At 40.7% G+C, this 135,462-nt stretch overlaps 5 protein-coding genes across 5 annotated transcripts in view; 2 read left to right on the forward strand and 3 right to left on the reverse strand.

The window, feature by feature from the left end:
- The window catches only part of LOC137261336 (myosin light chain kinase, smooth muscle-like), an 82,992-nt gene extending 81,873 nt beyond the window's left edge, over positions 1-1,119 (reverse strand). Inside the window, exon 1 of the mRNA XM_067799076.1 lies at positions 1,078-1,119. The gene's annotated coding sequence lies outside the window, so the exon portion shown is untranslated. The remainder of the gene's footprint in view (positions 1-1,077) is intronic.
- The window catches only part of LOC137261335 (uncharacterized), an 18,159-nt gene extending 4,168 nt beyond the window's left edge, over positions 1-13,991 (forward strand). Inside the window, exons 6-17 of the mRNA XM_067799072.1 lie at positions 3,178-3,335; positions 4,031-4,153; positions 4,764-4,875; positions 6,646-6,806; positions 7,218-7,319; positions 7,520-7,594; positions 8,073-8,196; positions 9,567-9,673; positions 10,669-10,854; positions 11,373-11,553; positions 12,296-12,328; positions 12,727-13,991. Of these exons, the coding sequence (XP_067655173.1) occupies positions 3,178-3,335; positions 4,031-4,153; positions 4,764-4,875; positions 6,646-6,806; positions 7,218-7,319; positions 7,520-7,594; positions 8,073-8,196; positions 9,567-9,673; positions 10,669-10,854; positions 11,373-11,553; positions 12,296-12,328; positions 12,727-12,857 (1,493 nt within the window). The 3' untranslated portion in view covers positions 12,858-13,991. The remainder of the gene's footprint in view (positions 1-3,177; positions 3,336-4,030; positions 4,154-4,763; positions 4,876-6,645; positions 6,807-7,217; positions 7,320-7,519; positions 7,595-8,072; positions 8,197-9,566; positions 9,674-10,668; positions 10,855-11,372; positions 11,554-12,295; positions 12,329-12,726) is intronic.
- An 892-nt stretch (positions 13,992-14,883) lies between these two features.
- On the reverse strand, positions 14,884-29,187 carry LOC137261638 (nuclear receptor-interacting protein 3-like). The gene is made up of 7 exons (XM_067799416.1): positions 29,110-29,187; positions 28,529-28,663; positions 27,035-27,175; positions 23,612-23,694; positions 22,669-22,757; positions 21,597-21,646; positions 14,884-16,555 (listed from the first exon to the last, which is right to left on the reverse strand). Exons 2-7 carry the CDS (start codon positions 28,655-28,657, stop codon positions 16,427-16,429), a joined length of 621 nt encoding a protein of 206 aa, XP_067655517.1. The 5' UTR covers positions 28,658-28,663; positions 29,110-29,187; the 3' UTR covers positions 14,884-16,426.
- Positions 29,188-40,555: 11,368 nt separating this feature from the next.
- Positions 40,556-99,779, reverse strand: LOC137262097 (fap1 adhesin-like). Its single transcript, XM_067799874.1, has 14 exons — positions 99,609-99,779; positions 98,814-99,080; positions 97,444-97,562; positions 94,923-95,064; positions 93,882-93,992; positions 91,790-91,937; positions 90,572-90,676; positions 87,717-87,818; positions 54,582-54,676; positions 54,257-54,337; positions 49,041-49,116; positions 48,108-48,218; positions 42,625-47,367; positions 40,556-40,600 (listed from the first exon to the last, which is right to left on the reverse strand). Exons 1-14 carry the CDS (start codon positions 99,777-99,779, stop codon positions 40,596-40,598), a joined length of 6,276 nt encoding a protein of 2,091 aa, XP_067655975.1. The 3' UTR covers positions 40,556-40,595.
- Positions 99,780-101,038: 1,259 nt separating this feature from the next.
- On the forward strand, positions 101,039-106,023 carry LOC137261530 (proline-rich transmembrane protein 1-like). Its single transcript, XM_067799288.1, has 4 exons — positions 101,039-101,167; positions 102,213-102,391; positions 102,919-103,050; positions 103,647-106,023. The coding sequence occupies exons 1-4, from the start codon at positions 101,149-101,151 to the stop codon at positions 103,809-103,811; spliced, it is 495 nt and encodes a 164-aa protein (XP_067655389.1). The 5' UTR covers positions 101,039-101,148; the 3' UTR covers positions 103,812-106,023.
- The last annotated feature ends 29,439 nt before the right edge of the window (positions 106,024-135,462 follow it).

Genomic DNA, 135,462 nt, shown 5'->3' on the forward strand with positions numbered 1-135,462 from the left:
AATCGAACTGATTTCTAAGACTTCTTATCGTATTCCTAATGCATTCCAACTAATCGGGCCAATTCTTGCAACATGCCGAATGTTTTGAACATGTTCAGCACTTACGAGGTACATTCGAAGTGAAAAATATTGAACGGCATTTGAGGTGCATTCGAACTGCATTTTCAGTGTTCTTTCTGCATTCTAACTGCATTCTAAATATTTCCACTGCATTCTAACTCCTTCTAAGTGTTCGAGGAAGAAAAGAAAAGACAACCCACCTCAAATCCTGTCAGGATGTCTCGAATGCGTCTCGAATGAGTCGGAATGCATCTTCATTGGTCCTGGACTTGTCGAATATTCTCTAATTGTATCTATATTTCGACTGAAGCTAGAACACAGCGTGTGTGTACCTCAAATACACCCCGATTATAGTCAGATAGTCTTAGTCAGAACTCTTCAAATGAGCACTGACATCATCAGAACATCACTGAATCTCTTAAAAACGAGGGACCCGTGAAGGTCCCGGGGTAGAATAGGCCTTCAGCAACCCATGCTTGCCATAAAAGGCGACTCAGCTTGTCGTAAGAGGCGACTAACGGGATTGGGTGGTCAGGCTCGCTGACTTGGTTGACACATGTTATCGATTCCCAATTGCGCAGATCGATGCTTATGTTGTTGATCACTGGAGTGTCTGGTCCAGGCTCGATTATTTACAGACCGCCGCCATATAGCTGGAATATTGCTGAGTGCGGCGTAAACTAAACTCACTCACTCACTTAAAAACGCGGCCACCTGTCACTGAAACGCCAGGTAGCAATAAGGAATCGCATTCTTACAAAGCTTGAAAAAATTGTTTACTTTGACACTCTCTCCCGAATGCGGTTTGACTTTGGGAAATATTTTTTTTCTGTGTAATTCTCCTTGATTCCTGTCGATTCCAAATAAGTTTGAAGAGGTCTCTAGACGCCTACCACTCCACACATATTAGTGTAAAAGCATGTCCACTGCATGTCCACTGCATGTCAACTGAATGTCCATTTCGCCATGGCATAACTTTGGAATTAATCAGTTTACAATGGTTCCATTGAGACTTACCTTCTGAAGCCTGTCATACGCTCGTTCCCTCTGCTGTCAGCTGGTATAGCTGTATAAGCAAGCCTGTTATATCAGCGCTGTAAATGAAAGCGGTTAGATAATCGCCGTCAATTGGTCGAATACAAGCTAGGTCCACAATGCACTGTGAATGAACAAGTGGCACTGTTGAACGGATGTAATTGCTTCTGAAATAAACATCGGAAATAGCTCTCGGTAGCTATTTCAGTTGCTACTGACACTGTCTGCTTGTTTCGATATGAGATGCAGACTTAGTTCATGGCCTGTGCCAGCATGGAAGTCTCTGTTATTCAGTATTAATATACAGCACTGGACAACAGACACTATACACACGAAAGACAAGACAAGTAAAAACGTTATCATAACGTTTCTACATATGTTGAAAACAGCTGCCGAATAACGGGTTTTTTTTCTTTTTTTATAACGTTTTATTGTTTCCAAGGTACATCATAGAGACACCAGTTCACATTTTACGTTTGGTAGATAGAGTTCTAAAGAACATTAAAAAACATTTTCACATAAAAAAAATGACCGAATATAGAGTAAAAAATCTTTGTTAAGTTGGGAATATAGATCTCCATTTTCTGTAATGACTTTTGAGATTTTTTTATTTTTGTATCGCAATGAACTTTTCTACATTGAAATTTTCTTACAAAAAAACATGAACTTTTAAAGTTTTGGAGTGCATTAATTAATCCAACATGAATAAATATACGTTTCGGCAGTAGGGATAATATGGTTTAATAATCTGTCTGTGTATAATGTTCCAAACAAAACAAGATATTTTGTCATTTTATGTGCATTCTCAGAATGATCATTCATCCAGGCTTCAAGTTCATTCCAGAATGTCTGTGTTACTCTGTATTCCCAATAAACATGACAAATATTCTCATTCAGCTCATTACAAACAGTATTGACGAAAAGTTTCATTTGAAATATTTCATTTTTAGTATAGATAATACCGTGTAAAAACGTGTATTGGAAATAAAGTACTTTAACATCTTTCAAACTTTTTCCATGATAAAAATCTCATTCCAATCCAAAGTAATACTACCAAAAGATCCTTGCCATTTAGGACACATTATAGGTAAATCTAGATCGGAAATCAAGACGTCATAAAACATTCTACCTCCTTTGCATGATTTCTCATAAAATTCCAGTGACACTGAGTTATGAGTAAATCAAAAACTGGGATATTTCTAGAGTGTCTATAGTACATCTCCAAGAATCAGGAAGTGTATCTAAGACATGCAAATAGTCCTGGTATAAGTGTCAAACATTTCCTTCAGCCTGTCAAATGACACATAGGTCCATAATTGTAAGAACGCCTTTACTTGCCCAGTGTTTACTCTAATGTGTTGGGTTTTTCTGGTTATTTCTGGTTAAACCATAGTGCATGGGCTAGGATTGTGTAAATATTACCAGAACTTTCATGACTCGTTTAACAATACTTATTCCAAGCTTTCAAAACATCAATCCAATTAGGGTTATCGACGTGTGTTACTTGATCAACATTTGGACCAGGTTTTAAAATGAGATCGGAAGGAATATTACAGGGGTTTTCAACTGCTGCTTTTCTACAGTAAGATCTCAGGTTAGCTAGTTTCAAAGCTTCACAAAAAGTTACAGAGTCAGCCACCCTTAAACCACCATTTTTGTATACTCTGCCGGAAAACTGTACCAAAACACAAAACATAAGCCTCTATCAATACATGATTATCAAATAAACATTTTCGTTTGTGTTCTATAGAACGTCATACAAGACAAGATCTTTTTGTTTCCCTGCTCAAATGACATCTTCTCCGTCAATACAAAACATCCAAATGCGCTAGTATGGCGCTCTGTATTTATTATATACCATCTTATCTTGCATTAATTCGTTTTAATGAGCTTTGGAGAAAGCAGAGCCGGTAAGGGTTCAATGCGGAATCTGGGATGCAATACGGAATCTGGGGTGCAATACGGGATGTGACCAAGTCATCTGTATTGCACCCCTGCATTGCTATCCTGTGTTTACTAGCCCAGGGTATATATTACAGGGAAATAATGCACGTGTTTGAAATGCATTACGTTTGACCTCAGACGGCAAGACGTGGACAACGCCTTCTGGTGCCATCATGGCGCCGATCAGGAGCAGGATCCATAAAAAAATCGGCAGCGGCACCAACAGCTTTGAGTCACACGAGCAGTACGACATCATCTACTTTCAAGAGTACATAGATGATTACAGTGTATTTCAAGTAAGATTAAACTATTATTACCCACTTAAGGATAGAACTTCACGGTATGTCACATGTCATGTTCATTTGGGAGAGACCGGGTGTTTACGGTGTCACATGTGTGCGGTGTCACATGTCTGCAACTTTGGTAGAAATACGGAGAAGGATATGGTACGGAACAACTTTGAAAAAAACATTGACGTTCATTGGTTCCTGGCACGGCTAAGGAAGGCAGTTCAGAATTTCATCGCTGTGACTGAGTATAGTTTTGCGCCGCTTTTAGCAATATTCCAGCAATATCACGGCAGGGTACACCGGAAATGGGCTGCTCACATTGTAACCATGGTGGTATATCGAACCTGGAGTTTGGGCGTTACAAGCGGACGCTTTAATCACGAGGCTACCTTGGACCTATAGGCTACAGTCTCGCATGCCGCTATAGTAATATCAGCTCACGCCATTATACAAATTACTCAAAAGTCTTTGCAAGTCACACCTCTCTAGATTATAACGAATTCATTTTGATATCTCCTTATCCACTTTGTACCACAACATTTCATTTGTTTTTATGTTCACATCATCGAGATTTCTACTTACAGCCTTTTCTCCCAATTCACTCACACCCAATCGGAAACTATATTTCACTTTACCTTTGTGTTACATGACAGTGTAAAACTGTTATAGACCCTCCAAGTCTCGACTGTTGAATGTTTCAGATTCCTGGGGGCATCTACTGCGAGGGGCGGAGGAATACAAAAACTACTCCTAATATACCGAACTACTTTACCTTCAGAGCAGAGATGGTCGTCCCAAATTACAACGCTATCGGTGCTTATGACGTACGATAATATTTGTATTCTTATGTTCTGTATGTTGTTGTTGTTGTTGTTGTTGTTGTTGTTGTTGTTGTTGTCCTTAATCCTCAGTCGCAAATAACGGTCAGTGATGACTTCAGGCACATCACGTCGTGTGGTACCCAGTCTAATATATTCTTCATATTAATCAAATATTATTTTATAATGTTGATCAATGTTGTTTATTCTTTGGTGAAGAAAAAACACTGAAGTTTACAATTTTCTAAAAACTTTCGGTTCGGAAATGTTTATAAAAGCGCCCTAAAACTGTTGAGATAATGCATCGTCTGCTAGACTGGGGTCCGTCTGGACACGGAAGTGGGACTGCTGGGAAAAGTTCGTGGTGAGAAACACCACATGTGATCACTGGGGCCGAGCCGGCATGACATAATGTTGAGAGTGTGTCATGCTAGTGAAATCAACAAACAATTTCCCCACTCAGTCAGTCTATATCTTTACAATTACAAGCATCATCAACATCGCCGTTTTACTCTGATTCGGCGTTGTAGTTGTTGCTGTGGTCATCGTGGTCAATATCATTAATATTAGTGGATCGCCAAACACAAGAGAAAATAATCAGACCTTTGACCTTCAGGAATGGTACGACTATAGCAGGAAGATGGTGCGCATAGACTCGAAGCCAGTTCCAGGGGGACTGGTGTTCGTACCGATGGTTGCTAGGAGAGAAATCCACGACTTCAACGCAGGTACACAGAGGCCCCTTTAAACCTCGACTATCCGCGTCATATTGAAAAGTTCCTTCTTAACACTTGTCCGGATTACGGAGTCCCAAGATAGCTACAGCTGGAGAAGCCTTTAATGGTGTCTATGCAAAATGTTGGTAAAATATTGTTAATGCCGATCTCTTGATACATAAACATTCCAAATATTATTGGATAGATTACAAAAAAACACATTTAAGGTGCTATTTTGTAAACACCTGGATAAACAAACGTTTATTAGAGTGGGTGTTACGTTCCATCACCTCGATGGACATTCCCAGCCAATATCGGTCGGGGAGGTTTTACGGTTTAGAGGGTTCGGACTAGCAGGGTTTCACTATAAATTAACTATTAATCCCCTTGTTTTTCTTTGTTTGTTCCTATGTGCCTTTGGTAGTGTTATTTTCTTTTGTTTGTTTATTGACATGAGAATGTCTTTTTCGGTTTAGGTTTTATTGCTTTGGTGTTTCTTTATTACTGTCTATATTTTTTAAGAACTACGGTTGGGGTGGGTGTTGTTATTTTTTCTTCCTGGATGGTGGATGGGGTGTTTGTATCAGGGGTGGGGATGGTGTCATGAGGTCGTGTCATACCCATGCCAGCTTCTGTGTTATGAGTCTGCAATTCGCATCAGTCACACGTGTGGTCCGTTTGACATACGACACTCACATCCAGCCATTCGCCGCCTTAGCAAAGCAAACCTCATTATTGTTACGTTCAAATGTCAAGCCCAGTCTTGTCCAAATTAGGGAGTTTGTTTTTTATTTAATCCCCACTGAAATGCGTGGGATATCCGCTGTACCACTGCCCAAAACTACCATTTCCGTTCAATGCCATGTGAGTGAGTTTCGGTTTTCTGCCTCAGAAGCTTTACATGCCAGTGAATAAGACAGACGAAGATCATAGATGATTGAATACTGTTTGAAGCCGATGTAAGAAGGCATTGAGGATATATTTTCACACGAAAGGACAAAGCCACAATCACCTTATGATCACACGTATGAGATTAATGAGTGAATTTAGTTTTTCGCCGCTTTTAGCAATTTTCCCGCAATATCACGTCGGGAGACACCAGAAATGGTCTTCCCAAGTTTTACTGATGTGCCGGATCTTCCGCGTGACAGGTGAACGCTTTCACCACCTGACTACCCCACCGCCCATGAGAATTGCTATACAGAACAAACCCAGCTCACACATAGAAACCGACTACTTGATGTACTTGACTTTGCAAGATGTATGTGACGAGGCAGCGATCAAATAACTTCGTTCAACCACCTGTCCCCAAAACTCAATACGATGGAGAACCGGGCTCGATTCTCCCCATGGTCTCATGAAGCCGATTCTCGATCTCGCCACAGTTTGTTTTGAAGCATGGAAAATAGTCTAAGATGTTGAATTTGTCAATAAGTCAAATGAGTTATATTTGTCACCGTGTAAGTCCGAATAATTGGACCCGTGAAGGTCCCGGGGTAGAATAGGCCTTCAGCAACCCATGCTTGCCATAAAAGGCGACTCAGCTTGTCGTGTGTGTGTGTGTGTGTGGGGGGGGGGGGGGGGGGGGGGGGGGTGTTTGTTTTGTGGCTTTTGTTGGTTTTTTGTTGTTTGGTTCGTTTTGGGTTGGGTTTTTTGTTTGTTTGGTTTTTTTCCGTTTGTTTGTTGTTTTGGTGGTTATTTTGGTTTGATAGAAATACGGAACTGTGTCTCATGTAAACACTGACGCATACAATCTACCGAGGCCAATGACTTTGTGTCCAGGTGTGTCATATATGGTGGACATGGCGTCAGGTGACTGCAAGGTGGCCCCTCTCTCCACGGACGTCTTTGACTCCCAGCTCACCAACCTGAACTACATCAGCATCAAAAGTCCAAAACAGTTCTTTGACTTCACTTCCGGAGACTTCGTGTACTCTGGCCAGGTTTGCACTTCTTATTCTGGTGGAACTGTTGTTCTGAATAGCTATCTTAATGTTTTGGACAAAAGTCGGAGGTCACAATCTCAGGTACTGATGCCATATTATGGCTATAGTCAGTGTCGCCGACATGTAACCAACACTTTTGGTCTTATTTCTGCAAACTGTAGCCAGATATTTAGCTCGCATGATGCTCCAGTACATGCACCTCTCGCCGATTTTTGAACAAATTGGAAGTTAACAAAAGTCAGAAGGATGTGAATCTTGAAAGAAATGACTGAATTTCAAACAAAGTCAAAATGTTCGTCCAACAGACACAAAGGTGGTGCGATACTTTTCAATCTTATTGGTTTTCTCTAAAATAATATTTGGAAGCTATGTAACGTGTTTTAAAGTGAAACTGTATTTTATGTTTAGAAAACGGAACGTGGCATCACCATGGATACATGGATAGGCAAAAGAAACGATTTTCCACCGGGTCTCAACCAAACATCCATTTGGGAATGGTACTTCTCTACGGTGAGTGGCGGTCTGCCTCTTTTCATTAACAGAACATTTGAGTCTAATAATTTGAGCTAATAAAGAGTTTGACTGCTCCTTTAAGTCTTTAACCAACTTTTTAGTTAAGGGGATTCCCTTGCATTACTAATTGTAATTTTTAAATAAATACATAATCTGTCTGTTTCACATATGGTGTTATCAATGTCATTGTTTTCCAGGATAACTGGCTCATAAGCGAGTTCGGACCGTCAATCAGGGATGCGCCAATGAGACTTAAGATCACCATACCTGGAGTACATATCAACATTATAGATTCTTTCAGGTGTCCCAGTAGTCATAGGTCCCGTAATTTGCTATGTAGAGTTGCGTCCCTTGGTCGTATCAGGAATCTGACACTGTGATCTTTTGTTAAAATGTATATGTTGATACGTTTCAAATTTCTCGTTCTCTATATGTTGGTTTACCCAACATTGCATAAAACTACTGCCTGAACCCCCTTCGGGTTGAACCCCAGCTTGATGCTTACAGTTCGCCATTTTCGCTGGAATCTTGCTTCAAGAGACACTAAACCACTCCCCAACACGTCAAAGGAGATTATCACTGTAAACTGGGTAACCGTCTTAAAGTGTAATATATCCGATGCTTAGCATCTTCCCGCGACGTGTTTGAACCACCTTGTAATGTATCTATTTGAATATTTGAACAAGTAAACATTCTGCTCAATGAGTTTTTATTCCACCACAATGCACATGCGATATGTTTGTTTGTTAGGTGAATGCAACATATATCTACAACATATTTGACTTCACGGAGGACGAACCGGATATACAGAAGTTTGACGTCTCGTACTGCTACGAGAAGGGCGACGTACGTAATTTCCGGTTCACACTCAGAGGTAAGTAACACTGTTTTACTTCGTCTTCGTCTCGAGTACAGGAAGTCGAATTACAACGTTTAACTAGATCCTTTATCGCTTCTAATCAACGTTGCGCGACTACCTTATAAGATTTGCATATGTATGAGTCTAAGTAAACTTAGTCTCAGTACTTATCGTTACACTCCACGACAGAGTTTAACAAACCATGGTAGGAGGTCGCAGTATACAATGCTTAGGGCTTTCTTTTGACATGGTTACCATTAGCTAATATTTCCACAAGCTGACATCCTTGAATATTGACAAAATCGCTGTTTTAGCGAGTGTTTACTCACAGTTGACAGTATTGTAACGTGCTCCATCTGCTTTAGCCGGTAGCGATTTTCCATACGAAAATAGCGTTCGGAATCATTCGGATACAAAACTTTCCGAGGTTCAAAAAGTATATGCGAATGTTCACTTTCAGTCTAAGTAAACTTATCCTCAGAAGGCCTCTACTACTGAGTCTAACAAAACCTTATGGGAGGTCGCGTCAGGTAACCTTTGAGGTTGAGCAATCAGAACACAGCCTACCAAATCGCGAAAGTGGACATACCTTTTGAACTTTTTATCTCGAAAAGGTTCGTACCCGAATGATTCCGAATGTTATTTAGCGTACGCTCGCTTCCAGTGAGTAAACAGTCGCTGACAACGGTGAGTAAACAGTCGCTGTAAATGGTGTTTTTGGCAATATTCAAGGATGTCATCTTGCGGAAATATTAGTTAATGGTAACCTTGTCAACAGAAATTCAAAGCGTATATACTGCAGGTAAAATAATTGTGTTATATGAGGTTTTTTGTTTGTGGAGAGATCTGTGTCAAGTCAAGTCAAGTCAAGTGTTAAATTTCTAGTACGAAGGCCTCAGGCCCATATACAATGCAGAGTATACAGCTGTATATACAGTGTATATTGTATATATTATGGTAGTCATATACTGTCTATTTTTGGTATCTATCTATTATCTAAAGTTGTACATGTACTTTCTCTTAATTTATATGCATGCCATAGGAATTTACTTAAGCTTTTTAAAACTACTACATTATCCGTTGATAGAAGGGATCTATATTTGTACATATTGTAATTTTGTGTCAGTGACCTGAATGTTTTGAAATTCCCTCCGATCCCTAAATAGTAGCCGTTGTCTAATTGGTTAAATCTATTCAACCGTCTCGCGTTTGGTTGGACGGTCATTGGTCGCTCAAAGGTTTTATTAGACTCAGTGGTGGAGTGTAACGAAATACACTGAGGCTAAGTTTCCTTAGACTGCACGTTTCGTTTGCATATTGTGAAAGTACGAATCAACAAAACCAGCAAATTCCTTTCAACCCCAACATTTTCAGTGTTGTTGCAGGTAACTCTTGGGCCATATCACCAAAACCCAAACTGTTCAAATACAACATGGCTACCGCGATAACCAACGCCATGGGGATCTCGGGTCCCAGGATACAAGCCGTGCAGGTATTGTACACGTATCTGTGGGAGATGTAGTTGTAGACGTCTTAGTAGATGTCGTTGTTGTAGTCGCAGTAGCAGCAGCAGCAGCAGCAGTAGTAGTAGTAGCAGTAGTAGGAGGAGGAGGAGGAGAAGCATCTACGGTAGTAGCAGTAGTAGCCTTTGGAGCAGATTAGTAGTTGTAGTAGTAGCAGCAGCAGTACCTTCTGTGATGGAATTATTTATGTTAGTCAAGAGCATTAATAGCAGTAGCAGAACACGTCTGTCTCACACACCCTGAATCATATTGTCAACCCTCCTAAATGAAGCAAGTCTAGCTTTCCCATCCCAGGACTTCCCATCTTACTGGGCTCCTTTTCAGCTTAAACGGGTCTATTTGTTAACATCCAATTACATGTATTAGGAAGACTAAAACGTTTGTTTACAGCAGAACCAACGAACATGTTACAGCCGTATTGTTGTTGGGGTAGTGACCGCTGGTTAATGCCGCAATATTGTCACTGTAGTAGCACTCAGTAGCACTGGTAGCAGTTGCAGCACAAGTGGCAGGGAGGTCTGCAGACTAACGCTTTGTCTGTGAATTTAATTTAATTAATTTACATAATTTTGATTTATTAATTTTTTATTTTAAAAGGAGTCCATGGAAGACCAGCAGTGACTCAGGGGAAGTCTAGGCTTCATTTAATGCTTTAGCATTGCATAGACTGCCATGCAGTATGGGAGTAATGCAGTTCATGGACTCTGAGACAGATTAGGTCTGTGACTGTGTAATGAATGTAACGCCTGAAAAATATATTTTGCCTTAGATGATGAAAACAGTATGCACCCTCATTTGTCCGATTAGCGTCAACATTTTTTAATACGTTTTTTCTGGATCTATGGTGGAGATGGTGGGTTTCAAGAAACGAACGAAAACATGGTCTTTATACAAGGAGATGTCTCGACCACACCAGTATATCACATGGTGCGTCTGTATGTAATTTTCAACTCATATTCTGCAGGCTGACTTCGACAACAAAGGAGTGTATGTCGTATTCACGCTGCTGGGACCGCCTCCGATCAAAGGTGACACCGGCAACCCTATCAACTCCATCAGCTCGGACACAGCCGCCAACAACTTCCGTCGAGCCCTGGACTCTGGACAGTTTTCTTTTCAGTCAACCATTGTCAAGCCTATCTCGGGCACGGTACGTCACAGATGACTGTAGGGATGGTTCCAGCAACATTCAGCAGTGTTAACACTTTATTCGCATTGTCCAATGGTTACCATGGATGGCAATTCCAGTGTGTGACTTGATTGTGGACCATCGTGCCCTGATATCATCCACTGGTTTTGTTCAAAGACATACATCGTGAGGCTTGAATATTTCTGGTTGTTTTATTCCTGATATCACATTGATATTTGAATTAAATAATTCAATAAATAATCAATATAATAATGCCTAAAACAGCGGAGGCGCTTAGTAGTCTAGCAGTTAATGCGCCGAAGACCCGGGTTCGATTCCCCACACGGGTACAATGTGTGAAGCCCATATCTGGTGTCCCCCGCCGTGATATTCCTGGAATATTGCTAAAAGCGGGGTAAGATCCAACTCACTCCTATAGGAAAATAATGTCTAAAAGTCATATCAAGCCTTTTCAGTCGATTATGAGTGATCTTGAATGTTCAAACAAAATGCATGCATTGGCTCATTTCCCTCCTCAGCACACATATACTTACATTGGAGTACCACACTCTATGAAGGAAGTGATCAGGTCATCCAACGGTACTCTCATTGACATTGTTGATACAACTACTTCCGGGCCAAACATGGTCGTGCCCACTTTACACCAAGGGACTACTGTCCATCCTCAACTTCCTACGACAGCGCAGCAAAGTCACAGCAGTAAGTCTAAACTGATACCTTGATTAGTGGATACCTAGTCTGTTCTTACATTTCTACTTGTAACATACAGTCGCTGAAAGAGCTGCATATTATAATGGAGAGAGTGTCGGCTCCGAAAGCGGATTGTCGATGGTTCGACCCCTTCGAGAGGTTCATTTCAAGACACCAATAAAATGCTTATGGCCAAAACTGTCTATAGAATACTACCTTAGAATATATCAGTTGAACTGGTTGTGTCTGGTACCGTGAAATGTTGTACAATGGGAAGACGGAAACCAGTTTAGGTCGTCACCTCAATGTCATTGCGGCGTTTGGATCTCACTCGCTCACTCGTTTGCTATGGGAGAGATGGACTAGATAGGGGTCACCAAGGTCGAAATGACCCGTATATAGATATATTGATATAAAAATTAATATTAACATTTAGATTGGTTACCCTCTATGCAAAATATCACCAAGAAGACCTAGTTATATTTGTGCATGATGGCATCCAGATCCATCGATACTCATGCTTGCTAATCACTGAATTGTCTGGTCCAGAATGCCGCGTAAAACTGTTCGGCGTAAAACTGAACTCACTCAGTGTAATGGAATACACAAGCCCTAAAGCAATTTCATTCGTACGACTGACTTGCTTATTTTGTCAAATCGTGGGTGGTCTTGAGAATAAAAGATACGCTGCACTTATCGGCAACCAACGTCTTAGGTGGTACATGTAATTGTCATAATTTCTGTGTTCCAGATCCGGATGGTTCACCGTCGGGCTGGCATGGAGGTAAAGTATATTGTCCTCTGAAGCAGGTTACTTTCTTGCTTTACAATGCATCGCAGTTGTGAGTGATTGTCTGCGTCGCTTTTAGAATCATTTGAACATGTCCAATCATGACGTAACAATTTACAGTTTGAACAGACCTCGGTTTCGGCTTCATGAAACAGTTACATAAATACTGACGTGCAAACGAAAGTACACACTAGCGTTTGGGGATTGAGTACTTTTTCGGTACATCAGTTCATCGACCAGGGCCCTTCCTCAAAGCGATCCTATTGCTATACGAAGATGGTCGTAACTTCCATACTTTAACAAAGACTTACGACAGAGGCTTTGCGAGCCCTGGTTTACGCTGACAGCATACATATGGGACAAATGTATTACAGCCTTCCACTTTGTTACAGGTTCTGTTGCTGGCTTAGCCTTTGGTATGTCCATCCTTGGATTATTTCTAGGAGTAATCTCCACTTTACTGGCGCTGAAATTAAGGAAGTCGGACGAAATGAAAGACACTCTGGTCATGGAAAAATATTAATAAATGATCAGGCCAAATATGTTGCATTCTTGAACACTAAAATCAAGGAAAGTTTCGGAGGAAAACCAAAGACATATATTTACATTCGTTGATCTTATTACTATTCATAGCTAATAGGATGTAATTTTTCTATTAAAACGCCCGCAAATAATCGGAAATGAGCGGGTCACTGTAACTTGACAATGTCGCGAAATGTTTCGACGATGGGCCATTATCAATCCCGTTGCCTAGGTGACGTCATAAATAGCTCAGCACTTGCCATTTAATCACCTAATCCTGCTCCTTGGAACTTGGGTTCATTTTTGACGATATTTTGACTCGCATTCGTCACATGTGCCTATGCCAAAATGCACACTTTTGCTGGTTTCAACCGTAACAGTTCTACAAAAATTACAACACACAACAATGAAAACATCGACTGGAAGCCTACCCTTGTTGAGCACTGAATATATAAGGCGACTGGTAAAATGGGCAATGGTCAAGTTCGAATGTCGTCACTCTCACTGGTGACATCATGTGTTTCGTTTTATGACGTTTCCGCCAGTGGCCTCCGTTGTTTGCAGTTAACAGTAAATGCTTCTAAACCGATGTCGCTGCTTTTGTTCTTATTTGATTAGAAATTCTATCCATTTTAGCTATATAATAACGACAACGCTATTTTTCAGGGCCTAGATTTTCGAAGCTCTCTTAGCGCTAAGATAGTCGTAAGTTGATGTTAATGTATGGCACTTACGACTATCTTAGCGCTAAGAGAGCTTCGAAAATCTAGGCCCAGGACATTATCATTTGCAGAGGCCATCGGTCTTAACAACTGAGCTCCTTCGTCGGGCAGTTATGAAAGACCTTGGGCTTCTGCAAATGATAATGCCCTGAAACAAAATGTTACTCTCATGTTGAACGAATGTATCTCGACATTATTAATAAAGCATTGTTTAAATACTATCTGCTTACTTGCAGCAACATGAAACATTTTATGCCTGGCGTTCAAATATTTTGCATGCTTAATCTCACTCAAATATACTCAAATTATATTTTGATAATGTAAATACCTAAAAAAAACCGATTTGTGTAGTACCCTACACTATATTTGTAGATATTGTTAGAACGTGATACCATTAAATTTTTACATAACAATTTTGTGATTTTATTTATCACGTATGCATGTTATAATGTGTGGTGTGAAGTCCCCCGCCGTGACGTTGCAGGAATATTGCTGAAGGCGGCGTAAAACCAAACTCTCTCACTCACTCACTCATCCACTCATCCACTCATCCACCCTAGCTGCGAACTCTTTCTATAAAGTCACCTGTAAGCGGGAAAAAGTTTTGTCCATAAAGTCACTTGTAAGCGGGAAAAGGTTTTGTTTTGTTTTGTTTTGTTTCTTTTTTGTTTTTCTTTACCTTGCAAAACACATTTAAAAGGTTTAATACGAAGTACAACTCGCAATACAATGAACGCACCGGTACAACGCCTTTCCTTGAAGGTGCGTTTGTTTCAGATATATATCTGAATGTGCACGGAGTGCACGTGCAATTCAGGAAACGCACGCTTTCTATATCTGTCAATCAAGGAGCGGTGTTTCCTCAGTTCAGCAGACCTATCCACATCGTCAGAGGAACACTCCGTTAATCTGTAGGTCAGTGTGTCGGCCTGTGTGGGTCGTAAGATGATTCGCGAGTGAGTTTAGTTTGACGCCGCACTCAGCAATATTCCAGCTATATGGCTATGGTCTGTAAATAATCGAGTCTGGACCAGACAATCCAGTGATCAACAGCGCAATTGGGAACCAATGACGTGTCAACCAGTCAGCAAGCCAGACCACCCGATATGTTAGTCGCCTCTTACGACAAGCTGAGTCGCCTCTTATGACAAGTACGGGTTGCTGAAGGCGCTTATCTACCCCGGCTCTCGCAACATAATTAGGACACTGAAATGAAATATATAACTCCGTCTCTCACTCACTTATTCACTCACTCATACACTCAATATACATACCCTTTATATCACATATAATGGAACAACGTTAAAAAAACATAGCCAACAGTTTATTATCGTATATACTGACGAGAAGAAATAAGAGGACGGATATTTCTGCACTGAATACACCTCAAGGTATGTGTTGTGAACAGATACAATACCACCACTCCACTCACACAATATTCCGTTCACATTCAGATGTTCACAGATGTAAACATTCACCTGAATCAGGTGAACTTGTTCCTTTAGTTTTCTCCATCATTATATGTCTCAACAACTACTTTACATGCATATAAAACAAAGTAGATATGAAACAAAGTACGAGGTATCCCGGAAAATGCAGTTACAGGTAATTGGCAAGATACACTTAATTCAAAACAAATGAGATTTAGTTAATCTTCCTAAACATTCTATTTTGTTTTCTTCATCAAAATATGTCTCAATAGCTATCTCACATATGAAACAAATTATTACTTTCAGTAACATATAAAACAAAGTACGTGGCATCCAAAAAATGCACATACACGTAAATGGCAACATACACGTGAACTGACAACATTCCCAACCATTCTATTTTGATTACGATGCTCATAAACCATGCATATTATTAACTGTGCTGTACACGGATGCTGCAGAGAGTGAAAGAGTGCATTTGATTAACAATGAAGACGACCTAACGTCACACGAAGATGTCACTACCCGCAGACTCCTGAACACATCGTTGTACAAACGACGTAATCAAGTTGCATATAACAAGGTTCATAATGATTAATTATAATATAATATAAGTATAATTAATTTGCATAATCGAGGAGTTTCGAGCCTCGTTCTCTATGCTCTAACGTCACCTCATCGCCCATCAATCTGAAGATAAAGACAAACGTATTTAGAGCATGTACTGTGTATGGACCAATATACCATCCAAATTCTAACCCAAATTGAATCAGTGAGAAAACTGTAACCTAGGTACACTCAAGCTTGCCACACAATGTGTGACCTTATTCTTATTTTCTTAATTGAGAGACCTGGTTGATTGTGTGCCACGGTACAATTCATGAATTGTTGTTCATGCGGTGATGTTTGCACGGTCCTGAGTGTGTGAGGTTAGTTTTACGCCGAAATATCCCAGCTATATGGCGGCGGTCTGTTTATAATCAAGTCTGGACCAGACACTCCGGTGATCAACAGCAGGATTGTCGATATACGCAACAGGGATACAAGGATATTACATGCATGGTCCCGATGCCGTGTACAGGCCGCCTTCTTGTTGCTCAATTATCGCTAAATGTGGCGTCGAACGTCACTCGCACACAATCATTCAGTGACTTGAAAGAGCGTCGTGTCCATGCATATAGTTATCATCACAACAAACTGAACATAAAGATATCAGCGTAAGATATCAGCGTAAGATATCAGCGTAAGAGGCGACTCGTGAAACTGGGATGTCAGACTCAACAATTGAATGATGACGAATCCTGAGAGCGAATGTTAAGAATCTAACAACAAACAACGTAGTATCAACACTTTAACATAAAATCAGCAAGCACCGACACAAGTTCATAATTTCATAACACGAGTGGAAACAGAACACGTCAGAATGAGGCCGCCACGTTTCGGTGCACCCTGAATTTCAGTGGTATTTCCGTTTCCTGTAGAAACGGAAGTTTGACGTCATCGTCCCGTCCCATGATCAGCATGCTGTCCCCGAAGTTCATCTCGCACTGAAATGAAATTTCTTTAAATTTTATACAAATAAATACAAAATAATTTCCAACAATAATGGTAATTTCTTAACACGCCCATTATTTTGGCTCAAAACTAAACATGCTTACTTACAAACACCTTTAACTTTACAGCTTAGAATAGATGTTTTACCAACACCAAACTGTTACATAATAATGGAGGAATATGAAGGGCCATGGTGTCAGTATGTAAGTCTACGCCGCAATCAAAGAGCGCAATCTTTAGTCCATTACTGTGAAAATCTAGTCCAGTATTGGTGAGCGTCAAGGTGTGCCGACGAATCACTCGCAGTCAACCAGGTCGCCATCTGAAGTCAGGACCCGTGAAGGTTCCGGGGTAGAACTGGCCTTCAGCAACTCATGCTTGCCATAAAAGGCGACTATGCTTGTCGTTAGAGGCGACTAACGGGATCGGGTGGTCAGGCTCGCTGACTTGGTCGACACATGTCATTGGTTCCCAATTGTGCAGATCGATCCTCATGCTGTTGATCACTGGATTGTCTGGTCCAGACTGCATCATTTACAGACCGTCACCATGTAGCTGGAATATTGCTGAGTGCAACATAAATCTAAACTCACTCACTCACCCTGAAGTCAGTAACACAGTGCAAGCGCTCCGAAACAGGCAAACCAGTCAAAATGAAGCTGTTGGTGTTTCCTCTACCCTGAATCTCGTGGTTTGTGGGGTAGTGCAATATGACCAGCAGACACCGTTCGTTTGGGGTTTTAAGTTTTGGGTTTTCTGTTTTCTTCTTCCACTCATTTTATCGTTTGCCAGTTTTATCGAACACTGGAGACACATTTAAGCACGCCAAATCGACATAAGGGGGGCAACTCTGAGTATGAAATTACCGCAGGTCCATAAACAAATGCGCAGGGTGAAAATACTACGAACCGACCCGTAAAATCACTCGTAGAATGAAATGAGTATCAACGCACGGTTATCACGCGCAGTCCGAAACAATTTCAACTGACTTACATTTTCGTTGTTAACAATGTCATACCAGCAAACTTCGCTTGTAACGAACACGTGTATAACGAGCTGTATTTGTCGACCATCTTCTGAACATACATCATCGGAATGTGAATTATAGAACGAACGGATATCACTTGGGTGTCATGTTTTCCATCAGTCCCCTCTTGGATTCGCCATTTTTTCGACGTCAATATATTATGTTAAAAAAATATTATCTCAAAATTTAAAAGGAAGCGTTGTGTATGGATGTATAGCATCACCTATGACAGAGAAATTAAAATATAAACTTAAATTCAAATTCAAAAAGTAGAATATTTAACATTCAGGTTCAGATCGACTGCCTCGGGTGTCGTGCTTCGATCGGTGTATCATATGCGTACTATTCGATGGTTACAAGAGAGATGATGACAGAAACTGTAAATGGCGTTTTAATAATTATATAATCCCGGGGTAGAATAGGCCTTCAGCAACCCATGCTTGCCATCAAAGGCGACTCAACTTGTCGTAAGAGGCGACTTACGGGATCGGGTGGTCAGGCTCGCTGACTTGGTTGACACATGTCATTGGTTCCCAACTGCGCAGATCGATGCTCATGTTGCTGATCACTGGATTGTCTGGTCCAGACTCGATTATTTACAGACCGCCGCCATATAGCTGGAATATTGCTGAGTGCGGCGTAAAACTAAACTCACTCACTCACTAATAATTATATAATGCCATTAAGATGTATTCCGTGTCACATACCTCGCATGGGTAGGCTAGTGGTTAAAGTGTTCGCTCGTTACGGCGAAGGAGCGTGTTCAATTTTCCACATGGGTACAATGGGTGAAATCCATTTCTGATGTCCCAGTCGTGATATTTTCGAAATATTGCTAAAAGCGGCGTAAAACCAAACTCACTCACTTAAAGGAGCAACATTTACTGCCAGACAAAGGAGGGCATATACGCTTCAAAATTGGATTTGACAGTTGCACACTTTGTAAATGTGAACAGGCCTCGAGTCAATGCTCCAAAATATAACTTTGATACCCATATTCATGAAATATACAGCATCATCACTTCTTGTTTGTTTTCCTACGTACCCCGCTGTGGTATTTCTGGAATACTGCCAAGCGGCGTAAAACCAAACTCACTCACTCACTCACTCTTGTTTCTTTCATTTGAGTGAGTGGGATTAGGTTTACGCCGCAATCAGCAGTATTCCAGCTATACGGAGACGGTCTATGAATAATCGAGTCTGGACCAAATAGTCCAGTGATCAACAGTATGAGCATCGATCTACGCAGTAGATTTACGATGACATGTGTCACCTGCATGACCACCTGATCACGTTAGTCGCCTCTTACGACAAGCATGGGTTACTAAAAATCAATTCTCACCCAGATATTTACAAGTCCGTTTGAAATGAACACTAACCTAAAACAAAGCACACGGCCTTAGAAGTACTGTGTTTGTGTTTAAAATGACGACATTGTGTAATGTGTTCCAGTAATACATGACAAAATGACAGGTAACGAAAACACTGCTCCATTTCCTTGTTAATATGAGATTCTATCGAACTAATCACACAGCTACCGTTTTGACATTTCAATCTGAAACAGCCACACTCCACCGTTACAACAGCATATTGACTCATTACAACGGAACTGCTATATCATGAGCTGTAGACGAGAACTTGCAGAGTTGTTGACGTCGGCGACTTATTTCAATTTGCAATTCCATTTTAAACATCACACGTCACGAATACATCATTAATGTTTGAATACGTTAGACACACAAAGATATGCTTTCTGTTCCATCGGGGCATAGATCGACCCGCTGTTAGCTAAAGGTTGCCGCTGTACTTGGAATATAGACAAGTCTAGGTACATCAGTCAAGTCGTGGTATTTGTTATTTACTCCGCTGTCAACCACATACCACATATGTAGGGCTATGAGTGATCAATATTAAAAACAAGCCAAACACTGGTTCCGAAATGGCCAAAGTCCTCCACCAGCGGGGCGCGGTGACATACTGTGAGCAGGGGGACTATATAGAGAGGGAGAAGAAACCACGAAAAGTCGCTGAAAGTATGTCGCGGGTCGTTACGTAACCAGTGTAGCCAATATGGCGGCAGCGTAGTATTTAAGATTGAGCCCGGTTTATTTCCAGCAGCTGATTAAATTCACTGAGTGTTGTAACAACTGAAATCCTACATGTAGAAGATAAGTTAACCATTTTGTCACTTCAGTTTAAGTTAAATAACTGGCATTAGTGTCCGTGTTAGGACAGTAGAGATGTAGTAAAGTTTCAAGTCAGTATGTTATAGCTAAGACAGACTAAATTGTGCCGACAAAAACTTCTTTCACACATTCGTTTAATCTTTAGAAGGGAAACTTGCCTTTAGTTGCCTGTAAGGTATTTGCAATTAACAGTAATAGTTTTATGACTTAAAAAATTGTTAGGGTGTAACTGAGGTGTGTGAAAAGTATGACATATCGCCGATCTGTTCTGATCCGCCATCGAAATCCTACACGCCGTTGTTTGAGAGTTTCTTCAAAAGCATCTTTCACATACACCTTTAATTCATATGAGGGGAATATACTACGGTGAAATGTGTTTGCAAGCAATAGTGATAGTTTCATAATCTAAAAAGGAATTTTAGGGTGTGTTTGGGGTGTGTGAAAAAAGTGACATATCGCCGATCTTGTCCGCCATTGAAATACTACTCGCCGTTGTTTGAGTGTTTCTAGTTATTACTTCAAAAGCATCTTTCACATACAACTTTAACTCTTATGAGGGGAATATACCTTCAGGTGAAATGTGTTTGCAAGTAATAGTGATAGTTTCATAATCTAAAACAAAATGTCAGGGTGTATTTGAGGTGTGTGAAACATATGACATATCGTCGATCTGATCTGGTCCGACATTGACGCTTGTGATGATTGAGGGTTATAGTTCCATAACTTCTTTCTTTCTTGTTGATCTTATTACTTGACAAAACTGGAAAGGTGTTTAGGACGCTTTGTGACAGTTTTACACTTTCTGGTTTTGAGGGGTGTGTGACAGTGTCAGTTAACTTTCTGTTAATGCCCATTCCATTCCCCATATGGAATAAGATGTCTAAATTAATTATTAATGTAAACAAAATGTCTCAAAGTAGATTTTTTAAAAAGGACATTTCTCGCGATACTTTTGCGTTCTTTAACATGTTTTGGGAGGGAAGGCCGCAGTGTATCATTTATTCTATCATTCATTCACATAATTCTTGCACTTAATTCCTACTATAATTCATTCATTCATTCATTCAATCATTGTAAAATTCCGTATGATACAATATACCGGCTGAAGTTCTGTTAAACACAGCTGAAGTTGCGCTGCGAACGAGCCAAGTCACTGTGTGTGTTGGAGCATGACGATGTCAATCAGTACAAATGGTAAAGAAAGTAAGCGAGTGACCTATCCCTGTTGTAGATTATCCCTGGAGCCATATCACCAAGATTCAATAGTTAAGTAGCGGTGATGTCAGTAGACAAGTCGTAGTGATGTCAGTACACAAGTAGTGGTGATGTCAGTACACAAGTAGTGCTGATGTCACTATACAAAAAGCGGTGATGTCATTAGACAAGTAGTGCTGATTTCGTACACAAGTAGCATTGATGTCAGTAGACAAGTAGCATTGATGTCAGTAGACAAGTAGCAGTGATGTCAGACACGAGCAGCAGTGGTATCAGTACACAAGTAGTAGTGATGTCAGTAGACAAGCAGTAGTGATGTCAGTAGACAAGCAGTAGTGTTGTCAGAAGACTAGTAGTGATGTGCAAGTAGTGGTGATGTCCGTGGTTCAGTAGCGATGATGACAATAGTTACAGTCATATCAGTAGTTACGTAGTGCTGAAGTTCAAGGTTAAGTAGCTCTTTCAATTCCAAACCATCAAAGATGCAGGTATGATGATGAGCGACGTGCATGTTGGTGTAAGCTGGTTGAGTGGAGAGGGCTGGTTCAAGTGGGGATGCGTTCAGTAGTAAGTACATGTGTTAAACACGTCAAACGAGTTACTTACCTTGAACTGAGAGAGAAAGTCGATCCCCAGCACGATATCCGGAATTTCATCTGCAAGGTAAGATGTTTCCCAGTGATTGAGAAAATAAGGCTTCGTGTCGCTTTCAACCCTATATTTATGAAGGCCACCAAGCAGAGCTTCACACATTGTACTCATCTCTGGAACTGGGTCTGCGTCTTCGGCTTGATGTGAAAACGTTTTAAACCACTAGGCTACCCCGAGTTAATTTAAGTATTACTTAATTGATAATTACTTGAGTCTTGTTCCACATCACGTGGATTTTTAGGAAAGCGAGATTGAGTGCAGGTTTTGAGACGTTTACCACTTTGTTGCAACCTACGAGCATTGATGTAGTACTCAGGGCGAATTAACCATCATGGGTCCCTTTCGTACCAAGGGGACTCAACTCTACATGATGTATAGGAATTGTTGTTGGCCTTTCCAGGCGCTTACCCGTTAGGAATCGCGACGTCCTAGAGGTTAGGACCAGTAGTACCTCTATGAATTATAACGGTATCCCAGCACATACCGAACCCTTTAGTATTCCGACCCTCCATGTCAAAGGCACCCAAGGAGCTGGCTATGGAGTACCCGGTACCCATATACTAGTAACCGATTAATGAGGACGTTGAGGTCAGGGTGTGTTTCAGCGTTCCAAAATGAAATCTTCATTGTTTATTGTGACAGTAGGGTAGAGGCCTAGTAGTTATAGCGTCCACTTGCCACATAAGGTTCGAATCCACACGTGAGAATAATGTTTTTAATTCATTTTAATGATATTACTCGATTTCGAAAAATGTCATCAAACCTAATATCACTCATTCAGTGGTAATAATGACAACCACTTGCGTTCCTTGTCATTCCAAAGCAGGAATATTGCTGATATGCATGTCAAGCATCAACTCACTCAACAGAGGTGACATGCTTGAGCGGGCAGGAGGGCAGCATTGGGATGTGTTTGGTCTAGCCGTGGTCCATATGTTGCAAGGGACAAATCGCATTCGATAAGTTGGACCACCTGAACGTATCGTACGTAGATGCAAAGAGCACGGGTCAATACCTAAGTACGTACCTTGCACCTCTAAGTTGATCGCCAGTTGTTTGGTGCCCAGTGTCAAGACAGCTCGAAGTATTTGCCGACGGCTATCGGAACTCGTATTTCTGTAACACATGCCATGATGTCGAACATTGCTCAAGGTCGATTAACCTCATTCTTGACATAATCAACAGTGTGCCAAGTTTCACGCCACTTCTCTACACCCACGCCAGACACCTCATGGCCACCTCTCACACGCACGCACGCACGCACGCACGCACGCACGCACGCACGCAAACACACACACCTACCTCGTGCTTGTCCCACAGTATCAAACAACGCCCCAACCTCACATTCACCTCTAAACCACCACACATACACACGTCCGCCCCACCCGACATCTCCACCCCTATCACCTCAAGACACACACCTTACGTCAGCCCACCACCCTCCACCCATCCCCCAACACACCTCTCACGAGCAGACCCAACACACACTTACACCACACACAAACACCACACGTCCGCCTCCGCCTACCCCCAACATCCAACCTCCAACACCCACTCCTCACGTGCACCCCGAAATGATGCATACACGCGTGCACACATACATACAACACGCCCCTTCTCCCTTCAACACACACCACACCAAACACATCCCAATCCCCAAAGCCATTCTCTCGACACAACACACACATTTCTCGCATTTTCTAATGTATAAATACGTTACCGAGGATCACATGGTAGATCTATTGTAAACATAACAACAACTTTTGTTGAAAATACAAATATGATCAAATGTTGAAGCACTAAGACCTTTGATCGTCATTCCGCCTGGTTCATCGCGCGTGAAGTGATCGAGACAACTCTTCAAAACAAATTTCGCGACCGGCTAGTCACAGTTATTCCAATATGCCCAGATCGTGTATAATTTATACAGTGCCAGCATTCCCTATGTCCTGTACATGGGCATGACTTACCTCGTCTTGTTATACATCTCCCTGCTAATGAGGGACTGTTTGGACGAGGTACTGATAAGTGCTTTCACTTCGAGGTCAGAAACCTGCAAATTTAAAGAAACAACATATTTGGTTTCTCGCTATATTTTCAAAGAGGGTTACATTACATTTTCCAAACACTCAAACATAATGTGTTTATACGTGCTTGACGTGATAATATAAAGAATGAGTGAATCAGTTTAGTTTTACGCTGCACTTTGAAATATTCCAGGTATATGACGACGATCTGTAAATGATCGAATCCGTACCAGACAATCCAGTGATTACCATGACATCGATCTACGCAGATGGGATACGGTAGCATGTGTCAACCATGTGTCTGACCACTAGATCCCGTTAGTCGCCCTTTACGAGATGCATGGGTTACTGAAGAGCAATTACACCCCGGGTCTTCAAGGGTCGATAACAAGTAGATAATATATTATGTGACTTTATTAGTAATACATTACTGAAAACATGGAATTTGACACACAGCACTTAATTCCAAGCTAGTGTCGCCTCTCCAACACTCTGTAAAACAGATGCAGGTGAGATCGACTTCCTGAGATTCTTCTGAGACTGAGTGAATTTAGTTTTACGCCGCTTCCCGCAATATCACAGCAATATGGCTCTGTGGGAACCCAGACATCGGGTTTCCCCACGTCGGGAATAGAGCTCTGGCCTTCAGTGTGACATACAAACGCTTAAACTACTGGGCTGCCTTGTTGCTGTTAGAAGCTGTCCTACCTGTTTCAATAAAGTACGTTGGATGCTTATAATTACACAACCACAGCTTGAGGCGTAAAGATGGTTTTTGTTTGAGTCTTTAAGGAGAAAAACATGAAGCCATCTTTGACACTCGACACTCAAAAACATTCTTTAAAAGACAAACTTCAGCACGATTTGATTTGCTAGGATCAATGGAAATGTCAAATGTTCCAATGTTTGATTTCTCTGTTGCTAAAAAGACAACATGCAGACCCTCGAAGTGTTGTTGGTATTTACCCGGACGGGTACTTATATCAGCCTCGAGTTTACACTTTAATGCTTGAAATGCAAAAACCCATCCGTGTCTCTATGAATAAATTAATAATTATATATTTGTAAACATAAAAATCGTATAATTCCAAGGTACGTTTTGAGTGAATTTGGTTTTCTTAGAAATATAAAATCAGTAAACAAATATTGAAAATGCACTTCTTGGAGAAAGATATAAAGTACGTTTACAACTGTTATCCAGGAGTTAAGAACATTACGCGCTTCTGAGTTGCTAGCTGTTACTCACGGATCTAAAGCCTGTTAAGTATATTAGACTGTTATATTAGACATCCAGTCGTTATTGTGCGTATTGTTTTCTGTGTTTCTACCTCCGGACTTCAGTTATAGTTATCATTTGTACGTGAAATATACTTTCCATATATACTTTCCATATATACTTTCCAAATATACTTTCCAAATATACTTATACAAGTTCCGACTCACTTAAAACGCCCATTCATAAATATGTGCTTACATCGGAGATTGATTTCTCCACTCACTAAGGGAACCAACTTCAAATCTTATGCAGGTGAATTGCACGAGGATCATGCATCAGTTTGTACAAATATCATGCATGTGAACAGCTCCGTTTGGGGGGTAAATGTTGTTAAGAGTTCACCAATTTCCATTGGTTTTTATCATTTATTGAACTCTCAACAATTATCTTTTCAACTTTACGAATTTGGTTTTCAATGCATCAGTTCATGTGTAAACAGTACGTTAAACAGTGTGGAATATTTTGCAAAATCTAGTTTAAAACAGTTAACTGAAGTGAGTGTCTATGTTTACAGTAGTGAGTCGAAACTTCTGATGGGAAGTGTACTAGAATATTTCCTTATCTTAATTTTCCTAGCCGTTGCCGATGTTACTGCCCTGATCCGCTAAAACATACTCCCACTCTCTGACAGACATAAAAACAGGAAATTTTTCATCTGTGTTTAGTAAATGCTTGTCTCCAAAGCAAAGCAACACGACCTACTTCATAAATTTCTTTTAAAACTATTTCAGAGGGATTTAAACTTTTAACTTTCATAAAATTCGTTTGTTGGTAAAAAACATATTTTACATAATGTTTATTCCTATTTATTTGCCTGTCATCTCCCTTCGACCCGTGAAGGTCCCGGGGTAGAATAGGCCTTCAGCAACCCATGCTTGCCATAAAAGGCGACTCAGCTTGTCGTAAGAGGCGACTAACGGGATCGGGTGCTCAGACTCGCTGACTTGGTTGACGCATGTCATCGGTTCCCAATTGCGCAGATCGATGCTCATGTTGTTGATCACTGGATTGTCTGGTCCAGACTCGATTATTTACAGACCGCCGCCATATAGCTGTAATATTGCTGAGTGCGGCGTAAACCTAAACTCACTCACCCTTCAGTTGAGTTTGGAGAAGAGGGACGGAGCAGCGACGGGGTCATGGTCCTAATTGGATTGCTGGTGTGAGGTGAGGGCTAGCTGGCATTGATTAAAGTACATAACATCATCTTTTTTATATATTTGCGGGTCTGGATTTTTTTCCTCTGTGGTTTCTGGTAGAATTTAGTATTACATGATGTGTGTTTGTAGTATGTTCATTAAACTATCTTGTTGTATATACATATGTATATTTTCTTTTTGCCTGCATATATGGATGCATTCTTTTTGTGTGTACACATGTATGTATTCCTATTGTATGTACATATATATGTATTCATATTGTGTGTACATATACATGTATTCTTTTTTGTACGTACGTATGTATGTGTTCCTTTTGTGCGACATATGTAAGTAATTTGTATTGAATGCACATATATATGCATTCTTTTTGTGTGTTCATATGCATGTATCCTTGTTGTGTGCACATATGTGTGTATTCTTATTGTATGAACATATGCATTCATATTCTATGTACATGTGTATGTATTCTCATTGTATGTTCATATGTATGTATTGTATGAGCACATACATGTATTCTTATTGTATGTACACATGTATTCATATTGTGTGTACAGTATCATCTTTGGGACCAAACAATGTTATTTCTTTGATGTTTAACAGAATATTCCAGCTATATGAGAGGTTTCTGCAAATACTTGACCCGCCTTGAGGCATGACCAGGCAGTTCATCTATTGACATCATCAACATTGATCAGCACAACCTTGATACGATGGCACGTTTACACTAGGCCAAAGATCCTCTTTGTCGCCATTTACGGCAAGCATGGGTTGCTGAAGGCCAGTTCTGGCCAAGGAAACATTTAAGTCTGCATTCATGAGGAGATGTTCGTGTTTTAAGTGCCTGTTTAAAAACTGACAGTTTAGAAAAAAAACTCCTCCATTCGCATTGTCCGGCTGAATGTGGAAGTTCAGGAATAACCATGGTTTTACCTTACAGCTGACAAACGGAAGTGGACATTTGTTTTCGGTGGAGCCATACACGTCATCGAAGTCCGACTCGCCGCTAAGACGTCGCCTTGTAGCGCGTGACCTCGGGGGTTCCAGCAATAGCACGTTCGCATCCTGTTGATCCTGATAAAAATACAATATATCATAATATTATTTAAAACCGGTTTCAACGCTTTTTATCTCAAAAGTGTCAGAGGAGTGAGTGAGTGAGTATGGTGTTACATCGCTTCAACACTATTCCAGCCAGTATCCACGTTAGGAATAAGATCTCAGTCATATGACGCTTTCGCCATTATCCTATACAGGGGTTACTGTATCATTAGATAAGGTCTCATTTGCTAAATTCACCACATGCCTCCACAGTATCCCATGTGTAACATCACAGTGCAGCAAGTCATAATTTTGCGTTAGGTCATGGTCACCGCAAAAGATTGACACCAGGCAAAGTTCACAAGCCATGTCCATGTCCTGCCACGATTTCTCTCGCTCAGAAAAGAGCATGACTGGACGGCCATTTTCAATGCCATGCTCATTATGATGACGATTTATGGTCTAAGGTTTAATTTGTAAAGGAATGACGAACAGCCGCTGGCTGATATAGAAAGCTGCATACTGGATAATCGAGAATGAGTTGTATCGTGATACATTGCACTGGACTGAGTAGTATTGTGATACGGTAATCGAAGTTGTGCAATATCATGATGAACTGCACTCGAGAAACGAATATGTGTAGTATTGTGATACAGCGCACTGGATAACCGAGGCTGTGCAGTGTCATGTTATACCGAACCGAATAAGCAAGGAGTGAGTGAGTGACTTTAGTTTTACGTCGCACTCAGCAATATTCCAGCTATATGGCGACGGTCTGTAAATAATCGAGCCTGGACCAGACAATCCAGTGATCAACAACATGAGCATCGATCTGCGCAGTTGGGAACCGATGACATGTGTCAACCAAGTCAGCTAGTCTGACCACCCGATCCCGTTAGTCGCCTCTTACGACAAGCATGGTCACCTTTTATGGCAAGCATGGGTTGCTGAAGGCCTATTCTACCCCGTGACCTTCACGGGTCGAATAAGCAAGGAGGAGTAATATGATATAATGTGCATAGAAGTCGAAGATGAGTTAGTAGTAATTCGATACATATCTTATAAACAATACATTGCTCAGGTAATCTATAATTATTATTTTTTCATTGTTTCATACCATTTACAAAAAAAAACGAGCTAAAACGTCTGTACTCATACGTCAAGCCTCAAGTTACATCGACGTCAATCAAACTCGCTGTCTCCATTTATGACCATTTCATATTTTGGTCAAATATTTGAAAAACGCCAGGCCATACATTGTGAAAACACGTCTTAAGTAAATTTCCAGCTGAAGTTGCCATTGTAATGTATGTATGTGTTCATCGTGTTTTGAATAATATTAAAACGTTTCAGTATTGATGAAAACATACTGAAACTGACTCTTACATTTGTTTCCGCCGATTCTTCAGCTGATGTTGATTTTTTGGTGTTAAAAAGAGTCTTCTCCCCTGAGCGTCCGGTTTTCGGTCGCCTCTGCTGTCGCAAAGCAGCCAATTTCACAATGTCATCAGTCATTTGAAGCTATGAAATAGGTGCAGTCATGTCATTCAAAATATATCAAGAAAATATATATCATATGTGAATATTTCTATTTATCTACATTTTATCAATTGGTAGTTATAATACCCAGGACCACATCGTCGTAGTGAAGTAATCGCATGTACTGTATCACATTTCTGAAGGGGCGATTATGTACCCATTTGTAGAACTGCAGTGTCATCAAAATAGTGTATTAGGACATGTTTCACGATTGATGAAGCGATTAACTCTGAAAACATTTGCCTACAAATTATGAACAAATGTATCGAATTAAGATAACAGTCGTATAACCATTGCTCGTCATTATACTGCTTTCCGTACAACCTACAGAACGGTATTTCACCGTTCCATTCACAGATCAATCCACAGTGCACATATCCTTCATAACAAGTATCGAATATTCAGTAAAACGCAAAATGAAGCCATACCTGGTTTAAGCTCTTAGACTTTTCACGTTCCTCATCTGCCTATATAAAACAAGGCTCTTGACTGACTACTGTCGTCAGATAATGTAACAACCGAAGATGTACTGCATTTGCTACACTGTTACCACCTCGACGCCTGAGTGAAAATCAATAAGCTGGAGCGCGGGTGTGTCAGTTTTATATCACCTGATTAGCCGACGTGGAGTACCTGTCTGTTAAATGGCAAGGCGACTCCGAAAGAATTCCCGCGGACGTCAGAGAAGCCACCTGCCAATGACAGTCGGACGCGCGGACGTCGGAGAAGACAGACTTGTCAATAACATTTCTTTTTATGTTTGGATATTGACGAATCTCTAGGCAACCGTTTCGCGTGAATTTACGCCTATCTATATTTAATAAATATTGCAACAGTTTGTTTCTAATTCTCCATGTCAAGACCCAACACCATCACCTGGATGTATCTAAATAACGGGATTTCCATTATCACCGATGACTATATTGATTTGACATAATGTCAAAGGTTTTGAGCGAACGTGTTTAGAGGTTTCTATGGCAACGTGTTATCGACTTGGCAATGCGGACGTAATCAAATCCTGTTCATTAAGCGTCTATTACTAATTCATACTAGTTGGTAAGTGGTTGCTACCGGCGGCTGTTTGGACAGATACTCCCAAGGATACCAGCTGTCTGCCCCATTGATATACGTCTCCTCTGGAGTAAGAGGCACTGACTTTGAAAAACAAATATCTTTACACGAAACCGGTCTTTTGGTAAAGCTAAAGGACCACGATAATATTGATCTGTATGTGTTGCTCCCGTATGTATCTCGTGTCCGTTGTTACACGGGTTACAGGCATAACCAGTAGTCTATAGCGCTTTGTAGAGTTACCCCCCTTATGTTGTACAGATCGTAGGTTCGAATTCGATTAAGTTTTGTCAGCTCCATGCTGTTACGTTTCACAAAAGTGGTAAACGTTTAGCACTCACGTCACCTCGACCTCATGTCGAATTATACTGGAATACTGTTATCATCATCATCATCATCATCATCATCATCATCATCACACTTACATCAGTGTGTTCGTTGCCTAGGTGTACAGTATACCATGTCTAGGTGATGGGAGGAATCTATATTTCACATTGGGGACCATTCCATATACCCAGCATCGTGATACCCGCATGAAACCTTGTAATGGTACATCAGGGTGGTGGGGTAGCCTCGTGGTTAAAGCGTCCGCTCGTCACGTCGAAGCCCATTTCTGTTGTCCCCGCTGTCATATTGTTGTTATATTGCTTGTTAAACGCGGTGTAAAAGCAAACTCACTCACTCACTCACTCACTCACTCACTCACTCACTCACTCAAGTATTGTACATCAGCCATTCTTCTGAAACGCCATTTCCCCGTGTACAGGAGAATTCTGACATCAGCCTGTATGTGTTCTGCCCGTTAACACCCGTGGTGTGATTAGCATACTGGAAATTATGGAAGGCCTTCAGAGACTTGACACAGACGCTGTTCTGAAGTTGTGGGGTTACAATACCGTTAACAAGATTTTCGCCGAGCACCTCGTGTCAGTAATCATATTACAGACATGCTTTGAAATAGTACCTCTTACGTACTAGTGCCAATCCATCAAAAGGCGTGACGCAATCGCTCAACACAAGTTCGGCAATGACACCGGAACCACCTGAAACCGACCTCGCACATCGAACCCGGACTTCGCTTTAACCAAGAGACTTCCTCATCTTCAATTCTGCGCTTGCTACAGTCTGGAGTGAGAGAATGAGTATGGTTTTACGCCGCTTTTAGCAATAATCTAGCAATATCACTTCAGGGGACACCAGAAATGAGTTTCATACATTGTACCCATGTGAGGAATCGAACCCGGATCTTCGGCGTGACGAGCGAATGCTTTAACCATTAGACCACCCAACCACGTCTACAGTCTGGGAGATGGTTAAATTTTTAATGTCATTATTAAACAGCGTTTAGTTGAATGTTGTTTTATACCGCAACACTATTCCGGTTGTATCACGGCGATCTGTAAATAGTCCTCTGGTCTGACATCATGTACAAACGATAAGCCACTGTGTCAACCAGACCCCCTTAAATCAGTTCTCAGCTGGCGACTTGTTTTGTTCTTTCCTATGTCCACACACATGATATCAATCACTGGGTTTTCTGGCTCATACTCGATTGATTATAGGCTACCGTCATTTAGCTGGAATATTGCTGAGTGCGACGTTAAAAATAAAATTCTCAGCATCCTGACCTTCTCGTGAGAGGTATGCATCCAGTCATCTGTAGTTTTAGACAGGGAACTGATTTTGACCCGCGTCTCGAGGGGAATTATACCGCATTTGGCGTTATCGAATAAACGTGATTTACCTAGATTTCACAGTTACGATCCTAGAATATAAAATATTCCCTACCTGTCGAGAATTATTCGTCAGTTTCTTATACCTTCTAGTCTGCACATCATTTTCGGAGCGTTGCCTCAGATCATGTCAATCACCAATTTTTATTGCAAACGCAATCATTTCACATTTCCAATATAATAATGTCTTCTCTGCAGTCCTTAAAAGAACGCCAGACATTAGACATTGTACAAATGATGAGATGAGGTGTCCAGGTGTGTTTTTACTGGTGACAAAGAGTCGGCAGGCAAAAGCAAAACACATTTTTCTTTTAAAACATATGACATGTAGTCCTGCGACACCCCTGACAACTGGAAAGAGAACAGGCTGAGAAACCACAGAGCGACTTTCAGGTGTAGATTTTTAAACCGTTGTCAAGCTAAAGGTTCTTTGTAATAATCTAGAAGAAGAGTTTAAAGCCGTATGTTGTATTACTGGATCACTCTTTTTCACGTATTTTTACAGGTCTAGTTCTCAAATATCTCGTGCCTTATTAAATGGTAGGAGATACTAAAAACAAACAGTACAGGTGACACGAATACAAACTCACCACTGACACAGAGTGAGTGAGTTTAGTTTTACGCTGCACTTATCAATATTCCCCCTATATGGGGGCCTTTACTGATGAAGAGAATGTTAGCAACAGGGTGTACATTTACATGTATTTGCGATGTAGGAAGCTTATGAAAAATTATCATTTTGATAGTTAAATAAGTCTGACTTTAGAGATTTATAATACGACTATTCACAATTAATCAAACCATCATTTACTCTTGCTTTCAAAGCATAACATGAAAACAAACACCATTCGTAAAATTATCACTGATGATGAGTCCCTTTGATCTCATCATCATGTTACACTTGGATGTGTGTCGGCCTGACACAAAGTTCATCCACAAAGGCAATAAAATCATGAACGTAGAATGTTTTAATGTTTTCAAACTGTTTGATCCCAAAGTTCACAAGTCCAAGAAAAAAGGACCGACTGCCAGCACATTACTACGCAGTGTAGAGCATAATTATTGATTAGAAATAAACGAAGCTATCCAATTTCAATAACAGCATGTGAAACCACAGTTGAGAAAGGAAAACAAAAATTGCTAACACACAGTCCAGCGTTGGCACGGGCTGTGTGAGATCCGTGTGTATTGATATGGGTTACTGCCCGTGGAAACTGCTCGGGGGCATTATCGAAGGCCTGATTGGTATCGTCCATATGAAGACTTAGACATGTCAACAGAAGCACAGTTTCAGTGCACGGGAAGGAATTAACACATTTGTCAGATTCACCTTGGAGAAGTCAAGACATATTTAGCTACCACGTCGATACATCAGTCTGAGAGAACACAGATCACAGATATGTAGGAATGGACGAGTATTTTAACCTCCTGGAGCCCTCAGGACGAGGTACACATATAGACGTGTTCACAACATCGCTTTACGCCTAAAACTGGACATGTCGTCTACTCATTGCTATCGGTCGAGACAAATTCAGACTCACTCATGGTGTACTTTTGTAAACTATGGGAATATGTCTGATCAGAAAAAAAACAGGCAACGCTTAATTACAATGTTGAAAATTAGAACATAGTATATAGAATACGCCATATAAAGAAAAGTTGAGTAGGTGGTGAGGGGGGAGGGAGTTTTACGCCGCTTTTAGCACTATTCCAGCAATATCAGGGTGGAGGACACATGAAATAGGCTCTACAAAAGATCAGTCAAGGGTGTATTTTCATAACGGATGAATATTGGTTATTCTTCATTGTAAGAGATGTCTAGTCATTACTCTATAATCCGTGTTGCTAAATGCACTGTAACATATTTTTCAATGTCGTTTCATTGGTGTATGGCATATCTAACTCGCAGACTCACAAAAACATGTAAGCTTAAAACCAAAAGAAGCAATACCTCTCAGTTGATTTTAATATAAGTTCTCAAATGAAAATATCTTAGGTTCGGGATACTATAACCAAATCGTAAAAGACACTGGCGCTTCCGCAACAGTCATATTCAAAGGTTACTTTCCTTTTATGTTTTAACGGAGAATTTCGAAAAACAAACAAATCAGATGGTGCATACCTAGATGGATTATACTTCTAACTCTGAAAATCAATAAATCTAAAAATCTACTCTTTCAGTAAAAAATTTCTAACAATTCCAACACTGTAAGCGTCTCGTGATCGCAATTCATTTATCAACCTTCTGTATTGAATCCATGTACATTTCAAGAGAAGTGCCAGCCACAAATTACTTTTTACAGACTATTGCAGGAATGAGTGATGGTTAATCAGACATTATCAAATTTAACAAAAGTTAAAAAATTTTCAATTAGATAAAATAATTTGTTCCGTTTTCTTTTGCCCCTCATTTAGTTCTTATTAAGGATTCACTAACTTTACCAGAGATTACTAAACCAAGTGATGCGCTATCAATTTCGGAAGTTTTTTCACCATTTCTACCACTGGCAGATGAATAACCTTCAAAGTGTTTCATTTGTTTTCATAATACATTCAGCAGAATCTGTATGACAGAAAACACATACTAGATCGCGTATGTGTGTGAAATAGGATCCACGTGCACATTGGCAGTCTATACAATGTTTAAATGTTAGTCATGTTAGAAATGTACTCTTAGTACAAGCAGACCTTGTGTTCTTTTATTAATTTTCAAAATCATACAAATTTGACAATATACAGACCTACATTGGCTTCGTTATTTTCCCGTCCTAATAGTTTTTTACCATTTCTACCACTGGCAGATGATTAACCTTCAAAGTGTTTCATTTATTTTCATAATACATTCGTAATGAAGTAAAATGACTTCACCTTAGTTGATCTGTCCATAACTAAACTCTCAATTGCGCATACGGACTGCGCAAGAGGTCAAGAACCAGTCACGAATTGTGGGATATCATCCGGGTACTCACGGGAGAAAAACAATAACTTAAGCAAGTCCACGGAAATTGCTCCGCATCAGTGCCCCTTTAAATCTGCATTGTTAACCAGTTCTGATAATGACATCTGATTCTTGCAGTGTTCCCAGCGATCCATTTGGATATTTTAAACCTGCTGGGGATTAAAATCGAGAGACCGGGATAGAACGAGAATAAATTAACCGCAATCACAACTATAGCCCGATTAGCTCAAAAGACGAATTGCAACCTAACTCGAACACTTTTAAACATATACTCAGTGAAGCGCCGATCATAACAAAATATCAGACCAACTCTGTGATATTTGGGTAGAATTTATATTCTAAAACTTAAAACATTGTTTAACAAACTGTCATTAAAATGTTCATTATTTCTTACGAGAGAGGAGTCCAAAGAGGGGAACAACCAGGTGTACGTGTAGCACGTGCACAAGTGCTGACAAAGTTATTGTGTCTTATCTAACCTCACACATAAATGTTGCTTTCTCACTTGCTCGGCGCTCTTCAATTATTTTCAGTGTACCGTGCTTACATTGCAATGCAGTCTGAGTATACTTATCCTCAGCACTTTTCGTTACGCTCCATTACTGAGTCTAACGAAACCTTATGAGAGGTCGCGTCAGGTAACCTTTGAGATTGACCATTCAGGACACAGCTTACCAAATCGCAAAAGTCCTCATTCGCACATACCTTTTGAACTTTTTATCTCGAAAAGGTTCGTACCCGAACGATTCCGAATGCTATTTATTTATTTATTTATTTATTTACTAGGTTTTGTTAGACTCAGTGGTGGAGTGTAACGAATTACACTGAGACTAATTAAGTTTACTTAGACTGCATTGCAATCCACCCCTTTGCCATTTGCAACTCATTCGGTACTCCATGGTTGTACTTGTTTATCTCGAATAACATTGACTCATTGGTGTACGGAAATTGCCGATGTTTTAGGAATTCAAGTCGATGGAAGGGAGATAACTCTAAATCCTTTTTTTTTCCTGCGTCGTCCTACAATCTCGTGGTGTATACGAAAAGATCTGCCTCGTATGCCAATAAATAAAATTTCACAAAGCGTTCAAATTCAGTCCGTGTCAATGCTAAGAAGAGAAAATGCACCGCGACGACTTCACTAAGACAATACCTGCGGGAAAAACACCAAGATGCAAGATTCTAATCGGTTGATTCACAGAGGTTGGCTGAAGAGTACGACCCGATACCCATGCTTCAAACAGTTCAAAATTAACATTGAGGTGTCGGGTAAGATAAATACATTAACGTTGTTCACTGTTTCAGGCTCAGGGAACATAAACAAACATCGAGGGCACATCAATCCATGGGACCAGTGAACAGTGAAATATGCCTGTGTTGCGCCGTCTCCATAAGTTCTCGCACATATGGCTGCCCCTTTCTTTGCACTCGAAAGTGCACAGCCAACTGCGTCATATACGCTATACTGTGACAGACACGCAATATTGTCCTAACCACCTATGTATGTTATCCTAACGTAACCATCCAACTGTGACATATACGCTATACTAACTTAACCATCCAACTGTGCCATGTACGCTATACCGACGTAACCATCCAACTGTGACATTATGTTATACTGACGTAACCATCCAACTGTGGCATTATGTTATACTGACGTAACCATCCAACTGTGGCATTATGTTATACTGACGTAACCATCCAACTGTGGCATTATGTTATACTGACGTAACCATCCAACTATGATATATACACTACACTGACGTAACCATCCAACTGTGGCATTATGTTATACTGACGTAACCATCCAACTATGATATATACACTACACTGACGTAACCATCCAACTGTGGCATTATGTTATACTGACGTAACCATCCAACTGTGGCATTATGTTATACTGACGTAACCATCCAACTGTGGCATTATGTTATACTGACGTAACCATCCAACTGTGGCATTATGTTATACTGACGTAACCATCCAACTGTGGCATTATGTTATACTGACGTAACCATCCAACTGTGGCATTATGTTATACTGACGTAACCATCCAACTGTGACATTATGTTATACTGACGTAACCATCCAACTGTGACATGAACCCTATACTGACTTCACCATGTCATTGATCATTTCCTTATCCCATCATAATAGCAATCCGTTATGATGTTTCTGTAGAACCTTGTTGTAAAGGTTATCTTCAGGCTACAATTACGCTGATGTCGTAAATCGTTCTTGGTGGGTAACGATTTACGATTGTCGTATCGATCAACTTACGCGGAGAACGCTGGCTGAAGCGAATGGAACTATTTCAATCCTTCTCACTGCTAGTACGGAAGATTCTGTGATATGTAATGTCGTGCGTATGAATGAATCTTTTCATGGCTTTGAAGATTTTATGTAAAGGAAAACTTGGGCAGGAAGTAGGACATGTAATCGCCTGGCTTGAGAGGTTCTTCGGAAGAATGCACTCCTTGTCACCGTAAATTACCTGACGCAATGAACAGACTACAAAATGTATTACCGATCTTTTCTTCAGCTGGAGCTCTGTCAATTTTATCTCGGTGGAAAATTGGCCTGTTTATCGACATTAGCAAGACGCCGATATTTCCAAAGAAAACCATGGTCCCTTGATTTCATATCAAGAGCATGAAATGAAATTATTTTTCTGCCTGAGAATTCGCTGTAGACAGTAGCGTCTCTTTGAATTAAATCCCAACTCCTGGAAACCTATCTGTGGTTACTTCGTCACTTCACTAGTGCTCGTAGGTTTCCCCAAACGTTACAATTTCGAAAGGCTTACACCACTTCTTGATTTCTCACATGAAGTAAATGTGAAAGCGGTGTTGAACCGAAATCACTAAGAAGCATGTGTATTCAGCCTGGTTACCTTCGTCTGTTGCGTCTGCGCAGGCGCAAAGCGCCAAGAAAGCAGCCTGCTGTATATTATGGTACATAACTCACATGATTTGTTTGTTTGTTGTTTATATTCCAGCCATAAGGCGGTGGTCTGTAAATAATGGAGTTTGAGCCAGGAAATACAGTGATCAACAGCATGAGCATCGATCTAAGCACATTGAATACCATGGCATGTGTCATCAACGTCAGCTAGTCTGACCACCCGATCCCGACAGTTGCCGCCTAAGAAAAACATGGACTGCTGAAGATCCGTTCTAACCCGGATCTTCATGTGGCTCTTCATATCTATAACTGATCGTATAACTCTACCGTCGAGGGGATGAAAAGCATTACTAATTTTCTCTTGTATGTTTGTTGATATTGTTCTGTTTTGTATTTTGTTTTGTCGTCTCATGTGCAATAAGGTGCCTCTGCGAAAGTGTTTTTTTTTTTCATTTCAACACAAACATGAATGCCCGGAGACGTTTGTTTACAGCGGAGACTAAGCACACAAACTCATATCTGGATTCGTTCAGTATGCACGTCGTTGCATTGAGTGTAAACCAGTGAGACATATTAGCATCAGTATATCTGTGGTGAATTACTGTACCCGTTGGTGAGTCCTGGAAGGAAAATAGATCCATACTAACCCATGTTCGTCGTGGGAGGTGACTAGATGAATCAGACTCTGGGGTTTGCTTATGGTCTTCGTATCTCGACTGAGCGGCTGAATGCTGAACATGTCAGTCACTAGATTGTCTGGTTCAATGGTAATATAGCTGGAATATAGGCATTCGCAATCGAAATTACAATCACGATCGTAACTCTAAATTATTGTCTATGTTGCTATGGACAATCGTGATCTTCTGTGCTTAAGATAAGGTTATCCATGGCAACACAGACAATAATTTAGAGTTACGTCCCTTAATGAGGCACTAGGCCCAGATTTACAAAGATCTCATAGCGCTAAGATAGTCGAAAGTGCCATACATTAACATTAACTTACGACTGTCCTAACGGTAAGAGAGCTTCGAAAATCTAGGCCCTGATCTGGAACGATTAATGTTTCTCGCCAACAGCTTAACCAAGCTGCATGCAGGCCAATACCTGCTGCCTCGACCATGGCAGTGGATACCGTCCACCTTAGCTGCATTTCTGCATCCGAAACAGTGGGTAGCTCTTGTCTGATTGCAATAAAGTATCTTAGTAGTAAAGGCTTTTCGGACTTTCTAATGCCTGGATGGCATTGTGACTAATCTAGTCTCATCATATTTGTGGGTTTTTGATATTTTCGGAACATTTAACCCTGTCATGTACAAACATAGTCTTTTTCCTGTGATATCTAAAAGACGATTTATTTGAATCCGTAAATTAAACATTATCATTAGTAAACTACAGCCATTACTACTCTCTTGGGGGCGGTGGGGTAGCCTAATGGTTTAAGGCTCCGCTCGTCACGCCTATGACGCAAGTTCTATTCAGTACATCATTCAGTACATGATATTTCCACCATTTTCAGATTTCCGTTTGTCAGAGCACGCTGTAGAACTGAGAACGCTTGCAAGGATTAGGAGCGTAGTGTTGCAATATAACAAGATACGATGTATCAAATAATACTGATTAATATTTATAGATCCAGTTGAACGAGTTGGTCTCAAAATTCTGGACTGGTTATTGTTATAAGCAGTTAAAATATTAACGTAACTGGTGTTTACAATTCTTTTATACCGTAACATTTCAGTTTTAAATGAAACCCGTGAAGGTACGGGTCAGAAAGGGTCAGGCTCGCTGACTGGTTAAAACATCGATCTTCATGCTGTTGATCCCTGGATTGTCTGCTTCAGACTTGATTATTTACAGATCGCTGCGATATAGCTGGAATATTAATGAGCGCGGTGTAAAACTTAAGTCACTAAGTGTTGTGCGACCGAATCGCTAAATTTAATGCTGTTATTTTAAGTTTAGATACAAGGGAAACTACTGTGTAATTAATGTTTACCTGAAGTTGGCGACATACACGGCCTTTCCGATAAACGTAGGCAACTTCTACGAATGCAGGTGGGAATAAGTTCCAAGGGGGAATTCAGCTATTTTGTAGAAGTCTTCCATTCTAACTATTTGCGTCACCACTGAACTTGATGTCCAAGACGTCATATATCTCACGGATAGTCAGATGGATGGTACTTTTTTCAAGAAAACGATACAGTCGTCCATCTTGAGAGGGCAGTAGTTCTGTTCAACAGCTGAAAATGTTTTGAGCCAACCATAGTGGACATTTTGTTAATGAATTTGACCAAAAGCACAAGCATCAAATGTGTTGTTATCATGCCATGTCTTATTGTCTTTTGCATGTGTGGTGTTACAAGTAACATATGGAGATTTCTTGTGAGATGAGCTTTCATTTGATATATCACATGGCATAATTATTGACAAAATATATGTGTGTATAATCATTTTAATGATTTTGGCGGCCATCTTGAAAATGCCACAAGGTAGAAAATGCAGAACTTTGCACATGGCAATGATGTTCTGAGGCTTTCCTGAAAAAAAATCAGCCTTCTATTTTTTTCCAGTTTTACATACTGTTTGTGTTTAATGGGCATGTCCATGTTCATTTAAAAGCCTCCTTAACTCAGGTAACGAAACGTAACCAGCAATTGATCATGATCATGAGTTTCAGGGGAAATGTCACGTGAACGATTGGTTGCATGTTTGATGTGTCGCCGGACTTTCTCCAAACGTGAGGGTATGGAATACCGCAACAATCTATACCTTGAAATGAGTTCATCTTCAGTCATCAATTCCTAGCTTCAGTTTTTCTTAGACTTCCACGGCAGCTATTTACGACGCCATTGTTACCAACGACTGTAGGCACTTACAACATGGAGTGGGCTATAGCAGGCTTCGGTCGTAGCTGTAGCTTTACAATCACTTTGTGCAAGAGGCGGGTGACCCTACAAATATTTTACAATCAGAGTTACGACTATCGATGAGATACCATCTCTTTGTGCATCAGCGTCCCGGTGTTCACTGCCGTAACTCAGACTCATTCACTCATGAAGAAAATCAGTTAAGTAAAACACAAAATAAACAACAACATAGTTTATTTCAATAAATATAATATATTACATAAACGAAGTAATGTGCGATTTTCTCCAAGTGATGTTATATTAATTCTAAAAGCTATGATGCACATATATTTCCTTAATTGTGGGATTTCTCATTTTCTCATTCAAAGGTCACGTGACTTCTATTCTGAAACAAAGCAAGAAACATAGAATTATGTAATCATAATTATGGCGTAAATTTACTCATGATAGCTTGACATGTGCGCTTTCACAACTCCCGACGTAACCATTTGCGTCTTGTAATCCTCTCAGAAATGTACAAGCATCTGGCATATTTTTAAATTTTCATGAAGTTTGAAGTTAGATCATATTTCACAGATGGGATCCACGCATATTTCTTACTGTTGACTAACCACGAGTGCAGTTGATTGATTGGACATGACATCGATCACTTAAGATAGTTTCAAATGAAGATCCAACCTTACACGAAATCAAGTGAGATGTATACTTTCTTTTGCTCTTCAGCATATATGAGACCTTCAGTCTCACTTGCACTCGCACCGACGTGTACTTGAGTCTCCTTGGCCCTTGAGGTGTGATGCCTGGTCCAAGTTAGGTCTAGACTATCATTGTATTCTGACGATGTCTCCGCGAACAGTAGTGTATGGATTAATTGCTAACGAACGCTATATTCGTACCATGTAATTGGGTTTCCTTGTTCATTTTCACCAGCACTGATGTAAAGCATCGGTCTTGTAAAAGACCTCCAAATCGATTCTCCGGAAATGTTCTATGGCATAATTTGATGTTTTCTTGAATTTTTCATATTTCTTTGTTATATTATCACTGTTTCATACTATGACCGCCGCATTGAAGATGGACATTCTCATCAACTTGCCTATTTTTGCTTAGCATTAAGGTATACTGCATGATTCGATGGTATGGGAGCATGTCGTTAAAATGAATGGAAATAGTATGACCGGCAAAAACATCGACAGGATTTTTCGTCAGTTTAGACCGGAGAAGGGTTTAATACCAATTTCGTGGCATGCACACGAGACCAAACGGAACAAAACGAAGCCGTGTCAGATTTCAACTCAGTGTGCAATCGATCTTAGAATGGTTGAAGCAAATAAGTCACAGAAATTCCAAAGATGGATCTGCAGGATTTTAGAGTCACGGCGTTGGAGGTTGACATTCCATAATACACACACGTCCTTAGTGAGTGAATAATTTACAACTGACGGCAACAGGAGGCATATTATCCACTATAGTTCTTGAATATCCGGGTTCATAACAATGGTATATGCTCTTGTGCAAATATCACTTCACATGCAACAGTGTATTGTTGACGTGATCCGGACACCATTCTTGACATCATATATCATTGTGAAGGAAGGTCGGAATGACGTCACAATACCAACACCAGAAGAGTGTTGTTGTCAGTGAAAAGGTGTAGTTTTATAACACGCCTCTCCTATATAGGAGATCAACAAAACTATAAAATTTTGCGAAACAAGTGACAACATGCTTGAATTTCTTAGCAACACCTACCTATAATTAAAATCTATATCTGCGCTTAAGAGGCCACATTCCTCTAGTACATACCTACTGACTGTATCATTATGAATCGGTAGAGAGTATGTATGTATGTATGTATGTATGTATGTATGTATGTATGTATGTATGTATGTATGTATGTATGTATGTATGTGTCAATAGAGATACAATTTTATAAACATTGTGATATACAAAGTAATAAAATGATATTCATCTTCAGTTAGACTGAACACACATTTTATATAATCTATCGTTTTTGTTTGTTTGGGGTTTGTTTGTTTGTTGGGATTTTTCTCGTTTTATTTTTCCGATTATTCCAATATATCAACCTGTTTCAATTAGCAAATCAAAACGGATATCAATCTCTTCAAAGTAACAAGCGTATTTTCAGCCTACTCGTACACTGGGATTTCAATTATGTTTTGTATGTTTGTTGTTCAACGCCGCAATCAGCACTATTCCAGCCATATGGCGACGGTTTGAGACTGGACCGGACAATCAAGTACAGCACCATGGGCATCGTTCTACGTACCGATGACGTGTGTCAACCAAGTCAGCGACGCTGACTACCCGATCCCTTTAGACGCTTCTTACGACAAGCATGGGATACAGAAAAACAATTCCAACAATTCACGCTGACCAGTTACTAACCTTGACTGGCGTCGACTTGGGATTCCCTGACTCGGACTTGGGTTGTGTGGGACCCACAAACAGATCGAACCTTCATAGCATCTGCCTGACTGCTGCTCTGGGACACATCACTTCCATTGCTGTCAGGGTCTGGAGCTTCGGAGACGTTGACCTTTGGAACGTCCTTGGCACCCCCTTGCTTCCCCGTGACCTTCCGTGTCTTCGGCTCCTCCTGTGATTCTGAGCTTGAGGTGGCGGTGGTGGATGAGGGTGAGGAATAGTTAGCAGTGGAGCTGCAGGTGTCTATTGTGATTGCTGGCACCGAGGCTGTGGCTTTTGCGCTTTTATCTAGAGCCCTTTTAGAACTGTCACGTGATTTAACAGAGTGAAGTGATGATTTTTTTGTAAGGGACGTGTCACTTGATTTTATTACTTTCTTTGATCTACTCTTATTCAATTCGGCGGAGCTCGATTTCAAAGCTGATGCATCCTTTGACTGACTTTTTTTCACGATTTTTTCTTGGTGGGAATCGCCCGACGATACACTTGAAACGCTTGTTTTGGATTGTTGTTTGTTTGTCTTCTTCCGTACTTCATTTGTCACTCTCCCTGATGACTTTTTTGGGAGCCTGTCTTTACTTTCAAAAATAATTTTCCCATCCACAGAAACTTGACTTTCGTCCGAGTTTCCAGAGGACTCCATGGAGGTTTTAGATATCGACATCTTATCTGATGATTCAGGTTGGACAAGGCTACGGAATGAATTACGGGCGTTTGAAACCGTTGGCGCCAAGCTAGATGGAGCCCCCACGAGCGTCAAATTGGCAAGATTTTGGATCTCTTCAGCGATTCCTTCCGTAAGTGACGGAGATGACACATACTGATTGCCATTGGTATCTTCATCACAGGGAGCCGCGATGCGTTCAGCGTCGCTCAGGGATACAACAATCTGCGAGACCACATCTTTCACCATACTGTGAATGCTGGAATCAGTATCCGTCTCCACTCTGCCAGCACCTTTCTGAACAGATCCGTCATCCCTTTCCAAAGGTAAAGTCGCAATCTGCTGGGCGACATTTTCCATATTGTTTGAACTGACTACTCCATGCACGATGTTGGTTTTCACTCCCTCTAATGCAGTCACAAGGGTGTCTTGTATTCCATCCACTTGGTCTCTGGTGCCAGTTAACGTTCCAGCCAGTGAGGACAACTCCATTTGACTCAGTTTTCCCTGCTTGATGTTTGCAATGGTTTGGCTGATTACTTCAGCAACAAGATCGTTCACGCATGTCAAGGTGTCCTGTTTGACTTCTGTGTCTTCCGGTGGAGCTGCCTGATCTGATTGAAGAGGATCAGAGACTTGAGACGTCTCTGGTTGAAAACCCGTTTTGCTGTCTATGGCATCGATATCAGACTGGGAGTATGAGTCACTGGCCAACGCTTGATTCAATGTTACAAGAACAAACTTGGCAACCTCAGAAGATGGGACTTTGTCCAAAGGAATATCCTCAGATGAAGCTTTGGAAGACGTTGTTGAACTTGTGATTTGTGTCGCCTCGTCTACCACTTCATCTTTTATCCCAGCTATTGCATTCTCAACGATCATCTCGGCAATCTTCTTGTTCAGAGTTTCAAGTACCAGTGAAGATGTCCCCCGAACACTGGAGTCAGACATGCATTTGGCACTTTCGGTTGGCGTCTTCTTGGATCCCTCTGCCGAAGATGTCATATTTTGTATCGATTCCACAGCGGTTTGCATATGACTGTACAGAAATTCTTCAAGAAGAATTGAGGAGCTTCTGATGTCATCCGCAGTCCTATCGTCAGTGGATCGTCTTTTTTCTGAGACAACTCTTTGGAGACACTGTAACACATACGATTCTGTCTCTTTTGGAACCTCCGACGATTCTTTCCTCTTTCCTGGAGTAATGTCATCTGAGGGCTTCTCTCTGACCTTAGAAATAAGTTGAAGTTTTGTAGTATCGTCCAGTGTCAAATACCCTTCATCCAACTCGCCTTGAATCCCATTTAACAAATCCTCGACAAGCCTGTCTGCCAAAATTGAAGATCGTTTCCTTGCATTTTCATCTATCGTGAGAACCCCTCTGGAAATATCACTCTGTATTTGTTTAATAACATCACTGACAACGTTCCTGGCAATAACGGAGGATTCATTTTTAAGGAGAGAGGTTACACTTTCTGGTTTCAGATGTTGCAGAGAGGACTGCCTAGGAGTGTGCATCCCACCTAACACCGTTAACAGAGTAGCCTGAACAAACTCGATTAAAAGGCTTGCATCGACACTGGACAAAATGTTACCAACAGTTTTGAGTTCTGGTGTCATCACAGATTTGGTCCTATCTAAATGAGACTTAATTGCTGAAAATCGGTCAGCGATTGCATGAAAGTATACCGATGCTGTCCTTCTCTGAGACACATCATTCACCACTCTCCGAAGGTCCTTGTGGAGAAGGTCCACATCCATATTCATAAAGTCTTTACCTGGGCATATCTCTGTCATGAACTCGGCCACACAGTCTCTGGAAACCTTTCCACGCTCTAAGCCCACAATCAACTCTTGCAAAACTGAGGTGACGAAGCCTACAATCTTGGATGAAAGTTGTGACGAAGACGAAATCGCAGCCTCTACTCCACGTCTGGTGTCAACAAGAGAAGTATCACTAGTAATGCCTTCAGCTATATCCTGGGCGACCTGCACTAGTGTTTGTCTGACTAAAGACTCTATATTCTGAGAGTCCACTGAACCGTAACTTTTAAACTGTACTGGAGTTGGTGGCCGTGACAGCACTGACTCTACTGAAGCTTCTTGACCTATTCTGTGAAGAGTGTCCCATATGAACTTTTCCAAATCATTGCCAGACATCACACTGCTTAGCCTCCTGACACCCAAACTTTCCGTGTCGGTCGAGAGAGGCAAGCTCAGTAAGCTCACGTCCTCTGTTACACACATCACCACCTTGTTCAAAGTCAGACTGATCAGGTTCTCAATCATGAAGGAATCACTCTCATCGATCTGTATACGACTCGAACACTTCTGGGGATCGCCAATGAGGTAACTCTGAAGAATGATTGCAAATATTTTCTTTGCGTCATCATACCCAACCCTATCTTCGCTGAGGAGGCGAGTAATTTCTATGAGAGTCATTTTCATATGTTGAGGCAAGGAACTGGTATCATGCAGCCCTTCCTCTGATACATATATTGATGGCGTTACATCCCCCTGAGGAGCAAGTGAACAGGCGATTGAGGAAAGCATATGAACAGGTATATTCCTCTCAGTAAGATCTCTATTGATCCTGTCCATTGCTGCTAAGACCACATCAGTTGCTAGTGAGGACTCAGTTGGAGAGGGTCGTTTCATTGTGGACAGATAGCTTTCACCTGGGCTGCTGCCAATTGTTGGAACATTTGATATGCCTTCCAACGTGGATGATCCTACTTTCAGGAAGGAGGCTGCGAGTGCTTTGAGGGCTTCTTTTTCAAATTCCTCATCATCCATATGCTCCTGAATACTGTCCATGACTTCTTTTACAACCTGTTCTGCAACTTCAGTACTTGTCATTTCCATGGGATCTATGCTTTCAGTTGATGAGAACTGAATGCCTTTGTCAGTGAGAAGCTTGCGGCCAGTATTGACCAATGCATTCCCTATGCTCTGAATTTCTTCCTCAGTTATAGTGCCGCTGTCGATTTGGTACAAAACGGAATCAATCATTCCTTGTACATAATCCTTCCTTGACCGCTTGCTGTCATGCCTTGTGCTGATTATCTGCATGAGTTCATTTTCTGAGAACTCTCCTGCTTTGATGCTCACAAAAATCTGAGTTAGGATATCTGAGACAAACTCAATCATTTCTGTACGTGGCTTCTCCTTAGATGTATAAGTATGGTACGAGGACACAATAGCCGTGACAACCTTATCCATAACAACACCCACCACAGTGTTAGCTTCCATCTCGTCAAGGACATCGTTGAGAGTCTTCCTCAGATCACTTTCCAGCCTACAATCCCCACCACGTATGGCACTGACCACGGCTGACCCGATCTCTCTCACTCCATCCTGGGACAGGCTTTTGGACACAAGGTCATTTTTTACCCTACTCAGCGTTGTTGTAACAAAGTCCTCAAGGGCTGAGTCACTGATATGATCATCCTCATCAAACGCTTCTTCTGCTGCACTGGACAAGGTTCTGGATATCAGTCTGTCTAAAGCTTGCTCGCTGATGTCTCCAACAGCCTCTGCATCACTCTGAGCTTCTTTCACAATAGATTGGGTAATTGCTGTTAGATCCTCCTGACTCACTGACCCCGATCGTATGTCATCTAGAATCTTGCTGAGGGTGAACCTCACAAGGTCGTCAGCAACATGATCGGAGGGCGATGACAAAACATCATCTGCATTCTTTCCTGAAACATGTTTGATTCTCAAGATCTCCATGCAATATCCTGTAAGCTTCACTAGATCGTCTCGTTTGATACGGCTGTTGTTGAGGTCATCCAGGAGGCGGAGCAAGAGAGATTCGACAAACCCAGTCTCCTGCTTCGTAGGCATAGATGGTTCCTTTGTGTCAAATTCAAACTCTGATGTAAGCGGATCGCCAGGCAGTGGAGATGGGACCGGAGTCAGCATGTGTTCAGACACGGGTTTCAGACCAGACCCAGCGCCCATGACGTCAAGACTGTCCATGGGAGCGGGGATGATTGACTCGTCGAAGCTGAACCGTACTGATCTGCGCCTTGAATCTGAAGGAAAGAATACAAATAAAGTTAATAGGCTTTCAAGAGGATATGTGAGTATGGTTTAATGTGGATTTAAGCAATATCCCAGCGATTGTTAGAACTAGGATAATATTAAAGGTTTTTCAAAACCGTTTCACAAAACTCTCGTAAACCTAAGAGTTCGTATTTTTTCTGGTAGCATTCGTAACTCCTATACAGTAACATACGAAGTACGAATGTTACGAGAAAAGTTACGACAAGCTTAGGAGAGCTTTGTGAAACGGGGCGCAGCAGGCAAGTGGTCTGCTGTTTATCCCTTCACTATTCTAGCGGATAGCTTTAATAACCAGAGATCGACATTATCAACAACGATTCGCGGGGTCGGAAGTATATACTAGCAATCAAAGCAATACAGGATGTTTCTATAACCATCTTAGCTTCCTTCGCTGACATTTCTTTCACATTTAATGTTATTTCTCGTCACATTACAGGCTAAGAATACTAACTAAATTGTATAACCTTAACTTGTGCGAAAACAATACATGATGCAAAAAGTCCCTTCCACACCGTGTTAAGAGATTCGGTGGCTTTGGTGTCGGTGTATCACCTTACTTCGACGGCGTTAATCCCTGCGCATGATATCAATCACTGGATTATACGATCGTAACTTGATTAAACGCGGTTTCTGCCATATAACAAGGCTAATGATGAATGGGGCGTATAACAATAAATACTTCATCTATTCACCAAACAACAGCCCCTACCTCCGATGGAGCTCTCGTCAGAATGCTGTGCGATGAAGGAGAGTTCTTCATCTGTGCCAGTGTCTGGACGTTCCAGGTCGTTCTGGTCATACAAGTAGTCATCATACAAGTCTGCAGGAACAATGGCGTTTCAAGATAATTGCTAGACACAACGTGTGTTCCTTTACTGCTTTTTGGATACTATGCTTAACATAACGTAAGCAGGTTAAAGTGACTAGAGTGAAGAGAGAGTCAGAGATGCTATGGCTGAAGTGGGTATTATCAGTTCGATTAGACATTTACCCCTTCGTATCCTCATAAAGAAGTTCAGAGAGACAGACTCAATACATTATGCATAAGGCACGCCATTAATTAGTCTCATATGCAGTATTTTAGTCTTAGCAGTGGACATCTTGTACGCGTTGGTATGTAAATATATAGCCTAGATTCACTGTGAGACGCAGAATAAGGTTCTGTGGGCATTCAGAGTAAGAGAGTTCGACTCCCGTTTATAAGTATTTCAGCGAGTCCGCTTGAAGGAAGCTGCTGGAAGTGATGCAGGTCCTTCCTTTGGAGAAACCCAAGAACAATGGCTTGGCGCTGACACGCCTTGAAACATGATCATGGGACCGGAATTCGAACTATGTGTCATCGAACTATGCCACACTGAAGATCACTATACACAGAAGATCGAATTGTGGCACCTATACACAGAGGATCGAACTGTGGCACCTATACACAGAAGATCGAACTGTGACACCTATACACTGAAGATCGAAATGTGACACCTATACAATGAAGATCGAACTGTGGCACCTATACACCGAAGATCGAATTGTGGCACCATAACGTAGGTATGGTAGTTACGGTCACCTTAGGTCACTTTGTACAACGGCAGCCTGAACTTTATAATAGGTGGCGCTGTAGTGAGATTACTTGTGCCTCCGTACTTACCATCATTAGAGTCCATCATAGAAGGGGAGGCTTGTTCCCCCGTCTCCAACAGGCGGAGGTAGGCCGGGTAGATCTCCTGAAACAAAACTCAGGCTTTAGGACACACTATCATCTACTCTCTGAAATGAACAAGCATAGAAGAAAAACCGGGGTCCTAAACTATGGTGATAAAATGAAATGAAATGAAAAGGGACCCAGGGACTATCTGTATGCCCATAACATAGACTTACCACATAAATCTAGACTTACATGGGCTTTCTTAAATATATTTGTTTCCGGATCTCTATGAGACAATTGCATGTGGGTTGATTGTTATATCATAAAACACTTTACATATAGACTCAGTTATGTTTCCTCAGGCAAGAAAGAAACCGGTTCCATGTCATTTGTATATAGTTCAATGCTAAAGTCGTGAACCGTAAAGAGGTGATATTGCAACTGAGAAAGACATTGCCACAGACTGATAAGTATATTCAAAACATACGATTAAGATGATTTCTGAAATGATTTTTTTTTCTGCTTCATTGCTAAAATGTACGTTGTGTAAGTAACAGTTATATAAACGACGGGTTGAATCTTAACGTAGACGCTAATTAATAACTTCTCGGCATGTTTGGTGGCTTTGTGTTTACTGTTGTTGTCCATCTGTCACTCAACTTTCCGTTCATTGTTAGCCCATGTTTCCTATTCCCTAACCGCCCAAACCCCCACCCACCCACCCCCTCCCTCCCAAATCCCCGACCCTTATCACGATATCTCTAATCTCCGGTGCTGCCTTCGCCCTGACAGAGGTCATTCGTCACCTCTTCTGTATACTCGTAAGAGGTGACTAACGGGATCGGGTGGTCAGGCGTGCTGACTGGGTTAACAGAGAGCATCGTATTCCAGCAGATCGATGCTCATGCTGTTGATCCCTGGATTGTCTGATCCAGATCCGATTATTTACAGACCGCCGCCAGATAGCTGGAATATTGCTGAGTTCGGTGTAAAACTAAACTCACTCACTCACTCGCTCACTTCCGTATACAACTAGAGGAACTAAGGTTAGTATCGGGGTGACAACAGCGTGTCACGAATGGGCGTACAGAGAACGCGCGTCATTTCGCAATTCAAAATTGAATCGAAATATGAAAGTGTCAGCTATCACGACAGTTACCATATAAAACGTGTAAAAATAGTAATAAATCGTATTGTGTAAACGTTACTGCAAATGTCAATGTCGTAATAAATCGTAATGTCGAAATTTCCCTGAACCAGAAATCGCCTGACGTACTTAAGTTGACATTGTTCTGACGCAAGTTCATAAATTTCGTCCAGTGAACTCATATAGCGCGTGCATTTGTTATTCGGGGGTCGAATAAATTCTTGATTCGTTTCCTATGAAGCAAAACCATTCTAATATATATTTTTTGCAAATTCAACTGAAGTCAGTTGTTTGATATTTTCAGTAAACAAAGCAATGGAAAGATGCCATACGAAAATGAAAATAACTTCGAACTTCGAAATTCATTTCAAAGAAAATGTTAGATTTCTGTACAGGAGATATACATAATGATTAATTTCAGCCTGATTTGTTAAACTTACGACAGTTTGAAGTGACTGAAAATAAAATTACATCTACGTAAACCCATAGCAAAAATCAGCTGACGATCCGAGCGGACGCCTAAAAAATCTGCTATTATTTACGTTATTTGGCGGTTTATTTCTCCCATTTAACATGCCGGTTCAAATAACCATTGTAAAATTTTCAAAGAATGATAAAACGGAAGTGATTTTCGATAGCTATGTGTACAACTTTTCATGCTTATCAAGAACAAGTCAGTTTAAGGAGAAACCTCAATCTCATCAAAGCAACGTTTTAAATCGCCACATGCACAAATTTAGCAGATTACAAATATTTAAAACAGTCAATAACCAGATTACCTGCTGTGTACACATGCGCATCCTTTTAACTCGGTCAGAGCTCGGTCGAAGTGACACCAAGCTGATATTGACATGAAATGTACAATGACATCTTTTCTCGCGGTATTGACGTGCCGTCACATACCCTTGGGGAAAGTCACAATTCACAGTATCCTGTATCGTAATAGGTTTGATAACAACCAGGTCCGCCCTTGGGTCGTTGTTGCAGGATTGTATAACATGACAGTGTCTAAATGAGCGTAGTTTAGAAAGACGCTACAATATTTGAAGTGTTATTTGTGTGTCAGCCAATTACAGAACGATATTGGCTATGGAGTACCAGATAATATGATATGAACTATTCAGTACAATGTTTTCTACATTGAATTTAGTAATTACAACAAAGTTAATTTGATCATTTAAACATCTCAGTCTTTTCATTTTCAGAAATCACGTCAAGCAGCTTTATACTCTGTTTGCAATGAAAAGGTACCGATTAAGTTCACTTTTAACACAAATGTAAATCCAGTGAAGTGAAATTATTTTGCGAATCCTCATGTGCAAAAGGACGGAACCTAGTCATCAGGAAATGAGGTTGTTGTGTAATCAATGCTTTGACTTGACCATTACCGCTACCCCGTCCCGTCCCGGCCCGTCCCCAAATCACAACCGATGTCGCAGAGACTCTTATCTCCCTGCCCCTCCGCCCTCATGTTTCAATCGGATAATGGACTGCAAACATCACCAAAAACACTCCGAAACTTGAATTCTGTGTGAAATCAAAGTCAGTCGCTTGAACCGTTCCTCTATTTTGTCACAAATTTACACCAAATTTAAACTGTATTTTTCATTAATTTATTTTCATTTTTACTGGTCTTAAATTCAACTTTATATTTTCAAGTTATAAGGCATGTTATGGTAACAAGGAGACTAGGCAAGTCTACACTAAACTATAATTAGACATGTTATATCCGCACCTCAATAACTTCAGGCTAATCGCCAAGGTTGAAATAAGAATCTTTGATAAAAGCTTACATTATCGAATTTCACAGTAAGAGGACATCAATACACCTAACTATGTGGAATTTAATATTAAAAGGCAGTTATCTCTGCCACTTATCACAACGGCCTCTAGGCAATCCAACACCATCGACATCACGGCAGCGTTAATGGCTTGAATGTCGCAATGGCTTTCTCCTCTCACCAGTGAACTGTATCAGGCAGTGAACGACTGGTCGCACGCTTTCCCAGCAATGGTTACAAACGTCAAGGTTTGTAACTCAAATCGGTATATTTCTGTTTAGTGGGGCTATTACCTTACTTCACCTTTCAAATCCATCCATATATCAACAATCGAGTCTAGGTAAAAGGTTTTAAAATTCGAACTGTGTTTCTGTTAAGGGTCGGGTACCGTTTACATACATCGACGTAACTATTCAACGTCTGTGTTAAAGTATGGCAGTCACGACAGCGACACGATGACTTTGTTGACCGCCACTTACGATCCTTTAATATGTTTGTATTTTGTTTCAGCAGTGGTGTTTACAAAGTGTTTAAAGGTTTCTTTGCTGCAAAGAAAATTTAAGCATTAGTTTCTAAAATTAGTTCTTTTAGTGCACAGTTCACAAGTCAAAATCTGTTGTATGGGTTCTATATGGTTTTTCGCAGTTGGTTAATTTCATAATGTCAAACAGAGACAGAGTTTACATAAAATAGAACGCAAGCACCCTACGCGGAGGAATATTCTCTCTCTAAGCCTTGCGTCATTCGTGGAAATTTCATTTCTCTCGCGTGTGCCGTATCTTTCATTAACTACATTACACACGGATCCATATCAAAATATTATCGTCACCCAAATATTCATGAATTTAATACCCTGCTGTTTCCTCCAAATACTGACAATCCCCCAACTTCATTTCCATTCCCCAACTCCAGTAGCCCCGCTAGATAATTGTTAGTATCTGTGTCAATCGGATTTAGTCATGATCTCTTTCGCACAAACAGCATGTGGCCTCAGAGCTATGTAAATCAATATTTAGATAATATTGAATATCGACCGGTTCTAAAGGAAATTAACTTGATATGATCTCCACAATTGTAGAACTGGAGTCCTTGTTCTCATGGTAACGTCAGACATCGATGGGAAAAAATTCAAAATACAGAAAAAGAAAGCTGTTAGTCTGAGTGTGAATTTCGCAATTGATAAAAGTCATATGTATTTTCAGCATCGTTGTTTTAGTCAAGCGAATTGACAGGAGCTAAAATATATTGGAAATGTTCGCAAGTGATCATTCATGTCATTCCGAGACGACATTACGGAAGAGAGTGAGCGGTGACCAATGCAGACAACTGTTACACGCATCCTTGTCACTGAAATGACAAACAGTGCATCCAGTCATGGCAAAGTCACATCACTCTACGGTTACAAATTATACTTGCTCTGTGGAGCTGGGTCTATTGCCACCGGAGGTTAGGTCTACCTCTGAATCATTCAAACTGATATTGCATATAATAACGCGACACTCTATTGAAAATAAATAGTGAGTGAGTGTAATTTTACGCCGCTTTTAACATTTTACATTTATGTTCAGTATTTTAGAGGTATGTATAACCTCGGATTACGATGAACATTTACGTCGGTGTGTTCAATTTCGACATACAGTTTTAGCTGTTCGCATTATGTCATTGCTCAGTTGGAACTACGTGTAATAGTTCTTTTTCTGAAACAAGACAACATGTTACCCGTTTTAATCAGTCACAAAATAATATTTTAACATTAGTCAGGTGAACAATCGATTTACTTGAGTAGAGGGCCACAAAAAGATGAAACTCAATACCGTCTTCTTCCTAAAAAGGATAATGAGTAATTTACTGAGGGGGAAATAAAAGTATGCCGAGTTTGGATATAACATAATTGAAAATTGAAAGAACGGATGTTTACTTTGATTATGCTTATTCACCAATCAGTCATTCCAGCAGCAGTGCGTAAAAAGTCATCTTTGGCTATTGATTTTGTCTTAATCTAATTTGGTTCAAAGACTTCTGGGTTAAGAAATGCAACTGCAACCACTTGATACCAAAATGTTTTAAATTTGTGTCGAAAAAAGCAAATATATTTACCTTCAAAGTTGCTATGTCCAAGATACCATTCAGCAGTTTTATTTTTAACAAAACAGTTTTAACATTCTTAAAAGTGCACATCATTTTAAAAAAATCAACAGTGTTCAGTATTTTTGAAGTGCCTAAAACTAAGACTTAGAGTTTCAGTCCATAGTTGATGCAATGCAAAAGAGATTTTGAACATTGGCACTCACGTTTTTTACTTTGCTGACGACGGATTCAACCAGGTCGGCAGCAAATTTTCGCATTTCCAACTCCTCCTCGCCACCTTCAGACTGTAGGGAAGACAGAATCGAGGCAAAACGTATTACAACTAACCATTTAACAACAATGGGCTCAACACGTCTTTTATTTGGTGTGTTTCTGTCTATATCTCAGAAAAGTACAAATACGACTAAAAGTCAAGCAAAAAGTGGCATCTGAATTTCCACATTGAACATCATATGATTACATTTTTCAAAGTGTTCATTGCAATTTCTGCACTCCGACTGGCTGAACTGGTCACATGCTGTAACATACCGTAGCGTCTACATCTGACTGTGACGTGACTCTTTCTACGGCCTCGTCAATGGCGGCGTTCAGCATCTGCATAAACTCCAAGGATTCGGTACTTCCTGCAAAAAACACTGAAATAAGTCTCAGCAAGAGAAACCACTCTCCAAAACTTTACTTCTTTCCTTTCACATAAACAATACAACCGATTATGATACACATAAAGTAGGTGTATGCTCGTGCGTTCCTACTCGCATCACGTTACGTCTGCACGTATTACAACTCAGCACAAATCAGGGTCCAGGGCCTAGATTTTCGAAGCTCTCTCGGCGCTAAGATGCCAATACAGTTGCAAGTGCCATACATTAACAGTAACGGCTATCGTAGCGCTAAGAGAGCTTCGAAAATCTAGGCCCAGTGTATAGATTTTCGAAACTCTTTTAGAGCTATGATAGTCGTAAGTGCCATACATTAACATTGACTTACCACTATCTTAACGCTAAGAGAGCTTCGTTTGTCTAGGCCCCCTTCCTCAAAGCGATCGAAATGCTACGACAGTCGTAATTCTGCGTTAATGTATGGGAATTAAGACCGTCTTAGTGTTACGGTCGCTTTGAGGAACGGGGCCCTGTTTCCCAAAGCTCTCGTAAGCCTGAGATTTCTTAACCTTTCTCACGGCATTCGTACCTCCTATACTGTAACATAGGGGCTAGGAATGCTACGAGAAACGTCAGATCTTTGGCCTACGAGAACTTTGTGAAACGAGACCCGGATTATTTGTGTGCATCAATAGCTCGTAGTAGCTGTCTTACTTACGAATATAGGCAATCATGGAGATACATTTATTGTAAGAACAAGTATACACTGCTCATCCCTAATTTATTTAGGGGGAAGGGAGATTTTAGTTCAGAGAGAAAGTTGAGATAAATAAACTAAAATTTATTTCGGCCAGGTACCAGGAACACAGTCAAAGACAGGTAATGACCCACGCGGTGTCGAAAGGCAGGATTCATGTCAGTCAGCATATGGCCATTGTCTAGGAATTCAATAAAACAAAGTCACCGAGTATGGCCATCAAATCAACGTATTCACCACATAAATACAATAGGCAACTTGGGAAATATTCTAACCCTGATTGTTATGGCTATCCAGCCAGTGAAAGCTGGGCACGGAACTGCTAATAATGGCCGACCACGTTGTTCATCACCATCAGTCACACAATGCCGATATTGAATCTTACCAAAAGGCGAGATTAGAAATCTATGAATCATGAGAAATCTCAGCTTAAAAGCACAGTCCACTGAACGATAACTACGACCTGATGAGCAGGGGAGGCAGTAGAGTAGCCTCGTGGTACAAGCGTTCGCTCATCACGCTGAAGACCAAAGGTTTAATTGCCCACAATGGTACAAGGTGTGACGCCTATTCAGAGCGTCAACTACTGTGATACTGACGGAATATTGTCCAAAGCGGCGTAAAACAGAACTCACTCACTGATGAGAAGGAGGAATCGGAACAAACAAAAAATATGAGTCATAATTAACTATGGAAAGATGTCTTGACGAAGGTCCATAGTAAATTGGAGCACCATTTTACCGCTGAAGCAAATACCCACGACGTAATCAGTAAGAACACAATGATGAACTATTTCAGACACACATGGATGACGGCTTATTAAATAAAACACGAGAAGGTGTTTCCCAGCCGCAACCTCGACCTGCAGTTACGACATTTTATGCAAGGGGGGAAACAATTATAAATAAATAGTCTCTGGTGTATGCACGTCAAATGGAAACACGTATGTTATTGCTTTTTCCTCATATTAGAAAACTTTAGGATTTTCAACACACTCAAGTAAAGTGTCACTACATATGTTAAAGCAGACTGTACACACAGTGGTGCCTCGCAGAACCTAACAACCAGGGCCTGCATTTTCGAAGCTCCCTTAGCGCTAAGATAACCGTAAGTGCCACACATTAACATTAACTAACGACCATCTTAGCACTAAGAGAGCTTCGTAACTTCGTAAATCTGGGCCCAGGGCCCCGTTCCACAAAATGATCATAGTGCTAGGACGATCGTAACTCCCATACTTAAACACAGACTTACGATAGTAGTAGGGCTAGGACGATCGTAACTCCCATACTCAAACATAGACTTACGATAGTCGTAGGGCCAGGACGATCGTAACTCCCATACTCAAACATAGACTTACGATAGTCGTAGGGCTAGGACGATCGTAACTCCCATACTCAAACATAGACTTACGATAGTCGTAGGGCTAGGACGATCGTAACTCCCATACTTAAACACAGACTTACGATAGTCGTAGCGCTACGATCGCATTGAGGAACGGGGCCCAGGGCTCAAGTAAGGTTAAAAACTAACGGAGCAGGGGCTCCTTTCACAAAGCAACCTTTACTAGGATTAACCTTAGCCCCCACTCCTTAACACTGCACTAAGGTTACCTTAGTGACTTACGATCACCTCAGTGCTCCACTAGCGGTACCGTGTGATATTAAACTGACCTCCCCAAATAGCGTCTGGGACGTATACATACACAAGTGCACACACGTCACTATATAAGACAAATGATCATGAACGCGGCAATGAGCCTCGTCACCCCACTATACCCGGATCTTCAAAGACATCCGTGAAGATCAGGGCTAGAAATGATCTTCAGTAACCAATGCTTGTCGAAAGAGGTGATTAACAGAGTCGGGTGGTCAGGCTCGCTGACTTGGTTGACACATGTCATTGTAACCCATTGGCATAAATTGATGCTCAAGTCGCTGATCAATAGATTGTCTAGTCCAAAGTCGATTATTTATAGACCGACGCCATAGCTGGAATATCGTTGAGTGCGGCGTAAAATAAACAAGCCAAACCAAAACCTCTTCAGGGAACACTCTTAACAATGTTTACCACGTGACATCATCTTGCTCAGCAATTGAAATATATTTTGCCAGGTTATCATGTATAAGCTATATTGCTAAATTATAACCTTCTAACACATTCCTGAGAGTGCACTTGCCGACATCACGATCAAAGCCTAACGACTCGTATATCGATAATTCCTCTACAAGTGTGTTCAAAATTGAACCAGTCAATGCAAAATATCAAACCTTCAAATTGTCACAAAAACAATCATTTTTATATCTGTTGGCCTCTTTTCACTAAAACGAACACTATAAAGCGATGAATATCAAAAGCGCTGGGATCAATCGACGTTATTAATGTGCCAGTTGAAGGCACCGTAAGCAAATCTGCCGAAATATTGATCATCGCAAAGTCAGTAATTGGCATGTTAGTTACGACTCAACGTTGTCGAGGACGGCCCTGAAGGCTTGCTGATATGAAAAGACGGGGAAAGTGGTAGTTCAGAGTGTAAACTAATGCATAATGACTAATATTTCAGCAGTAGCCCTAATGAAGGACACTTAGCATTACACGAACACACACTGTACCGACCCCGTAAGAAAGAAAAACGATGGTTTTACTGGTGCCATATAAGGTCCTAATCGGACGCTAAACGCGCATTCCGATTTGCTTCCGAATGATGAGGAATCTCGGACTGACACGAAAACCAAAATCGAAAGTCCATCACTCACTAAAAAAGTGCAGGTCTAAAAACGTATGGCCTGTGACGTAGGTTCAACGCGCTGCTTTGTATGGCAAAATTTTCCCGCAGACCCGTGAGTGACAAAAGAGCAAAACATTCCATTGGACAGTTTGGAACATTTTTTTCAGTCCCGGACAAGTCAAATACATGTACGTTATAAGGTGTATGCCTCTCCCATGGGTCTGACCCCGATTTTCTCGAAACAAACTTTTTACACAAATTTGGCGAACTGAAATAACTCAATTTTTAACTCAGCTGCATTTTATAGGTGAAAAGCCCAAACACCCCATGTATTCTATCCACCAAAGTCAAATTGTCTCCTATGTTTAATCGCGATTTCACTATATTCCGCTAATAGCATTTTTCTGTGTATTCTCAAATTTGAGTAAAAACTGAAACTCAGATTAAAGTTTTCTTCGGGTAATCGGGACCTGATGTCACAGGCTCAAGACAAGCAGAGTGCCGATATACGACCGTTCTGAAAATAAGGGTACTCCCTACATCGTACGTTAAGAAACATAAATGTCATATAGCGATTAAGGAGGGTTTAGTGAACAATATGACAATAGGACACCAACAACCTTTTCTGATTCATTATGTGCTTGTAACCGCACGGTTCAGGTTGATGCTCACAGTATCAACCACTGGATTGTCTGATCGAGCGTCGATTGTTGAGAGTGGCGTTTAACAAATGGAGACGTTCGCTCTCAAGACATCTGTGAAGAGTGTGTGGCTCAAAGCCTTTCAGATCAAGGATAATTTTACGTTGGCAGTAATGGGACACAACCCTGCACATGAAGTGGTTGAGGACCCCTATGAGAGAGTTTGATGTCTCCCGTGTGGAAGGAACGAGAGCATTATGCTGGCCATAGGCGATAATCAGACCTCAAACCACCCGTTTCCATAGTCATAAGAAATGTCTTAGCATTGTCCATTACACGTCTCTCTGACTACCGCGTATTGAAACCATGACTGTGCTCGCGAAAAGGAGAACATATCTTGGCCTTCAGACGTGAACACATGGTCAATATCGCGCCGAAACTGAGATTCGAAACCGTGAACAGTCGTGTGTAAGGGACGCAACTCTGCAAAGCGGGTGACGACATCTCAGACCATGCATGCTGAAGGAGATTCTCCCAAATATGTAGTAAATGTCATGGGATGCGTTGCACAACCCCATCCAGTTGTGGTGTTCACAATTCCATGTTTTATCTGCGAGCCTAACGAGGCGGAAGGATATCTCGGGCATAATTTCCGGTTCAACGCCATCTTGCCATACATTCTGCTCGGCCATCAACTTATGACGAGTTTACTTCAAACTGCAGCACATCGCAATCAATAACATGGAACGATTACGGCCCCCGTGGGGGTAATCCCAAGAGTTAGAGGGTTTGATGATTTGGTAGCCGTTCTTCAGCTGTGAAATTGTTCTATCTGGTCGCACAAATACCGGCACGCGTTTTCAAGAGACGACGATTGTGATATAGGTCTAGTTTGAACGACTAAATCTGACAAATGTCAACCTTAGTGGTGCTTGCTAGTCAGTTTACGGACAGCCAAATGCCACAGACTGGAATATATTTCCGTGATATCAAGGGTGTTGAAGTAGGGAAGTCTACAAATTTTACGAACTCCTTGATAAGTCTAACTGTATTAAGTGTGTGGCGAACTGGCCTAGTGCTGCCAGTGACTTAAGTGAACCATTTGCACATGCTAAAAAGTGAGAAAGTTACAACAACTAAAGGAAATCCTTGAGTGTCATTGGTTCTGATGCATGCTTTTATATATTGCAGTGTATACTTGGTGCAATTAGACTCAACATGAAGCATGGAAGCCCCCACGTTTGACCACCTGATCCATTACGCCACCCAGTAGACCAGCATAGCATGATGGTTACCTTTTATGAATCGGAATCCTAAAGGGTGCATTTGCTATGCACATTCTAAACTTAAATAAAAAATGGGAAGGTGTTTTCATCTCACAAATTCCCCACACCTTTTAGAAAACACAAATAATCGGTTTCGAGGATTACAAAATGAGGACGACGAGGACATTGCAAATTGAGTGTTTCGAATTCAATCAATAGTTAGCACGGCAGCTGAATTAAGTAGTTCACAGCAAAGGTTTAGACACGGAAAAATTCAGTTCTTTTTCAGGAATTTAATCTATTTAACCACTGAAGGGGGGAAAACGTAACTTGCTCACGTTTCTCGGCAAGTAACTGATTTAGCGGTGCGATCAACTCTCCATAACTCTCAATACAGACTTGACTGGCTCTCGGCTTCATCGTGTAGAGTTTGAAGTGACGTTATTATCAAACTGAAATAGCCCTCTGCTGGCACCACCCGCCCTGTTACGTTACTTCAGGAATATCAAAGTTGCTCTGTACCGACCCGTTTTCTGATCTGCAAGTGGTCTCTGGGAAGCAAAACGTCACCAAAAACTGAAAAAACGCAATTTTTGCACTCCCAGACCCCTTAAAGGGTCGTCGACAATTTTCAGAAAACAACAACCGAGATCGATTACAAACAATTCCAACTTCTTTCCATAACATCTGCGTAAACAAGATCGGGATTTTCTGTTCATTTAAAAATAAAACTATACTACAACCCAACTATAGACAATCTGCATCTTACACTGGAAATATAACCACCCAAAGTAAGTGCTGAAATGTTCTGCTGTCATGAGGCCTTCGTTAGCCGAGCTAAACAGACCAGAGTTAACGCCCTTTGATTATGCAGTAATTTGTGCCACTTGATATTTGATTCTCCTGCCATGTCCCAAATAAAATAATAACAATACTGAAATCAATCAGGTGAAAAAACGCTTACGAAAGTACGAAAGAAGCATAAGAACTGGACATGTAAGCAGCAGGGCTGTACAGATTGATGGTGTGTATTTCCACTCATAGCATCACCTCAGTGAAAAGATATGTTCAACAATGTGGACGTACGTATGACGTCACTACCGGGAGACGACTTTCTCAAAATGGCGTGTTCACAGACACGAGTACGTCGGATTTCTCGAAGGAAACGTTCGTTGTTGCACGGATGGTTGTCAGACGCATGGTGTTATATACTAAGGAGCAAGTGTATACAACAAAGGTAGGCAAGCCGATACACAGTGTGGAATCTGAGACTGGCTTTCTTTACATTTCAAACAAGTGGTTCTGTCCTACTGTGGCGTCAGATATATTTCGTGAGATTTCACTGAGACACTTGGTATGAGGAATTCATGGATTCGTGTAAGAGAAATGGTGTTGAATTACACAAGTGATTTTATGGGCAAAAACAAAATGGACATACGTGTGACGTCGGTTTATTCTGCAATATGGCTGAAAATTCAATTTGACGTAAACTGTGTGACTTGCGTATTTTTCTAAAGATTCTCCGCGATGCTCTGTTCATCGACAATGTTTAAGGACGAGCATTAGTGATTCGATCAAGCAACAAAAATGCTGCTGATCACAATGATACGGGTTTTGTTCACTTTTAAATTCCATTCCCTGGTAAAAGTGTGACATTTGATTTAAGACATACAAAACGCAGTGAATGATGATTTAGTAATGTGTCTGAACGGGCGAGATATACGATGCATGTAATTTTCATTTTTATTTGCCTGTGGATGATATCATATTAAAACGAATTTCAAACAGAATTCAAAACTGCAAATTGCATATATTCTTAGTGATTTATTTGGATATGGTTTCGATATCCAAGAGAAAGTGGCACAGGAGGGACACATATCGTACCGTTTTTGACGGCATTACGTAGGAAACATCCACCGATGGCAAACTGGATTTAGTGCATAAATACGTTTTAGTTTTAGCTTGGGTGTAGATTTTTGGAAAGGCGACCGACTCCGGTTGAATGTTACCCACTTTGGTTACGTGGTAACAATGTTTGTACAACAAAAACGTTTCTTCAAAATAAACGTCATCACAGTGTGGAGATGACGACACAGCCAGCTGACGGCCATGCAACGGCTGGATAAAAAACGGTAGTTTGTGCAGTGAGACACAGGAACCACCGCAGCCCTACATGCACCACGTGAAATGGGTCTAATACATTCTAACAACGTCATTCTTTATTAGTCGGGCAACAGTGACGTCATTTCCAAGGAAAGTAAGCGATGGTGTATTTATAATGGACACAGAACTCTCGGTTAATGGGGGAAATTTTGAATCGATATAACACCAAAATGAATTAGCTACTTCTGATACCTGCACCGTTCTGGCTATAACATTACTTGACAAACACTTTTTATTATGGTAAAGTGCAAGAGAAAACGTTAATTTTCGAGTAAACTTTAACATTTAATAATCTGCATATTTACTTCATGTATTGCTACATGTATTTGTAACGTGGTACTGCGCTGTCTGCTGAGAAAAAGGGGTTCAACAATTCTTCCAACATGTAACACCCTTAAGAAATGTTGCACCAAACTTGCTTGTGTAAATCAGACCGGCATAATCCCGACTGACACGAATCGCAAGAAGTTGGAACACACCAAGAAATGACATTCGTCACCACTCGCCCCTTTCCGCAATCCCCACATAGCCCGACGTGTTCCAGACAGACACGAGTTCTTCTGAATGCAAGAAACGAGTCAAGTCGGAACGTAAAACCCATGGCTATCATTCTATTCCAATTGACTTCGAGACACCAGCCCATCGAAGTCAAAGACAACATCAAAGAGAATAACTATCCTGCGTCTACAAAGCCGAAAACAAGATGTTCTGGAAATGTCCTCACCACCTTCAACAATTGGGGTTTGACAAAAAAGGAGTACAACTTTTAACACTGACGTAAGTTTCTTGATGAGGTGAATGGGAAAACAGCCAGAATATCGTCAGTGATTGATTTTGTGACCTTTAGTACGTACTCAAATGTCTCCACAGTAATAGCCGGTCGTGTTCGATGTTCAAAGAAGGAGACGTGCAGCTGGTTTGAAGTTGGCTGGAAAGGAGACTAAGGTTGGCCTGCTGCGTTGGTTGGCAATAACCCCGCCATTCACCTACACCCTCAGACCCTGGAGCAACGTGCATGTTCGGGAGGACTCTGTTAAACGTTAATTGACCATACATCTTGGTCAGCGTTTTCTCAAAGCAAGAGAACGAGTGACTTCGGAAGACACTATTGCCCAAATCGTTCGTGGAGATGTATTATGATCATATCATGATGGAATATTCGATCAACGTCTAAAATATTATTTGTTAGGTCCATAAAGAATGCCGTGTTTACTTTATTACATACCCTTTCCATGCCATAGACAGCTTTCATCTTACGCTTAACTTCACTCATGCAACTCCCGCATTGAGGCTACTATAACCTGAGTATCACTCCGCGCAGGCCTTATCACTCATGTACAGGTCGATCTCTTGACGTCATCAATCAAATGCCAGGTTTTGATCACAAAAGAACAAAAGAAATCATTATTTGACACAAAACAATTTCATTTGGGAACAATAATATTTCAAACGATTCATTTGGGACACTCTTCAGAGGTCACTTCGTCATTATTATAGTCTGTTTGCAGTGAAAACGTAAAGATGAATTTCACTTTAAATAAAAACGTAAATCGAATAAAGTGAAATTAGGATTACCCAATACCTCACCAACCGAACATTTTAATCACATAATTTTATTCAACTTAGGATAAAAGCTGTCTAACAAACGATCATAGATTCAAATCACTACTATTGATTTGTATTACAAGGGGGTATGCACATTAAAAGAAATGCCGAGAACAGCTAGAGTTGGTCTAAGTTAACGTTTCACGTGTTTGAACAATCAGTTTCGAGCAGACCTTACGATAGTCGTAACGGTTCAGTGGGGGTAGCTTAGTGTTCAAAGCGATCGCTCGTAACGCCGAACACACATGCACGCACGCACGCATGCACGCACGCACACCGTGATATTGCTGGGCTTTCGCTAAAAGCGGCATGAAACTAAATCCACTCACGATAGCCGTGATTAACGTAAGTAATAGGGACCGGAGGATGGTGTACAGGGCGACCTTTGCTGTTGTCCCGTTGTCACGTTACTGTACGATTGCTTTGTGCAACTGAGTGCACCAGCAGGTCCATGAATAATGCTTGAATTACCAGCCATCGGGTTACCATGACTCGAACTCTGTGTGAACTGTAAAGTTTATAAACTAGGAAATAATTCTGCATGAATGTAATGTTACAATTGCCTTACCGGTCAACAGGGTGATAAACAACACTCTCGCAGCTACCACCAGTTGCAAATGTCAATATCACACGTATTTTTTTCGTTTTGACGAGAAAAAAGGGCATTTTAATAAAACACAACTCGAAAATACAGAAATCTTATTTTAATACCCCACAGCAGCCGATGAGATATAGAGAATGAGGCGAAAACACATAAATCGTAGAAATTGTTGATGCCAAGTTCTCTTTACGAGCATCTATCATTCCTCAGTGAAAACCAACTTGGAACGTTTACATAACGTTTAACAACCGGTCACCGAAGACTGGTCTCTTCACAACACAGATAGATGGGAGGTTGCGGAGGAGAGTAAGCAACTTTCTGGAGTTTTCCATCGAATCCGGACCAAATTAGGAATTTAATAACAAACCCACCGAACAGCCTCGGTGAAACAATTTGGCATTGTTCTGAACTAATGGAAGACAGTATTTACGAAATAAAAATCATAACGAGGTATTTCTATCGTGAATTACAAAACTGTAAAAAATTAACGACGAGGGAAGGTTCATATGTGAGATATATGATCATCGCCATTAAGGATGGTAATATTTACAAACTTAAAACATATTAACAGTATTTCAATCTTAGTAATGCTTCACGAGTCCTTTTTTAACAAGGTGTTGTTTGATATGCGTGGATTTTATCACAACCAGCAGAACATTGACAAGAGTTTACATTGAATGTATGCGTGCGTGCGTGCGTGGAAAACATTGCGAGCGTTCTCTTGTCTCCTGAAATGACTTTGAGATAGAACACTGTATTACACGTGAAATAAAACACGCCTCAGTCTTCGTCGTTCTTTGATATTTATCGCGTAGCTATGTTACACCAGATGGATCCTACACCTCGTACGTCTCCTATACAAACCAGTGAAATGTCAATGCTATATCCTAGCATTTTACTCCACAAACGCTTTTGTCACGATATTTGGCACTGTACTAAAGTACTGTCAGAAATAGAAGAGGCTATTAGGCTGTATGCCTCAGATTTAGACAATTCCAAACACCGTATGTCGAAATAACCCCCATCGGCCTAATTTGGCGTTCTGTGGCATGCGTAACAGGATATCCAGAAAGGTATGTGTACTCGTAAAATCGGCCAAAACGTAGAAATAATACCAATAGCTGCTGAAAACAAGAAATCAGACTATAGATGGCAATCAGAGGCGTGTTCAGAACCACGAACGATCCTGAACGCCTGTGCCCGGACGAGAGCCCGCGAGCGCACGCGAACCATCCCCATAGCTGCCGTGCCAAGCGAACCAAGATGGCGACCATACATAATGTCATTCGGAAAATGAAAATAAGAAAAACAAGATTTACGGATGACAACTTCTTAACTGTAAGTACCATGACAGTTCTGAGCGTATGCTTGCTCTTTCATTAAGTGATGCAACGTTATTCGTCACGACTCGCCCTTTTCCGTAACCGCCAAAAAGAAGAGAAGAAGCTATTCGGCTTGTCCCGGAATTGGTCACAAATGGTCTAATGCAACCATGCGCCCCATTCGTAACTACTCGTCTCTTTCCGTGAATGACACGAGTAGTTACGAATGCCATGCGCCCGCCTCCGTTCAGGACCGATCGAGCGCTAGCGGTTCTGAACACGCCCAGGCTGAATCGCTTAGGCAGGTATGACGACGGGCCGTCAACTCACCTGGTACGAAATGTAAGCGCTGCCGAGGAGTCGTCTCAAATATTTTATTCTTTTTCATGTTTATTAAATGTGAATTGAATGTCATATCTACTCATTGTCATCTCACGTGGCTTTCATAAAGTTGATGTTGACATACATAAAAGAATACGATACCAACAGAAAAGCTTAAATCAACCATGCATTAAATGTCTCAAATACATAGGTGGCAAGCTTACCCCCAGATCGACAGGGGTGGATATTATTGGTATATTGTTATGACATGCCGTTTACTTCACCCAGTTTATTTCCCCTAAAAGATTATCTTAACTTACAATATCACTATCCCTAAGTCCGACCCCAGCCACTGTCGGTGACACCCGTCCTGTTTTTGCTTCTGACACAACCTCTCCTACCTAGTTCTCTTAATAGTGATAGTGAGGCTCTATGGTAGCTACATCCTCAATTGTTTCAGTATTAAAGCTTTTAATTTTCACGACAGTTATCGTTTAAGATGAAGCAAAGTCGAATTTCAAACTGGGCATTTAAAAATTGCATGTCCTCCGAAATACAATATCATGGCACACTAGTTTGCATAAAGCCATAGTCTGTTCTAAATAAGTCGCTTTGGACCACATTGGTCATTTCTACACTAATTGTTCCTGAGTGAAGTCCCTTTCCTACGTACCTCCTTACCATTGAGACTGTAGTTAGGCCCAACTGAGTTTAACAGTTCATTCACACTTTCTTATATCAACTACATAAATTGTAGATATAAATGTCAAACAAAAACTTTATTTCTGTTTCCGACAGAACTGTTCGCAAAGGTGTCTCTCTATATTACTTCCACCATCACCTACATGGCTAACATCCATGTTAATCCTTGATTTTAACAAGATTCATCCGGAATAACAAATGTACGGATTCATGTTAATCGAGTTCAAGACTGCCAGCATTCCATCGATGATCAGAGATGGTGCTTACGGTGCTTACGGCTCATTGTACCAACTTACTCACTGCGTGAAAACAGTTTGTCAGAAACAAGGCATGAAACTAGTATGCGACGTACACTGATAAACGAGGGCAGGAGTGTCCTTTTGTTTATTTGTTGATTTATGCCGCACTCTGAAAAGTATGTGACGGCTGCCTGTAAACAATCCCAAGACAAATGGGATGTTGAAATAAACGAAACCATCCGATCAAATCGATCGACTCATATTCCGGGCCTTTCTAGCAAAAGAATAAATATCTGGCGGTCGGGAAACCATGGACATACTCAGACTGTATGTTATCGAAGGTTGTGCAGCTAACTGAGCAAAGCCTAAGGTAGATAAGCGGTGTCCAAAGGCTAAAATGCTTTCAAATACCGGGGTGTTGCGCCATGCCTCGGGCAAACGTGGCTTTCAAACGAGCACAAGCTATGTGAGGTAATATGTTAAGCTTGTGATCGGCGTAAATATGTTTCTGACAAAGCCAAAATCCATATCTGAGACACAATCTTTCAGCCTACTACATAGCAGGGTCGCAGCTTGTCGATAATTCTCAATAACCAGTCCGGTATGACAGATGATGTGTGTAAATCACATCCCTTCTCAATCCGATAGCGATTTCAGCATCAGTAAGAATTCAAGGATCAGTAGCTGCTCTTGACGGGTGACACGATTAAAGGAAACGGTCAGACAGCGCGTATGGAATCGGTAAGCTCACAATTACGGTAACTGGACTGTCAGAGAAGCCATCATATACCGAGAAGTCAGTCACGTATTAAACCAAAAAAAAATAAAAGTGAGAGGGTTAACGTACACAGAAATGGGAGAGGTTAAATGGGCAACGTCGTGGGTTCACAACTAAAATCGTTCACACTCCAGTTTCAAACTATTCTTGGATGACTTCCATGCAAATGGCACGTGTACACTCATCTGGACTGCAGGGAGCGTTTACCTGGGTCCCCATCTTATATTATAAACCAAAAGTCTTTGTATTCTGAAATCTGATTGGTTCAAAAACATGATCAAATAGTATTTGTTCCCGGAAACTGCAAGACTATTCGCTCCGTATCGATACGTAGAAACATCGCAGACAATTGTTTTGTTGTGTTTTGTGGTGACGTCATTCAAATCATATTGTGGCGTAAAGTTAGAATGACGTCACAAATGAGCAACTCCAGATGCTGCCATGGGAACCAGCTGAAACGGCCAGCTGATGACACTCCACTGCTGTACTCTAACTCGATGTAAGCGAGTGCAGACAGTAAAACCCTTTGGTTTACCTTTTTGTTTACAGTGTCGATAAACATCGATTCTCAAAACTTTTTTTTTTCCATCTACACATTTTCCCTTTCAAAGTTTCCCTCACCATCTACCTACTTCTAAAAAACATAAGCAGAGTCTGTAGATTGGTGTTATGGCTTCACACGAAGCAACATCTGTGAGACCACGAACTTTTCGATTTAGCCTCGGAAAGGCATGACGAGTGGGTGATCGTGCCAGACAAATGTCTGCTGTCTTGTCGTTATTCTGAATTCACAATGGTTAGTATGTATACATTTTTGCCTCTCGTCCCCTGAATGCGAGTGTGTGGGTTTGGTTTTAGCAGTATTCCAGCAATATTCCAGCAGTATCACGGCAGGGGACAGCAACAATGAGCTTCAAACATTGAACCCACGACGGGAATTTAACACGAGTCATCGGCATGTTATTTGTTAAACACTAAGCAACTCCACGAATGAAATTTGTAACATCAGGACTATATTCGACAGTTCCGCACATAGTCTGTCCGTGAATCTTGTTATCTTCCTATTCGCCCAGCCCTTTCTGCAATGCGAATGGCCCACACGGTCACATACAGCATCCAGATACAGTGTCTCCGTCCGTTAAATAAACTCTCAGGACAGAAAGGGGGTGCGCAACCCTGGACACACACACCTTTTCAGTCTCTCTCTCTCCCCCTCTCTCTATGGACCTAGATGACGTAAGTCTAGATTTTCACTGGTTCACTATCCTATTTCGCTGGGACTTGGAGTTATTGCAAAGATCTGGTAACTTGATGCTTCCACTGAAAATGTCATTATGATCTGGAGCGCATTTTAGCCAGATTCTAACGTTTTAGTTTTGAAGATCAGTTTAAGACAATATGAGACAGAAATGTCAAATTTATCAACACACATGCCTGATGTTTCTGAAGATGTCTAACATATCTTCAAACGCCTGCATCTGACAAGAAGTTTGTGTTGTTCGTAACTGTAATTGTAACTGACGGGTAAATGACCTGACGTCAAAAGGCACACCTGATGAAATGGATAGTTAGTTGTCAGTCACATCACGAAATCAAACAAACATGATTGCATTTTTCATTCAATCAATCACGCTACAGACGTTAACCAAACATGACAGTCTGGGACTATTTAACTTGTGCATGGACCAAATAAGCGTCGTATATTTTGGTAGTGATGAAGTCTAGGATGCTCACTCTAGATGTAAACAACCCTCTTGGACAAAGTCTATTTGCAAGGGACACAGCTCTGATTGCTTTTGTCCAATTTGTTGGCTTGGCCTTTCTTTACGTGGTGTTTTTGTTTGTTTTGGGTTTTTTTCTTTTTTTTCTTTGCTGTTTGTTCAGTTTGTTTTTTCCCTGTTTTGTTTTGTTTGTTAGTTTGGGGTGGTGGTGGATTTTTTTTTTTTTTTTTTTTTTTTTTGCTTGGGGTTTTGGTTTTTTTTAATTATCTGATTTTGTGTGCGCACGTGTTTTGTTCTAAGAATATTCAACCTGCAAAACGGCTGCCAATAGATCATAGAATCTGGACCAGATACACAAGTGATTATGTAATGAACAACTATCCACACCGCCACGGTACGACACAGAATCACTAAAGTCGGAGTCTGACCATCCGATTCGTCAATCCTCTACCCGAGACGTTGTTTGAATAGCATACCACTACAAACTGTTAAAGCTGGGACATTTTTGGCCATGTGGCACCCAAGGGGCTGAGTCGCCTCTAAAACGAGCATTGATTACTGGGCATCTACTCCAAACAGGGATGCCAACTGGGTCGGATGACGTAAAGAAAACCTCATGACGCGTGGAGGCTGTTGTCAAGAATATACGCCCACGACAGAAAACATTCGTTATATCCTGAAGAAGAACTTAGTATGTCTGGCAGGAGTGAAAAATAGCCGGTCATTAAGTATTTACAGGCGAACAGCAATTTTCCCGAAACAGAAAAATCTATGTTAGACACAGACACGAGTAGGATAATAATTACAGGTTTTGTTTCACCTATGTGGTGCACGACTCAGCCGCATGTGTCAAATGGTGCCATGGTCTTCAGGAAACCAAATAAACTGGACAAATAAAACGAGAACTACATTCTACCGAGACATGGAGATAACAGAAACATATTACGACATGCAAAACTGAAGTTGTCAATTTGAAAAACTCTGGTCGCCATTCCCCGCGGATGTATTTCGATTTTTCGAAAAGGAACCGGACAAAGAAACGGATAGACAATGGAATTAAATGGCTGGCTTGATGGGTTGACTATTCCTACTTTTTATAAACACCAGTGTTTTCCCCTTGAAATAAGAACTTCTCCAACCTTTCCACCTTCAGCCATCTCTCCTGTCAAACTTTCAACTGAGCTAGGCCCCCAATGCTTGAGTATGAATATGGAAACGCACAATACAAATTGACTATCAATGATATAAACTGATTATTACAGTAAACCTCATAGGAATGTGGTCTCTTTGCTGAGATATACTTCTTCAGTTGGAAAAGAAGTAGCCATGATGCAGCATGGCAGAATGTGAGCAGTTCCGGGAGGTGACCATACACACACGGCCATTATGTTAATGATAAGGTCGAAGATTCCTATTGTACCTGAACCCACCTGTTCGAACACACTTAAAAGGTCTGCAGATTAAGGTTTGGTTTATTTTAGTATCACCAATACGGGCAAAGTACATTACAGTTTACATCGTCCACAATACAGAGGGACGCTATAAGGTTTAGCTGTCACTTTCAACCAATGAGTGGCCAGACACCGGGTTCAGAGGGTGTAAGAGCATCAACCAAGAGCCGTTCAGGTTCCATCGAACAAACGGCCCTGTGAATTTGTCTTCATCTCGTGATTGTGAACTCTACACATCGCTGTAATGGCAGGCAGTGGTAGAGTTCGCACGAAGTTTCTCGGGGAGACGTTTATTTCACCATCCGCGAGATATGACAACTTCTCAAAACCTTGCTAAACCACACTCTATTGTTTGTCCTCAGAAGTAAGTTTGATGATGGTCGGACTCAGATAAGTGGTATTTTTACAGCCGCCGATTCTGTCTGTTAATCAACAAACGAACGAATGACGTTGAAAGGATATTAACTACACCTAATATCGTAATATCCTAAACGAATTTCAATTTTGCTATTCATACACAACTAAATCTTTTGTAAAAACAACATTTTCAATATGCAATCTGGACGGCGAGCAGCACTGCATTTACAGCATGGCGATGGCTGTGGACGGTCTCTCAATCCAGGCAGCCACACCAATAATGTCAATCAGGTTCTTCAGTTGTCACTAGTGAAATAAGCATCTCCTGTCAGTCAGCTTTACATGATGGAACAGTGAGGAGGCAGCCCTCGGTCTCCATCGACCTGACAAAAGGAAATATGTTTCCTGCGGATTTCTATCATAGCTGATGAACTGGATATGTTTTTTTTTTTATATTGATTCAATACCCAACACTGGCAGATCATGAAATATCAAATAGCCCAATCGCTTCAATAATATAAAGGTCACGTGACGATGTAATAACACAAACGGAGTAGATTGTCAGCATGCGGTATTTGCAACAAACAGAAATTTTAACCAGCACAGTTGTGCTCTCTTTTGATACATTAACGAGTCGTTACAAAGAGACTTTTTTTTTTGTTTTGTGTCATTTGAAGAAATCTCTAGCCAAAGGCGATTTTCTACCACATGACCTGACTTTAGAAACAGATTCAAAGGAGTAACGAAATATAATTTGTTCCCTTTTTTGTTTGATGTCTTACTCCCATTGTGTTATAAACCACTTGAACAATTAACGACTGAACGTTGAGCGGAGAAAAATTCACACAAATATTCACATTGCTGACGTAAACAGTAAATAAATCGGTGGTCTGCGGTCAAGTGAGGTGAATATTATGAGTGTTTGCATTTACGATTGCGTGTATGTGACTCGTGGTGGGTATGCTATGCTATCTCTCTGGGATGTTTTTATCTGGGAGAAAATTCAGGCAATGCCAAACAACCACAATCCCCAAAGTCCCTCATTATACACTTGCGTGAAGTCGATGTCGTGCTAAGCTATTCTCGAATCGTTCGTAGTCATGCGATTTTTTTTTAAATCCATACTTAACACATTGCCTACGACCAAAGTTAAGAATTCTTAGGGCTACGAGTTTCCAGCATAACGACCCAGGTCCATCACTGGCCGTATTGTGATGAGGACCTAAAGCCAGGTCGTGGTGAACCGCTTTCCTCACTGTAATGTTTTGTAAGTGTAATCGTGCTCCTGCCAGTCTATGGGATGACGTTATGGGTTAAGGGTTGTTATCAAATGTTGCAAGATCTGATATAGTTCACATTATATTCGCCGTAATAATTCACACATTGACAGAAAAGTTTTTGTGGAGGGTCTCGTTAGCCACAAGTAATAAAAGCAGAAGGACGGATACGGTCTCAAATGTCCGCGGTGTTCTGTATTCTTGCGCCACTGTGAGTACAGACAACATTTTCAGGTTGTGTATGAAACATAAACTGTAGAATAGTTTCGCTAGTTGGATAGGTAAAGATCGGCGGAAACTCGTGTTTTGGGCCTTTATTCTGGAAACGTACATGGCCCTAAGAACTGTTAACTTTGATCGTCAGTGTGTGCCATACATCAACATTAACATACGACTATCTTTGCGCTAAGAAATCTAGGCACAGGAATGTATGTGAGTGAGTATTGTTTTACGCGATTTCAGCAATATGTCAACAATATCACGACAGGGACACCAGAAGGTCTGTACGTACTCAGGGAGACTACCTAAACTGGGGTAGATATTTCTAAGCATGTATTTGAGAGGTCCTTGTTTATTGCTGAATAAACTTCAGATAATCAAACTCACGCGGTGTACTCTTCCTACACTGTGCTACTGCAATATAAACAACGCCCCCTCATCGTCTGTCTCTTAAATTAGATCGCTTATTAATTCGTTCACCACCTGAATGAAAAGCAAAAAGGTCAGACAAGTATTCAACGAAAGCCTTCAGCTGTTTGTCCGAGAAGTAACCTCCGTAAAGACCGTGATGGACCGGAAGCCGTCTGCTTCTGTCATGTCTACCTTAACGCCTTGAGGACTGGATATACAACCTTCGTCCACTCTGAAGACGGTTCTGGCGGACGCATACAATCTGCGGTAAATCACAATCTAATGGAAGTTTGTCGTGAAAGGTTAATATTGGCCGCTGGTCAATCTCTTAGGACAGCTTGACGAGAGGTCGCCCAACCCTTAATTTCTTTATCCGTTTTCACAATAGAAACTTAGGAAATTGATTTTCGACAAAATGTAGGTTAAATAGCAACACTGACTCTCTGGAAAGAAGAAGGGCATCGTGCGAACGTCAGATTACATCCCAGACCGCTCAGTCAAACAGAAGCCATGTCAAACACAAACACTTGCAATATATACGCACCAAAGTGAAAATTGAACGGCCAGGAACTAATGAAAAGCGTAAACCCAAGAAATCATTTCCTCCAGGGGATGAAATCACAGATTATCATTTCCTAAATGTGTGGCACAAATAAAATAGGATTTGCATATCGTGTAGCTCAAACATGCCCGACAGTCAATATGATACAGTCAAAACCATTTCTGTTATTTGCAAATTGTATCTGCATTTATCCTGTTGGCGCGGTATCACTTCAAAGCAGCACTACTCTCAGTTCCTTGTTTTACAGGTCGGTTTTCGTACAGGAAAATGTCTTTAACATCTCTTTTTGCACACGACAAAACGCTTTGAACACAGAAACATCTTACGCCATATCAAGTACTCTCGCGTCCTTACACAACAGAACGAATTGTGCCGAATCTTTGGACAAAAAATACCAGTGTCAATACGTTCAACAGAGTAACATTTTATGAAATCTTAAGGACAGATAACACAATATATGCGCAACGCAGTATGAATTTCTCACCATGTGACGTCCTACAAACCATGTGCTTTGAAACGAATTCATTTTCCTTCAATTGAGACCAATTCGCACTATTCATACAGTGTCCAGGTTCTCTGCAATACCATTCAATGTGTCACTGACCGAAGTTTGGTTTCAAGATAGCGGTCAGATGGCGAAAAAACAAAGCCATTTTGAACAGATCAGAGCAGGGCAAAGACCAATAGCTCACGTAAGACCTGTTATCAATACAATTGTTCTTTGAAGGCACTCTGCAAGACAGAATATGGTGACGGTTATCGGGCCTTCCTCCTGTGAATCCTTTAACGCACGGATACATCAAACACGTTTTGGAGCGCAATATTAACTACGTCAAACCATGGACCATTTACACTTCAGCGAGTGGCACCAATATTCCAGCAATATCAGGAGGGCATGGAAATAATGTAGGCCAGCCACACCTGTGGTTAAGCGCATGAGCAACTTCCTATGCATAAAACGGCAAAGTTCAGCAATGCACATCAATGCATGTGCAAAGAAATCCAAAACATAATGGCACAGGACCAGATGTCCACGTTATGAAATATGTCTGTCATTATGGATAATCTCCGCACGGGAGAAATTTATATTACATAATGCATTCAGGCCATCGATTTACACTAGGATACATAAGTACATGTGTTTACTTGGCATGTTACATTAACAGTTACCATGGCAACTGTATAAAACCTTCAGCTACTGTCAAAGAAAATAGGCAATTAACGTTAAATCAAAGTTTTGATCATCTTGGACAAAGACATATAAAAACGATGGCATCTCCATGAAATAAAACATCTCTTGCTGTGTGATTGTTATTTGGAGTTCTTTGACGATAAAATGAATGATTTGCTAGGTTAAGAACGCAACGAGGTCCTGGGAATTGATGGCCACTGTAAGCAGCTTGTAATCAGACAAAATACACCATTCCAAGAAGACTGTAATCAGTATTGCTCGCATAAAACAGATCTCTAGCAAAGACAGCATCTTGGCTCAAGCTGCTAAAACTGGAGAGGATACAAAAGTGAAAAATTATACCGCAATCAATCTTTGCTAATGTACACTAATGTGGAGATATTGATCAATGACCTTGGCAAGTACATTTCCCCGTGCACTGTAAATTTCCGTAATACCCTTCCTAATACTTCGCGGAAACGATACCACCAGCAAAGTTGTCCAAATCGGTCATACCGTTTCCGAAAGGTTCTACTAATCTCAGATCATTACCATGAAAAAAATGTAACTGCTTTCAAAGAGAAATTGATTTTGTATTCGAATATCGATCTTGCATTAACGCTGATGAGTAATGTGGGAGTTGGTAACTTGATGAGATTTAAACGTGTAATATTCAAGTAGGTGTAGTTACGGTGTTGAATATTTCCGATATTGCGTGGTTACAGTGGATACTGACAAAATAGTAACAAGCTTGGAACTGTTTACACAGAATCATCAGGTTATCGATTTCAGCTGGAGACAAACCATATTTGCATCCCTTCGAGAAGGAGACGATACAGTATAAAATATATATTGACATAGACATTAGATCGAATTCAATGTATTTAAACTCACTCGAATTCAAATTAGTACACATGAGTATCTCGCATACAAACAAGGGAATATGATCCAAAAACACAGACAACAAACTGCGTCCGCGCGCACACGCGACCTTACAAGGAGGCTAACCTCGTCAATCTGAAACCCCGATAATACGCAAACACCATCTTTTGGATGACAGTAATGAACACAGAATTAAGCGACCTTGGTTTCCGAAGTCAAACCACTCCGAAACACTCGGAAATTTGATAATCCGGACATAGACGAATGTACGCAATTCAGGTCATGCTAACGTATTTGTGGTCATTCTATTCTCAGTATTGCACAACAAATTTCACCTATCGCGCAGTCTTGAGTGGGAGGAGACTAAATGACTAAATGACCGTTCTGTAAATAGTCCTCAGTATCAGATATCGGTGCAGCTCATCCACCAAGAGCCTCGGAGACTACTACGTTGGAGATGGAAGATGGAAGTAAAACTGTATGACACGCGACAACGGATCGAAACTGACGAGACGGGAAACTGACAACGAACCCTAATGTCTTGATTCTCCGAGAGATAAGCTCCAAATTTAATAAAGCAATGGTCATTTTGGGGAGTGACGGGAGTTTACCGATCGTTTGAAATTCCCCATCACTCCCCATAATATCGCTAAATCCAATCATGGTGATTGGAATGGGCAAATGCCTCTGAAATGTACATCGCTCTTTGTGAAATCGCTTCCTGGTAACCCATGGTGGGAAGTGCCTGGTGAGCCTGAGGAATGAAATGCCTGATGATTTGGACTAACGGGGGATTTAAAACGCCAGTCAACTTTCAACACCCGTTCATCATTGTTTTCATTATTCGTGGGATGACAAACCGCACGAGAACTGGAGAAATTCAAATTGGAATTCTGAATGACATGGGAGACGTGTTGAGTTATGCTTCTGAAAATTGGCATAAAACATTACAATTAACGTGATTTGGGACATTCCTGAAATTACTTAAATCTCTTCTCCATATCACAGCGACTGGCAGAGAACTCGCCATTATCACTGACCTGACAATTAGGAGTTAAGGACCTGTATGTTTCACTTTATCATCAGGCTGATTTACCACATCATTGAAAGTAATGGGCAATTTGGATTTGGCCAAATTCAGTTGAAGGACGCAATCGACTTTCATCAACAACTTTGAACATCAAGAGTAAGACGTGACGTAAATGTGCTACAATAGAATTCCCACCATAGATTCTACGTCAGCGTAGTGCTGACTGCCAAGGGGAACAGCAGCATAATGTAAGGCTCACTTGGGGAAAAATATGTTTCGGAATGTATTGGTCGTCTTCAAGAATCGTTGGGCTTTACCTTTCCAAGGCTGGCCAATTATTTTGTAATCTAAATTTCAAATGTTTCAATGAAACAATGTATTCCCATTACACCACGGAATAAGTTTTTTTCACGCTGTCACTATGTGGCTCAAAAGACATAAAAATATTTTTTTCTTTTAAACCTTATTGTTTAGGTCAGAAGATTTCTACCTGAACATTGTCCGTGCGGGAAGAAATCCTCACGAACAATGTACGAGGAGACTTCCATGCGTGCACATTATCCCTGGTGGCAAAATAACTGTGTGCGTGCCTACATCATTTACATCATCTCAGACTGGTAAATACATTCGCCATGATCTTACCTACTGAAAACTGTTAATTTACACATGAAATGACGTTTATACTTTGCTGATATGTAAGTCACACGCCTCGGTTCTAAACCTAGGGCCTTGATTTTCGAAGCTCTCTCAGCGTTAAGACAGTCGCAACTGCCATGCATTAACATTAACTTACGACTATCTTAGCGTGAAAGATAGCTTCCAAAATCAAGGCCCTGGTTTCACGAAGCACTGAGGTGATCGTAAGTCACTGAGGTAACCTTAGTGCAATGTTCAAGAATGGGACTTAAGGTTAACCTTAGTAAAGGTTGCTTCGTGAAAGGAGGCCCTGATCTTTACGGGTTATTACGAAAACGAAGCTATGTTAACTGGTATATCAGGAGTACATAGCAATGGTATTTAAGTTCCTCGACGAAACTTCAAAGAATCATACGCCGGGCAGCAATATGGGTTACTGCATCATCACATTCGAGAGAACTTTTCCTCAATATTGATTTGGTTATAGATGAAAGGACAAAAGCAGGTGCTTTACTTCGTGTTCAGTGAAGATATACTTGTTCTGAAATTCAATGCTGCATCGTCCAATATGTATCAATGAAAGAAATCTCGACTAAATCCTCGTGATCAACAATTTACACCTGCATGTTTATGCGCAACTCACAATGGGGATGTTTCCTGAAGCATGGTATTCACACGCGTTTTTCACAATGTGAATAACAGAGAATAAACAGTTACACAATGCCATAGCTGGCTGGAAATAAACGGCTGGGTAGGTCGTAACTAGGAATGTCGTATATAGCAGTTGTCAGATATTCAGTGCTTATCGAAACAGAAGCGAAAAAGACCTTTCCACATTTATAGGAAATAGGAGAGTAGACTGCATAATTCTGAATTTATCATGAGTATGTATCTCTCGCCTCTGTACGATGTAACCATCTGTATAGCAGGACAATACCCTTTACCCTGGACGGAATCAATACCACACTGGACACACCAGTAGCTTATAGATAATTCCGGGTTGAGTCAAATTAGTAGCTGGGATGTACATGAGAATACAGTATACTGTTAACAGATAATATAAGTCCACATTTCACCTTAACAACTAAGATATTGAACGGGCACCCCGTAGACCGTTTTAGTGACGCTTGCTTTACTCGACGTCGACATTTGAGGGGTGGAAGAGTAACGTTATGTAGTGTTACAAAACTTGAGAGAATAAAACTTTTTGTTGATGACAATGTGAAAGGTATCGTCTCGGTCTCTCGAGACTCGGGTCTACCCAAAGGCAGTGGCGTAACGTTCATAACACTCGTTCTCAGGCGGTGGTTCAGCATTGCTCAATCTCATGGCCGACTGTTTCCCCAGACCTTGGCCTAAGAGAACATGCCTGGGATGAGACGATAATGCTAGAACGTCGACAATAGCAAGTATTATGTAATGTTCCATAACATAACAACGCCGCATAAAATGAAGCAATCTAGTATTTATACAAAATTAAAATAAATGTCACGAGGTTTCAAATACCAGTGAAGAAACATATCAAATGTCATGTGGAACACACGATGGCAATCATAAACATGAAGCACAGGAACTTTCATCACAACACTATACAAATGATCGACACCTAGAAAATGACAAAAATACAAGATCTAAACAAACACTCATATCCCCAAAGGTCTCACACATCAGGCTACACCTCCCTGCCCACCAATGACCACCATCATCCCCCCCATTGACCACCATCATCCACACCCCCCCCCCCCCCCCCTCCCCGATGTCAAATGGTAAGGACGTAAGTACAGAACTTACCTACAAGTCAGATCATGAAGGAGTAACAGAATGCCGCTAGGGGCCAGTCCTCCAAAGGAATACTATCATGTAAGAAAATGATTCTATCTAGCACCGTCCCTTTCAGCAACAAAAGTGACACTAAATCTCCTGCACAGACAGATGACGGCCAGAGCACTTCCGAACAGTCCCCGTCCGTCACAAGCTGGCGAATTACCTTTCTCAATGGTTCATTTGGACGCGTCCTTGTACCTTTGCACAAACATGTCATGAGTGCCGAAGAATGCTCCCGTTCGCTACGTTTCCTTGACGCGAGTTCGGATCGATTCCAATCAGAACACCTCGATGGTTGCCGTTGTTCCCTTCAGGCACAATATCTCGGAGGTAGTATGTATGTATGAATCGGAAGCGTTTAGACGGAGTCTGTCTCGTCTCTGCATCAGAATGTGATAATTTAGGCGACAAACCACGTATTGCGCTGTCACAACTGGCAAGGCTGTATACAGATCGATGCAGCGTTTGATAAGATGGACGAGATCATATGATAAAATGAATAAATACTGTACTCTGTGTCATGCTTTTGAAGCGCTAAGAGCATAACAATTAACCTCTTGGTGTCTGGCGGTGATAATGACGCGTGGCTATACAGGGCGATCGCGTGTTCCATCACTGTCACAAGAATAGGATACGCTGTCTGCAAACGCGTCACCGTTGGCATTACACGTTCAATGAAACATCGACAAATCGAAAGTCCGTAAATCGATATATGGATAACATGACTGTACTTAATAGACATTGTCCTCCTTCACCATCACTTCGGACTCAAAATACGCCTATCGCTAAACATCAGTTTGTGACGAAGTATACTTTATCGTACGTGAACAACTTTAATGAAAGAACAAGTCATTGTTAACTCAGACTGTTTGTTTAACAATGTACGTTTATCTGAACCATACTGTTATAGACACTTGACAGTCAAAGACATGTAGATCGGATCAACTCGAACTTCACCTCGATATATCGTTTATATGCAGTTCTTTTATTCCATACTGAATCCATACTGAATCTATAATCTGATGCCTCAGAAATCATGTTGTTAATTCGATTAAACTGAGGTTATATTGTATTATTTTGTTGCCCATTGCTACCACTTTTGTCTCGAAGTCGACATACACGTGATGTAGTTTTCAGTTTAGTATTCACTTTGGTAATGTGTCTGAGCCAACTCACAGTGAATTCACTGCCTTGGAAGGACGTTTTGTTGGGGTTGTGTACAGAGCTTCTGCCCGGAGAGATGAAGGTCCTGAGTTCGATCTCGATGCATAACAAAGGACGCCACCAGGACTGTCACGGATCCTGCGTGACACTCAGCGTTAACCGGATAACAAAGACTGATCAGAGGCAGCATACTGGTAATGGAGAAAGCACGAGAAGACATGTAGCATTGTGACTGTATGTTAAATTCTGTTCTTACTACAGACATGAATCAATCCGAACTCATCAAAATGAAATGATGAATGAGTGAGTTGGGTTTCACATTGCTTTCAGAAATTATTTAAGTCATGCCGTGCCACTTCTATTTTGAGAGGAAGGAAGGAAGGGAATGGGTTCAGGTTTAACACGTTTAATACTTTAGTCAAACCAGTCAGCTTGGGCATGGTGCCGACAAACCTAGAAACATATTATACAGGAACCAATATTTGGGCCTAAGGTTTCCAGCATACCTAAGGGGCGTAACTCTGATGTAACCGCGACGTCACAGACCCATTCACTCCAGTTGTGTTCGCTAATGATTAAACGACTCCAGACCTCACGCAGACAGTACAAGTCCTTCAAAGACCGGATGGTCCTCTTCCAGAAACAACAACCAGGACAGTAATGTTTGTCTGAATCCCAGACCAGTGTATGTGAGACATTCGAAGGTCGAAAAATCGCAAATTCCGTTTAAACCAAATTTCCGTCCGAACGTGCTCCCAAATACAGAAGTGTAATTAAGGTATTGGAAAGAAAGGCCACACGCGGATAAAACCAATAATCCAAAAGTAACAGTGCGAGGTCCAGCGGATGCACACGTGGAGGGTCAGTGCGTGACGTGACTCCGCTAATACGGTATATGTCTGCGATGCAAACACATTTCTCAGGATGGAATTCCATTTTGCGGCTCTTGTTTCATACCAAACTAGAGGTATACAACAAAGCACGTTTTCCTTGCATTCTCAAACACACAGTACCCGAATTTTGAACGTGATACAATCCAAATCAGTTCGAGGCGGTGCTGAACTTCTTTCAGACGAAGATGCATCGCGTATGAATTAAATAAATGACGTCACCGTATTCATGTTCTGGGTGTCTTCAGTATCACCGGTGACCACACCGTTGTGTCAACTAGACCACCAGGTAAGACCGCTTGATCCATTGAAGTGACATAGATTCAGATCTGAAGATCTCTGTTTTGCTATGGTATCATGTCGACAAACACCGAGTCATGTGAAGCATATCATTATGTGGCAGTGTTATTAATTATATAACAATGTTCCAAGCGTAACAATGTGAAGTGTATAAGGTGCAGATTCCTGGGTCTAGATTTTCGAAGCTTTCTTAGCGCTAAGATAGTCGTAAGTGCCATACATTAACATTAACTTACAACTATCATAGCGCTAAGAGAGCTTCGAAAATCTAGGCCCTGGAATCAGCACACGTGGAACAGTTTTCATCTAGCATCTTTTTCTTACGCATTTGAGCCTCATGTCACACACTCACGCGCAGGTACCAAAATCTCACGCACTGACATATTTGACACCCCCACCCCCATGTTTTGTTCAGTTTTTATGCAGTTGGCAAATATCGACTATTACCATCGATGTCAAGATATGGCGGTGACCTTCACGATATCCTTACTTCTACTGACCTCAAGATATCATGTGGTTTTATGCCGTGTTGGCGATGTATCACCAAAATCATGGTGGGTGACAGAAGAAATGAGCATGTGGGGAGTCGAACCCGTGACTACGACGTGACGGGTGAACGCTTATACCACTGCTAACTCCTAAGCCCACCTATCTCCGCGTTTATATAAGCATAAAAATATCACACGCCAGTTCCCGGTGGTGACAAAGACAAATGCTATCAACACGTTACATTTACGTCATGTAAAAGTTTTATATAAGTCTGTAACGTGTTTATCAACGAACTCATGGAAACCTGCAAAGGTCATTGAAGAAAAACACCGCTCGTGTGGCTTGTGAACGTGTTTACAGGAAAACGTCCAAATGATGTTTTTTTATGTCTGCACGTTAGCGTGACGGAACCATCACAACGCGTTATCGGTTAACAATACCGTTCTGTCTAATGTACTGATGAGAAAACTTGCATCAATATGACATGACTCCAATAACTGGCATCTGTGTTATGAAATTGATCGTAAGCGACATTAACGAATTTCATTAGTACTGCTTCTTTTTCCTTGCCTATTCCAGCAACCTGCACTATCTGATGGTACCGGCTCTAATGGGAAAGGAATGCGTGTAATTAATGGCAAAAGGAAGATGATAGGCTATTTGCATTTTGATGACGCGAGTACTTGTAATTAGCATGCTAATATGTTGACATTGATGGATATTGACACGTATGCTGATGTGCTGACTAATGTGTTTACTGTTTGTTTCATGACGATAAAGTTGACCTTTTTGAAAGCTTTATTTTTTGCTTCCTTGAGGCGGGTTTCAACTAGTATTCATTGAGTTTCCACTGCACAGTTTTACAGGTTGCAAAGACTTTATCGAAAAATCCAATGGCGCAGGAAATTCTGCATTTCCAAATTCGCCTTGGACAACAATGCATGATTGTGAAAATAAATGTTTGTCTTAATCACTGATTCATCTGGTCAACGCTCGATTATGAACAGGCCGCCGCTGTCACGTAGCTAGAATACTGGTGGGTCAGAACTGACCAACATCAGCTACTGCCAACCCCACCTCACACACACACTACTACTACTACTACTACTACTACTACTACTACTACTACTACTACTACTACTACTACTACTACTACTACTACTACTACTACTACTCAGGCGCTGAGGAAGTGGGAAGTGAATCACCCAGGAACAACACTTCGATATATAAAACTCAGCTTCACCGTAACAAAAGATTAAATTTGATGCATGGGCATATTCATTTCATCCATTCCGATATATTCCCGAAAGACCCCTACTTGATTTAGTTATTTAGCTACAGTCCTTAACCGATATTTAATTCAAATGACACCGACCGCTAATTCAGCTCCTAAAGGGACCCTCTAAACTGCAAGCAGATTGGATGCAATGACAATTTATCATCTCATTTAACATGGAAATAACTAGACTGGCCATCAGCCTCTGCTGAGCCACCACCCACACACCTACAGTTCATCTATAGACCCAAATTTATAGCACATTCATTCACAAACAGTCTACAGTGCTTTAAATGGACCGGGGACGATTTACCTAGCAGATACACCAGTCTGCCCGTTAAGGCCTCCCCGTTAAAATTTTCCCGTCTAACATCTATATGACTGGTTCACTGATTTAAAAACTGGTTTCTTGCATCTATATAACTGGTCAACAGCATCTATATAACTGGTTCATTTCTTTGTCATAAAAGTGGTTCACTGCATCTATATAACTGCTTCATTCCACCTATATAACTGGTTCATAGTATTTATATAATTGTTTCATTGCATACAAAACTGGTTCATTGGATCTATATAACTGGTTCACAGCATCTTTATAACTGATTAATTGCTTTCAAAACTGCTTCATTGCATCCATATAACTGGTTAATAGTTTTAAAAACTGCTTCGTTGCATCCATATAACTGGTTCATTGCTTTTAAGAACTGGTTCTCAACATCAACCCCTCGTCACTACAAAAGCCAACCAAGGGAGAAAGTAACCTGTCGCCTTTAGGTGCTGCAGCTTTTAAGAGCGCTTCCAGTAGAGCTGATTGCTCATTTGGTGCAAACACAATAATGTAACAAAGGTGAGCCCCAATCAGATTAATTGGAAATCGTTTAAACTAGAAACCTGCCAAGTCCAGTGATTTTCAACAGTAACTCACAGTAACTAGTGCGTACACAAGTGCTTGATTCAACATGCCAAACCTTCGAATTGGTAAATTTCCAAGTCATCAGCAAGTATTTAAATTTATTACCTACGGGTGAAACCTGGAGGCAATCTACAAGGCAGATACGTCATGGGTCTATATTTTCGAAGCTCTCTTAATGCTAAGATAGTCGTATGTGCCATACATTAACATTAACTTACGACTATCTTAGCGCTAAGAGAGCTTCGAAAATCTGGGCCATGGTTCTCAGCTGTCTATCCTAAATATTGATGATCTGACAAATTTGAAAAACTCCGCTGGGATTCTAAGGTTTGATGCACAAGAATCCAGCGATCGTAAAGACTCGACTGAAATGACTATGGAATATTCAGTGCTCGATCAGTCCAGACAATACACACTGGTACTGGTCCGTATCTGCCTTTCTCTGAAGAGCATGTGCCTGGCCTTTAACTAAGTCATGAGAGATCCGCTCCGGCCTGATCACCCGACGGCACTACCGGAATGTTTTGAAATAACAGGGAAGTGGTTATATGATTTAAAAAGTATCTAATTATATAGCAGAGAAAAAAACAAGAGCCTTTTTCCACTGATTTCTACAGCAATTTCACATTTCAGATTTGAGTTTGTTATGTCGATGTTAAAGGGACCGTAACTACCACCTGGACTACCGACACTCGTAGGGCGATCGTAACAGTCAATCTTTAACGTCGACGTAAGTTAGTTAAGCACACGGTGTCCCCGCCGTGATATTGTTGTAGTGTTGCTAAGAGAAGCGTAAAACTACACTCATTCACTTTAAACACAGAGACGTGTACCGCAAATAGAAACAAGCATCAAGTATACACTGTCACACAAGCGATAGAGATCCTGGTGGTTTACATCCAGTATATTCCGTACTTGCCTTCAATTTCATTACAGTAGATGTCCTCAAGAAAATACCTTCTAGATGTATGACAAAATGCTATTATAGTTACACAATTCGTGAGATTCCTCAAAACAACTGAGTGCAATAATAGTATAAACGGTTGCCATTGTAATGGGATTCGAACTCGGAATTGCCCGAGGGCATGCGACATATGTCCCTTTCCTGTGCATGCTATATATCTGTTAATAATATGATGCATTTTTCGTATTATAATTGATGAGAGTTGGTGTCTATTCCCTGCTGGAGACCGCTAAATGAGTTATAAACCATGCATATTAGTCGGTAACTTGATCGAGGTGTTACTTCAAATTTTGAAATTCCTCAGAAAGCAATGCTATAAATTGTACGACATAGTCATTCAATATGGCAAGTAGCACAAAAAGTCAACTGTCACCATGGTTACGATGATGGAAAAGAAATAACCGTGAATCACGCGATATCAGATGTATGGATGTATTCATTTGTTTTTCAATAATTTCATAAAACATTTGTATATTACCTGTTGCAATATCGAACTCTTAATTAACAAATCACGACAGTATTGCCGCAACATGAATCACATGAACTGAATAAGTTTTTTTGATCGGGAAGATTTTCAAAATAGGAATCGTAACGAAAAACCTGAATTTGGTAGGACCGGAGCCTGTTTCGGCAGGTGCGTAACAACAGACGGCATTCTCATTCCAATAAAACAAGTTTGTTTGAATCAGTGCACCACACAAACGCTTTTGTACGGGAAATTCAAAGAAGACTGCTGGTTTAGAGGAAGAAAACAATAACAGGTATAACAACAACACAGAAATGTTTAAAGTAGTCAGCCTCGCGCTTTCACACCTCAAACACATGTTGTCAAACTTTCGTGTCATTTGAGCGCCATGTCTCTAAAAGTGCGGTCACGTGACAATTTTGCTGATTGCGATTGGTTGACTTTGCTAACACTTCACACGTCAAACTCGAGTTTGACAACACCGAAAGTTTGATGGAAACGTTGGTGAGAATAGAGACAGATCCTATATCTCGACAACTCTGAAATTGGTGTTGGTGGTAAGTTGTTGGTATGTTCTCACTCACAAACTCGAGTTTAATAACATGTCGCGTAACAGTTTCGGAAATCAACCAGGAAAGCATGTAAGGTGGTGCAGGGGAAAATTGACATGGGGCATTGACAGACAGGAGAAAGTGTTGTTGACTGATTGGATACCGGTTGTAAATGGAAAACGTATCACTAACTGTATCTGAGAAAACCCTAAGAGAAGCTGAAAACAGTAGGTCTGTATGTCTCCATGGTTACGTAAGAGCGAGCGTCATGTTTGGGGGCGTTTCATCTTCAATGCTGCAGGTGTATTTGTATCCGTCGAAGGCGACAAACACATCAGTAAAGAATATTGATATACATTGATATTTGTACTTGGTACAAAGTTGCGACCTGTTCTCCCCCAAGAATGTGGAAAGGTATCCTGGATCATTCAGGATGGTCCATGGAGAGACAACTCCCTGCAGACACTATGGTCAGCATACCGAGTATGGACTTGTGTACACAGTCCCCAACTATTCACCGAAATGTCTTCAGATTCAAGACAAATCGTATGAATAACAACTTTGATATATGTTTACAGTTTCTGGGCTAGTTCTTGCCCTTTTGTCAGGAAACGTCGATTCCTGGGCTAGTTATTGTCACTTTGTCGGGATACGTCGAATCCTAACGAAAGGGCAAGAACTAGCCCAGAAACGTTGTAAAATTATACATCAAGAAGTTGTTATCTATAAGATTTGTGTTGTATTACTACACCAACTTCAAAATGACTTTGAAGAATCTCATGTCTGGAGATGTGCGAAAAACATCAACTCTCATTAAGATTTATAAGTGCAGCAGATGTTGGCTCGTCTTCCAGAAGTTTTTTTTCCGACGTTTGCATAGCTTAATTCCGACGAGAATTCAAGTGTTGTCATTCAGGAGGTTTTTCCTACCAAGTACTATAATTTGTTAATTTACTTCATCAGCTAGTTTGCTATCACATTTACGGAAGGAATGATGTTGATGTTACACCGGTCACTGCATTGATGTTTGTTGCAATACCTTATCACGTCACTGTAAAAACCTACATTAGCTATTATTCAACATCCCCTGAGATATGGTTTAGGAAAACAATACACCGATCAAGTCCGCCGTCTCAGAAAACCTCAGTTCCCGAATGACGTCAAGAATTTTCAGCTTTGACGTAAGTTCTAGTGGCGTAAACAACACACGTGATAAGATATTTACACAAGAACACCATGGACTACGTTCATACATCATGACATTGGTGAGTCAACCACAAAATCAGTTACAAAATTCACCTCAACCGATTTCTTCAATGTTTTGTAATGGTATTCGTCCACCAGAAAGACGGATGTCCACAATAACTTCCGACCTCTAACAAGCTTACCTGAGACAAGATCCGGAAAACTAAGCCGTCGAAGAACTTGCTGTAAAGTCCATTCGCTTCGGAAAGGTGAGCGGTTACACTTAGAGCGGTACCTCCGTTGTGCTGGAAAACAAGCACAAGTCAGTCACCCTTCCTCCCACCGACAAACGTATGTGTACATATATGGCAAAGCAGCGAGTTGTTGGCACCGCGGCGTCCACCTCCTTACTCTCACTGGCACTGTCGCCCCCAGTTGATTCTACGGTGGCCACCTAGCGGTGTTCTCGAGAAATGTCGAAACATGAACTTAACTGGACGAGAGTTGGCAATGATGTGACTAAAGTGACGACGGAGAGCTAAAGGGGTTTGTCACCAACCATAAACATCTCAAGCCCCCATTAGCAGTCCATGAAGTACAATACACAGGCACGTTTAAAATGTCATTGTAGTTCCACGGCAGTGATTTGCTGTAATGAAAGCAACTGCAGATTCGATCGATTCACGCTCCCAGTTCCAGATACGATCTGACGTGCTCGTTTGATAATCGGAGAATTAAAAGATAATTAATAATCAACCGCGAAAGGTCACTTGCGCTATAAGAGCTTAAAAGGACAGTGAGAAGGTTTTCCTCAGAGGCATCGCTTGCCGTCTGCATACACCCAACAGCACGTTTCGACCACAATCTATAAGGTCAAATAAACGTATCGACAAACGAACTTCTAACATATGGCAAAAACATTTTTGTAACCTTATCAACCGATTCTTGTGCAATAAACTGAAAAAGTACGTGTGATTCAGAATAACATGGATTTATTAATCCAGAATAACAAAGCATTATTACAGCTTTTTTCAAGGAAATTCTGTCTTCTTTTCCCTTCGACATTTACCACAGAAAGGGTTTTTTAAAGGGACGCTTTACGTCATGTGTGTAACTGTGTTATTCTGATGAAGCGAACGCTCACAACGATTCCAACTTCTCGACGACCAGACCCCTGCATGTCATTCCATAGCAGAAAAATCTACTTTCTTATAATGTTACCTGAACTGAATCAAACTCATGTGTAATAATAAAATCATCGGGTGGATGGATGGATTCAAAGTATATTTGCTAAAGGTGTATAAGTGCTTACATGCAAGTGGGTTGAACGTACTGTCTCGGTTGCTGAAATGCCTTTTGAAAGTCAAGAAAATGATGACTCCCTCTACGGGTTCTGACGTCAAGTTTTAAGAAAGTCCCTGTCACATAAAGGACTTGTGTCCGCGGTAGTGTTAAAAGCACGCCCTTAATCGAACCCAGGGTCAACACATGGTTCATGGTCACTCACTGCCATTATGCCTAAACCCGATTTAGACGTTGGTTTCGACCGATAATAAATACAATGGGCGTACTCTGCAGTTCCGCTATGACCGGTACAATAATGATAAAGAACACTGAACAGTCACGGCTTTCAAATTCGGATATAAGTGATAAAAAGAAACGCCATATCAACATATCATATCAACTTGATAATAAACAAAATCCCCATGTCTTATCCACGTCCAAACACAACTGATTACGTTTAGCAAACGCAAAGTATATTTACAGAGTGCATTAAAACCCAGCGATGCTTTCGTAAAGGTTAGTTATTGCGTAGTCAGCATGTCATGCATTCCTCAGCAGTTCCGATCAATATCTACACAGCCACCATATGAAAATGAACAGAACTTGACATCAATGTCCCAATGTCACTGAATGTCAGTATGATGTTGTTTATTGCAATCCAGAGGCGAAATGAAAGTCTGTTGAGGGATGCATTTCATATTTCATATTTATGTCAAGGTTCGAATGATCATAATCCCGGTTATGGCGAGCAGCTGTAGTACTAGGTACCACGCACATCGTTCCGACTAAAGATAAAAACATTGTCGACAAAAAGTCACTTCATGCGGAAGAAAGTTTTTTTCACAGTTCATTGTAGTTGTCACATCACAGACGAGTAGTGAAGTATTGATTTATGGAAGAATAGCGTGGTTAGATAACCTACGTAGTTCTTATTGATTTTCTAAAATGATTTTTTATTCATTTGTTCCCAGAACATCTGATTAAGAAGCATGTCATTCCCGGAGTAACAACAAATACATTAAATCTTTCCAAATGCGTCCTTCAATGTTCAAAATGAGCTATCTGTTTTCAAAACAGCTCAGTAATTAAATACATTTATTGCAACACAGCAATGTGATTTAGCCGCTCAATACATGGTCAAGAAATGTTACGTAAGTACATTTTATAAACAAAATGAAAATATGACGACAAAAGGATTGTCATATTGAGTATCTTTTTTCCTTTAATCACTCACTCACTCACTCTGAAGGTCCAAAGTACAAAGTAGACTATAACACAATTTGTTGTATTTAAAACGCACTTGTTGGGAGCTATATACTGTGGCTGATACAGGAATTCTAGTAATCCGATACAGAACTGAAATAGCTGTACGTCTTCTGGCAGTGCTGACCGGTCTGATTAAAGATCCTCGGAGTGTTGTACGATTGAGGCATGAGTCAAATAATGGTCTGGGTGTGTTCTCAGTATAGTCTTCCAATACATATCGGCGACCGGAAAGCTAAACCACCATAGTCTGGATTAATGGTACTGTGTTATTCCCTGAGGAAGTAACACTCGAGCCACGGGTAACTAGTTATAGGAGTTGTCTACCTTAGCCGTGCCAGGATCTACTAATCGTAGGTTTACAGATTCGCGACACACAGAGAGTGAGAGAGGGAGGGGGGAGAGAGAGAGAGGCGGTTTGACAGATGTACTGATCAAAGTGCCACCCACCACATCCCTACTAACAATGCTTTATTCAGTACCACATTGTGTATCATCGTTAAGGAAGTACCTCTACGAGCGGCTGCTGCTATTCTTCTGGCCAGGCGAGCCCCGCATATCCTGTCTCGTTCTTCACGTGCAGCACGTGAAGACACCTTGAGCTGTTGGAGTTTCGCTGAAATAACACATTTGTGTCGAATTATTGTATGTACCTGTATTTCGTCCATCAGCAAAAGGTTTTGAGAGAGAAATCGGCAACTCATCAAATCATATCAATATTAAGGTCAAAATGATATATTGCGCTCACTGGGATAATAAACACAATACTCAGTTTATTCATAAGTAACCCCGCGACCTGTCCACATAATACATCGGCTGTATTGTGTGGTTAGACACTGTATTACAATATATTGCTACTGGTTTCCATTCCAAATCGATCATTTTGCCAGCAAGAGTAGTCTCCCTTCATATTTCTATTGTACACGAGTGAATTGTTTCATATGGAAATTCGGGCTGGAAATAATTGATTGAGAAGGATAATCACAAAAGTCCCACTGTCTGACCGCCCATTCCATTTTTGTTCTGCTTCTTACAGGGGTGAGGCAATAGAGACCCTCTGACAAGGGTATCTCATGAGTTGTCGCGCTTTGTTTTGGCTGCATAAAAATACTTAAATGTTTCTCGGGCACATTATTTTCAAGAGTGACGAGGGCGATAGGACTTTGTTTTGTTTTTTTAATTTGTTATAGAAAAAAACGTGACGAGGCAGGAACACATTTTTGTTTCTCTCAGAAATACACCTTGGGAAGTTTAGCACGTGTTAATGAGTTGTATATTTAGTCACACTCGTTCTGACATACACTCATTCTCATAGTGGACACATGGACGATCGGGACGTGGCAAAGTCTAAATTATCTTTTTGAAATGGCAATCAAAATTGCTACGAGCACAAATAATAGTGACGCGCCGATCCCCGAGAAACATTCACTTTTTAATATAGCCTAACTGACACGCAGATCAATCATAAAACCAAGCTGTTCGTACTTAAACACAGGCTTACAATACAGATTTGGACCCTGTTCTCGAAAGGACCCTAGCCCCAGGATACCCTAACTTTGACCCTAAGGTGCAGTACAGGTGTCCTACCTTATTCTAAAAAAAGTATCCCAGCACTAGGATCTGTCTTTGCTGGAACACTTTCGAGAATAGGTGTCCAGGGCAAGCAATCCAAGCGCAACGATTGCCATGACTCAATGAGATTTTTAAAATGGCACACGCCTCTACTCACACATCTGGCATTCCCTCTGCCTCGCCAGCTGTCTGTTACGTTGAGCGATATCCTTATCTGTAGCAAGTCTCAGCTGTTCCCGGATGACCGCCTCTCTGTCCAACCTCTCCCTTTGGACACGCTTTCTGGTTTCCCACGAATCTTTATTCTGACAAAATGGACGTGAACAAAAACTATGCTCAATAATTGACGTTTAGTAAACCAGAGAACCTGTGATTCAAGTTTTACTACAGTTGCACATGTTATTGTATGCCAATGGTGTACATCGATGCTGGAGTTGTCAGTCACAGGGTTGTCTGGTCCACACTAATTACAAAACGCCTCTACACAGTTTAAACTTGCGACGCCTGCAGTATTAAACAGTGCACAAACATTACCTGTCTTAGCTGACCAGTCATATCTTCCTACTGGTATGCCCTACATAGTGGTTACTCCTGTCATATCTTCCTACTTTTATGCCCTACACAGTGGTTACTCCTATCATATCTTCCTACTGGTATCCCCTACATAGTGGTTACTCCTGTCATATCTTCCTACTGGTATGCCCTACATAGTGGTTACTCCTGTCATATCTTCCTACTTTTATGCCTTACACAGTGGGTACTCCTGTCATATCTTCCTACTGGTATGCCCTACACAGTGGTTACTCCTATCATATCTTCCTACTGGTATGCCCTACATAGTGGTTACTCCTGTCATATCTTCCTACTGTTATGTCCTACACAGTGGTTACTCCTGTCATATCTTCCTACTGGTATCCCCTACATAGTGGTTACTCCTGTCATATCTTCCTACTTTTATGCCCTACACAGTGGTTACTCCTGTCATATCTTCCTACTGTTATGCCCTACACAGTGGTTACTCCTATCATATCTTCCTACTGGTATCCCCTACATAGTGGTTACTCCTGTCATATCTTCCTACTGTTATGCCCTACACAGTGGTTACTCCTATCATATCTTCCTACTGGTATCCCCTACATAGTGGTTACTCCTGTCATATCTTCCTACTTTTATGCCCTACACAGTGGTTACTCCTGTCATATCTTCCTACTGTTATGCCCTACACAGTGGTTACTCCTATCATATCTTCCTACTGGTATCCCCTACATAGTGCTTACTCCTGTCATATCTTCCTACTGTTATGTCCTACACAGTGGTTACTCCTGTCATATCTTCCTACTGTTATGTCCTACACTGTGGTTACTCCTGTCATATCTTCCTGCTGTTATGTCCTACCCTGTGGTTACTCCTGTCATATCTTCCTACTGTAATGTCCTTCGCTGTGGTTACTCCTGTCATATTTTCCTACTGTTTTGTCCTACACTGTGGTTACTCCTGTCATATCCTCCTACTGTTATGTCCTACACTGTGGTTACTCCTGTCATATCTTCCTACTGTTTTGCCCTATATAGTGGTTACTAATGTCATATCTTCCTACTGTTATGTCCTATACTGTGGTTACTCCTATCATATCTTCCTACTGTTATGCCCTAACTAATATCAGTGATAATGAATATGTTATTTTTTTATCAATGCACCCAGTAATTTTCCGATTTCCACATTTCAAAACATATAGTAAATAACGCTATGAATCGCGATTTCGTATTGTGTAAACACTTGGCTTCATTTGCGATGAAGCCAATTTCGAACAGTAATTTTAAGCACTTCAGCTTGGTTTGAGATAAGAGTGGATGGCATCAAGACACGGGGAAATTCCCACGGAATTCAAAACTCGCTCGTTTTGTTTTCATATTAACTATACCATGAACATGGCGGTAGAATGAATTCGTTACAGACTCACTACTCCTTGGGGTATAAAGCCTCATGGTTTTCCCATGTCGGCTCGGGAACTTGAACACTGAGTTCCCCACGGATTAAAAACAAAACCTCTTTTGCTGGATATCCATTACTTTCACATGACCACGAAACTGACGTCCATTTGGGTTATGTAGCAAAGATACTGATTCCTATACCCTTTAAAACGTTTATGTGTTATAATCCTGTACATAATGAAACCCCGAAATCAGTTTCTGTTGCGATTTTTATAGTACTTTCATTTACTTGCGTAATTACTCCCGCAAAGCCCTTACCCTTTTCTGGAGTTCCGATTCCCTCTGCCGCCTCATGGCTTCCATTCTGATAGCGTGCTCGCGATCTCGTCGTCGCCATTTCCGCAGAAGCATCATGTTCCGCCTCTCAGTCTGCAGATGAAGAGGAACTGGTTAAAATGACGTAATGTATCTGCCGTTATATGCAGAAAAAAAGCTTATTTTGTGACAACGTGATTGCACGATGCAGTCTTGTAAATGTAAACGTGCTCAAAAGGCCTACGCTCTCAGACGACCTTCTTTGTATAAAGTAATCATAACGGTCATCTGTTGTCTGTTTATCTGCAACCTGTATTGTTTTTACTTTCGAACGATTAATGAATGAATCAAATTTACCGGGATACATATTTATCACACATAGGGTGTGATGAAATATACAGTGTTACAGGTGGATTGATAAACTGTCCTGAATGTGAAATACATCTTTAATATTAGCAAGCAATTGCAATGTTATTAAATTTGAATCTGTTATTGAATCGCCACGCCACGCCAGACAAAACAGAAACATACTCTATCAAGCCGAGCCACGCCACGCCACGCCACGCCATGCCACGCCAAACCACGACACGAAACGACACGACACGACACGACACGACACGACACGCCAAGCCGCGACACGACACGACACGTTATGCCATGACACAACTTGCCACGACACCTAACGACACGACACGACACGACACAACATGCCACGACACGACACGACACGACACGACACGACACGACACGACACGACACGACTAACGAACGTCCGACAGGAAGGTGCATAGTTCCGTTTCGGAAGTTCCTGTTTCTGACAGAGCAGAGAACATCTCTCGAACAAAGGAGTATTTTGATTAGGATGTTGTTGTGAATCCAGGGCATATATCATATCAAACTGGAAATAATATTCTCTGACCAATCGAATGGAAACAGTAGAAGCAGAACATCAGTCGGGTCCTGATTCAGGCGCTGGCGTCCTCCAACTGTACACGAACTCCAAGGAGAGTTCCTACTCTCCTAAATCACTACGTATGCCCTCACCTCCTCGGCGTTCCTGAGCAGTGTGTCCCTCCTTCTGTCATCCTCGTACTGTTTCCTCCTCATTATATCCGCATGCCGTTCTCTCTGTTCTCGCCTCTTTCTCTCCATCTGTTCGCCCTTCAACTTTGCCATCATCTCCTGTCTATAACACATCAATGCCAATAGTCACATTTATCTGACAGACTTTTTTTTCATTTTAAACGTAATATTACACTTAGATGCTTTGTCAGGCCTTAACGTTAGCTTGATAAGTTCACAGACATCCGATAACTTTACAAGTATGTGTATATGAAAAGACCGGTTTGTGGTAAAGGGGACTTCGCGCAAGCTGGTCCAAGGCAAAATGTGGGTGAATACGGTGTGTGTGCGTGTGTGTGTGCGCGCGCGCTTGTTTGTGTGCCTGCTTGCCTGCCTGCCTGCCTGCGCGTGATTCCATTATACAAACACACATGTGTCTTGAAAAGACACCTAGTCAAAAAGGAAAAACCTTCCTGACAAAGTAATCGCTAATATTTTTATGCATCCTCGTTATGTTACATGCAATATATAGATAGCTGAGTAGAAATCAGTGTGAGTTTCACAATGTTTTGCCCATAAGGTTCCCAGTGAATTCCGTAATATAGCTATCACCACGTTTCAACTTGTTGGTCGACCTTAAAAGCCTGCAATGCTACACAACATCAGCGATCCTGAAAACACATTTCACGTCAAAGTTCTCATTGCGTAAATAGTTTAATACGATGTTGTAATCACCTATTATGCTCCTCTAGAGTAACTCAAACATGTAAAAGCAATCCGCTAATACGACCTCATACGTGGGTAGCTGATAGAAACAGCATCCCTTTCTCTGATGGGATGAGCTGAAGATATTTTTTTCAGATGGCATGAATTTCAAGGCCATCAAACATTTCCAGGAGACACTCGTTGTTTTGCTGAAACAGCAGAACATTTTTTTCGGGAATGAATTGTGCTTTCAAACAATTTCCAAGTTATAACCTATACTAGATGGCGTGGGCAGAAGTTAGATATGTGTACGTTATTATTGTCGGTGCATAGGTTCCCGATATCTGAGGGCTTGCTGTAATATTTCGGATTCATGGTGCTAATGGTAAAAAACATTTGGGTTTCTCATGTTTGGAAGTTATTTTTTGTAACCAGTTTTGTCTTTATTGCATGGCTTACACGGAATTGTTGTGATGTAACGGCCTTTTTAATATGTTTTCACAGAGCTGTAAAGCCAGGGCTGCAAAATTGACATGACATAATTTCAAATTCCACATTTTATCATTTGTTGTTTTATAACTATACTTCGAGTTGAAATATATTTATCAGAGGCATTTTCCTCAACGGACTTACTGAGGAGATGTCGGATAACTTGAAAGTGCAGTTTAAACGATTAAAAGCCAAGCATCACCAAGCATTTCTGTGCATAACTTGTCATTCACGTTCCACTGACAAAGTTTCAATTTCTCTGGGAACATCCTTACTTCCAGTCGAGAAGAGAATGTTTGTGCAGTCTTATTATTATAGTAAACCCTCCACTGATAAAATACAAGCTTATGTCAACATATCCTACATATATATGAAATGCATCTATGCATTTGAAAAGAAAGCATGTTGAAAGAACAACTGCAGAAACAGCTGCCTGTGACCATGTGTTGTATATGCAGCAACATGGGACATGTGACCTTATATGCAAATAAATTTGTCACGTGTCACGTGTCACGTGTCAGCAGTTTATAGCTATCGACTATGACAGTGTCCCGTAAGGTGCAGGATAAAAAGATGTTTACGTATATATGATATGGTTAATGGTAACAGTATCTAAAGTAATATACGATACTTCTTAAGGTGTATAAGACTGAAAAATATGAAGGTTCATAGGGGAATCGGGTTGTGAATCCACAGGGTCGGTATTTTTCTTGCCAATAAGCAAAATACGATATAAATACTTCATATACCACAGAATGGCCGATAATAGGAGATGGTACGCTGTAATATAGTTAGGTGTGTTTGTTGGGGTATTTGTGAAAATAATTTGTGAACATCACTTTTTAGTGTTTTCAGCAATAGTTAGCTAAAAAAAACACAGCCCTACCAACATTCCTCCCTTGAAAAATCAACAAGTTGCTGGCACTGTATTTGATACATATATATATACATGTATATATATATATATACCATATATATATGGTAGGTATAGATACCATATGGTATAGATACATGCACAGGGAATACAGATATATATACCACTTTGGAGACCGCAATAAGGCTACAACAGAAGAAGGCTACACGCTAGTCTGTCTCACAGTCCCTGAACCATATTATTTTGCCTAATGCCAAGCCTTCTCTGCAGTGCTAAAAAGTTAACTGAAGCAAGTCCAGATTTCCTCAGGTTCTGAATCTCTGGTCTCCTCGGGTCTTCTTTTCAATTAAAATGGGTTTGTTTGTTACTGTCAAAATTATATATATTCAGAGATTAAGCCTTACTCCCTAAGTCTAGCTACACGCAGTCACTGACTTAGCTCGCTGGGCATCAATCTTCTCAGCATGTCTCCGTCTGGTCTCGGCAAATCTTGACGTCAGTTTGTTGCTTTCCGTAGCCGCCCGCTCTCCAATGACCATTCCGCTGCTCGATTCCTGGACAAACGGAAGAAGGAAGGCTGTCAAGTGGTAGGTGCCCTTCCATTGCAACAACCGGTGACAGACAGATTTAATTAAATTGCATATTGATGTAGAGATTTCAGTTAACGCATGTGACCTTTGATACTACGAGTAGATTTAATATAATGGGACACCGCTGTTTGTCTCACAGCGTGGAACCTGGTCTGAATTTTGTCTGACTTAAGATATTCTCAAAGATCGAGATTCATCATCCCCGATTTAAGTGAAAATATTAAGTCCAAATCTTAAGCGTTAAGACAAAACAATTGTCTGAACTTATGGTTGAGTTTACTTTAGTTATTCTGTTTTATTGAGGGTCACATGCACCTCGCAGATTCTGAGACTTTTGTCTGCACTTACCGACACAAAATCATCATAAATGCCAATTCTGCCTATAAAGTTGAAAAAAGCGTTTAGAAAACGCCAGCGAAATTGGAGTTCAAACGATTCACTAACTGTGAAAAAGTGGTTTCAACAGCTATGCTGCGCTGCGCTCAAAATGCATGTGCAGTGAATAGGTTCGCGTAGCTTGAAACAGTATGCCTGCCCAGAGTGTAAGGTCGTGAGCAGCAGTGTATTCTTGGCTGTATACACAAACAAGTAAATAATCTACTCGTTACATAAAATAAACATAACACATTTTGATTATGATAAGCAGACTCTGTCATAGAGAAAACTCAATGTCTAGTTTATTGATACCTACATGTCTGCCTGCCTGTCTGCTAATGACAATATGCAATGCACAACTTCAATCACTGACCACATGCAATTTGAAATTAACATCTATCGGGCTTATAAGCCATAAACAAAGAGCTGGCTAAGCATATCGGCAAATGAACCAGTGGCCAATGAAAAGGCTTCGTTACACGTGAGTGCAAACACACCAACACTGACTGGGTTCGGTACATTGCGGCTGTTCGTGTCGAGGGAGTTAAGTCCAAGTACAAAATATTGCACTTTTGATTTGCGATTATACGCTTATAATTTTGTTTATTTGTTTTTTCGTAATCAGCAATGCATTTTATACATATTCATCTTGAATAAGTGATAACTGTGTTTAATTAACTCTGTTTAATTTTTTGGCTGCACGTGACCTTTATGTAATATGCCAAATGGATTCTCAAACGGTTCATATCAGGGTTTTCGTGAATATTGAACTCAGTTCCTAATCAATGCTTACGCGAGAGAGAAAATATTTATCGGGGTAATTTGGGTATATTTGCCCACCCTAAGAGTGTCTCGCTTCCGTTCCCGAACCAGCTCCATCAGACATATTCTACGGAGGTACTGTCTGTACTTGTTGAACTCCTTCAAATTACATATGACCATTCCAGATTCAGTTATAAATCCGTTGCGCACGAGATGCCTGCGCATTCTTGGGACGCTGTAATGAGACCGAAGGTGAGGGTCGTGTAAGGGATGGTACTCGCTCGACATGGACATGCCATTCGGATCAGTGAGGTCAAAGTCTGAACTGGACTTCCGGCGGTATTTCTGCAATTTATAAATTCATGAAATAATTGTTGACACCCATGTGTGAAAAGTACTTTACTGTGTAAAATCATTTAATACCTGTGTAAATTAGAAATAGTCAGAGACTCATCCATTTATATACACTTTATTGCCTACTCACATTATCGTCTTTTTTCTCTTTCAAATGTTATTTTCTCTAAAACAATTAGGGATGGGAATCAACCCAAATGGTCATTTGATGCTGTTCTTTTCAGAGTTATAGAGTGATCAACAGATCAGTACAAGCAATGAACCGTTTAACTGACAGTAAAGGAGCCACAACAAATATTACTTGATACAAAACATGAATTAGTAAAATGTTTTAGTCGACAGAAAATACTTATACATGTAGAATAAACATTAAATCGATGTCAAAATTGGAAAACCCATGTACCACTAATAAATAGCCTATAAATCATGAACGTGTCACATTATCGGTTAACAATTCATGGAAATATACAGTATACGTTGACAAAGCTGACAAACCTTCCAGTTTCCCTTTATACTTACTGCAGTTCCGAATTTGGACGTGAAGAGTGTGAGAGTTCCAGCAGGGTTAGGTACCATGGGGAATTTGGCGTCCAATGGTAGATTGGACCAAGATGGTAGACTGTCCCCAGCTGGGAGACATTTCCCTGCGTCCACAGTCTTCTGTAACCGGGGTAGGGTTAATCTGTCCATATTTTTATGGAGAAAATTCAATATATTATGGAGGCCGCCATGCTTGTTTGTGTGGCCGTTTTGTGATAACGTCATCAATCTTCACCGTGACAACATGCATTCTTCACAAGACGTCATTATGACGTCATAATAGTACTAACAGTAAAGCCATTAAAGAGGCGTGTTTCTATCATTCGTAACTACTCGTCTCTTTTCGGAATGACGCGAGTAGTTACGAATGGTGTTTCTTTGTGAGAAGAAGGCAAAAACGTGATAAATCTTTTTCCGCAGCATTCAATAAGTGGAAACTCAACACATTTCCCACTCCGAACACATTCAGTCGCTCCCCTACTAACCGCTCCTTCGATTTAAACTAATATAAGCGATATCAGAAATACATTCTGAATGCACAAACTTCATTATTCCAAAGTGAGGATGGTTCACATGTGGGATCGGGAAAAGTGTACGATTTTTATAAGATTTTATTGTTTCGTCCTCCATGCCGTATGGTCCTGTTTCAGCTTTGTATTACCCATTTAATGTCTGAATACAGTGCACACTCGGTGTCATTCCCTCAGGTATATTTGTACACAATATCAGGTGCATTTGTAATTCAGTTCAACATCACGCATACTTTACAGCATGTTGAATGGATAACTGTTGAATGAAGGGCGCTGTTCCACACAGAGATTACATCGCTTCAGCTGTTCGGAATCACCTTAGCGCTAAGATCGTTTAATAGAACGGGTCCTCGAATCAGTTCTTCACCCTATCTATGGGGTCCTTGCCCAGGTAGACCAGTATAATCCAGAGGGACACCCCTTGCCTTTGCACCCAAGGTATTCACGAAGTGTTTCCTCTCGTGAGCCAGATTTTACTGATGCTTCTTTGATTTAGGTTGCTGTTTAACACGTCATTTCTATTTCACAATATTTATGACTGATTATTCTGCGACTGTGTCGTATTTTCTCACGGATACTTAATAGTAATTCATTCCGTAAGCCAAAGGAGAAATATACCCTGAAAATAGGAAACCATATGGGTATATATAAACTCTGATGAAACTACACTGACTATGCTATTTAGGGCCATGTCGTTTCACTTTCTACATCCTATTTCGGAAAAAATCTATAATTTTGCAGTTAAGGGGGAGATAATAAAAGCGTTACAAGTCAGGTTTGTCTTTGTTGAAATGACAGTGCGAGCGAATACATCAACAGCGGAGGCGGTCCGAATGCGGATGACGAGGTGATAAAGATGAGAATTGTCTCCCGTGAAGCAGTTCTAGGTGGCGCTCTGACTGTAAATTGACACCTTGTTATTGCTTTGGAGGCTTTTACACGTTTTCTCGTATTTACAGACTATTCATTGAAGTATTTCAGGTTACAAGATGGAAAAACAAGCCGAAGGTAAATTACTTTATCAAATTACATTATTATGTCAGTGCGTCAACCCATAATTTTGTAAATACTTGTCGGTGTTGCCTAAGCAGATTGATCAAACAAGAATGTCGAAATATTTTGATGTTCGACGTTTCACTTTCACTGTAGATGTACGTCGCTTTTGCATTGCTCTTTGAAGGATTTCTTGTTAAAATTAATAAAGTATAGAATTACTCGATTTGACGACTCCGTTTTGTGTAAAACTGTTTTGGTCTCGAGAATATGTAAATTCAAAGACATGGGGAGCAAATTATTTGGCAACAATACTGATAGTGACAAAAAGGAAAACAATATTTTGTTCATGTAACATGTGTGTGTGCGTGCGTGCGAGTGTGTAATCATGACGGCCCTTTGTTGGTCTTGATGTCACTGAAATTCATTTTGATATTTAAACAAGTTTTCATTCTAAGTCCGTTTTGTTGTCAAATGAAACATCATGGTAGATGATACTGCCTTCCATTATGGTATATTCATTACATTGGAATCGGCACATGAAAGTCCGGTGTAGAATAGGCATTCAGCAACCCATGCTTACCATAAAAGGCAACTATGCTTGTCATAAGATGTGAGTAACAGGATTGGGTGGTCAGACTCGCTGTCTTGGTTGGCATGTCATCAGTTCCCAGTTGCGCAGATCGATGCTTATGTTGTTGATCACTGGATTGTCTGGTCCAGGCAGTTATTTACAAACCGCCGCCATATAGCTGAAAAATGGCTGAGTGAGGCATAAAAATAAACTCGATCACTAACATTGGAATCTCCATTCATTAATCACACAGGTAGCAAATAAGTTATAGCAAATAAGGCAAAGCTAATTTTCAAGATAATATTTCCAAGTAGATATCACTAATGTTGATGATGATTGTGCTTTATCAGTTTTAACAGTATCAAATGAAGGCCACTATATCTGTGTTATTATTAACGTTCTGAACATGCTGAAAACGAAAAATATACTGTTTTAGAGCTCAACAGGCACCTTATGCTGAATTATGAATATGATATTGTTTCACAGCTGAAAATGCACCACCTACCTATACTGAAGCAATGGTAGATGTGCCACCTCAGTACCCCATGAACCCAGGGTACCCAGCCCAGGGGCAGCCTGTACAAGGCTACGCTCAGTACCCGGTTTACCAGCAGGGATATGGGAACCCCCCTGTCATGCAGTATGGCAACAATGTCACAACTGTTGTAAGTAGAATACATGTACTATTATATGTACTAGTTAATCACAATCTATTCTTAAAACATTCGTTGCCCTACGAGCTTCTTAAGCCCATTCTTAACACAATGGCTATGATTAAAGTTAAGATCTTTTACTGAATCTGGTCGACCCTTGAAGATCAGCATTTAAATTGGTCTTCATCAACCCATGCTGGTCATGAGAAGCCACAACCAGGATTGGATGGTCAGACTCGTCGGCTTGGTTGACATGTCATTGTATCCCTATTGCGCAGATCGATGTTCATGCTATTGTTCATTTGATTGTCTGGTCCAGACTCGACTGTTTACAGACTTGACACAGGCCAACCACACACATGCCTCTACCATGACACAACACATGTCAACCATTAACACATCTCTATCTCGACACAGGCCATACCTGTCAACCTTCAACACATTTCTATCTTGACACATCAACCTTCAACACATCTTTGTCATGACAGAGGTCAACCGTAAATACATCTCTAGCTTGACATGCCATCCTTATGCTTCAGATCCAAACCCAGCCCATGATTCAGGGTGGTCAGAATGCAACCCCACCCCAAGACCATATGTGTGGGGCCATCTTTGTCACCTTGTGCTGTTTCTGGCCCACAGGCATCATTGCCATCATGAAAGCTAACGATGTGAGTATTAGAACTGACACTTGAGTTTCATGTTCAAGGTTCAACTAGACGAATGATCAACTCCCAATATATCAACTTACTGGCATTCGGGGAAAAAAAATCAGTAACACCATAAGTTATATGCTTCTGTCGAGGGAAATGCAGTCAGATGTACGCCATTTGTAGCAGTGTCACCCAAGCCAGTAGGCAACAAAAAGACGTACATCATGCCATGTGACCAAGGGAGAAGCATACAATATATTTGTCATGTGCCATGTTAAATGTAAAAAAATTCATTTTATTTTATTTTGAAGATCGATACTGATTATACGGCATGTAAAACAAAATGGCATCTGAATCTCAACTGGATTTTTAAAATCAGTGAAACATATTCTGACAAACTGCAATAGAAGTGGTTAGTTATGTTAGTTGAGGGTGCAAATATGAAATATGTAAAATAGTTTAAAGAAAGCAGTGTAAATCTGTAAAATAAATCTGTACTTAGTGAATGGGACCAGATTCTGGTGCTGATGTTGAAAACATGCCGGATTGGAGGGCTACAGGTTTCTAGGGCTTCCACTCTATGTAAATTCAACTTCACTCAATTATGTTGACAGGCTCGATGTGCGATGGCTCGAGGTGACCTGGTTTCTGCAAACCTGGCTGCCAAGTCCTCCAAACAGATGATCAACATCAGCATCATCGTTGGGATCATCGTCCTCATCGTATGCGGTCTCATCTTGGGTCTGTACATCGGACTTGTCCTCACCCATCTGTACTAGTGGGACGTCCAATCTGTAAACAATATTTTGTGGTTAAAATTACCTGAGTGCCATTAACTTTCAAGGCTGCTCAAGCAAGATTTTTTTATCTTCACCCAAAGTCTAGTTAGATTTCAGATTTTGTTGAACCACCCACGTCCTATTTTTCAAAGTCATGTAATTAGAACCACAAAATTTTGATTTTACTTGTTACCTTGGAAACTGAGTTTTCATTTGCGCTATTCGATAGCTATAAGTTAAGAGCAGGACCTAGTAAAACAAAAACAAGGGAATTCCATGCAAAAACTGCATCTATGTGCAGGCTCTTTGATATACACAATGTCATGTGGTGGGGATTGATTGGTTCAAAGACCAACTTGCTTCACACACTATGTTCTCATTGTCATATGCAAGATCTGAATAATCTCCCACTATCCGAGATTGAACTACATACATTGTTACCAATATCACTTCCCTATTGACAGTGTGCCAGTGGCTACTGAGAACTTTCAGAGGATGTATTAAATTACATACAGAAGAAGACTTTCAGGTTATCATCTATCAGTGCCTGGTAGACTCAGTCAAATTGAGACACAGATTGTGAAGGTTGTTACATTTTGCAATGCAGAGTTGCATACCTTTCCTGAGTCAGGACCAGCTGATATATTCATATGACCAAGCCATTCTATTACATGCATTTCTATATTAACAAGCCGAAATGATATACAGCTGCATCAAAACCTGAAAAGTCACTGGAAAGGTTTTATTGTATTCTGGAGGTGTGTGACACACAAAAATGGCAACTATGTTAGGGTCCACTAGCCAAATATGAATTGAAAGGTAATTATGGGTGTGGTCATTCTTTATGATTGGGGTTAGGGTAGCATGAAGTAGGCGTTGTAAGAGACATGACTCATTCCTAAAACTGATGTTCTGTTCATCTTCTGTAGTCAAGATCTGATGTGTACACACGTGTTGTACATTTAATGTCTCAACATTCTACAATTATATTATAATATGTAAAGGAACTTAATGCTTTTGAGTATCAGTTAAGTGCATGCAACTTGTTACGCATTTTGGACATGTAGAAATCTCAAAACAATGAATGTGTTATTACTATTTTCCTAGAGCTGTGATATAAGTAGCACCAGTACATAAAATTTCTTTTATTGTAATATGCATAATGTTCATTATGATGTCACATGTTTTTGTGCAGGTTGTTTCATGTGTCTATCAGTTCTGTTGAGGATGTCATGTTCTTTTTGTTCTTTTGTAAATAGTTAATGTGCTTTCCTATACTCCGGACATAAAACTGCATTTAAATAAGTATTGTTGCTTTCAAACGTTCTGCAAAACCAGTGTTTATTTAGATTTACATGATCAATATTATTTCATGGATATTACTTCGGTATTAAGAATATATGTATATCATGTACGATTCATAATATATATATATATATATTATGACTTTTATATGTTGTCAAAGGGAGGTAACTCAGCTCTGTTTCAACAATTGAGTTCTACTTGAGCCACTACAAAGATACTGATGTTTCATGGAACAGAACCATTTTTTTTTTTTCATTTGTTTTGTGAAACCTAGAACTGGTAGTCAAAACAGGTGCAGTGGGTTGGTCTAGTGGTTAAAGCGTTTGCTCGTCATGCTGAAAAGCTGGGTTCGATTCCCCACATGGATACTGTGCATAGAGCTCTTTTCTGGTGTTCACCCCCTCCACTTTGATATTGTTTGAGGGTTTTTTTGTTTTGTTTTTTTCATGTTCTTTATTCCCAGAATGAATTATTTACATATTTTACATAAGTACAGGTGGTTTTATAGTACACAAGTACAATGTTTCCTTGATCAGATGTCGAATATCATGTTATTCACAAATATATATAATACTGGAATATTGCTAAAAGCCTCATAAACCTAAACATTTACTGTCAAGACAATATATAGCGTGTATTTAGATATGCCTATACATATATTTTGGGTCAATTTTATAACTATGACCAGGTCCTCATACAATTAGGGACAAACATGTTACCTAAAACCTTACATTAAACAGAAGAGCCTTACCATGTTCGTTCGTTCATTGATTAAGCAAGACACATATGTTCTTTGTTTCGTCTTTACATTTACAACTATTTGTCCCACTCCCTGTGAACATTCACTTATGTCTCTCTTGTGATGAGGATGTCGTGCTTGTTTTCAATAAAAGTTTAGTTATCTTTAGATCATTGCTGTTACATTTCCAGTTTTACCATTTAACAAAGGGAAGTGGATTTTGTTATTTTATTTTTTCCTGTAGTACTTAAGAAATTGTCCTTTTACAAACTTTCGGTTTCATGCCAATTATTGAAATAGGTCATCAAAGCAGCCATATTTACTTTGGTAGAAACAAGACAAAGAGTTAAAAGATTGTATTTCCATTTGCGTTTGGTAAGACATTAATGTCAGGGAACTCAGACTTAAATACATTGTTTTTGGATGTTACAGTATATATCTAACATCATGACACAATACATGAAGACTTGACATTTGTCATGGAAACAACCAATTTTCATGCAAAAGATTACTGGAGATATGCATTGTTAAACAACAGGAACAAATGTAAGGATTTACCTGTGAAAATAATTTTTCCTATTCATTTTCCCAGTAAATGAAATCTCTAAATATTTTTGTCAATACCAGACTTGGTGCACTTTCTGGCATTTTAAACGTTTACTTCACATTTTTTATATTTTTGATGTTTTATTTAATACTGGTTAATGGATAACTTGCTGTCAATATTCGATCTGTGTTCAGTATACATGTATTGTAATCATATGCACTACTCAAACCAAGATTTGTTTTTCAAACGACTCCAATTATTCTATCAGGTTGGTATTGTCACAGGTAAACTGTAGCAAACAGGGTTGCACAACAGAGACAAAAATGACCAGCCTTCCAATCAGCGTACTCAATATAGGAGGACCAGCAGGGCTTCACAAAGTTGTCATAAGCCTAAGACCTCTAACTATTCTCATAACATTCATGCTTCCTATGTTAAAGGAAATACAGATGCTAGAGGAAAGGTTAGGCGATCTTAGGTTTATGAGAGCTTTGTGAAACGGGACCTTGGTGTTTTCTCTGTTGCTCAACCCTGTTTGCTACAGTTTGCCTGTGCTATAGTCTAGTTGTTTCGAGTGGTGGATTCTTGTTATATGAAATTTCTAACATTTATTATTCTGGTCAAAGTGGATTTTAAGAGTTTCACTGTAAATACAAAGTCTTTTTTCTGCACGTGGTAGTTACTTTTTAAAATATTGTAAACTTTGAGTTATACATGCTGAAGTATGTGCCTTGACATCTCGATAGTCACTGCAGCTCCATTGTGTACTGACCTCTTCCACATCTCATACACCTGTGGGGTAGCCTAGTGTTGAAGTGTTCGCTTGTCACCAGGGTTCAATTCCCATGTCTTGTGTCCCGCATTATGATGTTGCTGGAATATTGCTAAAAATCCCTCACTCATTCATACACTTGTATTGGGTTCTATTCACAGATTTACACTAAATGTGGTTCTGGTTTCATCTGTACCATACATGTAGCCTTGCAAATTGTGATCGTCATCTCTTTTCCCTCATTGATTAATCAGCTCTCTAGTGGGGATGGGGTAGCCTGGGGGTTAAAGCGTTCGATGGTCACACCTGGTTTCACTTCTCCACATGGGTACAATGTGTGAATCCCTTTTCTGGTGTCCCCAGTTGTGATATTGCTGGAGTATTGCTAACAACAGCATAAAACCATACTCACTGCAATGTCTGTGCCTGTGTTCTCTGACGGCTTCATGTAAGGGACCGTCTCAAAAGTATCTCAACCTAACAGATCAGTAGACACTGACCAAAAAACCCAACCAGCATCCCGAGTTTGCCTACAAGCTACCCCGGTAGATTAATGTACTTCGTCATGAGATATTAATAGATGCTTCGCCATTACATTGGTGGATTGATCACTCCCTGCTTAAATCTCTCAGCAGCACCAAGCATGTATGGATATGTCGCCGGTGGAGAATATTTCGCTGCATGGAGATGTTCGGATTGTTTTAACCACCAAAATCTGTCACCTGAAACCCGGCACCGCAACTCAAATGACACCAGTTAACACACTATCATGTAACGACCCTGTATATAGTTTCAGCGCATACGCTTTACATGGCCCAGATGTGACTTCCTAAAATGACTCCTACATCAGTGCAAATACTTCACGTCTTTTGAGGTTGTGGTAACACGCTACTCAAACGCAGCCGTTACAATGGATGTTTGTGATAATGTTCATTCGATCACAAATGTACATAAACGTCACAGTAAACTGGGGTATTTGATCAGTGAACCATGTGTATTGGAGAAATTACATTTAGCTAGCTTTCGCGACGGTCCCTATCAAGAATACTGTTCAATATCGCATTAAATCCCTACTCGGCCGGTTCAATCCAAATGAATATCCAAGGCTCATAGCCGCAATTTCGTTTCGTTAGTGACGCCATCTCTCTTTTCAGTAGTTTGCGCAGAATCTAGAATCCAGAATCTTTCTGGAACAGCTTTTATTTCATTGCATCGATACAAAAATGATGTAACCAAAGGTTCAGTGTGGTGGACGTTTTGGCCACGATGGTCGATATTTTTTTGTATTTTAAATATTATTTTTGTCTGTTGAATTCTAGTCACGCGTTTATTTACTGAGACAAGTCTACAAAATCTCTAACAGTGGACTTTTTGTTTAGACACCCGTATCCATTACTAACGTTCCAAAGTGCAACTTATGTGTATGGACATGGTGACCAGTTACCTGGTTGTCAGGTATAGCGTTGGTTCACATATGTAGGGTTACAAAAATCACATTATGTACTTACTGACTGATTGTGTCAGGCGAGAAATGTCCTCACAAATACAGGTTGTTTCAAGGTCATATTTCCATGTATTGTCAAATACCGTACTTCCGATGGACAACATTGTGCTATTGGTATGAGCAAGATGTGTTCACATATGCGAAATTCTAATGGATTTAAAATATGTCCAGAAAAACGTGTTTGTTAGATATACGGTTCATTGGCTTGTCAAGCTCGGGGCGGTGGGGTAGCCTAGTGGTTAAAGCGTTCGCTCGTCACGCCGAAGACCCGCGTTCGATTTCCCACATGGGTACAATGTGTGAAGCCCATTTTCTGGTGTCCCACGCCGTGATATCGCTGGAATATTGCTAAAAGGGCGTAAAACCACTCACTCACTCACTTGTCAAGCTCAGTAATTGGGTTGTGTCTGTGTTATTCGTGATGGTAGAAGTTGCTCTGATATCATGTAGTTGCTTGTCAGTCTCAGACCCGCTAAGTACACATGTTGTATACTGATGTTGACAAAAAGCGTAGTCTCAGAATATACATAATTGTGATGGAGACAGTTAACTCCCTTTAATTGAAAATGAGCCTGATTTAGGGAAATCTAGACTTGTTTTGTGTAGAGTTTTGGCATTACAACGATAGAGGAAGGGGGAAATGTGGGTCGGGGGGCTGTGAGACTAAAGCTCCTGGGATGGGGCGGATTATGGCAACGTTCATTCCAATGTCTATAACTCAAAACCTTATTGAGACCTCAGTGAAACCATAAGCACCTCCCAAGAGAAGCTTTGATTTCAGAGATGCACCAGTTTCTGAGCTACATCCCGACCCATGCGAGTTATATTCTGACCCTTGGCTTAATTTCCATTGACTTACATGTTAATTTAGCGTAACATAAATAATTTCCATGAATTTTATTTTCGTAAGATCCAAGTCAGACTTTGCACATTTGTGAAAAATCATCATACCTACAATCACATAATTTCTGTTTAATTTTCCGTTTCTTATTTTGCGAATTTCAGCCTTTTAATCATACGTAAGCTGATAAATGTGATGTCAGTTAAATAGTGGTGGGATGATTGAACTGAAATTATGTGCGCAGAGCAGAGATGATTTCACAATAGCACGTATCTGTATGGGAATTACGTCAAGTGTCTCAGTGTAACTGGCGCGGGTGTGAAGCTGGACATTTATCAACTGTGGAAGAACCTTGTCCAGAAATCACATTAAAAGTCTACAACTGTGTCATGACGACATTTTACCACAGATCGATTTGTTTCGTTCAGCTTTACCGAACAGTTCAGAAGATCGTTTCGAACATGATCCTAAGTTGTCACAAGCATCTCTTTCGTTAAAGTGAACCCTCCTTTAAGACAAATTGGAGAAAATGTGTCTTTTTTCGAATTTCAAAATGTTACCACTACTTTACCGATGTTACATTATTATTGTGTATAGGAACCTATTCCATCCATACATGTTGTGAATGTGTCTTGTGTAGAACACATTTTTGTTTTACTCATTGTAGTCAAGGCTGATATAATAAAGTAATTGTTACTGTGATGCTGCTTCTTGGGTTTTGTTTGTTTGTTTATTTATTTGTTTGTTTTACGTCGCACTCCGCAACATTCCGGCAATATGGCGGAGGTTTGTAAATAATCGAGTTTGGGCCAGACAATCCAGTGATTGAAAGCATAAGCATGATATGCAAAATGTCAATTAAGTCGAGTGAGTGTACCACCCAATCCCATTAGTCGTCTTTGCGACATGTGTGGGTCCTGCAAGATAGCCCGGATGTAAGGGGTTTCACGTGTCCTAAAGACATCAGCTGCTTTTGCTAATCTGTTAGATGTAGATGTGCTCTAGTACTTCGTTCTTGCTTTACAGCGGCATAAGAATCTATAAAATTCTGTATATGATATAGTGAACATGTCCACACACTTTAGTCTGATTTAAAGGTCGTTAAAACACCATGACACCCTGTCTGTCAATTTGGCGTGGAGAAACGCCCGATGGGAGTCGATCCCAGACAAGTACCACTATAAATGCGTGTTGGAGCTGCCGAACCTCGACAAATTGTTTCTGCGAAACTGATCTGAACCCACAATTCTATGTTCTACCTGGGCAGTAGTGTAGTCTAGCTGTTAAAGCGTCCGCTCGTCACGCCGAAGACCCGGGTTCGATTCCCCTCGCGAGTACAATGTGTGAAGCCCATTTCTGGTTCCCTGCCATAATATTGCTGGAAAATTGCTAAAAGCGCCGGAAAAACATACTCCCCCGATTACTCACTCACACAAGTTTCCAGCACGCCTGGGTAGTCCAGCAGGAGACAGATGTAACCTCCCCAGCACTGATTTGGTTTGACACTAGTTTCAGTTAGTATGATGTCTTGGGCTCATGAAAAGGCCTGTAATACCCTGACCTTGTGGTATCAGTTGTTTTTTTTAAATTAACAGGCCATTTTATGTGGTGGGGTCTGTGAGCATTTTCATGGCATTTGATTTGCTGCCCGACAACACCTCAAAGTTAGTCATGGATAGTTTTACTACTATCAATCTGATCATTTTCATGTTGACTTTCGTGTATTGCTGAAGAATGTAGAGATTATTTGGCATATATTTGTTTTTGAAAAAAGAATCAAAATGGCCGTCATTTTGGCCTCCATCTTGAATTGTCGTGTGTTGCCTTTTCGGCACTTAAATTTACATCAGAATTAACACCGAATGTTTCCATTTACATCCAATGTTGATAGTTTTGATGGGTTTTTTTTCTTTTTCTTTTTTTGACACTTGTCTCTTCTAGTGTAGTGGTTTGGGGACAAAACAAGCGATTTTGTATGGTCATGTCGTGGTAATATAATGTTTCACAGTTATTTCTATCAGACAGAGGATTTTAGCGATTCTCCTGGTTTTCATGGACATGTGTGGTGGTGATTTATTTATTGAAAGTTTACATTATTTTACTACAAATATATAGCAGAGGACTATATTTGCACTGATATATACTGATATATAAAACAAACAATTCATTTGGTGTCACATAGTTAATACAGTATAGAAATACCATAAATTTCAATGGTATGGTTAAGTGTTTTTGAAAACTATGCTTCAAAGTCGATAACTGCATCTAAGCTCTTGTTCTAGCTATTCAAAGTGGTCTGTCAGATAACTCTTAATCACTGTTCATACATTCAGAAGCTTACTATTAACTCTCCTCATCACTTTATTTCACATCTTATGTTACATGATGTCAGCACTGGAGTCATGTACAAGTCAAAGCTGTTCGGGCAACAATCACCTGCCATACAAAAAGACATGTCTCCGTGCACAATATATCAGTCTATCTGCATTGACATAGATCTCTCTGCTGGCATACTGACTTTATTGCATTTACTCTATGTCAGTTCAACCAGTCCATGGGGTGCAGAATCTCTCAATATCAGAACAACAGGGATAAGCTAACCATCACAAATGCTCCAACCACGGTCAACCGGTGAAGGGATATGATTGGCTGCAAATACAGTTTCCAAACATGCACTTAGTAGTTTACTTGCTCAGTGAAAGTTAAATATTCATCATTTGAAACAAAAAGTACGATGAGATATCAAAACGTAGTGAGCCGAACTATGTTCTCGATGTCCAATGTTTCCACTTTATTTTGAAGAGATCATTAGCAAAGCTATTTCATAGTTTTACATATATGGGTAATTTGTTTCACGAGATATGAGTCATTACAACACATTGGGGTATAATATTTGTAAAATTATTGCAGTTGGTACCTCTTGGATGATAAATGGTATTTCCTCTGACATCCTACCGGGTACCCAGGATACAAAATCATCAAAATGGGGGTTGTGAGGCTGCAACGCAGCAAACCAATTTGCTTGATGTTTGCAGATATCATTTAGAAAAAAAATAAAACATAAAAACAGCTGCATTCACGTCATTGTCCGGGTGAGGCTCAATACTTTACTGATATTCCCCCTTGTGATATGAATGGACGCAAACGGAGCATCATCACATCTAGCTAACAAAATTGTCACTGGAAAACGTGTCATTTAAAAGGAGTATAGATAAGTAAAATCATCTGTATTCCGAACCTAGACAAAAAAATTATCCATCTCGGATTATCTGCCCTTAGTTCGTTAACTGACCAAGTGATTCCTACGTCTAATGGATCAGTGGAAATATAAAATAAAAACAACTGGCGATATCAACAATATGGCGGCGAGTCCATATGATTACCACAGTATGCAAGCGATTTAACATTGGATAACAGACTAAAATTCATTACACAGAACCACTGCCAACGCCGAAGGAACACGGGAGATATATACAAATGACAACAGTGAGTTACTCGCTCTCCCATGTCATCCCCTGCCCCCACCCCCACCCCCACCCACACCCACACACATACCTCCTACGCCACCCACCCACCCACCCCGTCTCAACAGTACGTACACCACACCACACCACACCACACCACACCACACCACACAACACCACACCACACCACACCACACCACACCACACCACACCACACCGTGCGCGCGAGCACACGCACACACGCACATCCTCTACTCACACACACATCCCTTTCTCTCTCTCACTTTTCCCACCCCACCCCACCCCACCCCACCCCACCCCCCTCCCGCCACCACCGCCAACCCCTCACACACACAACAAACTAACGTGAAAGTCTAACTTGATATCTGCCATTACTGTACTTTCACAAACATAAAATGTCAGCGCCAGAGAACAATCAGTCTCCATTATCCACCAAATTAGTTCTAAGTGGGCTTAGAAAGCAAAATGTCAAAACCATCTTCCACCCTCTATGTCATATCGAACAACCCGACGAACATGCTAAAAATCATAATCTCTGACTAAACCATCAACAGGCTACTCAACATCAGCAGCTACTGGGTACATATTGGAATATGCCATACTTGCCCCAGGACGTAATGACCCGCTGGTCTCACTACATAAAAGCCATTACATGCTATAAATGGAATGTGTACAAGCTTGGCTATGGGCAAAGGTGCGCTTGTGGGAGAGGTCAATATAGCGATAGACATTAATAAAAACCTACAAGCTCAGTATGATTACCGATTGCTGTAAAATTTTATGCCGCTTTTAGACATATTACAACAATATCACTATGAGGGACATCAGACATGGGCAGGGTACATTGTAACCATTGAGGGAATCAAATACAGCCTTCGGCGTGAGAAGCGAACGCTTGAACCACTGTATATCTATTTAATAACAATAACAATGAGGGTACTTGCACTGGACAATATTCCACACCACAAAGGGGCATGCTCAAAGCGCACACAAACAGCACAACCTCATTACCCCGGATAACCCAGGTTGCCTGTTAGGCGCTAGGTTATAGTCATCTGACATCTCACCCAGTACCCATTTTCTGCTGGGTGAACACTACTTTGATGAGAAGAGACTGTACCGTACCTTTGAAAACTAATCACGTGCTTTTCAAAAGTTTACATTCCAACAAAGGAGGATTCATGTCAGTCTTTTCTTCTACTTCATTTGATTCTGCAGCCTGCATTACTACCCAGGTAAATATTATTTTTCAAACTGTTGCAGGGATGAGTGAAGACTAAAAATACATAAACTTTACAATGATTCTTTCAATTATATTCATTCATTTGTCGCCTCAGTTTAGTCTGAGGCAGCATCCTGTAAAGTTTCACCCTTCACTGGTGTCTCCTGTGCTACTATCTCATCGCAGCTAGTTGCAGATAACATGCCTACCTAATTCAAGGTACAACGGAAACAGAAACACTAGCACTAAAGTGTTGAAACGAAGAAAAAAATTATACATAAATCACTCGACTCTTGGTACTCTTGGTGATTTTTGGTACATTTCAGTACACATAAATGATCTCTTTGAATTATTATACAAGTCAACGAATTTGCACATCCTATCAAATGAAATAGTAAGTCTTCGAGTTTTCAAACATAAAGAACTGATACATATCTAGAATTCTCTCGACTCTTGACTCCCCGGGTTAGACTTATTGCCCGGCAACCAATACTGGTAAGGGCCGAGGAACTGGATCGTGTGGTCAGGCTTGTTCCCTTGTCAACGTAGGTCGGTGTTCCATGTCAATCACTGGAATGTCTGGTCCAGACTCGATCATGTACAGATGCCCGCCAGCTGGAATATTGCCGAGTCCGGGGTTAACAAGCAGGAATTGTGTCCAGAGATGTCATCCAGACTTTCTGGTCAGTTCTAGGTATTGCCATGATGGTGTCCTCACCAAACACGAAAGACCACAGTGTCGTTTCGCTGTACTCTGTTCCGATTTTCGAGAGACACCAAGTGTTATTTCGTCATACTTTATCAACGCTTGACCACGGCAATCTCGTACCGACTGAAGACGTTCTGTACCAAGGTGGTGGAAAGGACTGAGAGAAAGCAATATTCCCGTTATATGGTGGCAGTCAGTAAAAAATAAAGTTCGGACTACGTCTTCACTGAGGCACAATATATGAGCAAGGATGCGTGTGGATGTTTTCAGCTTTCACGTCGTCATATATCAGAAACTGACCGATATGCCAGAGCTACTGTAACTCTTTGACACAGCTTTGACGGGGTTCTCTGGTCATTGGATAAATTCCAATGACCTCTGGTTTGACAGTGACACCATTTTCACGCGTTTCTCACCTTGTCTTTCTACCTTGTGAGTATAAGGCTGAGTGCCGCTACGCCTAATAGTTAAAGGAATGCCAGTAAAAAGACATCCGTTGATCAAGAGAACACAGCCATGAGTATGTAGATGCTTGGATTTGTGGTCTATATAACTATCTTATAGTGATCACCTGCAAACCTCTCCGGTCTGCCTGCCTGTCTGTGTGTCTGTCTATCCGTTCAACCGTCCATATATCTGTTCATTCGCCTGCTTCTCTAAATATAATAGAGAAACATCAATCCTGTAAGAGGGCAAATAGTGAAACACACAAAGAAAACCCCATCGAGAATTCTGTCCAAAGGAATTGCTTTTTTCTTTAACCAACTTATTTTCTTACCAAATTGGCGATCCGTCTTCGTTTCAGGCGCGCCATCATCCAGAGGTACAACTTGGCTATTCCTTGCACAGGTCTCCTCGTTCTTGGTCCGGCTGTGGTACACGTTCTGTACTAAGATAGTAGCTGCGATTGCGAGAAATCCTAGGATTTGCACAAAAACAAGATAAATTGTGAGATTAGGAGTCGTATCGGACGAAGATGGCATCTTGTCGTGGATCAAACTCAGAAACAGAGCGTTCGACACAAATACGGCCATGAGAAAGCCCATCTTCTCCCCAGAACTAGCCGGCAGCAGAAAGACGAATCCGTTCAGGAAAGACAGAAGACACATTGGGAAAACAAGATTCAAGACGTGGAACATGTACTTTCTAGACAGGTGAACGTAGAATATTGCACTTCTGGATCTTATACCTGTCAAATTTACTACTGATGACGTGACGTTAACAGTCTCCCACTCTCCATTGGCTTCTATATCTGAGCCATGAGTGGAAAAGTAGATATACGGATATAGAACGGTATCGTATTCATTCAATGGCATAAACGTCATTTGACAAACCTGGCTATCAAATGGATATCTTGTGAGATGGGTCTTGCATGTCACTGACATTGTCATTGTGTTCTTCCAGAAGAAGGATCCGTCACTCTTCAGATGAATGGGCATTGTTGTGGCTAAGGGGCCATCACCAACAGCTTTGTTTATCAGATGGACGGTGGGCTGCCAGACCTTGTTGGCAGGTATTTCTATTTCGCTGATGTTGGAATAATCGGATATATTCCAAGCCAGAGATTTGTCTCTCCATATCATAACGACAAAGGTTCCTAGAGTGAGGACCTGGGTGGAATCGTCTAGGTCGTGCACCTGCAAGGGCCCGAGCCTAAACAACACTTCGATCAGGTTTGTCTGAGAGTCCAGTGGGGGGATTTCGGGGTCAGTCAGCGTCCCAATATACTTTTTTAATCTCTTCAAACTCTGAATCCTTTCGGGTGGAACATATGAGGCTGAAAGTGAATGTAAAGATGAAGCCCCGAAAAGGAGCACGAGAATTAGAACGCTCATCCCCAGCGTCCCCATCAGACTGGGCAGCTCAGTGTGTGAGACTTCTGTCAACACGTTTCAAATATATCTGTAGTGACGGCCCTCAATTTGCCGTCATGCCATTAGTTGCTATGTACAGAGTACTTACGTGGTCCTCGCCCAAATGCGTTATTTACTGTAAGAATCAATATTACTCTTACAGATAACTAAAACTGAACGGGTATATAGCTTCCACTACATTCGTGTTGTGATAAGTAAGGTATTGTCTGATTCGCTTTCGTTCCAAAATATCAATAACAGTCAATACGTTTTTGCGAAAAACAGACTCAAAAGACAAATCTCAGCATCAGTGAAAACTCGCATTGCCAGCTTCACCAGCAGCGAGTACATATTGAAGGAACTCAGTATCGTTGACATAGTGGCCTGGCATGAGAGAGGGAAAACCTGCATAATTCATATTTCATTTCAGCTCTCCTGTGTCAGGTCATATGATGTACGTCTCTGTGTTGTATCCATGGTAACTGTAATTAATCGCTCAAGTGATCAACTCAATCGGCACAACTGGGACATGCAGCAAACGATAACGTAAGCCGAAAACCTTTCATGATAGACAAGTGGCAATCTCAAGCTCGCTGGTTAGCAAAATAAGGGAGATATGTCTACCGAAGGTATACCAAGATGTACTGGGTTTTGCTGGAAAGAATGGAATCCATAGTTTTCCAAAAACCAATGCCAGATTTTACCATGTCAGGCAGCATATCGTTTCTCCGCGATGGTCATGCTATTGTAGACTCGACTATACAAACTAAAGCACAAAAGAATTAAAGTTATCGCCGACTTCACTTCACCAAAAATATAAGCAAAGACGTATGTGAGATCTATCATAATTATTCTCCGAGCAAAAATCATATTCAAATAATTTGACTGAATAAGTCATAGTATTGCAGCATTTCATCAGGAAGAGGCAAAAGGTCAAAATAAAAAAATACACAAATCAGAGTTCATTCAAAAAGTACATAAAGAATCAAATAAGGGGACAAGAGTCATGGAGCGAGTGTCCCCACTCTACGCTCGCATCCACAGATAACGACAGCAGGAAGTCCAAGAGAGTCTGTAAAGGTTCCTGTTCAACTTAGCCAAACGTTGAGGTTAACGTTGTGCGGATATTCTCGAACAATCTGGCGTGGTTCGGCCTTGTGTAGTCGAGCTTTAACCCCCTGGATGCCACAGGGACATATATGTCCCTCCTCTTCACCCCTCACTTTGAAGTCGAATAAAATTCTAAATATACCACGCATATATAAATACTTCACAGTTTTGAATTCTGCGGAAAATTCCCAGTTTCTTGATACCATCCACTATTATCTCAGACCAAGCGAAAGTGCTTAAAATCGCCTTTCAAAATAGGCTTCTTCGTAAATGTCGCCATTTTTCAAACTGTACAAAATCGAGATTCACAGCGTTATTTGCAGTATGTTTTGAAATGTGAAAATCGGATAATTACTGGGAGTAATGCATTTCAAAAATAGCATATTAATGATCACTGATATCAAGTTTTCATGTAACCCGGAATGATAATTCTGAAACGTCACCGATGTACCCAGAATCGGTTGGGATGTTTTCGAAAATACACTTACACGAACGCCGAAGTGCGCTTTCCGCCATATTGGATAGTGTTTACTAAATCACGTTTCGAGAAGGCCGGTATTGAGAAGCCTATTACATCATGTATACTTCATAGTTAGCTGTGACAAATGCATCATTGAATTCCCCATATATCTTAGAATCAAATTACAAATGGTCTTTGTCACCAATACCAACTGTCTAGACAAAACGAAACGAAATATACTTTGTATGAAAACGAACGCTGTGCTCGAAAGACAGCGCTTGACTGAAATGTAAACAAAGAAAAAATCCAATTTTACACTGCGTAGCATTTTCGGAAATTTCCTAACATCCAGCCCTCTAATCATTGCTTACAATAGCTCAATACGCTTAGTATATTCAGGGGAAGAGTATCGTGGCAAAAAATAGCAAATTGAAAATAGATACAATGAAATAATTTGGTAATTCATAAGAAACTGTCAAACTTTTAGTGCAGCGTGACGCCATGACTGACGCAAAATCACGCAGAACGACAACGGTACTTATCGGCATTTCTGGCTTCTTCCGTCATTTACAATGTAAACGATAAGAACATATCACAATACACAGATAGTCAGAATAATTCTGATTACTTACATCTCACATTTGTATACAAAAGATCCCTGAATCAAGAAAAATGTCGTCGCAAAATCCTGTGTACCCTTCTCAGCGAAGCCGCCATTTTGAAAGAAATCGGTCATCGGTAGTGATGTCATACGTCAACATTGTTGCACATATTAGGCAATTTCTTTGAGGTGAAGGTCGGTTGAACAAGAGTAAACACAATGCCCATACCATTCCGATTGCACTTTTAGTATTGTGATGTATATTTTGCGCATCGTTCAGATATTTTTTCATGAAACTGATTTCAGTATCTACGTATATCCATGTTCAACACCATATCATGTGTGGATATAAGGTATCCGTTTTTATTCTTTGAAAGCTTTTGATTGTTTGAATAATATTTACATGGGAAACTGTCTAAGTAAGTGTATTATACCACATTTTAAGCCTCTACACAAGTGTTGGAAGATCACACGTAGCCATTACTGCAACATGTGCTTTAGTTCCCGTGATGTGCAATATTCAGTACGTTGGGACAAATATTGCAGTTTCATATGAACAGGTTAATAAACAACGATTTCATTCCAACTTATAAGTAAAACGGATAATATTAATGAAAATGATTTGTACATTTTATCAAATGTAGGGGCACACATACTACTATTTAAAGGAATTGTCTTGTTCATTGTATTGGTTCGTGTCGTTTTTATAGACAAAACTATTATCAATATTAATTGACCAGGTGCGAGTTTGTCAAAACGTTTCATGATTCATTATCATTGTTTTTCGATAATAAAGTCAATTCAAATGCTATTAAAATATATCTGATGGCAGAATGTCTAACTCAAACAATATTTATACGGAAATTGTTAAAAATATATACATCAGGTCAAGTCTTAATTTGGACAAGGATTACGTCCATTTTCTAATACTTCTTTACTGAAACATCGATCTCTTTGTACCTTTCATTGCATACTTATGAAGGGAATTAATTTCATAATCATGAGAAGAAAAGTCTTTTTCCTAAATGAATACTCAATGAATATTCAGGTGTTGTGAAATTTTTATTTATGCTAAATTGATGCTAGGCAGGTGCGCGTGTTGCTCACAATAAGATATGTAGTAAAACCGTGTAATTGTTGATATATTCAGGACACTATTTCAGTGATAATACCATTCATTTTATAGTTTGGCTGAAAAGTGTTGAATTCTGACACAGAAGCCGAAATCTTTTACACATTGAGTGGAAATTAGGTTAGATATATACTAATCAGCAACCAGAGTAGTCTTTTTCCGACGTCACAAAATGCACAAAACCTGCTGTGACGTCAACTAAAATGTCGCATTATTTTCAGTTATTTCATTACGTTTGAAAATGTTGCTGTTACTCCGTTAATAATGATGGAAAATTAATAAAAATACATATACACAAACAGGAGAATATGGGAATCTAAGAACTAAAATATGTATCGGATAGGGACATCCAAATCGCTATTGCCTGATTTTTGATGTAGTACACTTGCATCTTTTCTTACAAATTGTGAAACTACCAAACGGTATCCTCTCACATTGGGGAAATTTGTGTTGGAATAGTTTGGTTCACTGTGAACAAAACATCACGAAAATATACTGTCGGTATCCACAGCAAATTCTCTCCATGTGATCGGAGTTACATTGACCTAATGTAAACCATAGCTGAGTTATGCCCCCTTATCTTTATACGTGCATGAATACTGTGTCGACGTTTGACGTCATGGTAAAAAATCGATTTTTGACATTTATTGCAGGTCATTTTTAATTTTGTGATTATGACGTTATGCATTAGTACATACATCCATTTCATATACACTTATGTCGTTCAGATATCAAGCTGTATTTTCTTCGCTCACACTTTCCGCTAAGATGCCAAATTAAAAAAACCGTAGCAGAGTGCTTTTATTGGTGCACGATAAAAAACGGAGAAATTTACTGTTTTTCAACACACAGAAAAGTTTTGGACAACTTTTAGCAGTGTCTATTTCTCAGACCCCTGAGGTAGCCGCATATATATTTATACCAACTGATGGGAAATTAAATATTCTACATTTCTGTGCAATTTTATAGCCGTACGCAGATCCAGTACCACGCGAGCGCAAATCTCGCACAACGTTCACTTTTCAAACCTTACGAAAATGTGCGCTTGAAAAAAAACTCGGCATCCAGGGGGTTAAAATGGCTTCTCTTGGTCGTTGTCGAATACAGGGAACCACTAAAGGTCTCAACACTTCATCCCTGTATCGCTGGGCATTCGGATGTCCTCGGATGATAAACAGAGCTTGTTGTTCTCTGGCCACAATCAGCCATATCATGATTCATGAACTTCTACTTCTTGAATGCAGTATGGCGTAAGTCAACTCTCCTCTACGTCGAAAAATTCGAACTCTGCCACCATTTCTGAACCCACTGACAGTCTCTACCAGTCACATCGCCATACCAGTCGTACCTAGTCGTAGGATTGTTATTTGTTTTGTTGTTGTTGTTGTTTGTTTTGTTGTTGTTGCTGTTGTTGTTGTTGCACCCACGAGAGAAATGGAATCTGGGAATCGAATCTAAAACACGTAAATCTTTTAAATAATTACACGTCACACAATTTCGCATGTGTTGCCAAAACGTCATAGATACATATATATTGAACTCGTAAATATCCGGGTTAGGGTTGGTCTTCAACAGTCAATGCTTGTCGTAAGAGGCGACCAACGGAATCGGGCGGTCATGCTCATGGACTTGGCTGACACTTGTATCCCATTTGTGTAGATTGTTGCTCATGCTGTTGATCACTGGACTGTCTGCTCCCGCCACAATTATTTACAGACGCCTTATGGTTGAAATATTGCGGCTTGCGGCGTTAAATAAAAACCAAACAACAAGCCACGTACATCGTAAGCAATTGCTCCTCGTTGCCCAAATACCAACAGCGTAGTCTCGTTTCATACAAAGCTGGTGACGTCACTTGCAGCATCCGGTTGCTGCGCAGATGGAGAATGCGCAGGTGATGATCATCATCCAAGTTGATGATTCCAGGTCTTCGAGTTCTGGCACTGTCTAGCTGGCATTCGTCTGATGGCGGTCTGCCCTGTTGAGCCGAGCGTTCTGCCAATATGGCGGTTCGATGCTCTATCGACGACATTCCATGGTACACGTTCCGCTGTTCATAATCTTGGCATTTTGATGGCTGCCTTTACGTATACCTATTCATACCTTCAGTGCATATCATGCACGTGAGATTTAACAGAATGATGGAGTTCATGATATCCTACGCATAGGATGTTTGTGATGAGTTATAATGGATTGTTTTAAGCATAGATCATTCTCTTCCCACAGAGGTTACCCCTGTCATATCTTCCTACGTAACCTCTGTTCTAATACGGCCATATTTCCCGTTCATCGAGAAATCCCCTGGCGGCAAAAAATCGCAACAGGCATTATCTCCCTTGTTACTATCCAATCAGAACACGCGTTAAATAGACTTAGCTCCAATATTGTGGCTCCCATGCAGTTGGTTCACCGTGCGAAGGAAAGATTCGTTATTTCATGAAAATCAGAAACCTGCAATAGAGAGTGCAGGGATCAATCGCCATGATGTGTTTGTAGAAACAAAAACTGGTAGCGGCAAGTTTTCCCGCTGCATTCGGAAATTACCGAGATCTTGCAAATGATCACTCTTGAAACAACGTCTTTGATTGCACAACTATATCTCAACGCCTCCAAACGCGAGTCTTGAACACTCGCACCATGAAAGGGCCGTATTAGAACAGAGGTTACGTAGGAAGATATGACATTAGTAACCTCTGTGGGAAGAGAATGAGTATAGATAAGTTGTGTCTTTTTTTCTAAGGTCGTGCGTAAATAGCGCCGTCGTCTTTTGAGGTCATGGAGGAAAGTGAAATTTCTTCATTCGCAAAAGGTTACATGTTGGGTTGGCCCTGGTGGTACCTGGTTCTGGGTTGGGTACAGTGTGTACTCAATGTGAAGACCATTTCTGGTGTCCCCTGTTTTGAATATTGCTAAATGCGGCATAAATCCACACTCGCTCACATTATGCGTATTTCATTCGGGCATTATACTCCATGCGCTAGTGCCCACTTGCAGTCTCCGTAGCTGGTAAATGAGAGAAACAGTCGCGCATTAGGTGTCCATTTATATCTGTTGCTAGAACGGAAAATCCTGGACTACACTTACACGGTTCCATAGCTGCAGATAGATGTACATCAACAGACAGGAAAATAAAAAATATGTGCATAATTTTGTATTCGGAGTTAGATGGGTACCGCTCTTCAGTCACAAAGTTCAGTTTTGGGACCTGAAATTGGACCCACCAGGGATGGAAATAATTCCTGAATTGCTTATGTACCCCGATACAGTGGCACTTGTAAAATCACTCGCCCTGATAATTTGTCCTCTATATCAGCCCATTCGCTTGTTGATTATTCAAATAAACAACACAATTAACAATAGAAAGTCAGCTGGACACCGGAACAGCTTGATATACAAAATAACTTGTCCGACAGAAAAACATACTAGACTGGGACATCAGGCAGTGGGTTATTTCCGACCCTGCCCACTCGGAACACAACACTCGGCATCCAGTTAGTTACAAAAACGCAGTCAACACATATCTATTTTAAAATAATTAGAAGCGCTCGTATAATCATCGATTGATCTATATGCGCTTTTCTACTGGTTGTGCGTTTTTTATTCATTTTGTTTAACATCACATTTGACAATATTCCATCTTTATCACGATGTCGACACGAACCACTGTTTGACATGTGCACAACAAGGAAAGAATGACATTCATGAACTAAGTCAGCGAGACCGACCACCCGATTTCGTTAGCAGCCTCTCACGCCAACCAGTACAGCTATGTTCCAGTATAGCTTAATTTTCTAGGGAAATTGGACTTCACACGTTGCACACATGAAGACAGTGTAAACTTAGGGAATCGAACCAGGACCTCCGGCATAACGAGCGAACGTTCAAAGCACTTGGCCACCCCGGTGCCCTTTCAAGAATTCGTGCAATAGGATGACACGTACAAAGACATATGGGTATACGATAAAATGTAGTTCACAAAACTTATACATTGTTCTTTCCTTCAGTGTGAGGGAATTTGAATGATATTTTACGCCGCTCACAGTCTCTGAACCACATCATTTTACCTACTGCCCAGCCCACCCCGCAATGCTAAAGCTGAGATGAAGAAGTCTAGAGTTTCCCATCTCACCTTAACTCCTTTTCAACTTAAATTTATCTGTTACTATCACGTCTAAGTATCTTACTACCTTAGTCTAAGGGGACAGCAGAAAGGGGCTTCACACATTCTTAACATGTGGGTAATCGAACTCGTACCTTAGGAGAGACAACGGCTTCAACCACAGGCCTACCCATCACTCACAACACTGTTCTAAACAATCACGTTTCAACCATAACCAAAACAGTACATGTGAGTGAGTGACTTTAACGCCACTTTTAGCATTATTTCAGTAATATCAGGGTGGGGGGACATACTAGAAATGGGCTCAACACTTTGTGGGAATCGAACCCGGCACTTCGGTGTGACGAGCGAACGCTTTAATCACTAGGCTACTACTACATGTAGCCCTATACGTCATTGGGTCTTAATCTGATCCAAATTCTACTGTCGACATATCCCTTCAGTTCTTTTTACCACAACTTGCCCCTTTCGGACTGTCATGTTTTGTGGCACGTTTACTTTTGTGGTGCTCTGGTGGAAATTGTCAGTCATTTCATTTTACAATATCCAAGGGGTGTCAGCTGCCAGTTTGAAGTGATTCATGGCTGTGAAATACCAACAGTTTCTTTTTTTCAGCCTTTGTTTGCCAGAAACTACAAATGAAAATATACTGAGTCATGCCCATAAAGTCATTGTGAGTAGTAAGCATCTGAATTAATGTACGATATGTTCAAACAAACGTCAGCAGACCTTAACCTTGCCACTGACCTCTAACCTCGTGTCAATGACCCGGCCTCTGGACTATGTTCACATATCGTTTACACGTTTTCACCAATTGTCAGGCCTACCGGATGATGAACACTTTAATGGATCCTAACATGAGTCTGGGAATGCCACTCGAGAACTGGATGTATTTTGTGCTGTAGTGTTAACTCGGTTCCACGATGTAAACATCAGCTGTTGAGCAGTTGCCCAAAGCGAGATACAGCTTCGTTAACAGGCGCTCGTATGTTCAAACTTTATTATCACTATTATCGGCGAGTTAAGATCGCTTTGTACATGTGGGCCAAGATGTTTCGAGATTACGCTCCTGTTAATGGAACACGCGTATCAGTGGCCTGCTATAACATCTTAATCATTGATCAGATCGATGCTCATGCTGTTGATCGCTTGATTGTCGGGTCCAGACGCGATTATTTACAGACCGACGCCATGTAGCTGGAATATTGCTGGATGCGACTTAAAACTAAACTCACTCAGACACTCTTAGTCAATGCGTGAGTGTGAATGAGTTTAGTTATACTAAACTACTCATCTACTTACTCACTTAGTTAATGAGTAAGTGTGATTGAGTTTAGTTTTAGAAGTATTGCAGCAACGAAGAACACCAGAAATATGCTTCATACATTGTACCCATGTGTGGTATCGAATCCGGGTGTTTAGCGTGACGACCTAACCACTAGACCACCCCACCACCCCTATATTGGAATAAAATATCTCATAAGTGGTATTTTATCTTTAATTGTGCCAATTCGACAAGTAGCTAACACGCTTTAGTCTGTTCGGACAGATCTCACATTTTGTTTATTATTATATGCATGATTATGCATATTTACACCGAAGCCAAGATGATATAATCAGGTAATGATACACCCACACTGCATATCTTGACCGTGTAGTGTTCCAGTGCTTGTCACCCACAATTAGACCAGGGGATTAATATGACCAGGCAGCTAGTCAGAACAGTAGCTCAGGGGCGGCGGGGTCGCCTAATGATTAAGGTGTTCGCACGTCAAGATGGAATAAAGGCAGCGTAATAGCAAACTCATTCTCTCTCAGCATCTGAGATCTTAAGCCTTGATTGTGTTTAGAAACTTAAACATTCTGAGGCTAGTTCCACTTCGAGAATTCTAGGAGAGTGGGAAGTGTCATTAACGGTTAACACTTTGACTTCTGGTGAGATGCTAACACATAGATACTTTTCTTGCAGTTCACACTATATAGCCTAACACTATGTAACTTAGCCTTGTTCCAAGATTGTACTGAATGTTGAAACATGGATGTGTTCTGCCGTTTAAAAGGGAAAGTCTAGATATAGCAGAAGAACCCAGTCTGTTATTTATTATTTTTTTGAAATTATAATTTTTACATTAAAGACTTTTGCAAGTCTATTTATAACTAACAGTGTTAGTTAACGTACGTTTTACCTTCTTACTTTATTTTGGAAACGTCAAGAATTATCGTTTTACATTTCTACGTAAACATGGACGAGCCATGGAAGTTCCACCCGCCCGTGTCCTACCACTAAAACACGCGTAAACATATACACCACCTACTCAGAATCAGCTCGTGTGTCACCCTCGGGTACTGTTGAAAATACCTGAAACATAGGGATGTGGATAGATCATGCCAAATAAGCATCTGTGCCAATAACTGAAGTTTTTTTAGTTTGTCTGCAATAATTTCACACGCAACCGGTTACATAAATTAATGCATGCGCTGGAGTATGAATATTGTTTTCCTCGGTTGTAGGGTGCAACGGCTAACCGAATGATTTGTTTGTTTGTTTGTTTGTTTGTTTGTTTGTTTGTTTGTTTGTTTTGCTGAGCCAGACTGTTATTATCATTATTTCCAAACTCATTAGCCCGTGAAGATCCTGGTTAGAATTGGTCTTCAGCAACCAATGTTTATCGTGAGAGGCGACTAAATCGGGATCGGGAAGTCTGGCTCGCTGTGTTGATTGACACACGTGACTGTATCCCAATTGCGCTAATGTTGTTGATCATTGGATTGTCTGGTCCAGACTCGATCACATACAGATCGGCCGTCAAATTGCTGAATGGATTATTGCTAAGTGCTTCGTTAACCAATCAACTATGTTTATTTAATTGGTCGGTCTAAAACTTTCCCCTACATTCCGAGTCGACTTATCCAACTTTCAGTGTACGTGACCCACGTCTCGCGCGCCACGCTCACCTGTCAATCAACCGTAGCGTCGGCACAGCAATCGACAAGCCCGGCCCAGGATCAAAGCATGGCCTCCTCTCCCCCTCAACCACTCCCTACCCCGGTTTACTGTTATCTGCTTTGTACACGCCGACATTATTGTTTTTGAAGTTAAATATTCCCACGCAAAAAACATGATTGTTGAGGAGCATCAAAAGTTACACAAAGTCGTTTGTTTGTTTTGTTGTCATTTTTTTAAAAAATCAAATGCGTCGAATTAACGAGCAGTATAATAATTTCGTTTCATCATGATGTTAACAGATATAAAGTCTATTATCAAAGAGTTAATAAACTGTGAATATAGCGGTAAATCCATTACACGAATTCTATTGTATGTGTACGAGCAACTACACATGCGGTATTGAAAGTCGAGTAAACCCACAAACAGCACGTGTTAACATTGCCTTATATGTCACAATGTTGTGAAGTGTTTTGCTTAAACGCCGCGTTCAATACTGTATTCTTCCAAGAAAGTTGTGGAACCTGAACTTTCAATTTGGATAGGAAGTATAAGCGTTAAATTAACAAACGTCTTGGACACACGTCCAAGGAACGTACCACCTTGTCACCACCCATAAACTACGAAAGCATGCTGCCTCTTATCTAACATACAATATTTTTTTCAGAGACAATTCTCGTTGTTTCGAGTATTTAGTCGTTATTTCGAGTATTTTTTTTCGAGTATATTTCGACAGTTTTCTCGTTGCTTCGGGAGTGATCTCGTTGCTTAAAGGTTCTTTCAAAAGCTTGCAACGGGTAAATACTGAAATTTCAAGTATTGGACAGAAAATTGAAGTATCGTGAAAAATGTCTGAAGCATTCTTGGTTGAACTTTCTCAGAAAAAAAATATTTTATGCTACAAATGTGTCAGCAATAGGCTTCCGTAACACTGTAATAAACACGACAACGCCGAGGATGCACGTGCACATCGCAGTAGCCCCATACACGTGCATTGGGTGTCATTCTTGAATTTCACACTTACGCTTGATTTTGACGCTCATCATGTTATCATGAAGGTCGATAAGTCAGTTTAGACCATAATTTTGACAATCAGCCTTTTTCTGGCAATACATCAACATATCAATGTATATGATATAACTCCCTTTTCTTCAAACGTAAAATAAAAATGGTGTTCGGGGTGACATTTGTAGTAGTAGTTGTGGTTGTAGTAATAGTGGTATCATTAGGAACAGTGTCAGTGGTAGATGACGTTGCAGCATAACCAATGACGAGGAGAAGCGAGACAGGTATCTTAATCCTGAGTGCACCTCAGCCGGCTCACCTCAGCCGGCTCACCCGGCATGTCAGGCATTCTTCACACGCTGAGTTGCCGTGCCATGATCTAAACTCACTCACTCACATGACTTGTTAGAGTGGCATATTTAGAAGGTATAAGTCGGAGAGAGCATCTATATATGGATGACAACTTAATTCTAATACACTGACACAAAAAAGAAACGCATAGCTGAAATCTCATTTTTAAAGTAGATTTTTTCGGAAAATATGGAATGGAATGACAATTAATGTACATATTAAGTGTTTTTATAGTCAATACAACCAAAACAGACAAACAAACACAACCTCTGGTGATTATTCGCCACACCACAGCACCTTGAAAACGCTTTGTATAATCTGCACGTGGGAAAATCTGAAAGCATTATGCACGTGCAAATGCAGGATCTCAATCTTGATTATGATGGCTATAAAAGGGGACAGGTCCTGTTGCGATTCATTCTTCGAATTTCTTTCTATGCGACGCGAAAAATGCCAAGGTTAAATGAAGAAAACAGAAATAGAGCCATTGGACGTCTGGAAGCTGGGGAAAGTCAGTCATCAGTTGCCAGACGTCTGAATGTGAGGCAGAGCACGATTTCCCGTCTCTGGCAACGATACACGCAACACAACTCGACCAGAGACCGTCCAAGGAGTGGGAGACCAAGGGTGACAACTCCAGCACAAGACCGCTACATCCGGGTGCTTCATCTGCGTAATCGGGCCGTCACTGCTACGTATACCGCTGATCACGTTCCTGGGCTGCGTAGAGTCTCTCCACAAACCATCAGGAATCGCCTAAGAGAGCATGGAATTCGACCTATGCGACCTCATGCAGGACCTGTTCTGCATCCCCATCACCGTCGTGCACGTCTTCAGTGGTGCAGGAACGTTCGGGCATGGAACCTCTTGAATTGTAGGAGGATCTGGTTCAGCGATGAGTCACGTTTTCTGCTGTACAGACATGATGGAAGGATGCGTGTTTACAGACGTCGAAATGAGAGATATGCTCGACAGTGCGTTCGTGAGGTCAACAGACACGGTGGTGGAGGTGTAATGATGTGGGGAGGCATATCTATGAACGGCAGGACACAGTTGGTGCATGTGCAAGGGAATCCCAATGCTGTACGCTACCGGGATGAAATTCTGAACCGTCATGTTGTTCCTACAATTGACGCTAGAAGGGAAATTTTCCAGCACGACAATGCAAGACCGCACACAGCACGCATTACCACGGATTTCCTTGCCAACAACAACATTACAGTTCTTCCATGGCCCTCAAAATCGCCGGATTTGAACCCAATTGAACATTTATGGGACCAATTGGGTAAACGGTTACGACGTCGACAGCCGCAGCCACAGACACGTCTACAGTTGGTGAATGCGTTGCGAGATGAGTGGAGAAGAATCCCACAAAGGCGGATACGACGTCTTATACAGTCAATGCCCAGGCGATGCAGAGCAGTGATTGATGCCCGTGGTGGTCACACCAGATACTGACTTTCTCACTATGCCATGGAAAATAGAGACGCTTAATACCACTGTGAATGATTGTATATGTCTTGACACACATTTGTTAATACCCGTGTGAATTATCATTGCTCAAGTTCCATTGCTTTTTGTGCAATTTAAGTTAATAAATCATCTCTCATAACATTGGATTTTCACCTATGCGTTTCTTTTTTGGGCCAGTGTAATTCTTCTATAATCGCATTGTTAATCTTGAATACATTCTGCGCTCTGTGTATGACTAGCTTTTCCCGACCTCTTTATCTGTCCTGGGAATCCTTTGTCATCCTTTTATCCGTTATCATCACCTGTTAATTAGTCATATGTTGTAAATATTTATCACCTGTTCTCACCCAGCATTATTCATACTTGAACACGATACAAGAACCCGTGTCGAAACGTCGTACCCTAGACTTATTAAAGTTGTCATCTAGACTTGAACACTCACTCACGTGTGGAGTGTTTGACCTTGACCCTGCAAAGCTACTGACCCTAATGGACTAGAACCATACCGAGTTATGGGTCCCGAACAGAGTGTAGGCTCTATACTTGAATTAGTTATTGGGAATGCAAAAGCTGTCGGCCATAAGGACCAACGAACAACAAAACCTGTGGGTCCCAGTGGTTTCCAGTCGGCTTCGGGGCTAAGGGCCCACAATCGACGTTATTTTCAAACGTTGCTGACTCACGATCACTTTTAGTGTCTACTGCTGAAAGAACACGTTCAGAACATTCTCTCCACGATACAGTGTGAGGGTCCATGAGGCCTCATGCAGTGAGTGAGTTTTAGTTTTAAGCCGGAATATTCCAGTTATGGTAGCGGTCTGTAAATAATCAAGCCTGGACCAGACAATCCAGTGATCAACGGTGCTGATCTACACAACTGGGATGCGATAACGTGTCATCTTCTAGTCTGACCAACCGATCCTGTTAGTTGCCTCTTACGACATGCATGGGTTTCTGAAGATCAGTACTAACCCGGATCTTCAAGGGTCTTCAGTGCAGATGTGTAACGGTTCATCAAAGCAGATAAAGTTCTTGAATGGCATTTGGAAGTCGGCATGAGAAGCAAATGGGATAGGCCTATGCACATATAATTTCTCTATTACAATATATTTCGGTGAAGATGCTACAGCACTGCTTAAGAACGGTGCATCGAGACGTCTCATATATTGTAACAATGAAACATTACCCTACAACATTCATTAATTACCGAAAAACTGTCAAAGTTATATTAGCAAGTATCAGTTTACAAGAAAACTGAATGACACAGCTTTACGTAAATAACGAAAACAAATTCTCAAATGCATTCACATTTAGGGGAAATGCATCTTTGTCAGAAGAACTAAATTGTCTTATTTTCGACCATGCCGAAATATACCAAACCAAAAGGTTGAAATAAAATTCTACCCTGAGACAAAGAAAAAAATTAAGGTCTCCATTTGTTGTAGAATGTGTAAAGTTGTAAAATTATATTTGTTAACATGTTTTGCTTGCAAAGTGACATTTTTCTATTTGTTAACACACAGCGACAGCAGTTGAAAAAAAACCGTTGCAATATTCAAGCAATGTCTGTATCCATTACACTTATAAAATTATTTACATGCTTTTGCCAGCGGCTGGGGCCACTGTTGACAGACCAAGAAGTGGACGTCCACGAATCACAACGTCAGCTGAAGATAGGTACCTCTGCCATAAAGGAGGGGGTGTGGCGTTTCTTTTGGCGTTTAGTATATGTTATATTTGGGATTATACTTTCTCAGTAAAGCACAGATTCTAGTATCCGGGATTCGAACCCACTCAGCCACCGCGGCGTGCATAAATAATGTACCCCCTCCCCCTTGTTCTTCAAAGCAGTGGCGGAATGTACATCCAAAAACAAATGATATGGTATATGTTTGTGTGCATTTCAAATTTTTAGACACAAGAAGTAATCATTAAAGGAAAACATAAAGGATAAATAATATTGTGTCGACAATGTGTCGAAATTGATAACGAGTCCAAGGTCTTAGACTACACGTACAAACATGCTATAGATCTTTCCCTTGACAATACATGTTATATACTCCGACAATGATTTACAGTCAACCATTGGTCAAGTGGTCAAACAAATGTATCAAAGAGAACGCGGGCAATCTGTGTACGGACCAGATATACAAACACACCGATGATCTAACGTGCGTTTTAATTACCTTTCTTACACAGCGAATTGCTCGACATGCACAGGTGTGACGGGGAATTCCCCAAGCAATTAACAATGACTGCGGTGATATGAACAAAGTGTTATGACGTAATGGACAAGGTCCGCCGCGAACGATATAGAGTGTATATATCTCTGGCGAGTGGTCTGCATGTTGATCGAAACCGTGAGATATACACACAACGGGAGTATTCCTCTCAGTAACTGAACAATGTCCCGAGAAACATATCTGAGAGTATTTTTGACGGAATTTGAAGTTGTTGAACATTATATATTATATGGCAATGACCAGTGTGCAAACCCTATATTTCATGAAATTTCATTACTTTATCTACAAGTATCTGACAGTGACTATTACACATCAGCTTGGCTTTGTTTGTTTCACCTTTTTGTTTGACACTTGCTGTGTCCAAAGTAGCTACACCTCACAAACGCCTGTCCACCGCATATAGAAGAAATGAAATTTCATGAAATGACTGCAACTCTTTGAGTGTTGATACACAAAATGACTTGAAATGGCTCACCCTCACGAAATGACTGATTTCACAATCTGACTAACATATATGCTCCAGCAATAGAAGTGGGATGCTACTAGCCTAACACTTGAGTCTCTGTCACTAACAGCTTACCTACCCACTGTGATCCTTTATTTAAAAATTAAAAAAACAATTGACTATGCAACCTCATAGTTTTCAAACACCCGGGGTAAACATGCTGACATCACTCATCGCAGACGAAGCAGAATGATTTCGTGACTACAGTGAAGTAGGCGCTCGAATGTTATGGACACATGTCCTAACCAAGTACTTGTTCTAACCTATACCCCTTTAACCACCACCCTGACTCCCCCACCCTGAAGCCAACACATTTACCGATATGTTGGGGTTTTTTGCTACCTAAATCGATGCTTTTAAATTCACCAAATACAATTTACACAGGGATTAATGATCACTACCCTGCCCTGAGATTTACTCTCCACCTCTCACCCACCCACATTGGACTACTTATCTAAAACCACTCCCATTCTTTCTCCTGTCACCCCCAAATGTCGCGTTCTCCTGTCACCCCCAAATGTCGTGTCACGCCCCCCACCCCTTGCTTCCGTACCCAACCCAACCCCCCTCTCAAACATGTCGACGCATAACAATTGCTACCTTTTGTCTTAAGCAAAACGGCATACGTACTTGTATCGTCACGAAATAGTCATCTACAGATAAGACTGTGTACCAGGAAGGCGAGGCTGGTCACTTAAATACCTGCGTCCTCAGCTGAGCCAGTCTAGCATTGCCGTTAGTATAAACCTCCATACACTCTCCTCCGAGTCAAGGACGTGAGTCGGCACTTATTGGTCTGTTCCGCGTGACAAGGACAGGGGTACCTGCTTCGTTGCGGCGGAATCAGTCGTATTAAATGAATGAGTTCCCCCTTGTCTTCGTGACACATTTATTATTTGGTTTAATTTATCCATTTTTTTAAGAGGTATTGTAGGAATTTTCAACAGTTTAAGTGTGGGATGCCGTCTGATTAACAATATATTATTCAAGAATGTAACAGTATCTTCCATTTATTCCAGTGTTTTATGCATATTCGTCAGCCCCGGTTTGTGTATTCTTAACACAGCATCATGCATATCTTTGCAGCTGTTTCAGTTGGAATCTGTCGATTTCAGTACATCATATAAATTGAGGTTTCCAGAACCCTTTATTGACGATATATTACATTGGGGGGGGATTAATAAGTTATATTGTCATGATCCGTGATTGACGATAGAGCAATATATAGCACTGATAGCTTCAGTTATGACTAGCTGTGTTCTATATACGCACAATCATGGCTCCGTCCCAAATGCGCGTTGCTGTTTAAGAAAACCCAAAACCAAAACTAACTCTGCCATAATGGTAGCATAACTCTAGCATAAGTCGAAACTCACTCACTCACTCACTCACTCACTCACTCACTCACTCACTCACTCACTCACTCACTCACTCACTCACTCATGTTCCACGCCATAGAAATGGGACGAAACCCTAACAATTAATAAAACTGAACAATTTTTTTTCAGCGCTTGGGTACATGCTTGAAAGTATAAAACGTTAGGTGTGCTTCTACTTTAAAGAAAATAGTCGCAGAAAGTGCTTGGGATTTGTGTCCTGCATTAATCGGATGATAACCCACAAACTGAGTAGTGTAACGAGTGCTGTCGCATGCTTCAAGCACAAGTCAAATGTGTTTGACTGTCTGGACATTTCTCGGCCGTGCTCGCTAGCACAGCGTACCAAATGTATATAAAGACACAGAAACACAATTAAAATATTGCTATTGTCTTATCTCATATTTTTGGTATCACAGAATCAGAACACAAATTATACATATAGCCACGTGGCCCATAAAGTCTGATATACTCATGCACGATATTTACGCAACTCGGCAAATCCCTGGCGCGTTAGACAGGTGGGCACTTTGACCGATAAGCATAGGATAAATCTGATTACCTCTCTAACGCTAAATATCACGTGACATGGCTATCCCGATCCAGTGTCACATGTCACTGCATGTTTTGAAAGTGTTAAGAGTCTTTCTGTTTTGCTCTGTGTAGATATATACTTTACATAGGTGTGAGATTCTCATGAGGGAACCCTTAGCTTTAGCACGAGCATCGACCAATGCACAGTCCATCACTGAACATATACATATCTGGATTAAAAAAAACCAACAGTTCCATAAATTGCAAAGAAGTCCCAATGAGTTGGCAGATAGGGCTTTAGTATGGCAAAAGGGGTGGACGGAAAGTTAAAATACTGCGGATCAGGGATAGTTGGACAGACTCAAGTGGTCAGTACTATGTCATATGTCAGTGTGTGTTTATGACTACACAATGTCATTTAGAAAGCGGTCAAATCTAACGTGATATTTGGGATTACACGTTCTTGGTAAAGTACAAATTCTAGCATTTTTTGGTGAAAGTCGTGGTGGCTGAGCGGGTTAGGCGGCTGACTTTGTGTGCTGGCGATTAGGTGTCTGACTCTGACGGTGCAGGTTCGAATCCCGTATGATACTGAACCCAAAAAGTTCTAGACTTCGTACTTTACTAAGAAAGTGTAAATCCAGATATGGCATATGTCAATGTATGTTTAATTTAGAGAATAATGAGGTTTTACTCCTAAGCTTTATTCTGTAATTTACGGTAACCTGGATTATGTCATTTTTTTTTTGTACAAATGTGTTGTCGAAAGATTCAATAGAACATAACCTTAAACTTTACACACGAAGCAAGATGTCATATT

The sequence above is a fragment of the Haliotis asinina genome, chromosome 14 (assembly GCF_037392515.1).
Source record: "Haliotis asinina isolate JCU_RB_2024 chromosome 14, JCU_Hal_asi_v2, whole genome shotgun sequence".
NCBI lineage: Eukaryota > Metazoa > Mollusca > Gastropoda > Lepetellida > Haliotidae > Haliotis > Haliotis asinina.

Coding starts and splice junctions, on each gene's coding strand:
- LOC137261638 (XM_067799416.1), bottom strand. CDS start 28,657: ATGACTGATGACATTGTGAAATTGGCTGCTTTGCGACAGCAGAGGCGA. Junction 22,758..23,611: donor GAGATGTATAACAAGACGAG/GTAAGTCATGCC, acceptor CATGTGTTACAG/AAATACGAGTTCCGATAGCC. Junction 16,556..21,596: donor ACTTTCTCTCTCAGTTCAAG/GTAAGTAACTCG, acceptor ATTTCATTTCAG/TGCGAGATGAACTTCGGGGA.
- LOC137262097 (XM_067799874.1), bottom strand. CDS start 99,779: ATGGACAGATTAACCCTACCCCGGTTACAGAAGACTGTGGACGCAGGG. Junction 54,677..87,716: donor TTTTCCGGATCTTGTCTCAG/GTAAGCTTGTTA, acceptor TGTTTTTTGCAG/GAAGTACCGAATCCTTGGAG. Junction 54,338..54,581: donor AGTCAGATGTAGACGCTACG/GTATGTTACAGC, acceptor TCTTCCCTACAG/TCTGAAGGTGGCGAGGAGGA.
- LOC137261530 (XM_067799288.1), top strand. Junction 102,392..102,918: donor GCAACAATGTCACAACTGTT/GTAAGTAGAATA, acceptor CTTATGCTTCAG/ATCCAAACCCAGCCCATGAT. Junction 103,051..103,646: donor CCATCATGAAAGCTAACGAT/GTGAGTATTAGA, acceptor TTATGTTGACAG/GCTCGATGTGCGATGGCTCG.